Below are 122,552 nucleotides of genomic sequence, written 5' to 3'. Positions count from 1 at the left end.
TGCGTGCATACATGCAGGAGTGACTGATGGTTGATGAACAGCAGATGAGATTCCTCAGGGTTTAAATTCCCTGTAGACTTTGCTTCCTGTGAGCTCCCACACTCCACTGATTCCCTTGCAGTGTGGGAAAACGACCCTACACACACACACACACACACACACGCACACTCGAATGCATTGTATGTGGGACAGTACGCAGTTGATACTTCTTAATTGTCCTTGGCTATTTCCCAGATTCTGTTACCTCTCTCTCTCTGTTTCCAAGCACATGTTCACATCAAACAGATGTGATACATCACGCCAACATGTCGACATTCAAAGATCTGATAACGCAGGGTCTCCGATGAACAATTGTGGCAGTGAAAATTGCCTTTTAAGGCCCTGATTGCCGAGGTTTAGTCACTTTGGACGTTTCGTGACGTAACGGCGTCACATTTCACGGGGAGGATGGCAGGGTGGAAAGGAGGTAAACTCACCAGTGTGAGTTTTTGTTAAGACGTGCTCCTCAGAACAGAACAGACCCCCCCGGTCTGGACGTAAACACTGTCAACACGAACATACACACTCTTATTGTGGGGCAATGAGTGGAGCTGGATAGTCATTTTTCTGTTTGTTGAGTTTGTGTGTTTTAGTGCCACTAATTCTGGTGATAACAGTGTAGGAGCTCTAGCTCTTTGTGTGGTCTGGTATGTGTATATTGACAGGGTGTGTATATACACACACACACACACACACACACACACACACACAGTAATCTGTCAATGCTACTGTGCAGATATAAGGAGGGGAGATTGAAGAGGGAAATGTTGGTGCCAAAAATGAGCATCCTGATCTCTGGAGGAAACCGGCAGTGTTAGTGATACAGAGGTGGTATGAATTTACTCTTGTACTTCAGTAGAGTTTTAAGTTATACTTCAGTAACATAATGCTGCTTTTAAAAGGAGATGCTCTCACAGACTTTGACTCTGAATTCAGTGTTTTTGAGCCCTTTAAGCACACTTTCTAAATGTCTGCAAACCTGCAGACTTTGCTCAAATAAATAACTGTTAAATGTTAAAAACAGCTGTGACTGTGGAAAAAGGCCTTTGTCACAGCAGGCATTTGAACGTGTCGTGGTAGGAAAAGCACAGGTGTTACTAATAACATTAACGATGACTCTACTCAAATATCCCGGTAACCAATGGCAACATGACAGCGAGCCAGCACGAACCATAAAAAACAACACACGGTCTGAGATATCCGCCTTATACTTTAGTGTCCATACTAATGTCTCTGTCCAGGTGACAAGACATGACTTCACAAAGTGCTTTCCCACTCCATCAACAATTTATGTTGATATTTGTTTTACAAGCAAATGACAATAAAACTAAAAATGACCCCCAACAAAACATAATTGGTGTGAAAGGATAATCCTTAAGTATTGTTTCATACCTCAAGTGTGGTAAATATAGGCTGCTTAATTGCATTCTATCACTGTTTCTACCCCTGACCTGGCGGACGCCTACTCCAAGACAGTTCAAGTGTTTCCTATTGAAGGCCAGGAAGAATAAAACTAGACTGAGTCTGGTGGACAGACAACACAAAGTCCTCTAGATCCAAACATTTTGGAGAAGGAGGCAGGAGATTTCCAAAACAGTGAGGACGTGTGCACAACCTCAGCCATCTTTAATTTAGCAAACGGCCAAGTGACAGAGCAGGCTGTCAGGACACTGGAGTCCACTGATTCTGATGGAAAACCTGAGAGGCCATCCAGCAAGACATTTTTTCAAAAACGCGAAGACAGCATTGTAGAAACACTTTGAGGAAAAAGTGGTGTAAAACAGTTTCAGAGTGTCGCGAGTGTCAGAAAGTGCAGGATGGCCTTTTGATCCACAGCAATTATTCGCTGAGCCCCTCGAAGTGAGACCTGCAGAGAAAATATATATTTACCTCCAGGACCCTCAGACGAGGATAGACATACTGTATTTTCCCAGGAGGAAAATAAAGGCTCAGCAGACTGGCATCTAGTCCTAAATTCTTCTGGACTGATTCCTCCAGAGACTCGGTATAGGTGAAACTTTTATTATTATTATTATTATTTTTTTGCTTCTTTTCTCTCTCTGTTCGTTTGAAACCAGACGTGCCTTGGCAGGTGTTCATTACAGCCATAACGTGTCCAATGTTCACCTGGAGAGGAGGGAACGCTTGGTGACATTTCTGATGGTTGGAGCGCTTCACAGATTGGATTCGGCAGGAAACGCTCCTGCTTGAATCTCCAGTACAAAAGATGAACAACAATGACAATGTGTGGTTCTAAAAAAAACATGAAATCTACAAACCTGTGAAATCCAACCTATGAAAATAACAACTGAGCAGAGAAGTCAACTATCACTCCCAAAATGCATTCAGTAGGAAAAAAGTCCAGGCACAGAGCTTCAAATTATATTCTAATGATTCAGTGAAGCAAAATATTAAACTTGATAGAAACAATAAAACATAAATCAACTCCAACTAGTTAATTTTATATGATTGAAATTGTATCAAAGGATACATTCTTGTTTATTACAACTGTCTATCTATTATGAAATTCCTGCAGTGATTGTATTGCATAGAGCATATTTGTCTCAGCTAACTCACTCTGTTGTGGGAGATGCACAGCCCCTCCTACTGGAATGGATCCTCAGTTTCAGCTGCTGCTGCCCGTCACATTGTACCTTCCTGTACTCAGGAACATGCAGAGTTACTGCTGTTCACACTTCCCAAACAAGAATAAGGGTTGTGCCTACACATGACCAGCGAGTGTTTGTTCATCCTTATCTTATATATATGTAATATTTCGGACACTCGTTCAACGTGAAAGGCTTGACCACCTGTCCTGATCTTTCTGCAGCAGCACAATTGCCAGAGAACATTTAGTGTAATTGTTTCTAAGGATATGAGCGTTGTTCATTTCCCAGCTGCTCCTAAAACTCTCAGCTGGGGTTTCTCCTGCTTCTATAAAAGCCTTCTCACTTGTTCTCCTTTACTCAAAAAGATGGCAGAAACGTTTTAATGTTGATGCCCTTTACTACCATTGTTTTGTTTTGTTTACAACTTATAGATTACTTGACCTTTTCTAGACATGTTTTCTTATTTTATTGTTGTTTATTGGTTCTCATTAAATACGTATTTACTCCTATTTTCCACTCCTTGTGTCCATAACAGTATATTCTTTCCGATTATCTGTGCAGCTTTGTGGGAGATGCAAATTAACCATAAACTTGTATTTTATTTGCATGCATTCTTGATTAAATACAATTCTATAAATACAAGAGAGATCTTTAATTGATTCTGTGTTTTCTTGCTATAGCTTTCTGAGGATTTGAGTGTTTTTGTTATAGATTTCATCATAATTTCATGCATATTGGAGTCAAAGCAAAAACCCCTTAAAGGAATATATTCAGAACAGGTGATGGTTACAATGAGGGGAAACAATGACAACCTTTTATTCCTTCCATTCTGTTTTATTAAAACTACAGATTCTACAAAGATGCAGTGCAATCTTATACAATAGGTGCTTTCTTCCTCTCTCCTCCACCTCCTCCTCTCTGTCAATTATTGGTTGAGATCCTCCTGATTTTCATCGTGACAGATTTGATGGTGTGAGGGACTCCATTGTGTCTCCAGGTGTCCCACAGGATGCTCGTCCTCTGGGGGTTCTGCTCTGGGTCTTCGGGGGAGCCGTTGAGGTTTGCCAGGCCGCACTGGTTGAACCACCATCCCGTCTGGTTTTGCTGAGTGCTGCAGCTCTCCACCGTGCGGCCGTCGATGGAGCAGGAAGGGTTGCAGCCGTCGTTGTCCACATCCGGGGCGCTGAACGGAGCCGTGTCCTGGTTCTCATCCTGGTCGTATCCACGAAACGCATCGCCTGCACAACACACACGGAAATGTACACAGGTATGCAGATGTGAAGACATACCTGTAATAATTGTGAACGTTCGTTACTGTCTTGTATTATTAAGTCTCACCAGCACTGCCTGCATATCTGCCCAGGTGTATACTGAAGAACAGGGTTTCATTATCCAGGTCGAAATCATCATATGATGCGTAAGAGGTGACGTCGTCGTGGGACACCAGAGCGATGTGAAGTTGGAACCGAGTATCTTTCTGGTTTAGGATATGAAAAACCTTCTTCAGACCCAACCAGTGTTCTCCTACACAAACAGTGTGCAGTTAGTATTATCAATGGATGCATCTTAAAATCCATCTTAAAGATTACATACATTTAAAAAACATTTTTTTCCAAGATATTACCAAGACACTTAAAAGCAGAAGAAAAAAACAAGCATTAAACCGCATATGCAATAGAAACATGTAACGTCATTATAAAACACTGTAACAGCAACTGTTGGGGCTTATCACCAATCATCAATGTTGGACCTAATCAATGCTCTTGTGGTTGAATGGGAACTCAGAAGAGCACAGTTCAACAATCACAACTGGGTGTTTTTAGACCGAGTGGTGTATGTTAGCGGTCTGCATGTTAACTGATCTTCTTGAGCAGTGAGCTGACACACCTGGAATACATTAGCAGTTACTCACACCCCAACTTCCTCCATATTTTGGCTTTAAAGCTCAAAACAGGAAACATGTTTATGTCACTGTCTAAGTGAGTTCATACAACCTGCAAGGTTTCCGAAGCCGTCGGCATAATCAGCCCAGGGTCGTTTGAAGTCAGTCAATCCATCAGTCCTCCGTTGCATCACTGTCCAGCCGCCTCCCATGTAGTCCATCTCACAGAAAACCTGCAGCACATGTCGTGGTTTGAGTGGCGGTTGGCCTTTAAGTGACAGACTGTGAATGAGTGGAGTGTCAGCGCGCCTCTATACCTCAAAGGAAGAGTCTGTATTCTCTGGGTGGACGATGTAAATACCACTGGGGATCTTGGGGACGACTGACAAAAGATTGTCCTTGATGTCGCTGCAGTCTCGTCCTGATCAAAGCCAACGCATTTTAAACATCAGGAAGAACAGTAACGTTCAGTAAAGGATACACAGTTAAGGAATTAGGATCTTTGATTAGTTGGTCATTTAAACATTCACATATACTGAAAGATGAACTGCTCCTTTATAAATTGAGAATGTTCTCCTACTTCCGATGCCAGTTCCATCGTCAAACATTCCATCACAATGATCCTACATTTCACATAATGCAACTATTGCTAAACCTGTCGTTCAAATTTCACAACCCTCGCTTGTTAGCAGGCTTTCAGAGATCACCAAGGTTATTTAATCCAGACCAAGCTCCTACAGAGTCACTCATTAGGACTAGTAAATTAGTATTCATGTGTAAAATTGGTGGAATCTGTATATATGAATGTGTTTGTGTGAGTTACCGTGGGATTGCACCGGTTTGATGGAGTACATCTCAGTGTTGCTCCTCTGAACCTCGGAGCTGAGCATCTGCACTTTGGTCATCAGCTCTGTGACCTGGAAATGTGACACTACTGTACATGCAGCCCAGCCAATCAAATGATTACAACCTCTGTCACCAGGAGGAGAGAAGGAGGCTCCACTCTACCTGACTGCTGAGGATGTCCAGCGCTCCCTGCTGCTCCTCCATCACATCCCTGATCAGCTTCCGGGTGCTGCGTCCAAACACCAACAGAGACTGCTGTAACTGGCCTATAAACACACACACACACACACACACACACACACACACACACACACACGCACACACACACACACGATTTGAACAGATGATGATGATGATGATAGATGTAACAACACCACCAAGAAAGATCATTTATTTTACCACAGATTGAATGTTTCTCATCTCGTAGTAGCTTGACGGTGATGTCACATGGGATGGAGCACGTGTTCCGACCTTTGACCCCTGCGGGATGTTTCTGTCCTTTGACAGAATCATCAGAGAAGTCCTCGTTGACTATTTCTGATTGGTTGAAATTAGTTCTGTTTTCCGTGTTCTGGCAATCAAAGGAGAACTACAGTAAGTATTACAGGTGTAACTGTGTCTGATTCTGATCAATCTACCTCGGTAGGATATGAAATTATTAACTATATTACTAAGGTATAAGACATCATGGTTGGTTACAAAGACACACACACATACAATTAATATTAATATTAAAAACTAATAAAACAAAAGAGAGATTATAATCCTTCAATGATGCCCGACTCTAAACCCTTTGATCTTCCTGCCTGCATCAGCATTTATTTAAGCAATTCATATCTGCAAAAAAGATTATACATATAATACAAAAAATTCCTGATGACCGACTTATGGTGAAAACATTTCTGTCATGCATATCATACATACTGCGGAGGAAAGCAGATGAGGCACAAGCAGCAGGATGACAGTTGTTGTCCACATCATGTCAGTGTCGTCTGACTGTGGGATTATTTCCTGAACTCTGTCCTCTCCGTCACCAGCAGACACTCCTTCATTTAAGCGTTTTTATTTTTCCACTGAGTCTGCTCTTTTCCCCCTCACATGTCAACCCGTCTACCACGTCTCGTCTGAATCTGCTCCCTCCTCTCAGTTGTCAAACTTCTCCTCTCTGACTGCCTCTCGCTCTCCAACTCTGTCAGTCACTCCCACTTTTTCATGTAAATTCCCATGACAACGTCCCCCGTAACAGCGTGTCAAATTTGTAAACGGGCTGGTGATAAAAGCCTGGATATGTTTCTGACAAGGAGCCGAATGTGCTGATTCCAGATTTGTGGTTGAGGGTGATACCTTCCCCCTCAGTGTGTCTATTACCAGACATTGTTGTTTTACAGGTTATATCCTGCCGCCATGAGAAACAGATGTGTGGAAAAGGGAAATGGGCAGCTTGTTTTGAGGTGGGAGCACGTGTTTGCGTGAGAGCTGAGGGTAGGTATCTCAGCCTCGTGTGCTCATATATCCAACCCCTTCCCTTTTCTCTCTGACCACTGACTCATACATCTGAAAACAGCCTCCCAGAGGGTCAGACCAATTATTTCTGTTAACAGGGCAGTTAAGCAGCGAGGAAAGTGAAAAGAGCAACAGCACATTCCTGTCAGGGTCCAGCTGGAGCCGGCCGGCCGGCCTCGTCGCGTCCCCGGAAATCTTTGCTGTGAGATCCAAAGAAAAACGTTGCTGTTGTTCTGAAACCTGTGTGAGTTTACAGCTGTGGTCAGTGGGAGGAATGTGAGAAGCCTGGTGCCCCAGCCTCGGGGGCCCCCACATCTGTCCTCTGTTACATGCTCCCGTAAAGGGTACGCATGTGAATGACACATTATATCTGCCGGGCGAGACACAGACATTCAGTCTCTTTATCAGATAGGCCTCTCTTCTTGTGTCCTTGTGAAGGTATAATTCATCGAAATCAATTACGTCCTCAGAAATGCACTTGTTCACTTTCTTGCTCATTTTTGTCTCTAAATATGGAGACAGTTAACTTAGCTCAGCATAAAGGGGGGAAACATGCGTTCCATTCTTAATGCTACGCTAAGCTAACCAGCTGTTGCTTTCATATTTTTCCGACAGAGTGACAATGGAAGCAAAAAAAGTATGTTTTCCAAATTGCTGACCATGGAAACAACTAGCACTGCTCTTTCCAAAGGAAACAAAATCCACCTAACATACTTTTTTAAAATAACGATTCAACAATTTGTCGTTTTTACATTTCAGGTGTTTGTAAGTGTTCAGAAGCGAGCAGTAGAACACAGGATGCTGATCTTTGGATATAAAAGAAAGATTTTATTTAACAGAAAAATGAGAAAAAGATAAATAATTAGACCTTAAAAGAGTTAATTGAAACAGGACTGAACTCTGCGGCAAAGTAACTCAAAATAAATAAATGTGGAAGTGAGTGGAAATGGCTTGTGTTGGTCTGCTGGTGTGGCTGTGGGTGCGGCCATCACACATGGATTAAACAAACCAGAAATAACATTAGAGGTTTTTAGAAGAGGACAAAACCACGGTAGCTGTTTCCCTGCTATTCTCCAGTTCTCTAAGCTAATAGCCTGTTGGCTGCAGCTGCATGCTTCAGACAGTCGGCTATGAATCTTATTGTGAAATTACTTATTTGTTCAGATAGACCAGTTTTCCATTGTAGTTGCTTTGTCTGGGGGTGTGAATAGGCTCCTGATAAGTTGCCCGTACGTCACTGGTCTGGTGATGACCCCTGATTTTGCAGGAAAAGGGATTAAAAACAGTTTGGGGTTGATTTGGCTCAGAAAAAGAAGTCCTGCAGAGGTAATAATCACAAGACCAGAGAAACAGCTACATCACCTCCACAACATCTGCTCCTGCTCCACTGCAGTAAAACAGTAGCTGCATTGTTTTTATGAATCATTATGAGAGGAATGAAAAACCAAATGTGTTACCTAGGTGTAAAGGTATGACAGTGCCATCTGCTGCACTTTGGTTTGTATTACATTACAATTATGCCTATGTTGACCTTCTTTCCGGTGGAATTCTCCACACAGAGAAACAACTGATCATTTCACTACAAATAGTCCTTTTTTTGATCAACGATAACTTGACCTCATGTATAAAAATACATGGCCTTGTTCATTGATTTAGCTACGGCTGTATTCACAACACAGCCTTTGAATAGTACTGGTGTGAATACAGAGTGAAACAAATATATAGAAAGAAAATGAGTTCAGATTTAAAATCATATTGTTTTCCTCTTATACGGTAAATAAATTGGAATCTGGATGTACAGTTCTGCTCAACAGGAGTTACATAGAGACTCCAGAGTCACCAGCTAAAATTAGGTTACCAATAATGAAAGGGCTCAAGTTACAACACACATGCATACACACACACACTCTGTTTACTGTACAAGAAAGAAAACTACAGTCCGAAAAATACCCCAATATGTTGACACTCATCAAGGCTAATGTGGCTGATTGAGAAGAAATGTTTGTTTTTTATCATCTGAACGTCAAATAAAAGTATTGGTTGACAGTTGACAGTAAATCCATAAATGTAGAACCAACTGGTGAAATCTAAATACAAATTATTACACATACACCTTTTAAAACTCCATAACATTCAGTTTCCTCCCTGTATCGTCCTTAAAGAAGCCTATTAAAATCGTTTTAATATATTCCACATTGTTTGACAGGACATTAACTCTTAAGATTAGATTCAACTTGCTCACAGCCAGAAGGCCAAACATGCAGAATGCAGTTTAGCATCTAACCAGATGCTAACAGCAATAATTATAAAAAGAAGCAATTATTAAAAGAATAACCATGAATCACTGGGGTTGTAAAAGAGGGATAGAACTCTAATATTTACAAACACAACAATAGACACAGTGTGAAGTGTATCAATGTGTGTTCTGTGTGTAAACAGTCGGCCTTTATATTCTGTTTCAGGTCATCCTAACTGCATTGAAGCTTCCTGATATTTACACTGAATGAAAGATTTAAACCCAGTACTACACATTTTATACCCACAACATTCACATATAGAAATAACCTTGATGCAACATGTATCATTTTATACACATTTTCAAAAATTCCAAAAATGAAAACCAACATAATTGAAAACGTTCGGATATCCACTGGATATTAAAATAATGAATTAATGTTAGGGGGTTCATTTGTATAATAAAAATATGATTTGGTCGTTTATCATTCCTTGTTTATTTAATCTCTTTATCCATTGGGTAACATGTATTGAATGTATCTATAGCAAGTTCAATATGTATATGTTTTGTCCTATTAAATATCCATTCATATGTTTTTTAACCATTTGTAAGACTTTCCATGTCCACTATCCCTCGTATTGACTCCGGTGGATTATAATGACTCAATGATTGAATGAGTTATGGGACGCCTAACACCAGTCCAGGCAGACATACTTTCTTGAATTCAATGTGTTGGCCAGCTGAGCTCCGGCTCACCGCGCGCATGTCTGCCACCAGGGGGCAGGACGCTGTGGCTGCGCGCTACTGCATGGACAAACAGGCTCCGGCTGGGTTGGCCTCATCAGGGGCGGATGTTTTCTCTGTACAACTTCCCAATCACCCCTCCCCAACACTCCCCCCTCCCAAAAAAAACTCCAGACCAGATCCAGGCCCGAATAAAAATGACTCTCTCAGTGTCCTTTCTCCTCATGTCTGGTTGTCTCGCTCCCTCTGTCCGCACTTGGCCCTCTGCCTCTTTCCTTCAGCAGCAGAAGACCTGGAAACTGCACAGAGGGGAATCAAAGCGTGGCTAAAGACTGTTAGCTGACTCTGATATCACTCGTACATTTTGTGGGCTGAAAATTCCTTCTCGGTGTTTAAAATGAAAAAAATAAATAAATAATAAAAGTTGTTTTCTAAGCCTTGTGTTGATGTCTGCACAGTGTAAAAAAAAAAAAAAAAAAAAAAGATTTCCCCTACAACTGCGGCAGCTTTAAACCCTGCAACCCCGCCCCTCAGCACTATCACATGAATCTGGACTCAACAGTGGATGTGAAAAAAAAAAAAAAAAAAAAAGTTGGAGGTCTCGCTGAAATCACTTTTCTCCAACTAGTTTCACACACAAGCGGATGGTGTGTGTGTTTTTTTTACCCACTTGAGGAGAGTTTTTGAGTCAACGCTCGCATCGGAAATCAGAGTCCGCCTGAGTGTTTTCCCGGCTGTGATTTCTCCAGTTTATTTCCCCCTGCAGGAATACGGAGAGAGAGAGAGAGAGAGGGAGCGAGAGAGAGAGGGGGAGAGTGCGGGAGGGGGGAGACGGTCTGGCTGCTTGAAGGTATGTGGGAGGCATGTAACGTGTTGTGCGCCGCTCAGATTTACTTTTTTTGGTCGGCGATCGCCGCTTTAAATCGCGCTCTTTCGACCTCTTCACCATGTGATTGAGTTTCTGATTAACTTCCGAGAGGTTGCCGTCCGAAAGCGACATGGACGCAAAAGTTCAAGTGGGGTGGGGGTCGGCGGGGGGGTTAAAAGTGTAAACAAATCCCCGATCATAACTCCGGCGCTCAGGCGCGTCCGCTGCTAACGGATCTGGCGTTTTATCCCCTTGTTTTTGTTCGCGCTGTTGAACTTTTTTTTTTTTTTTCGACAGATTTCGTTTCGACACCAAACTTTTTGGCGACATGGACGCGCACCGCGGCGCGCCTCCGGCCGGGCAGCAGATCGTGCACGTCCGCGGGGACTCGCAGACGGAGCTGGAGGCCCTGTTCAGCGCCGTGATGAACCCCAGCAAGACGGACAGACAGCCGCCCTCCCTGCCCATGAGGATGAGGAAACTGCCGGACTCCTTCTTCAGGCAGCCGGATTCCCGAGGCCACTCCAGACAAGTAACTGCACCATGCTGGTTCACAGAGCACCACACACTAAACTACACCAACTAATATGGAGTATAGCAACGTTAGCCCTGCAATACACACAGAGGAATAACATGAATCCACACTGACACACAGCAGTTAGTGGTGTGAATGTGTAAATATAGGAAAAGGTTGTTTCTCCTTCTAGTTATGTCTCTTTACTCATAAGCAAGACATCAATAACACTCAATCCAGTGTCCTGGAATTGACAATGAATTCTTAAAGATAATTAATTGATTGTGTGGTTTATTAAATTGTGGAGAAGGGAACAATGCCCATTACAATTTCCCACAGGCCAAAGTGAGGTCTGCTTTTAATTGACCACTAGTCCAAAACCCCCAAATATATTCAATTTGCCGTCATAAAAACCACCAGATCTAGCATTGACAAATGTGCATGATAAATCACTAAACGTCAATCTGATTATCAAAACGGCAGCAACTCTACATTTAAGGAGTTTTTCGGTTATGAGGTTTTGCTGTCCATGCTTTGTGTCATTGTCCGCTGATTGTTTTGGGGTTTTGACTGTTGAGCAGACAAAACTTACAGACACTGGATGTCACACTGGAGTTGGGGAACTTTTGCTAATTTCTTACTGACATCTTATAGACTGCATAGCAGATTTCGAAATGAATTAAGAGAATAACCGATTTGGATAATAATCGTTGAGCATTTTGTTTCCTTGGTTCCCTTCTTGCCACAGTAAAGTCTCATCTTGTTTTATTGACAGATGCAGCAGCAGTCCAGGCAGCAACTGTCCAACATGCCCAACAACTCCTCAAATACTCAACTAATTATATTCTAAGTAGATAAAAATACGCACTCACATGCCGGCTGGCTATTTTGAAGTTCACCAAAATGGCCTTTACTCCAGTTATTCTTATTTCAGGTGTTTCTGATGGATGATTTCTCCGAAAGAAACCTACTCTGGGGAGATTATGTGTATGAATTGGCATAAAAATGGATCTGGCTAGATTCAGTTACAGTATGTTAAAGCTACAGTGCGTAGGTTTTCATGGATGTGCCTGTGCAGGTCACGTTTTGATCCGATCTTCTAAACAAAGCTGCCTTTCTGGTTTCTGGTTTATTTGTTTTATGACTTGCAAACCCCCCTTGAGTGCGTCTCTTAGATTGGTAAATGTGGCTCAAGCTGTAGATTTCATCGAGAACACGCACGATAAACTTGAACAATACTTGTTTGCACCGTGGTTTCTCTGCTTACCATCCAAGCCCTTTTCTTCCTGCACGCTTCGTGCTTCTGATTGCTGTTGGTGGCTTGTTGAGGGAGTTGTTAACCCTGCTTGTTTCTCGTCAGGCCAGTTCGGATGGAGGTGTGTGTGGCTCCCTTACTCCTCATCACGTCCGCGCCCATTCCTCCCCTGCCTCCCTCCCAGTCAACTCCCTCTCCACCCAAGCAGCCGATGTAGCGGCGGCACCGATCATACCTGACGACGTGCCACTCCCCCACGGTTGGGAAATGGCCAAGACGCCTACTGGCCAACGTTACTTCCTCAAGTAAGGCCTACCTTCGGTTTATCAATGTGTTTGGCCTGTCGTGCTGCAGAATACTTGAAGGGTTTCTATTTAGAAAGAGTCAGCTCCCTCCTTGTTGTCATCAACATTTCTACGTCTGTCACTCGGCTGCAACTTATGATTTATTTTTAGCCTATAAATGGTCAGAAAATAGAGACATAGTGCGCCTCACTAAAATAGTGCCCCTCACAATTCCCCAAAGCTCAAGGACACGTCTGCTGCATGCTTATTGGTTGTCCAGAAATCAAAGTGTTTGCTTTATAAATAACTGATTCAAGATCATTCAAATGATAAAACTCATTAATCAAGCACTCACTGATTATATCTACAATGTACCTCAAGGAATTTATTGAGATTTGTTGAAACTGTAATTTTGTCCTGTTAAAGGAAATAACCCTTTTTTAAATATTTTGCTTGAGGAAGAAAATAGTTAGAAGTAAAGGAAAGTGTTGAAAACCAATGTGCAGCAGTGCAGATACAACCAGGACTCTTACTAATCAGTTGCATGCAAACAGCAAATGTTCCAACTAGTTTTGCAACCTGTGCGGTTTCAGCCAGCTTCATTCATGAGAGCGCACGGCCTGACAACTCACACTCCTGTCAAAGGCTACTGGTATTGCAGGTAAAGCAGGTCCGAGGTTAAAGCGTGCCACGCGGTTCTTATCCATCAGGTTGCAGCGGTTTAACAGATGCAGGTACGTTGAGACTTGTTGTGTGTTTGCAGTCACCTGGATAAGACAACCACTTGGCACGACCCTCGACTTTCGCAGCTTCAGTCAGCTGCAGCTCAGCATCCCATCTCTGGCACTCCGATCCACGCCCACTCCCTCAGCAACCCAGCACCCACTACGCAACCACAAAACATCAATCCAGAGACAGGTATTACTCCACTTTTTCCTCCCCATCCCCAACTCCATCAACGGCGGGTCAGATCTTTGCTGGGTGTGACTTCTTTGGGATTTCTCTTTTGGTCTCTACATCTATGGCTCTGGTGACTTTGGTGGGAATTATCACATTCACACATTGATAGTGTAGGTTAAAGTGTGAAAGGTTGAACTTAGTTGACGTCACCTCAATGATGGATATGGATGTAAAAGAGGAAAGGGACTTTGGTTTGATTGTATTTTTGAGAGTAGATTAAGAGAACTCATGAATCTTTTATACCTTTTATAGCTTGCTGGAGCATTGTTGGATATTAATTAATTCCACTCATGTCAACATTTTGAAGGGTCAGTTTACCCAAATTACAAAAAAACATGTTTTATTTATTTTGTTTTTATAAAACCGAAACAATAGAGAGCTGAAAAGAAATGTGAGAATACAGAGATGACACGAATCAAAGGTACCAGGCCTGTAATGATGCAATCACTTGGTCAGCATCTTGAAATAATAGTCAGGTGCCAGTATGGACGTTGTGACAGGCTTCAATTCATCCTGTAAAAACATAGGCAGACTTTTATCCGCAGCCAACACGAGGCTCTCCAAATGAACCAAAACAAATGGATATCTTACGTTAAGTTTTAGTACAACATTCCCTCTTTATGTCACTGTCCCTCCACTGCAGCTCAACGAGGAAACATTGTGCGGGAAAAACAAAGAGGAAACTTTTGAATACATTTTTACACAGAATGAGGAAGGTGAATTGTATCTCCATCAACTTATTATGTCCAGTATGAACTGGAAGAATGATTCAAGCAAGCAAAAACAATGAACAATGAAGACCTGGGCACCTGATTATTGTTTTAAGACTTTAAAAATGGTTAACTCTCCTTTAAACCGTGGGGGCAAAGGAGTGCCTCGGTTTGAAATATCTGTCTTTCTGCTGTCAACTCAGTACAGTGGGGGTCGAGTGAGATTTCATTTGTGGCTATCGTGGCATTAATAAAAAAGTAAAAACAATAAACAAATATAATTTAAAGCCAATCAATACATGTATGTTAATAAGAGATTAGGCTGCTTGTAGTGATGAATCCTTTGGTTTGGCAGACAGTTAACATCTTTCAGCTCAGTGTTTTTGTTTCGTCTTACTGTTCTTCTTGTTTTCGGGCTGCAGCGAGTCAGAAAACAAATTAAATGCCAGAAAAGAAAAACAAGTTTGAAGCGTGTTTAATCAGAAACAATGTCCTGGCCACGCAACCATTTTCATTGGAACTACGCTCTTCTGAAGAAGTCTGTAATGTGTGTGATCAATCACAAATAAAAATCATCTGGGGATTATCTAGTGGTTCTGTAAAGAGATGTTGGCGTTGAATTTTTATATTGTAATTTGGCTTAAGAGTAAAGCATTAAGAATCCCTCTTTTTTAAAACAAATAGCAGTATTGCATTCTTTATACTGATTTAATGTAGTGTTTCTGCAATCTCACACCAGCTGAATTCAAGCAAGACACACGTAGGTTAATATATTCTTACTTTTTCTCTACAGAACATACTATGCTGTCACTATTTACCCACTAACCTTAACTTCTTTTATTAAACCTCTACAAACTAGAAGCTACGTAGACCTTAAAGGACGTGGGCCAGATTATTATTATTTTTTTACCTTTCTACTCCTAACACTCCATGCACTCCATCCACCATTTGCCTTCTCACTGTGTACTTTCACTGCTGTTCAGGTCCACTGCCTGAAGGCTGGGAGAAGGCTGCGACTGCAGATGGAGGGGTGTACTACATCGATCACATAAATATGACCACGGCATGGGTCGACCCGCGTCTAGGTAGCACACTATCAAATTTGTGTCTCCTGAATTGACAATTCTTGTTTGTCAACCAGAAGCTTTTTTTTGTTCCAATTTCCACCATCACAAGTTGCTGTTTTGCAACGAAAAATAAGAAAGATCGCAAAGTTTTGACAAGCTTTCCCCATACATGTCGTTGCTGAAATGACTTAATTTGTCAAAATGTTCTTTTTCTATGAATTTTTATCTTCCAGGCCAGAAGATGAACCCTGGCATCCTTGGCTTGGCGCTGCAGCAAAGGCAGGAAAAGGAAAGGCTCAGATGCAAACAAGGCCTCCCTCCGCAAATCACACAGGTCAGAGGTCAAATAAAACTGTTCTTGGATGCGACAGCCCAAAAAGTCAGTTAATTTTAAATCGCACAGCACAAGCTGTCCTATATTATTGTTTTGTGTTATCTGGTTGTATTAGTGTTCAGACTCAACAGTAGTGAAATCATTTTTTACGTGTTTTACGTGATGACATTCAAGCATGTGTTTGTGTTGTAGGAGGCAGGAGGACGGAACCAGATGCCTGGTGGGACGGACCACGACAGGAATGCACAGACGCTTGTCCCTTCTCTGGATGTCAGGATCAGAGCCTCGAACCATGAACCCACACTTAATGGGTGAGTTCACGTTCAATATGATCGTCCTGTACTGTAGCTCTCCTTTTACTGTTGTTAATTGTGACCATTGTGGTCATTAAGGGACAACATTTTGAAAAGCAGTAACACGGAGTAGAAATAACCATTGAAAAGCTTCTTTTCTTGAGTAAAAGTAATCTAAAGAACGGCCACGCAACAATGTTACCCAAATGATATAGATGGATATCTGTTAGAAAGTAGTGCAGGCCACCAGTTGTTTCAGTTTATTAACTGATGATGATCCGATATAAAGGAATGTTTACATGTGTGTTCTCGTGCAGCGCTCACTCTCGCAACGAGAGCACCGACAGTGGCCTGAGTGTCAGCAGCCTACCCCGCACGTCGGACCACATGCTGAGCTCTGTGGATCACATGGACACTGGTAATACACACACACACACACACACACACACACACACACACTTGTTTTCAGCAAAGTTGGAACGATGGTATTGGGGTTCCCACAGTGGCAAAATGGAAATCCTCCCTCCAAACACCATTTAAAAACAGGTGTAACGATCAACATGGTGTCCAGATGTGACATGTGTTGATCTAAATCTACAGTGCCGCCAATGGGAATGTTTTCTTTTAAGATCATAGAGTAAATGTCACATATTTAGCCAGTAATAATGGCATGATTTTGCCTTATTAAGCTTTAATGCTTTAAATTATTCATTTTCTAAGCAGTAAGAACCATGGCACACTTTTTTTGTTCTAATAAAAAAGAAAAAGATAACCCACAAACTTTGCAAAGGCAACGCAGAGTCATTTGGGGCCATTTATTTTTCAATCAACAAAAACGGCCAAAATGGTACAGTAACAATAAAAAGTAAGGGAGCTGTTGAATCCAGAGAAATTAACATTTAATATGCTAATTACATGTACAAATACACACATTTAATGGCGTTAAGAGAAAAGCTACTTTTGATTGCAACATTTTCAAGCTTTACGCTCCTCCTCAGGTAGCATCCAAATGATGATTCTTATTCATTCCTATTTTATCTCTCTGTATTTGCGCACACAGCTTATTACATTTTGTGCATTCAGAGGCTCTGCTTCATATTTCTTTGTGTTGATTTTTTTTGTGGAAGTGGAAGACAGAAAAAACAAGTTGTGCATTTTATTTTTGGACATACACACTTTTTGCAGGGAATGTTTTTGTTTTTTTACACCTACTGGTCCAGGTGCAGCTGGAACATGCCCATCCAAATTCCTAAATTTGTCCCAGCTCACTGTTTGTATTTAAATTCTCAACACAATTCAGTCATTTCTATCTTTTTCTCTGACTTCTTCCAGGGGACTCCGGCGACACCTCCTCAATGACCTTACAGGACTCGATGCCTGTGCTCCCGATGTCCGAGGGCGAGGAGCTCATGCCTTGCATCCCCGAGGGTCTCAGTTCAGACCTTCTGATGGACATGGAGACCGTTCTCTCCGGGTCGCATATGGACAGAGATAGCCTGCTCACTTGGCTATAGACACACCCAACCAACGCCCCGAATATGGTTTGAAATGAAATCTTCATGACATGACTGAGAATTCTGGAGAATCTTTGGCTTCAAAAGTGGTACAGAGCAACGTTACTGAGAGACTGTGCTACTGCTGTGTGAAGGATCCCCAACACTACTCGCACCCTGAGGGGGAAAAAAAACAAGATTCACGCAGATGATGGTAAGCTGCTGGTGTTCTCCTCTTTTTGGGCCTTGGTTTACAGAGCACGACAGAGCATCCATATTTTTACAACACTCCTTTCTTTTTAGTCATTGACCTCAGATGATTCTCTCCACGTCTCTGGTAAAGTGCGTCACAGCTAATTTTAGAGCACAGATTTCTTTTATTATCCCCACTTGGGTAATAATGTTTGCAACAAACTTTTAAAAACACAGTGTCAAGTCAATGAAGTCTACTTAGCAGTTACATAAATGCAACAACAACAAGAAATATGTGTTCAAATAACGTAAAAGTTGCGCAGAAGATATATTGACATTGCCCTTGGTTGCCTCATATAGCTTGTGGGATAAACGAGCAACATCCTAGTGCTACTACCTCTAAGCAGCCTGTCATTTGTGATTTTAATCTCGGCAGTTGCGATGTTCTTAAGAAGCGTCGGGACCGAGAGCAAGACATGAATCAAATAAATTATCTGGATTAACACTACATTTGTTCCATAAAACCAAAAATCCATGCTGAAAATAATCCAAGCTCACATTACCACAGCTACATACCACTGCTCCACAGACAGGCCAGGGGGGGAGGACGCACCCTTGTGGTAAACCAGTAGAAGATTAAGAACACGAGCAAGAGTTTTTAATTTAAATATTTCAGCTGAAGAAGAAAAAAAAAACGTATTAAAACCCTCACTTATAAGTCTGTGTGGTAGACCTTTGATGTTTTTGTAATTGATATAAGGAGGATAAGCTTTATCTTTGGGTCAAGTCAAGACTTCTTTCTGAACAAATCAAAGCCTGTCAAAACACTTCACATTAAGAGGAATACAGGCTACAGCAAATGGAGTCTTAACTTTTTGGGCACTAAAACTACACTAAAGTGTGTTTTTAGTGCCTCGCTTTACAAATACAGTAAATTGACAATGTTCAGTATAATACAATCCAACACAATACAGGGTTTCCCCCAGGAAACTGTACCTCCTGACACATCTGGTCTTCTGCTATCCAAATAGATGACCTTTGCTATGTAAAATAGCTCTTCTGCTCTTTTCCCCCTTGAGTTTCATTTTATAAGTGTTCCGCTCGAAAACACTGCAGAAAACCTTGCAATCAGCTTTGCTTATTTGCAGTTACTAATGTCCAGGTATTGTTCATACTGTTTTATGTTTTTGTTGTTTTATTGGATTGCATTTTATTATAAAGTGTTCCGGTTATTTTGTCCACTCCAGCATTGAATATAAGCTTCACAACAGTGGTATTTATTGGAGATGTGTTTAATTGGCTGGCATGATATTGTACAGATGTAATATTATTATGCCCACCCCTTGTTGAAGAAACGGTGTCACGTAGTTGCCATCAGGGCCTGAAGGTTATCGCTCCTTAGTCTGCAGCAGAGATTTGAGCTCTCAGCAGCTGCTAATCTGCCCTGAAACATAAATGAAAAATATTCAATTAATCATTTTTCTCTCTTTTCCCACTATTGGCTTCATACATTCCTAACTATTTCCCTTTTTTCAACATCTTAAAATGCACACTATGGTGGATCACTGTATCATCATATGTTTCTTAAAAAATGCAATTTACAAAATATCATTACTTAGTTGTGAGAGAAATATAAATGACCATAAATACAGTACATTGTACCTCTTGCAAATACAATCTTTGATTTTCACCAATTAATGGGTGAAGAGGCGGAATATCACAAAAGCACAAACTTAATGATTATGAGTAACTCCAACAAATTTAAAGTCAAGTATCCAGCTTCCGAAACGTGACCTATTTCCGAGTGAAACGGGACAAGCAGGTGGGACATAATGTTGGGTGGAATTTGATTTGATTCAAAAGATTAGTTCACGATCTCTCTATCTCTGTGCAGATTGATTGATGGATGTCATGATATTATTGGTTGAATTGGTTGGAGCTAGCTGATGTAAGCACATGTCATATTTTGTTTTACCAGGAAGAAAAGGAAAAGTATTTGATACAAAAATATGAAGACATTTATTTTTCTTTCTTTTTTCGGCATATATTGTTAAACAGGTGGATGCGATCTAAAATGGTTAAAAGGACATTTTTCATTTCAGTTAGACTCTAAAAGCCAGTCTACAGTATGAATGACACAGAGGCAAGTTTCAAGACCCTTGCTAATAGGTTTTCATATTGTATGGATTAGCTCAGCATGGTTTGCTACATGGCAGTGAAAATGTGATTTGTTGTAAATACACTAAAACATACAAATCACTAGAATCCTTTTTTAAATAATCCTGTAACAATCAGCGTCTTTACCATATTAGTTTGCTACCACTTTATAGAGTCGTACTTTCCTCTGTGGCTCAAGTTTTTTCACTCTTAAAGAGCTGTTTTTGTAAGTGGGAGCGAGGAAAATATTGTGCTTTAAAAATGGATATGCCTCCTCAGAAAAAAGCAACATACTAATTGCAGATGCTGTGTTCTTGGTATATTTTGTTTAAACTGCAAGTGCTATCTGGTGCTGTAATACAGAGGGCAATTGTCAATAAGGGGAGCTCTTTAATTCTCCTCTGTTAGTTAAACTATATTATATATAATCTGTTTTTTATCTGCTGGGTTTTTGCTGCAGTGTGTTTTATATTTTATCTGAATTTGAAGCTTTTAATTATTGGTGAGAGCATTTCTTCTAACCTTTTTATATATACAGTATTTAGAGGTAAAGACTCCATTCACAACATCCCCAAATAAAGAGCCAGGTCGCCTAATCTTTTCTAAATGAAAGTACTTTGGGCCGGGAGGGACTTATTGTTCATACACATAATGCAACACACTACCTAGCCTTTTATTTATCTTAGCATGCATGACACTTATGTATGTTACATTATAATTGTGTTTATTATCCTATTTACAGAGAGTTTGGAGGCAATCAGACTTGTTTTGTACCTTTGTATGCATGTGCTTTATATAAATATTTTCTTCTTACTCTCACTGTAATCATTTTAAAGGAGTTTCTGTTTAATAAACATTTAAATACACCTTACACGTAGTGGTTTCTAGTGTGGATTGTCCATTGTATGGTTGTATTAACACAATATAATTTGACTTTACTGACATCAGTATGGCAGGAAGCAGCTATAGTGCAGATTTGTGTTGTAAGTTTATGAAATCCAAACATAATGTCATCAAAACTTTGTCATCAAATAACACTAATGTGAAAAAATATTTCTTTGATTATGCAGATACTTCAATAAAATTAAACTTTATTGTAAACAGTACTGTTCACAGCAAGCCTTTTGATCAATCAGCCAATTAGTTTATTGTATTACTTTGATTATTATCTACTCGGTGTGAGTATTGCTTTCCAAAGGCCTGGATTAGGTTCATGTATTAAAATTTGCATAATCATCACACACACAAGTGCCCTGACGTAATTTATTATGCAGTTGAAACCTTGTAGATTGTTCCCTGCTCTTGAACGCAACATTTTAAACTGTAGGGATTTCCAAGAGAAGTTGATCTTTTTGACAATAAAATGTATTTAATTGACTTAATCATTAAAGCTGAGTTATTAAACACTCAATGGTGGGAAATTATCTGAACGTCATTTTAGGTGGGTAGAACATTTTTTAGGAAATTACAGATGCTTTACATAAAAAGAAACTTATTAAACCCATTTTTGAAAGTAGATCATGGTGTATGAAAGGTCAGTAAAATTAACTACCATAAGCATGTGAGGTCTGGCTGACATCAATAGGAGGAGTGGTTATGACACAGGAACTTAGGGGAAGTACAACTACGGTATACTAAACTAACCCTCTAGAGATGATGGCTCTACTTACATGTGTCATTGTCTATCTGACGGGACTTCAACAAGGCTTCTATGTAAGTATGTTGTCTGTCCTTGTACCATTATTTTAACTTTAATGTTAAAAATCCTGTACTTTTGACAGAATATGAATATATTATTAATTAATATTAATAATTGGTGCTATAATTAAGAAACTGTTATATTTCGTTTATATGAATATGAGCAGTGTGTTTTTGTGTTGTATTATATTATAAATTTATTAACCGTTTTATTGCATTTATTTTATTATTATTATTTTTTTTTAATTGAGCATGAGCCCTTGAACACATAGTAGGTATAAAGGTATAAACATGTACAGCAGTGGAAAGTACATTTACTCATGTGTATTTTGAGTACATTAGCTTTAATTGAGTTGGTTGATGTGGTTTTATGCTACTTCGTCTCTTCTACATTTCAGAGGGAAATATTGTACTTTTTGCTCCACCGCATTTATCTGACAGCATGAGTTTACTAGTTCACATATTTTACAGCATGGCGCGCTGGCCGAAACCAGTAAACCCCTGGGACTGAGACTGACTGAGGGACTTACCTGAGGGATTCCCAACTAAATTAAATATCTGTTCCATTTTCATTTCCTCGATAACCGGAAGTAGAAGGAGGCGGTGCTGTGACGTCCGTGACGAGAAGAGCCATCTATACGGGGGACTTTCCGTAGCGACTGACTGGATTGCGAAACAGTGAGTATGCGACTGGAAAGGACTTGTTACTGGACTGCCTTGTGTATTATTTTCTGGTTTGGGTGTCACTCAGATCAGACAGCCGTGTCTTCCTTTCTCTGCGCTGCTGCGCAGATTGACGAGTAGCCTAAGTTTGGCAGTTAATAGCGTTAGCAGACGCTAGCTTTAGCAAGCTAATGTCCGTTGACAAACAGGTTTTTTGGGGCGTTGAGTGTCACGTAATGTGGCAACTGCTAGGTTACAGTGTTTTTAATTGGTCTTTTACTTTCGAAACCAATTTCAAATCCATCCAAGTCCCTCCTTTATATTAAGCCACGTAGCTACGTTAACTTTAGCTTTAGCAGCGAACCACAACACAATCAGAGCTAAAACAGGAAATGCCTGGTGAATACTTAACCTAACGTTGCCTAGTTAGCATGGTGAGGAAAGTACCTAGAATACCCTGCTGGAAAAAAATACCACCAGCGTTAAGATATAACAAATATTAGTTGTATTTCCCATGTTAGTCTTGGCTTGAATGTCTAGTCAATTCATACATTAGTTGCGAAATGGTTAATTTAGCCAATTTGGACATAATGAAGTCACTTTATTTGTAATGAAGAGTGCTTCTTAACCTGTGGAAATAGTTGTATAGCTAATGCCATGACTCATCCGTGGCGATGGGAAAACTTTCAACAGTCTGAGAAAACCCTGATGATGTCATCGGCATTATCTTAACTCGGGATTATTAGACCACCGGTATTTCCAACAGAAAATCTGCATTTAAAACAGGTGGCAGGGGGATTGAAAGACGTGGGCGTTTACCAGACCTAGAGAAGTCACCTCTCCTGTGACTTGCCCCAGTTGAATGAAAAGGGAACAATAAATCACAGTAGTACCCCTGTAATGTTTGATTAATCATTTAAGTAATTCGTAAAGAAAAGTGTCAAATATTCTTTGTTTCAAGCTTCTCAAATGTGAGAATGTACTGCTTTTCTGTGTTTATATAATTATTACTATTATTATTATTGTTTTTGCACTGTTAACACTATTTGAAATGTATCTTTAGTGAATCACTCAAACTATAATTTCTACATTTATTTATTCTACATTATTATTTCTACAGGTCCTGCTATCATTACAATAAAGAGGAGCGTCCACTATCCTTACCAAAGGAGGATTACATTTTTCTTATTGTTTTTTTATCATTCAATTATGGCAGCTTAGACACCTACAAAAGGGATGTCCGAGATGGGGGGAGGGGTTTGAGAGCACACGTCCCTTGGTCTCGGTGTGTTTGTGTGTGTGCGCGCTTGAGACATTTATTAATTTCTAATGTTTTTTAACATAATCACAAACCAGTTTGAATGGGTAGATAATGTAATAGAAATGTCTGTGCTAAATATACAAGATAATAGAGTGTACACGGATCCTGGGTGATGTGACCACAGTGTAATATTATGATTATGATTTGAGGTTTCATTTTGGTTCTAATTTTTAAAAAGGCCATCTTTTTTTACTGCTCAGGATGTGTTTTGTTGAACATACATCCACTGGGACTGTAACTAAAGATGTTGAAGTGTCTGCAGTTAAATGTTCTACTATGTAGAGATCCAGGTGTACGATAGTCTTAGGCTAAACGTATATAGGGAACGGGATGATTGAGAAAAATACATGACTAATTTATTTTAGGGCACCTCATGCAGTTTTGTATCCAATACTGTGATGATGGTGGTTGCTGGACTGGTAGTTTTGTTTCTTTTGCAAGTTTCACACTTGACAAAGCCTCAGTTTCTTTTTGACTATGTCTTCACAGTTTCTGTCTTTTGAGTTTAACACCCCCTCCTACTCTGACCCCTGCTCTATTTTACTATTTTGTGTTGCAGTGTGAGTGAGTGTGAGAAAGCGAGACCTTGGGTTTTCTCTAATCCCTCTCCCTTTTGAAGGACATCTCCTTTGCCTTTTATATTTCTAAACTTAAATTCAAAAATGGAAACTCTTGTTCAACTCAAAAACAACCCGTTTTTGATGGGGTTGTGTCGCAATGGGCCTCCACCTGACCTGCAATATGATAACTCCTCAGGTACCAGTGACTTTTTATTCTAACATTTATCAGATATAGATTCAAGATCATTTTTGTATCGGTGTGTCAATATGATGTCGTTTTCATCCCCAGAGCTCTTCCGCATCTCTACTTTTGCTCGATTCCCAGCTTCAGGAGTCACAGAGCGGAGCCTGGCGAGGGCAGGTTGGTTCTACACCGGTGTGGGCGACCGGGTGCAGTGTTTCAGATGTAACGTGATTGCAGAGGGCTGGCAGGCCGGAGACTGTCCAACAGAAAAACACAGACAGCTCTCTTCTTCCTGCTCCTTCATCCAAAGCCTCCCATCTACAGCCAACCTGCTCTCATCCTCTCACTCCGCCTTCTCCCCGCTGCGCATTGCTCCAGCCATACCAGTAAGATCAGGAGAAGTTTCTGAAGACTAAAATATGTATGCTTTATAGAAGAAAGTTGTTTTTGGGGGGAATTTTATGACATCAGAGAGAAACAAGTATATTCCATATATTGACTACTGTAAATTGAATTCCCAGTAGCATTAAGCAACTCGTGTAAAATCTCAATAATTTTCTATCTTTTTCTTTTAGCTTTCTGGTCCAGGCCCAGCTGCCCCTAACCCGACAGTAAGCCAAGGTGAAGAGCCAGTTGGCTACCTGAATATGGGCTTCTCTGCTCCACCACCTTCCAGCCCGCTCAGCTCTCGTGGTGTAGAGGACATGTCCCATCAGAGACCAACATGTCACAACCCCAGCATGCGCAGAGAACAGGACCGTCTGGATTCCTTCCAGCCCTGGACAGTCTCAGTCATAACTCCGGCTGAGCTCGCCAAGGCAGGCTTCTACTGCCTGGGCCAGGGTGACCGAGTGGCCTGCTTTAGCTGTGGAGGACAGGTGTGTATCATCACAGAGGCACAAACACACCTGCTCTGTGGAAGCCATTAGCTACAGAGTTATTATTATCTTGGGTTAGCTCTTACCTGATGCTTGGTTCAGAGGATTTTCAGAGACAAACTAGCCCTTTTCTGAGTCACATTCAAAAATGCACCATTCTTGCATGCTGTATCACAGGTATTAAGTTTTTGTTTGTCTTTGCAGTTGAGTAACTGGGAGCCAGGTGACAGAGCCGTATCCGAGCACCAGAGGCATTATCCAAACTGTCGCTTCGTGCGCGGGGACAGAGCTGACAACGTGTCGTTGGCTGCAGCTGCGGGAGCTGCACCCGGAGGAGTAACTTCTCAACTGCCTTCAGGAGCCTCGGCCCTCAGTAATGTGTCGAACCCTGCCATGCAGCAGAGCGAAGAGAGGCTGCTCACTTTTGTCAACTGGCCATCCCGGATCCCTGTCAGGCCTGACCAGCTGGCTAAAGCTGGCTTCTACTATGTAGGTACGGACAATATTGAAGAAAAAAAGCGTGACAGGGATTTTCCTTATCAGACAGTGACCTGATCAAGGGGAACATGAAGCTAGAAGGAGAATTTCATCATTCATCAGGTGGTCAAAATAATAATGTACAGATGAAATTGTTAACACAGCATTCAAATGTGATCAGTTTCTTATAACTTTTTTCAAGCAAAAGAGGAAATGAATTATGAAATGCAAACCTTTCTTCAGAATAACCCCGGCTATAAGCCGGATGAAACCACTAGTCACACTGAAAGCTCTTTGTTTGCCCTAAAGGTCGTAACGATGATGTTAAGTGTTTTTGCTGTGATGGAGGCCTACGATGCTGGGAGTCCGGAGATGATCCTTGGGTGGAACATGCTAAATGGTTCCCTCGGTAAATGCTGTTCTTTATACAGTTCTATTTCCATGTGTAATAGATGTTTTATAAGAATGTTTGTATTATTTTGCCTCTGGTTAATTGCAGGTGTGAATACTTGCTCCAGGAGAAGGGACAGGAGTTTGTTCACCAGATCCAGGCTCGCTTCCCTCGGCTGTTTGAGCAGGTCAGAAGAGATTCAGCATAAAGTATGTTATTGGTTCAAGCATTTAGAACAAGTCATTTAAAAGTGCTTGTTTTTTTCTGTTATCTTCAAAAGCTTTTAACAAATGGAGACAGCAACTCCAGGGAGTTTGTGGATCCACCTGGTGAGTTTTGAAACAATTTCAAATCAAGAGTTATTTTTTGGAAAGTGGATCGCTAGACTCCATACAGTCAGTCATTTTTCTGAATAGGATGAAACATTAGGAAGTCGTATCACTCATCCTGACATGTCTGTACTCTCCTCCTCTCAGTGGTGCACCTTGGTCCAGGAGAGGAGCGATCAGAGGACGCTGTCATGATGAACACCCCTGTGATTAAGTCTGCTTTAGAGATGGGCTTTGAGCGAAGTCTAGTCAAGCAAACGGTCCAGAGCAAGATTCTGACCAGCGGAGAGAACTACAGAACAGTCCAAGAGCTTGTTTCAGACCTGCTGAGTGCAGAGGATCAGAAAAGGGAGGAGGAGCGAGAAATGCTGGCGGAGGCGATGGCATCAGGTACGGCTGGCGATGGTAGATATGGAATCTGCGAGATGTTTTATTCATGAAAATGCACAACCATGAATTTCCTTTTGTCTACAGATGGTTTCACCTTTGTGAAGAGACACCAGGCAGCGTTGATCCAGCGACTGAAGAGTGTGGAACCAGTGCTGGAGCATTTAAGAGAGCAAAATGTGTTGTGTAAGTCTCTCTCTTTTTCAATTCAATTCAATTTAATTTTATTTATAGTGTCAAATCACAACAGAAGTCATCTCAGGACACTTAACACATTGAGCAGGACTAGAATACGCTCAAAATTTCAAGAGTCAACACAATTTCAAAAAGTAGTAGAAGGACAGTTAAATACTTACTTTGGGTGCAGGATTTAGTTTATCAACAGCTATTGATCTATGTAATAATTACTGAAAAATACAAGTGTAGAAATAGTTTAGTAGATAAATTGGCTCAATTTTTCAGTACAATGACGTAACTAATGGATTAGTGGTTCTGTTTTTTGTCAGTGCAATTTCCATTCAGTAAGATTTATTTCATTTCGTGCAAAATACAAAATTGGACAAAAAAAATGGATGCTAATCATCACATAACTAATCATGACTGATAAGAATGTGATTAATGCCTTCTTGTGAACCTGCAGCTACCGAAGAGTATAGCGGTCTTAAGGCTCAGACGTCGGCCCAGCAGCAAACCGCCAGGCTGATAGAGCTCGTCCTCACCAAGGGAAACGCTGCAGCTGAGGTCTTCCGCAACTGGATCCAGAAAAACGACGTCCACCTGCTCAGAGATCTCATGGGTATGTGGGGAAAGAACATACAGTACAAACTGCAGACATGTAAGTAAAAGTAAAAGATATTTACACTACGTAGTTGAAGTTGTTCAGTCCGAAAATGACGAACAAAAGAACAGAAAACGGCTACGGCTGTGGATAACTATCAGTGCTTTACATATAGAAGTGAACTTAAGAAAACTTAAGTACAAATTATGTTTTTATTATGCCTCCCGGCGGCATTGAGGCACAATGTTTTGGGTCGTCCGTCCGTATGTCCCAGTCTTGAACGCTATATACCCAGAACGGAGGGAATTTCTTGCCACTTATTTCCACTTGAACTCGAGGATGAACTGATTAGAATTTGGTGGTTAAAGGTCAAGGTCACATCAAAAACCATGTTTTGGCCGTAAATAAGGATTCACATGCTGGTTAAGACAATTTCACACAAATGTCTAATAGAATAAAATGACAGTTTTAACACACACTGAATGTAAACTGCAATTTGACTGGTTGAGGCATACATCCCCTGGAGAATATCGTTTCCATTGTGCATTTAACCAAAAGTTGAGCTGACGACATTGTCTTTCACATTTCCAGCCCAATCAAACGAAGCTGCATCACCAAGCCAAGATCTTTCAGGTATTAAGAGGCACCCAATCGGGCAGATCTTGCCAATTTAATGTATTTCTGCTTCATTTTGTGATTAATCATTTCTGTGTGAGGTGTAATCATTGCCATTGCTTCTGTGTGGAGCAATTTTAAGTAGAGATTATGATCTGTTTGAATACTGCATTTGAATTACGAACTATAAATAAAATGAGCAGGAAAGTACCAACCTGTTGGATTTTTAAAGACAATCAAATATCTCTTTGCAGACCTCCCCATGGAGGAGCAGCTGCGGCGGCTGCAGGAGGAGCGCACCTGCAAGGTGTGCATGGATAAAGAAGTCAACATCGTCTTCATCCCATGTGGACACCTGGTGGTTTGTAAAGAGTGTGCGCCATCACTGCGAAAGTGTCCAATCTGCAGAGGCCTGGTTAAAGGCACGGTCCGAACCTTCCTCTCTTAACCACAAGGCTGCGAGTCTCTCAACGATGTGATTGAATGTAAGCAATATGAGGTAGATGAATATACAGCTGACAGACATAATAGTGAGATAAAAATGACATATTGACATTACTCTTACTGCTATTAACTGCTCCTTAACAAACAATGACTTTGACTGATTAAATGCTCCTGCGACCCTGAATACAGGATAAGCGGTAGACAATGGATGGATGGATGATTAAATGCTTCAGTTAAAAGCTGAGGGAAAAAGTCAATAGTGGCTTTTCTCTTAAAGGAGAATAGCTGCTCCACCTTAAAGGTCGGCCCCCTTAAGTGAGGCTGGGCCATTATTGTTGCCAGTTTAGGGCTAAACCCCATCACTTTAATCTGTTGATGGCAAGCAAGACACAGGAACTAGTCTTTGGTGTTAAGTCGAAGCAACATCCAATGTTGTCTCAACTTTTGTTATGATTTGGCACTTTACAAAAATTAGTAATTAACTACTGGTAATTGTATAGCCATATCTGATAGAAATGGGATACTACAATCAGTTAGAATGCTCAGTACAAGGCTTTCAGTATATATTTACATTTACATAATCTTAAATTATTCAACATTATTAAAATATGTAACATTAAGACTAACTGATCTGTTTAAAACCAGTATCATACTCTTAATGGGTTTATTTTCATGTTATTGTTAAATCTCAACTATGGAAAATGTATAAAACATCAATGTTCAATGCAAGGAAATGTATTCAACTGTCATTAAATTATATGCAACAGCTTCAATTGAATTGTGTTAAAATGCCATGATTGTATGATTGTATAAGAACAGCAGCCTGGCACGCTCTTTAAATTGTCAGACACAGACTAACATTGAGCACAGACAATTATTGTAAATCTTGATTACAAAAGCAGCTACAGTTGATTAATGGTCTGTATACCTTGTCATCAACATGGTATGGGAAAATCCAGTGTAGGTTAACTGAGTGAATCTGTCTTGATTACCTCTGAAATGCTAAGTAAGATTTATGAGTTAATGTGGTATTTATTTCAAATACAATATGGATGTGCGGGCTGCACGGTGGTGTAGTGGGTAGTACTCTCGCCTCACAGCAAGAGGGTCCTGGGTTCGATTCCCGGGTCGGCCCGGTTTCCTTCTGTGTGGAGTTTGCATGTTCTCCCCGTGTAAGCGTGGGTTCTCTCCGGGTTCTCCGGCTTCCTCCCACAGTCCAAAGACATGCAGGATGGGGATAGGTTAATTGATGACTCTGAATTGCCCGTAGGTGTGAATGTGAGCGTGAATGGTTGTTTGTCTCTACATGTCAGCCCTGGAGCCCCATAGACTGGTGTCCTGTCCAGGGTGTACCCTGCCTTCGCCCAATGACAGCTGGGATTGGCTCCAGCCCCCCCCCCCCCCCCGTGACCCTGAATACAGGATAAGCGGTAGACAATGGATGGAATATGGATGTGCTCAGTTTAGTAAATATGTACTAGTCATATTCAGTTACTTCTGTTGTTGCTAGTACTGCATCTCTCCCAAGCTATGGCAACATTCACTTAAATGTTCTATTCTTACCGTTATTGTTTGTGAATGTAGGAGTAATTTCACTTGGGGCGTACATGTGCTTCATATCCATCACTGTACACATGCTTTAAGCAATTGTAATGTACCCGTTAGTCTGAATCAAATCTGAAAAATGCATATTGTGAACTCTGTCAGTGGTGGTAAAAGCATGTAAGCGTTTACAGTACGTATCCATGTATGACAACTCAAAAACACACAGAATCGGTTGTAGTTTATACAAATATTTATTCTTCCACAAGACTCTTCTGTCAGTTTAGATGATGCCAATCTGTGGAGAAGAAAGGACGTTCATTACTCGACCGTCAACAAAAATGAATCCATCAGTAACCTGCACTCTGGCATCAGTGGTTCCTTTGAATGCATCATGAACATTCAGACATAAAAGTTTACATCACTTGCACAGATTAATGACTTCTGAAAGCAAATACAACAATTACGTTGCTTAACTAGCTTTCACAAGATCCATTCTACCCTGTGGAATGATTGAAGGCTCACCTTGTTTGCAACATCCAACGCATCATAATCTGGGGCGAGACGAACGTACGCCTTCTTCTCACCGTCAGGCCTGAACAACGAAAGGAAGGTATAAAAGACCGTATTTAACACTGATCATGTTTTTCACTAAAGAAAAGATGTTCTATTTGAGATGCAATTAAAATATAACAAAAATTAAATGATTTAATAACATTTGATAGCCCTTTTCCATACAGTTTTATGTATATCTTGATTATCAGGACGACAACATGAAAGTGGCGTTCGGGGAAAGCCTTTCTACCTGATAAGTGTGTTGACTTTGGCGACGTCGATGTCGTACAGCTTCTTGACGGCGTGTTTAATCTGATGCTTGTTTGCCTTGACATCCACAATGAACACAAGTGTGTTGTTGTCCTCGATCTTCTTCATCGCAGACTCTGTTGTCAAGGGGAACTTAATGATGGCATAATGATCCAGCCTGCAGGAAAAAGATTAGGCCGATAAGTCCCAAAGCATCACACTCTTATGGTCAACAAAGTCTACTAATGTAATATACAAACTTGCTTTTGTTTAATCTAATGTACAAAAAAATGAATTCGGTGCATCAGTAGTTTATAGAGTTGGAATCATGCTTTTCATACTTTGATCGCATTTACCATCATATGCACCAGGTTTAATTCCTTCAATTTTCCAGCGGCATGCAGTTACTGTAACTCACTTGTTCCTGCGAGGAGCACTCTTGCGGGGATACTTGGGCTGCCTGCGCAGACGCAGGGTTTTAGGGCGACGGAAGGTGGGAGAAGTCCTGATCTTCTTCTTCCTCTGGCTGTGTACGCCCTTGAGCACAGCCTTCTTGGCCTTCAGAGCCTTCGACTTGGCCTCAGTCTTGGCTGGGACAGCTTAAATAGAGACATCATTGTTAGACTATGGTCAGCTGTTAATGCTCCTCCAGTTTGTAATTTGGTTATTAACAACAAGACATTAGAAATTCCAGTCCCTTTCCATTTGACATGTACTTAATAGTTTATTCCATTAAAACAGGATTACATTATGTTTAGAGCTGAGCAGAGTATTCGATTGAAGAAGTCATCAGGTAAAGCTACAAAATTAAAACCTTCACGTCTGTATGGAGCTCCAGATGGCATATGTGCCTTAAATTGGATTTATAGTGTAATTAAACCACTGAAGCTCACGTTACAGGACGAATGACGTTAGCCAAAAAAAAGATGAACCGTCACAATATTATTATCCACTACATTACATCAGTTTACTCCACTAACACATAACTAACGTCGCCCCATAAACATAAGAGTAAGACGATTATCTACAATAATCGAAATTGCCAAAGTTTAGTACATTGTATCCAGTCCTCCTGTAGTTTAACATACATCGCTACGTGATCACGTGTAGCTAAAGAAACGTTTCAAACGCCAGAGGTGCATCGAGTGCTAACGTCACAAAAACAGCTTTAAGACACACCTATTACATAATAACTAGAGATACCTTGACATATTAACTTCGATCAGCTAGGAATCTACGTGATAAACTGTAGGACAATGTCAGAACTGAGTTGTGGCTGTAAAATAGATAGCGTTTGTGAGCAGCGTCAAGGCTAACACTAGCTTAGCATCACGTTCTAGTATACACGCCGGGAAGACGGTCCGCGTTGTCTACGTATTTAGACAGTTGGAAGCAATATCCTGATATCATTTAAACCACTGATTGTTTATAGTTTTATTTCGGGTACATCTGATTAAACTTAGGTGTCATACTAGTGTAAATTGTACGAATTATTCATGCAAAATCATTAGATTGACAAACCTTCCTTCTTCACCTTCGGTGCCATGTTGAGAAAGGAAGGCTGAACGGGGTTTCTGCAGTATAATGCATGGGCGAGATCTCGCATCGGATGTATCGCGAGAGTTAGAGAAAGGCACTTCCTCTTGAAACACCCATTGGCTGCGGACAGAAAGGCAAAAAATGATGTCATAACGTTTTTACCTAAACCACTTTTCTTTGACCTCGAATTAAAACGACACGATGTCAGGGATTTTCACTCCTTTTTGAAGACGTAATAATGTTGATTATTAATGTTATTTAAAATAATTCGTTTTTGTTATTTCAGTTTCGTTTTCAAAAAATATTTGTACCATAATTGAAATAATGAAATATAACTTTCTTCGATATGCTATACAATGACTTTTTCTACATGCTATATTAATTTTTTATTACTTTTTTCAACATGATATATTTTGAATTTTTTCGACAAACTGTAAAATTACCTTTTTATGACTTTTTTCGACGTAATACTTTTTTACGACTCTTTCCGATAAATTATACTGACTTTTTTTATGACTCTTTTTGATAAACTACACTGATTTTTTTTATTTTTTTCAACATAATACAATTTTAATGACTTTTTTTAACATATATTTTGACTTTTTATTACTTTTTTCAACAAACTACAATATTACTTTTTATATCTTTTCTTATATAAAGTGATATATTTGGACTTTTTTCAACAAACTATACTTTTTATGCCTTTTTTATGACTACACTGACTTTTCAACATGCTATACTATGCGTTTTTTTACTTTTTATGACGTTCTTGACATGCTATACTATTTTACTATTATACTATTTTTACTATTTTAGACTTTTTTATGAAAAGTAGTATAGCATCTTAAAAAAGTCAGAAAGGTTATGGTATAACATCAAAGTCATAAAAAAAAGTCAATGTATAGCAAAAAAAAAAAAAGTCATAATATAGGGCTGCGGTTGAAAAAATGATTTTTCTTAAGAAGGTTCCTGACCTCACAAATGACCCTGAAGTATCTGAATGGCAGCCATAAGGGGCTGGTCAAATTCCCTGAAATGCTTAGCAAAGGTGCTTCAATGCTTCCTCTCATATGTCCTTTAGCACAGGAAACATTAAACAAAATATCAGTAAGCCAAGTAACTTTCATTCGAGGTATAATATGCAGGAATGTTCTCAAAAATATAATGGAGGGATTCAAAATAATCCAAAATTGTGATGTACATGAATGAGTTTTATCTCTCACAGCTGCATCCAAGAGTTGAAAAGTTTTATTTATATTACAAGGACCTTGAAATATTTCATGTTCAATGTGCATGAGTCTAGCTAGTTAGTCGAGTGTAATTAATCATTCTTTAAAGCCTTCATTTCACTTGACTAAGTATTTGTTAAAATGTCAATATCACAAATTGCAGGTGAGCAAATGTAACTGATAAAGAAGCTATAAATATGTATATACACAGATATATATGTATATAGTATATAGTTTGTGTCATACTCAAAGCACAAATTAGCAGTGAACCAGACGGCAAGATGTACAAAAAATCCACGTCCTTCTTCGTATCAGTCTGGTACACTTATTCCTTTGGTGACTTATTTTTCTTCCCGTTTCTCCTGGTGAACACAGAAAAAAACGATCTCGTTAAGACAATGAGACTATCTATATTAGCAACATTTGTTTGTAGAGCATATCCATATAGGAAAACACACATGCATATATCTTTATTACTTTTTTAGCTTTGCTCCAGAGGTCTTTGATCCTGTCATGTGAGACGCCTTCTTCGGCTTCCCTCTTCCCCCTTGTTTCAGCGTTTTATTTCTTCTCGTCAGCGCCTGTCCGTTTGTCTTCTTTTCCCCTTTTTGCTGCTGCGCTGCTGTTTGAGATCCATTTTCCCCTTTCTGCTGGCCTTCCGCTGCCTGCTTCTCTCCTTTCAGGCCTCTATTTGGTGTGTTGCCTTTTTTCTTCTTCAAGAAGATGGGAGTTGTGCAAATGGTGCTTCTTGTGGGGGGTTTCTTCTCAAGCCTCCGCTTCACTTTACTGAACAGACAAAGTCAGGTGGACTGTTACAACCGTTTTTACCAAAAATTATACATTTTGTAAGAAATGAAAGAGTGAAAATGCCTTTAAATGTATTAATTATTGTGGAAATATATAATGGTCTCCTTTACCTGTGGATTTTCTTGAAGCCAATCATGTAGTCAGGTACAGGACAGCCAGCTTGTTTTATGACATTGGCAATGCTTTTAGAAAGAGATATGAAGACAAATATATTTAGAGAAATGTGTAAATTCTAGAACATTTTGGATGCTTCTTTCAAGGTAGGTAAATTTGCCGTCTTATGACCATAGTCTGACTTTGATATAAACTGGGTTTCCAGGGTCTGGACACACAAAAACAACATGCACATTTTTATCTGCAAAGAATGTCAGTTTGCACTTTTCATGTGCACGTACCTGCGCAGCAGTGGCTTGTCATTTTCTGTGAAGAAGGTGACGGCCTTCCCTTGATGTCCGGCTCTACCAGTCCGACCTGAGGAACAGCAAAGAGAGTTATATGTGAAAGGAAAAAACGGGCTGCAACTCACGATATATGTACATTATTAACTGACTTTTTGTTATTGTTTTATTCATTATTTAGCTTGTAAAATGTCAAACATAATGACATGTGCCTAATACAAATTGCCACAGTACGCCAAAATAAGTCAAAACCTCAAAAGGTATTTAATTCACAAATATATAAAATTAATAAAACAACCACATTTTCAAGTTTGTGAAGCTGTGATCAGCAAAGATTTAGTCGTTTTTCAATCAAAATAATAACAACTTTATTGACTACTACACATTTTTGCCCACTAGTTAATTGTTTCAAACTAATACATGATGATCTTAATTGTGAAATGGTTTACTAAACATCAAAGCGTACCAATTCGGTGGATGTACTCCACAGAGCTGGTGGGGAAGTCGTAGTTCAGCACGAGGTTGACCCCTTTGAAGTCGATTCCTCTGGCGAGCAGAGCTGTGCAGATCAACACCCAAATTTTCCCGGACCGGAAGCTGTTCACTACGTTGTCCCTCTGAAACAGAAAAGCAACAGAGGAGGAACGTAAATACAGCAGCTCTCCAGTGACAGAGAGGACCATTAGTAACGTGTGCAGACCTGCTGCTGCGTTCGGTCTGCGTGGATCACGTCTACATTGATGCCTTCGTACACCAACTCATGGAAAAGCTCCCGTGCTCGGTCTATAGACTGCACAAACACCAGCATGGGAGGCAGGAAACCCTGAAAATGGCATGGAGGACATCCTTTAAGAAATTGAGCTTGTATAAATTAAATTGTAATAACCTCAATTATTTAAAAGCTTGAAAAACAGCCTCTCTGGAGTGTGCTTACTTTTTTGATGATGTCCCTCATGGCCACCAGTTTGCCGTTCTCCGTCCCAACAAACAGCAGCTCCTGCTCCACCGTCTCAACTGCTGCATTTCTGAGAGGATGAAAGATTATTCATTCTAGTGTGAGAAAGAGGTCATATAAATCTATCAAAGTAAGGAGTTCTACAAGTAAATTGTCACCTATGTCCAATGTTGACAGACACCAGGTTGTCGAGGTTCAGACGGCACCACTGCTCTACGTCAGGCGTGCAGGTGGCGCTGAAGAAAGCCCTGCGCACCTTTGAACCGGAACAGGCCAGAAAAACTGCGGCAAGCTGCTCCCTGAAGCCCGTCTTACCGCCCTCGAACAGCTTATCGGACTCATCGACAATCAGCCACTCCACACTGAACACCGGCAAAAGACAATCAATCTCACATTTCACCCCAGATTTCATTGTGTTTGATTTTAATTGACAGACATGAGGACAGAGAAGAGTATGACACGACAAAAGATCCCCACACTGGACTGAAAAACATTATTTTATGATACACATTCCTGCCAACAACTGTATATAATTCCTCTGATAGACAGGTAATGGCGTTGCTGTATATCTATCCAAAAGGCAGTTCAAGAAAAACATTTTTTTTTTCAAAAGAGCAGCAAATTTAGTGTTACCTGCTGAGATTGAGAGCCGGAGGATCCTGCTTAAGAAGGAAGACGAGTCTGTTTGGAGTACTGACGAGTATATCTGCATAGAAATAAGGGAGGTAAAGACTGAGGCAAAGGCAATGGATGTGTCCGATTTCATTCTTCTGTGAAAACATTTTCCAAAACGTACCATATTTTTTGTTTGACTGTGGTCCATATTTCTTGGCTGCCAGAGAGGCTTTGTCTAGGATGTGAACTCTGAATCCGACTCCCTCTGACACGCGGAGCAGCTCTCTGTAGGTCTGAACACAACGCAACGAAACTTACTGAAAATGCCTGCAAACGTGTAAAAAAAAGGACACTCCCACTGAATTCAATGGGGATTAAAACCTGGAACGTTTTCACTTCTCCTTTCCTTGGTATCAATAAATATGAAAAAAACTGGACAGCTTGATAATAATGTGCGCGTGTTGTGTACCTGGTTCGCCAGTTCTCTGGTCGGGGAGATGACCACAGCTCTGAAGCCCAGGTTGGCAGGCTGCTGCAGGTGGGCGAGCAGTGGCAGACAGAAAGCCAAAGTCTTTCCTGATCCCGTGGGAGCGCAGGCCAGGAGTTCACGACCCTGAGGGAGACACCAGACACTCTCACATAACCACCGTCTGTACGTGTCCTAGCAACCACTGAATGTGTGCGTCTGCTCTCACATGCATCATGAGCGGTATGGCCTGCATCTGTACTGGCGTCGGGGAGTTCAGCCCGGCATCTTTGAGGTTCTGGAGCACCCGCGGGTCGAGACGATACTCGGACTGGAGCTCCTCAAACGTGCACACGGGGTCGGGCACGTCGCAGCCATGCACATTTATGCGGTGTTGAGAGCGAATGCGATTGATCTAAAATGATATGGGAAAGGATTTAGCACAGGATAGAGGATAAAGTCGCACACAGTTATATTTGTCAGAATCACATCGCGTCTGTATGAGGACCTTTTCCTGATGGAGATGCTTCAGCCTCTTCAGGGACGATTTCTCCTTCCCGTCACCCGGCAGGTTTGGGATCTTCCTGTCCAATGCGGAGGTCCAGGCGATGCCGTTTCCCTCCGTGTTATTCAGTGATCCACCACAAGCTTCAGACAGACAGAAGAGTGTAAAAAGCAGCTGCTCTTTTTCCGTTTCAACTTTTTTTCTTTCACTTCATGATTCATAATTTGTTAATATTCTGGTCAGCAGCAAACATCTTTTACCTTCAGCCTCCAGCTGGTTGATTTTCGTCTTTTTTCTCACGTCTTTCTTTTCATTCCTTTTCTTCCTTTTGCCTCCACTGTCACTGCCCACCTCATATTCCTCCCCATCGCCACCAACATCATCATCCTGTCCCTTAGAACTGCTCTGGGATCCATTGGTTGTTCCTGTGCCAAAGTAATCGATCGCAGAGATATCGTTTGAGGACGCTTCCCCTCCGTGAGATCTGGCAACCTGTAAAACAAGACGTGTACAATCACCAACAGTGTATAAAACACGTGTATGACATATTGTCCCACCACTCGTCTAAATAACTGTGACTTAAAATCTTTAATGTGCCTAAAACATAAAAAAGCGCACTTCTACAGGACGAATCGGGGACCGTTAAATATATATTAAACCGAGTTTCGTGGTGTTATCAGTCATTATTTTTAGTCCAGTGTATCATCAGCTACCACCCGCAAAGTTTACCTTAAACCGAGTGGCGTCTTGACTAAACCTCTTCAGGTCAAATTTAGCTCCGGCTCCGAGTTTTCGAAACAACTCGAACGCGTCCATTGCTGCAGCGTGGTCGGTCTGCATCCAGGCGTCACTAGTCAACATCCGGGTCACCCATCAGAAGCTCCTCCCATCTGCGCTGAACACTGGCGCCCCCTGCTGTCTGCGTTTAACACCCCGCGTGTGAAAGTGACAAATTGACATACCAGTAATGTATTGTATTTTACAACAAAAATAAACAGACCACCAGAAAAACGATTAAAGTGTAAATACAACTGAAATATTTATTATTATAGATTATTACAAAGGACATCTGTTTAAGATTTAAGGCGTGTGCCTGAAGACAGCTAGACATCACCTCCGTCTCTTTCATTTCATCGTCACCATAAGTGACTTGCACATCATTTATTTGTCCGTTCAGACAGCGTGAGAAATTGAAAAATTATGATTTGGATCATCTTAATTTACTTGAACAAAACTTTGTGAACCAATACTTGTTGGTTTAATGTTCATCAGAATGTGATTCCATTGAAAGTCGATAAACAATATATTATCACTCTATCTTAATCCCAAAATATGTATTCGTCACTAGTGTTCATCCATTGAGTAAAAGTGCAATAATACAGATAAAAAAAACGAAATAAAAGCAAAATACCTTGAAATGTACAAAATAAGAAAGTAAACATTCCTATATGTCCTCAGGATTTTGTGGTTTAGTTTGGTGTCCTAAAATCTCATTATGACAAAGCTTGTTATATAACCTCCGCCATCAGTCACCAGTTATTTTGTGGTTGGATGTTTCTCCTTTAACCGTCTGCCTGTCCAACCTGATAGAGCAGTCTTATGATCCAAGAGACTCTTTAGGGCTCTTCACAGGTCTTGAACAAATCCTCCAGGAAATGAACCACCATCTCTTTCCCTCTCTCCTCCTCTCCCCGTCCCTCCCCTTCAGCCTCCAACTCCTTCAGTCGGCTCAGCGTCTGCTGCAAACCTCCAATTCTCTGTTGTGGGGTAAAACTGTCCCCCCGCGCCTCTTTCTCTGCCTCTGCTCCCTCTCCTCCTTCCTCTGCTCTGAGATATTTGATCAAATGCTGTTTGATGCCACTCCCCTCTTCCCCGGACAACGATGCCCCAAGTGCAGGCATGTCCTGTGACAGGCTGACGCTGAGCAAGTGGAGAAGTGCTTGCGAGAGCGTGTGTCGTAAGCTGGCACTGTAGCGGTACTCTAAGAAGTCGTTTGTGTCTTCGCTGTTCTCCAGCGCTTTGGCCAGAGAGCTCCACACACTGCTGAACCGCTTCGAGTCCCCGTAGCAGCCGCGGTTGGCAGGAACTGCCAGGGCAGCAGCAGACTTGATCCGCACCTTGAAGTTCTTACAAGAAGTAACAACATGGCAGAGGGCGGAGAATGCCTCACAGGACCACGCGGCTGAGTCTGAGAGGAAGAAAGCAACAGGAATCAATTGTTAAGTTTGAAATGTGAGTACCATTAAAACAAAAATCCATATCAGATGTAAAGACTCGACTGATGGCGTTTGAGTCTGCATTCATCATTGCTGATTGCATTCAGCGAACAACTGACATCCATTGAGGCCTGTGAGCTGTTAAGACTTCTGTGAAGGCTGCTCTTGTGTGCCCTCGCTTGTAGCTCCTCAGATATCCTTCCTCAATCCTCAATCCTCACTCCATAGCCTTCCTGTTTATCCTAAGCTTGTCGTCTCCTGACTGTAAACTTAGCAAAAATATATGACAAATGTATAACAAATAAGATGGTTTTAAACATGGCTACAGGGCGGGGTTGGGGACCCATTCATAGGGAGGGCAAAAGCAGAATGCCAGAAGTGAATGCCCTGGGAACAAGCAAATTAATTAACACTTACCCAGCGGCAGGGCTGGGTTTTTGAAAGCATTTCCCAAGGCGTAGCAGGCATTCCATCGGACCTTCATAGTAGCCTCTGATTGGACCGTTTTAACCAGGGCTCGGACTGCTTCTTCCAGCGGGCGCTGGAACACAGACCGGGTCAGCTGACTCTGACGCAGGAAATGAAGCAGATTCCCGAGTGCACGCACGGCATTAGATTTCACCTGGAGAGGTCAAAGCAAAAATCAGCCTAGAAAGTGCTGTCTTCACAGGGCAGATCATGAGGAGTACATTAGATTTAAAAAAAACATAATGTTACGTGAATATTCAGTTGTCTCCTCTTTGCAGCTCAACAGCATTTTTTTGTGTCCCAAACTGATCCATTTTGAAACCACTTCCTCATAACTATCTCCTTCAAAAGAACAACAACATGTGGCGAGACTAATCAGATGTGAATAGGGTGAGTGCTGTCACCCTGTCTTTGTCGACTGCTGCTCGGGTGGCTGCCTGCAACATCTTGAGAAGTAGCATGTCTGATAACTCCTCTTGGAAATCCACACCTACACTCTCCCTGAAACATAGATTGGAGATAAACACATTGCAGAAATACAAATAGTTTAATAACAGACTTTATACTATTCTGTATTATACTGGATTCATCAAAATCAGTCTGCTACAAAACATTTCTTTGTTAATAACATAATGAAAGCTATTCTTGTATTGAGTATGCTAAGTAAGTGATGATGAAGATTTCTTGATGTTACTGTCACAAAGATTGATTTGGATTGTTTTCTACTTCTACACACTTTGCATCCATGATTTCTTACATGTTAACGATAAGTGTGTCTGTGAGGTTGCCTAGGGACCAGGCAGCCTTGGCGCGGACATTTGCAGTTCGATCATCGAGGGAATCCAGGATAGTGTTTGCCGTATCTGCCACAAACATCACATCCTGAAAAGAGAAATAACAACTTGTATACTTGTGTAACAGATGCCTGAGGGGCAGAATGTTAGACCGCTGCTCGGTGTCGCTACCTCTCTCAGACACGGGAACAGGATGTAGACTCCTAAGGCCCTGACGGCCGCAATCTTCACCAGATAGTTTTCGCTGTAGGTCAGCCCCAGTAGCACAGTGATGCACATCAGCTGGGTTTTGTCCTTAAAAACAACATCACAGAGAACACCTACAACTTGATGTAGCTCAATGTTAATGTGGAATGTGAAGAAACATCAAAGGGGGAACTCACAGGCAGCTGTGCGAAGGCCTGCGGCAGGATGGAGGACAGCGTGTCGCAGGCACTCGTCTGTAGCGTTGGATGTTGTTCGCTCTGCAGCGCACTGTTGAGCGGACCCCTCAAGACATCCGACCAAAACAGCACCACCTATATCATGCGCACATATGCATGGAAGCTTTCAAATCACACGGTTGAAATACTGATGTCAAACTTGGGGGATTTGGCCGTTTCCAAAGGGACATTAAAACTACATTCTTCTCCTTTCTTGAGTTTTTTTTTTTGGGAAACAAACAGAAACAAATGGCACTAGGACACGCAATCTCTCAAAACAGGCGTACCCTGATAAAGTTTGTAGAGTATAAAGACTTTTACTCACTTGGCTCACAGGGACCCGCAATCTCTCAGGCACATTGTTCTCTGCTCTGTACTGCTGGATTATTCCCGTCCCCAATTCCTCTAGCAACTAAATAAAAAACAGATATCAGTGCACAGATCTCATTCTGTCTAGATGCCTCTTTTCACATGTTCATATATGAAATTCACAATGTGCATTGCTGACACATAAGGGTAGATAGGAGGCAAAAGTCAGAGACACAGACGTGTGAAAGTCATTTACAGATGGAGAAGATAAACTAGAAGGCTTACCTTTGCTCCATGCAGTTGTATGGAGGGGTCTGTCTCCCCAAGGCAGACAGCGCTCAACTGCCCAATCTCACACAGACACGTTTGGGCTAGAGAGAAGTAGCCACGCACCAGGTGGCACATGACCTGAAACAAACAGGACACACTTTTAAAAAAAACAAACCCCATTCGATTTTATAAATGCCTGTTTGGGGCTTTGTGTTGTCGGTCGATATCATTCATTATGTTTCACCTGTAGGGCTTCTAGTCGGACAGGGGAGGGCTCTAGCACAGCACCACCTCCCGCCCCCTCGCTGTCCGATTGGTCCTCTCTGGCTTGAGTCACCAGCGACACACACAGCTGAAGCAGCCATGGTGGGGAGCTGTCCTCCGGTGTGAGTGGAACGTGGGGAGAGTTGGGTTGAGAGCTCCGCGGGGAGGGTTTGACTGGCGTGCGTGACGGAGAGGACACCCCGTCTCTTCGTCTCCAGCTGAGAGCCGAGTCCTGCGGCGTGAGCGAGCCAGTGCTGCTGCCGCTGCCTTCCGGCTGTCTGAGGAGGAGCTGGACCTCGGGGAGAGGAGCCTGAGTTGTCACCAAAGCCCCATAAAGTGTCAGGACTGACACACGAACATTCACATCTAAAGAAAGAGAGAAGTTGTATCAAAAGAAGACAGACTTACTGACCTGTTCGCTTTAATCCTTGTGTGGAGTCAACCGAGTGCATTGACAGATTACAGACCTCTGTGGCGCACATAAGGACGCATCTGCTTCCAGAGTGGGCTGAGCAGACCTGGTCTGAGACGGTGGTAGGGAGCGTTCGCCACCAGGTTAGCAAGACACTTTGAGGAAAGGTGGGGATAAGCCGGCATATTAGGAAACAAACTGTACAATAAAGCTTCTACAAACACGCTACATAACAGAGGACAGGTGTGCATGCCACCGTACCTTTACAACCTGTGTGAGCGTCTGAGGGGAGGTCTCGGCCAGCAGAGCCAGACTGAGAGCACGGTGCAGTTCTCTGATGGCAGTAGCCAGCAAGAAGGAGAAAGGGGTGAAAGATGTACGAGGAGACGCTGTATCTTCAGCCACAGCCAAGAACTGATGGGAGCCATCCAGCATGGCCGACAGCACCTGAAGCGCACACGCACGCACCTGGAAGGAGAGAGGAAAGACACGGATGCATAGGATGCAAACACTCGGTGAGTTAAAGTTTTTTGCCGGTGACAGACGCTGTTTTTCGGGCAGAAATGTTGAGGAAGAGTCGGCAGGACAGGCGAGGAGAATTGTAACACGGGTGACGGTGTGTACCTTTGGCGAGGGGTCCTTCAGTATAATTGTGATGAGGGTGAGAGGTGGCGGCCCCCCAATCGGAGAGTCAGGCATAAAGGAGGACCAGTACCCATACAGTGTCCTCTTCTCTACACCTTTCATCACTGCCAGCAGGCAGTGCAGCGCTCCCTGACGAACACGCCCGTGGTTAAGCCTGAAAGAGATCATTTCTCATATGTTGGCGCAGGATTAAGAGGGTCAAAAAATGACATTAAAAAAGCATGCATTTTATTGTGTTACTCAAATATAACTTGTGACTGGGTGGATAGACATAGGCAGTGTTTTTCGATACCTTAATTTGCCCTGAGCGCTGCCTTCTGGGTCAGAAAACTCTGAGTCGGAACTGGTTCTTTTCCAGGATGGGTAGAGAGACAGACCAGGGGTTTTAGGCAAGGTCTCAGGCTCACCTCTGCCTCCCGCCCTCCCCCCTCCTCCTCCTTTGTGAAGTGCAGGCGCCGCCTCCTGATTATTTTCCTCTCTTTCATCCCCTCTGCTCTCCTCAGACTTCTTCCCCTTTCCTCTGGCTTTCTTCTTTTTGTTCTGAAGAGAGACATTAATAACATTTCAACAAAAATGTGTGTTTCATCGCTGACTTTGAAACTTAGTGAAAGTTACACCAACAAAAATGAAGACTTCTCTTACCCCTGAGGCTTTGCCTGGCACAGCAGCATCCTTTGGCGGTTCAGAGGTTTTTGCTGGTTCAGCTGGTTTTTGTGAGAGACCCTCATACTGAGGAAGAGGTGTTGGGTAAAGCACAGTTGGCCACTCGACATTCACACCTGGAGTTCCCTGGAACATGAGCCTCTGTAAAAACATGTAAAAGGTCATCACATTATTGCAATATAACACACATTATAAATAATAAGGCAATAGACAAAGGTTCAATTTTCACCTTAAGTGCAGCCAGTACAGACCCGAGCTCCTCTCCAACAAATTTCCACTTCCCACCTGAGAGACAACACTGGAGTCCCTTCAGTGCTGCCTGGATCACCTGCACCGAGGACACAAGGGGAGGCGTTGGTCAACTATGATTAATTGTATTTTTTTTTCCTACATTGAAATTTTCATTACAAACAAAAAGATCCATACCACGCAATAAAAGAGCTCATCAGTGTTGGGAGGTTTGGGTGAATGTAGAGTTTTCAGGAAGACTTTAAAAGACACACTTCTGTATTGATCATCCAATAGTGGCTGACCAGGGATCCTGGAGTGAAAACATCCATAACATTACAGTCAAGAATTGAAACCTGCAACAACACATTTTTTTTCCCGGACACTTACAGCGGAAATGAGCTGTAAACCCAACATTGACATATCATTATCTATTAAGTTGATAGGGCGATCTTGTTAGACAGATGTTTATTTAAAACAGTATGAAGGGACATTATCATTCATTTGAAGTTGAGTTTCCGGCACACTGGGTACACATACTCGCATGCAAAAATTAAAAATACCTCTGCTGGCTAAATGTATGTGCACGCTCAAACCTACCTGAGACAGATGTTGGCCATGCAGGTAAGAGAAACGCGACGTAACTCCATGTTTGGCTGAGAAGGAGAACTATACAGTAGGAGGACTCCATCTTCACTCAGCAAATCACTGAGGTGCTAAGAATGAGAGAGAAAAAACTCAGTGCACGTATTCAGCAGTTAATATACACGGCAGTACACTTTCAGAAAACATGAAATATGTACCTGGTGGCACTGTGGTCCATTCCCATACACTATGGTGGAGAGAGCCAGGAGGACATCCGGGTGTGTCCACGTACTGCACACTTTCAGCGCACTGGTCACATAATTTAACAGAACATCCAATGTCCGCTCATCCATTATTACCTTTAGAAACAGTGAGAAGACAATGTAAGAAACGTAAGGTGATTTCATACATTGTCAGTGTATCTGTGCCCAGTCACAGTAGTAAGGTCCACGGTTACAGGATAGGTGTTACCTTCAGCTGATTGAGTAGATTATGTACTAGCTGGCACAGCTTGATGACTAAATGTTCCTGAGCCAGTGGCACAAGAGAGCTGACATGTTTCAGCAGACTGCACACGTCCTGGGATGGAAGAAAAAGCAACAAGACATCACATCTATTCATTTAGAAGACGAGGTAGGAGCTTGATACAAATAGAAAAATAATATTTAACTGACATTTGTTTTAGCTGGAGTGTTGTCAGATGGTTGTGGGACATTGCTAGAGTGCTGGATGTGTTGCTAATGTGTGACCTGCTGGTTGCTATGCTGTTATGGGTGGTTGCTAGGCCGTTAGGGGGTTGCTAGGGTGTACTGCATAGTTGGCAGGATACTTTCAGTAAGGAGAGAAATTGACTGACGTTACCCACGTGTTGATGACACAACTGTATTAGTAGCTCTCGTTAAGTTACGTTGAATGAGTTACCTCTGGTCGGATGTTGATATTGGGGTCGAAGGTTTTGTTGTAGTTTTCGGACAGGAGCTGGTCGAACAACAGGTTGAGCTCCTCTCTCAGCTGGCTCGAGTCCGCTCGCAGGGCTCGCAGCTTTGCGGCGCAGCGACAAAACTGTTTATCTGCGTCTGACGACGAGTCGAACCGCCAACCGTCCGCCCCGAGCGGGGTGAACGGGGCGGCCTCCCCCCCGAGCGGGGTGAACGGGGCGGCCTCCGCGGACAGGGCCACCGCGGGGAACACGGGGACAGCACTACGGCTCATAGGGTCCGACGCTAACAACCCGGTGTGAGCAGCCATAGTTCTGAACGCGGAAGTGTATCTCTTGTTTGGTGGTTCCCGCTCCTCCTTTGAAGCTTGACATCCAAATGTCGGACTCATTACTGCCCCCTGCAGCGTAAACCAAGAACATCGTCTCCCGCAGAGACAGATAAAGAGTCTACCGTAAATTACGATATTTAGAAATACATCACAAGAAAATTAAAATAAAGAAATACAAATGCCCCTTTTAACATATGTATGTAATTTTAGATTATTTTGCACGTGTTCTTGTTGCATTTGTATAAAGGGCATATATAAATGGTTGTAGCTAGTTCTGTGGCATTGGTCCACACTGTATATATCTTTGTATAAAAATAAGGATGAATAGCAAGAGTTATTTATACATTCATGTGCACGTGGCATTTTGGTTGATTGAGGTAGCACTAATTCAGGTTCCTTTATCATTTGTAGTTTAACCTAGAATAGTGCATCAGATTTTGGATACTTTTAATCAGATACATTACTTTTTAACAGCGCCTGTCAGGTTATCATAGGAGTTCAAATGTAGCGTAAAGTATCTTGAAATGATCCTGTTATTATAATTCCCTATACTGTATGTTCCCAGAACATTTGCATAACACTTCAACACCCTGAATGCCGGTAAATACAATTTTAGAAACTATACTTATTTTAATCACCACCAGCAGTGTTCAATGCTTAAGTCTCAATTTTTATATTTATTTTTTTGTGGACGGTCTTTCCAAGAATTCACATCTGACCGTTTCAATCGAGCTGTCCCCTGCAGCTGAAAACTTTCTCTGGAGAACACGAACGCATTCTGAGGAAAATTTGTAGCCTCAAAAAACAAAGGGTGCATCATGGTTGATGATATTGTAATCAAAATGTCCAGACATTTGATCTTAGTAGATGCAATTAAAGCAAATTCAAGGCACATATACATTTTGAACCACTTTTACTGTGTCAAAGTTGTTGTGCTCCACAATTTGAAAATATTACAATACCAAACTGCACACGAAAAAATCACATTCCAGAGATATACAGCACAAACATTGTAAACTTCACAACTGAAGTGGAAAACAGGAATGTTCAAGCATGTAGAAAACGTTAAATCTCTTGGCATGTAGTCTTTTATTAATTGTAAGCAACAGTCTTGGAATTTATATTTCAAATCTCAGTCAACACTGAAAATTAAAGGCATTTCAACAAAAACTCTGTTGCTTGTTTTAATTCAATGAAAAATAAGTTATTATACAACATATCCATATGAAACAATGTACAAAGCCCGTGCATCAATGCAAAGCAAAACATAATCAGAAATCATGAGTCAGTAGTCTGTCAGATGTGAAAATGCTGATTGAGCAGTAGTTCTAAATGGCATTTTCTATGAACGGTACATCACCAGTCCAGGCATGACTAAAGCGCCATCCAGCGATGGTGGTAGTGTTGCAGGTGGGAAACAATAACAGACTGAAGCAAGCAGGAAACCAGGAGGTAGGCAAGTCGGCAGAAAGGTGGTAGCAAATGTACAGCGTGGCACAGAAGTATGAAGGGCTGAATTAAAAGTAGTTTTCCGAGGGCATGTTTGGATTTCAGCCTGACTTGAACAGTAGAATGGCCACTTGGCCCAGGTAGAAGTAGATGAAATGCTTCGTCTCGTGTGTCACGTAGCTGCCAAAGTTCCTCCCAACGATGCAATGCCAAGTGGGGTTATACTTCTTGTCAAACTCCTGGAGGGTGGGAGAAAATAATTAACACACGCGGCCTTTCTCAACACATTTAAATAAATCCTCCTTTGGAAGGTTGATCTAATGTACCTTTTTGACATATGCAGCTATGTCCTTCTCAATGTTGTACTTTTCCATTGCCTGCATGGCACAGTCCACTGCATCCTGCTGCATTTCATCAGACATGTCTGCATTCTTTATCACTGCCTTTTTGTCAGACATTTTGGCCTTTTTTGTCTGCAAAGGGAGAAAGAAAAGGTAAGACATCAGTTAGCCTCATCAGAACATTTATATCACTACAACCCTGCCACCGGTGACTAGCTTTAGTTTGGGGTGGGGGGGATTTTGAACGTATGACTTCAAATAGACAGGCACCCATCAGTCCAACCCTATTACCTGTATGGAAGGCCTGATGAGGCAGGGTTACCATGTCACCTGAATAACTTGGAGGTCCCCCTCCCATTATGGATTATGCTTAGTGCAATTATGCAGACACCTTGGTAATGGGTTTTCAGAAGCAAATAATGGGTCATTTCTCCACGTTAACCTTAAGGTAGATGACATGATGCAGCCCACACATCTGCACCTACACTGTACTACAGCTGACAGCACTACAACGCTGACTTACCTCTGCGTGCAAAGCTTAAAAATGATTTCTGCGCATATTCATCCACAATAATTAATTCATTGTGTTCGAGTTCACAAACAGCCAGGCAAAGTACGTGGAAGGCGCATTCGTACAGCTCGGGAGGGGGGGGGTACGGTCAAGACTAGCATGCGAGCAACAGAGAGCCTCGGTTGTTGCCCATCACCCGTTGCCGACACGATGTTGTGGGCAACACACACACGTCGACACAGGTTGTCACACTCACACACACACACACGCGCAGTCAACACTTACCGTCACTCGGCGAAGTTAAATTGTTTAGTTTAGAGTTGTGAACGTTACGGGCAGCTGCACGGCTCCTCGTTGATTTAAGCAAAGAAAGCGTGCATCCCCGCTCCGCCCTTCACATCGCCTCCGACGTCTGATTGGCTGCGGGGAGGCCTCCACCCTGGTGACGGCGTTTTTCACTCGCGGACACTGACTGCATCTTATATCCACCCAGAATGCACTGTTTTGCCCTTCTTCCTCCCTCCCCTCCCTCCCATGCCCTCAGCGGAAGTGATTGATCCAGGTGATCGAGGGTTGATCGATGGTTTTGTGCTGCATATCTTGGAGATCGTGCAATGTATTAGGTGCTAAATTAGAGCCAAACAGCCACGGACTGAACGTGCGTAGAAAGGCCATTGTTGTCCCATGATGCAATGCGCAAATAAAAAAATCAGACCATTACAAAATAATAAATAGAAAAAAATACAATGACACACGCAGTCAAGCGGGTATCAGTTTATCTGATGCAGTAGTTGCAACCCCCAACTTCCTGAACTACATTGATTCATTCAGTAGACTGCCAGAATACACAATTCAACATTCGACTTAAAATTCCCTGACAATCGAAACCTTTATTGAAATTATTGCACATGGCAGACAAACGACACCAGGAACTGGAATTTGCTTTGACTTCATTGCTTCGTCGCTGCTTTTATGGTACCAGCCGTCTCAGGAAGACCTGGGCCAAAGTATTGGGGGCTCAGACACATTACACAGACCCAGTCTATCAAGATTAATGACATTTTAAGCCTCAAACAAACTGTATTACTCTAACTTAACTCAAGATATCCAAATTAATTTCTACTGTGTGTGACATGCCTTATTGCAGAAGAAGCACTATCACACTTATGCTGGTAACATCAAGTAAATGGGGTAATTTCTGGTTTAATAATTTACTATTTGCATTGTAGAAAAAAATATTCAGTTCGTTCTTACTGGTTTGGTTTAAGAAAACTGTGCTGCTATCAAAACACTTTTATTAACGTCTTAATTTAGAGGCAATTGTACTTTACTTGAGGGATTCCATTTGTACACCTTTATACTCATAAAAAAAAATGAGACTACCATCAGGCATGAAGTCCAAAAACAACTAGTATTATGTAAATTCCATGTACAACTACCCCAAACACATTTGTATATGTTCAGGTGTTTTTATGCCCTTTTTTGTGTGAGACATACTAGGAAAGAAAAACACCAAACACTTAACTTATGTTATTGAAAGTTTTATTAAAAGAGAATAAAGCTTTAGGATTTTGGAGATTATACTTAAGAAAAATCAATCAAATCATCCTCTGCAGCAAAAGACTGACCTATGAAAAAGATACAAACCACATTAAGGTCACATCCCCTTGTTGCGTCCCAGTCCTCCCTTCCCTCCCTCCTCCGCTGTTAATGGTCACCCACTATTTACCACTCTCCTTAAGCGTGTTGATCCATCCTGCACCTCCCAGCCCTCCTCCTGGTTTTGAGCTGAGCTTTGCTCTCCTTTTTTTATAATTTTGAGAAAAAAAAATCTGAAGAATAACCGCTTGTCACAGTGCCGTCTGCAATTGTGTCTCTGGGGTCCCACACAAAATGGAAAAAAAAAAAAAATCTGATTATTTAAAAGCCAATTTAGTTTGAATATTTCCCCATTTCCGGTTTGATGGGGTTATGTGGACAGGGCCGGGGGTCAGGATCATCTCCCGGTAAAATGCTCCCATGCTCCTTATCCATGTATCCATCCTGAAGCCTAATCCTAATCCTGCTCTGATCCTGAATCCTGATCCAGCTCCGGAATGGGGGGGCACTGAGCCCAGTCCAAACCTTCAGAATACCAGCAGAACCAAAGAGAAGGAGGCAAGTTAGAATCACACCTTCAGAAAAACTAAAATAAAATGTCAATATATGCATCTATGAGGGAGTTTACTTTGAGAAAAACAGGGAACAACCCCTATAATCAGTCCCCAATAGCTAAGAATTACTTAGGAGACTAAAAGATGAGCAAAAGCAAAACAAAAACACAAGCTTTGGGTCTCCAGATACAAAGTGGTATACAGAACGTATTACAACTGAAAACATTCAACAACGGCATTCTATTGGCAAGTGGCAAAAACTGAATAGCCTTATAAATGCAGATTTCACAGTTGACAAGGCACAGCCATCATACCATTGGTGGCATATTTGACTCCTCCTCCTGTTTATCTTAATATGAACTGTTTCCTCTGTTCCCATCCTATCCTGTTCCTCTGAACTCTACAGAGAGACACACAAGAGGGTCAAAAGGACAGTAGTATATACTTTAAAGAAAGGTAAATCTTTCAAAAACAAAAAGAAAATAAGCCATACAACAAGGACATGTAGAAGAAAAGCATAGGTAGGGTGAGAGATGGTCAGCAGCAAAGTGATGATGAGAAGCGAAAAAAGGAAGCAACGGGGCCATGGACAAAAAAATTTAAAAATTGCAACAAAACTGGGGGAATAGGGAACACACAATAAGACAGTGTTAACAGGTAACATGAGATAATCCGTGGTGAGTATATAGGATTTGTTGAGTGATGTGACGATTTCCTCTCCGGCTCAGAGGCACACCATTGCTTTAGTTACGGTGGATCTAGGTGCGGGAGCGGGAACGGGAGCGGGAACGGCGAGGAGAGTAACGTGGAGACCCTCTGCTGCGACGTGACCCACTCTTGCTTTGGCTACGGCTACGAGAGCGAGAGCGACCATAGCTGGGGCTGCGAGGACCGTCCACCTTCACATAAATGTAGGCAGTTTCTCCCTAAAACAGACACGCACACACAAAAGTAAGCACCCATTAACAGAGGCATAACACATACTTATTACATACTTATATGTATTCCATTTTTTGGGGTTCACAATTGTTCTTAGCATTCTTAAGTGTGCCTTAAGTTACAAAATGTTGAAAACCTCTACACGAGATCATTTGTAAAGCAATAACTTGGAACAAAAATATTCTAATAAATACACAGAGCATTGAAGCTTATTCTTAACAAGCTACCATTATTGTTAACATCACGGCACAAATGCAAGCATTGAATTATGATGCACAGCAACATGGCAAGACCATTCAAACATTGACCTTTACTTACTGCCTTGTTATTTTCCCCTTTACCCCTGTCTTCATTTGAGAAAACCTTACAATTCCAAACCGGAGTCCCACAGCCATTCCTTACTAAGTTTGCTTTAAGCTGTAACCTTTTACGTACCTCATGAGAGCGAAACTTGGTGTTATCCAATTGACGGACAGCGTAGGACATGTCTTCTTTGCGTACAAACTCAACTACCCCGGTGCCATCACGGTACACATCAGCATAACATACATCACCTGCCTCTCGCATGTGGTCCTTCAGGTCCTGCCAGCTTCCACTGGAAGGAAGACCTAAGAGGACAAGGTGGTGTAAGACTCATACATTCATCTACACACTTATGCAAAGAGACGAGCAGACTGCAGAGGGAGCAGCACATCACTCACCTGACACAAGAACCCTGTACTCTGAGCGTCGGGAGGGGGGGCCATGTCTTCCCCTCTGGGGTCCCATTGGTCCTCCACCTCCGCCGCCGCCGCCACCACCTCCTCCACCACCGCCGCCTCCTCCTCCTCCTCCCCGTCCACTTCTCGGAAACTCAACACGCAGGCGGTAGCCATCGTAGTCGTAACCATCACGCCCGTAGACCGCATCCTCAGAATCCCTGTGATATCAAGCAGTTAAAAATCGTCAAACACACAGATTTACTAGTGAAGGACCACAGATATCGGTTAAGTCAATTGTTTTGTTTGTTTTTTTGGCTGCAACATGTTCCTTTACAAACTGGGGTGGGAGCTACTACGTTGGGAATTAATTGGCATGAAATGTGTCTCAGTAATCAGAATCACAGCGGAATTAACTTTCTATGTCTATCCTTGCATGAGGAAGAATGAGAGCCATTGATTGCAGTACAAACATAATTGAATGTGCTCAAACAGGCACATTAAGGGCTAAAAAAACCCACCAGCTACTCTCGACTGAAATGTGTATTATTGCAAATGTTTAGCAGATTAAATGTTCACTTTCTTGCAGTCAATGGCTCCCTCATTATTTCTGCGAATGCACACCCATTATGTACTTGTAATACGCTATTAATTGATTAAGTTAAATATCTTTAACGTGTTTTGTAATAGTAAATCAGTTGTTCTAATAGGCTGCATGAACAAAGAGTTTATAGCCATCCATCATTAGCATCGGAATAAAAATGTTTTACATGAACGTTAATGTGATGAATTATAGTTTGATTAAACTGTTAATCAACGGATTTAATCGGTTATTTATTTCTATAAAACATCACATTAATAGTGACAAATACCTTTCAGATTCCCCTAGACCCTACGGTACTTTAATGCCATTGTGTGTCTTAGTTTGTCTGACCACAAAGATATTCAAGTAAAAATGATGAGAAAAAGGTCAGCAATGGTCACATTTGAGGAGCTGGAAGGAGAATGCGTTTCTGTCGACTAAACGATTAATCACAGGGGCTTTAAATGCTAAAATTTCAACTATGTGTGCGCGTGTGGTTTTGGTTTTAGCACACACTGGTTGGCCACGCTGCACACGTAACAAAACAAACGTCTGGTGAGAACCGGTTTGGGTGCAAGCTCGTCAACCGACGCTTAGCAATGCTTATTAGATTTGTATTGGACGCACCATAATTAGTTAAAACAAACCGTTATTGACGAGGGTGCATTTAATATATAAAACACATCCTAGTAGAAAACAATAGCAGCACAAAATATTCCCTCCAAAATGGCCATGCAAATTAATCAATATCGCTACCTCGTTGAATCAGTTTTTTAATTTGAACCGTTACGAAGATATTTTTGTTGCAGCGTACATCCAATGCATGGCCAACTTTGTGTGTGTGCCTATTGATGAGTGTGTAGCAGCTGAATCTTTTGAAAACACGTGTATGCTAACTATAAGGATATAGCTTTGAGACGTGGCGGGAGAACGGAGCCTACCTTGGGTCCTCGAACTGCACGAAGGCAAACGGTGGTCCTCCTCTTCGGTTTTTCAGATCAATATCGCGAATGGCTCCATATTTATAAAACAAGTCTTCGACGTCCTTTGAGCGGATATCTGGGGGGAGATTCCCAACGTATATCCGACAGTCGTTACTCCCTGCCGGACCTCGAACGACGCCTCCGCCAGACATGCTAGCACGAAACTAGCTAACAATAGCGGTTAGCTAAGGAAGTTAGCAAGGTGGCTAAACAGATCTTCTCAGGCAGAAGGAACGATTAATTGAAAACCAGGTAGTTCACTGAATATAAAATACCGCCTGCGAATTACTCGTTTAAATTGTAGTCAACGCTTCGACTGGAATCCTTCGGAGTGGATGTAACAACAATCCAAACGTAATGAGCTAAAAGTTGTAAGCTGCGACCCTAGCCTTCCTCTCCAACAAAGCGCTCTTCTTCGGTGGTATGTCGGATCACAACTGCCTTTAAATGTACGCACACCGCCACCTACGGCACCAGAGTGTCAATCGCATTCTACAACAGCATCAACGTTGAGGAGCTGTTGTGGAGCTTTTGGTCACAAAAATGCAAATATGAACACCTACAATTCCAAAAAACAACTAGAAACGTTGTGATGTGACCAACAGCTGTGTAACATTTAACACAAAATAGTTGAAGAAAGCTATTCAGTGGATCTTGCATCAATGTTTGATTTTAATGGACAAAATTGGTGTAAATTGCTTTAGAAAATTAACATTATTGTAAATTTACATGAATGAAATGGCAATCTAAAATCCTCAATTATTCTTGTTTTCTTGCTAACCAGAGCAAAACATGAGTTACAACTTATGTCTTTATTTGTTAATAACTTAGCATAGAAAGTGGAATTAAAATATAATACACATTTACAACAATTCAAGCTTTCCAGTGTACAGCATACCACAGTCATGGCATACAATCATTAAAATCTTACAGTAAACCCAATTAATTACATGAAACAATAAAAAAAAGACTGTTCAACTTGTACATTCCACTGCCCAATGTTGCAAATTAGTCTTTCATCATGCATACCATTGTACCTAAATGTCAAGGCCACTGACAAAACAGTTCATAATATGTTTTCCATTCGGACCACATGTTGATCACATCTTCCTTTCAAGTGTTTTTCAGTCCTTCTTGGCTTGCTTCTCCTTGCGTTTCTGTCTAGCGTCAGACACTATTTTAAGCAGCGACAGTAGAATGGGCACACACATGGGCAGGAAGAGTGGTATGTAGATAGCAAACTTCTGGTCATCAGGAAAATATAGGAGATGGAGGAGTGAAGGGTCAAAGAATGCCCTCTCTGATGCTAGGATGGCCTCTTTACTGTACTGCAGAGCGAAGCCGAGGTTCCCAGCCTCCAACTCGGCCACAGCCAGCTGCAGAGACGTGACAGCGCTGGACACCTGAGGGGCAGCAACAACAATCACAGGTTTATAGGACAGAGAGCACTGGAATTAACAACGTATTTTAGAGTCTCCATATCAAATTAGGCATTCATTCAGCCTGACATTGTGTTTGTATGAGAAAGATTTCTTATTGTGCCCAGAAATATTGAGTCAAAGTCAAGTTACGAAATGCATTTTCCCTTATTTGTTGATATTTTCCTGGCTGTAGCTAGGTTTGCAGCTCATTAGCTGTGCAAGTCAATTACATCCCTATTCTTACTTACCACCTAAGCAATGCCTGGTCCTTCAACTGGGGGAAACAGCTGTCAATGAGCTGTTTGATTTGCTTAAAAAATCTGAGATAGAGAGGCCTGGAACCAGGCTAGCTGAATACTATTTTAATAATTAGATGTTCAAGAACGGGGCCCACCATGACCAGATATGTACACCCACACATATGTGCACACAAATGGACAATTAATAGAAACGTACAGATCAATGCAGGTATGTATGGGCCTTACCTGTTCAGCAATGTTGTCATTGATGACAATGTTGCCTATCTGGTCCAGCAGCTGTGCCAGTGAGGTGATGGTCGTGGTTGCTGTTGCAACATTTTCCACACTCCGACTCCACATAAGGCGATCCAGCTCCCAATCAGCTATTCCTGTACTTCCGGACGGTGCCACCAGGAAGCCGGGGGGAGCAGTAGACGACTGCACACCCAGCAACAGTCTGGCAGGACACGGGACAGGAAAGTTGCCTTGTGTTCACAAGAAAATCAACGCCTGTCACACTGTAGGCGTCCACTTACCGAAGCTGTGCAAGAAAGACTCCCATGACGTTGGCCATGTTGATGTTAACATCAACAGGGAACACAGCCTCTGGTCCATAGAAACCATCAACATTATAGACCTATAAAAACAATTTTGTTGATCAACACCCAAAACAACAAATTCAAAGTACAAAATTACTGCACAGGTAATATATTTGTATTAATATGTTATATATTCACTTATAATAAGCCATAACAATAACAGTATTTAGACTCCTATCACCTAGTGTTGCATATCTTACCATAATTCCACCCCAGCGTGGAGAGTGAAATGCATTTGAGGGCACTTCCTGTTTCTTGCGGTCATGAATGTGAAGGGGTGAATGGTGGGCGTCCGGGACAAATAGAAGAAAATTCAACACAGGGTTGGAAGATGCAGCATTCGAGCCTTGAAATCAAAAGCAAAAAACAATTAGATATGAATCCACCACAACAAACTACACCACATTTCTTCAGCACCACACGTCCAGTGTGTGTTTTCTTTTACCCAGTCTAGCCTCCACAGGGTTGATGACATGTGCAAGGCTGTCCGAGTTGAGTGTGTAGGCGCCGCGGCTGGTGTCGAAGCGTGGGTTGACACCGAGCATGGCATAGTATAAGGTCTGTAAGGACAATATGTTCATTAACCCACAGGAGCCGAGCATCCTCTCATGTGCATTCACACACTCGCACACACACAGTACCTGAGAGTCAATGCTAAAGTTGGCCACAGGGGCCAGTTTTGTAAGCAAGGGTTGGATGTAGGTCTGCACGGCACCCTCTATGTCCCAGTGTAGGCGGTGTGACTTTGGGTCTGGGTTCAGCAGACTGAATGTTATCTCATAACCTAAAGAGGAGATTAGGAAAAAAGCACAGTGACCACATAGTTGAAGTATGTACTGACTGTAAAATAAACTACATTGTTCCACTGAAACAAAGACTGACCTGGGCTGGATTTAAAGGCTCTCATGCTGTCAGCGATGCCCTCTTTGTTGCCAGGGCTGAGACGGACTCTGTCGCTGAGGGCCGCTGTGATGTCGGTGTGGCTAAAAGACATCACCTGCAGCACCTGCTTGATCCGAGGCTCCAGGTGAGCCAGCAACTGATCTAGTGTCCTGCCCACTCTCATCTGGGCACCAACACGCAGCAGGGCTGTCCGTCGCTGACCGACATACACGTCCACATCCTAAGATGCGTGAAGGTAAAGATTGGAATATTATCTGTACATGTTTATATACTTCTGCTTATCCAAAGTGAAAGTCCAAAGGGAAGAGCCAAAAGTAGCCAAATGGTATTCTTTCAAATTAAATGCAAGGAAAAACATATGAAAAAAGTTGAGAGTTTTAACCTCAGGCAGCAGCGAACATGTCTCTGGGATCACGTACACAACCAAAGAGCCACACGGACTCTCACTGAGCGTGTGCAGAGCTTGATCTGCCTCTATAGCAGAAGAACAAGACAGATGGAGAGAAATTAGGACATTGTCTCACACTGAGATAACAAAATATTAGCATCTGAAGAGCTGAAAGCTGGATTTGACAGGCACACATCTCACCGGCAGCAGTGGGCTGGTTCAGGGCGTCTTCCTCCATGATAGTAGCTGTGCGGTACCTCGTCTCATATCTGTACCTTAAAGCTGTGTTGTCTGGAAAAAAAGATTAAACAATTAGTACCTTGTAGTCTTCATCTTTTTGTAACCACGCCATCAAAGACAGCATCCACAAATAAATCACCATCTACTGTGTGGTCCTCATCCTGCGTCTGCATCAGTGGGACCTTCTTCTGCTGTTCTGGTGTTACAGTTCCACGTGCAAACACAACCTCTACATCAGCACTCAACTGCAGCTACAAAAAAATAAAAATAAAGAGAGGAACATTTTCAAGTCAAACATGTTTTACACAGGGAAGATAAATAAAATGGGTCACAAGACGGGGATGTGTAATTACCGCAGGAAGCATGAACATACCTGCAGATTAGACAGCTCGTTTATCTCACTGACAGGCAACCAGGCACGGTACGTTTCAGTCGTCCGCCACCACAGAGGGACTCCAACGATGATGACCACCGCTGCTATGGACAGAGCAGCCAGCTGGCCACGCCTACGCTCTGAGAGACATAAAGAAAAAGCATCAAGGTATTTTACTGTAAGGTATGTAATGTAATAATGTATATTGGTATGCAATAATGGATTTTTATAGATTTTGCATCAGCGTGATGAATATCTTGATTCACCAAAAAGAGAGTTTCCTGTCTCCTTAATTCAACAGTTAAGATATCCTGATATCTTAAAATTACACATACCATGACAGGCGAAGACTGACAACTGATTGAATAATAAGTGTATCATATATCTGTTTATCTCATTAAGGACTGAGTTAGATGCTGGATTGCAGACCTACTCAATAAGGCAAAGATGCAGGCTTCAGACAACTTCACTTGGTCAATACATTAAATGGCTGCAAGCCCTAGTTGAGTTTAAAGCTAAAAAAAAATGCAATATAATTAGAAAAATAGCGTTTTATCCCATTATGGAGGCATTATGAAACTAAAATGTTGTAGTTGTGGGTGGAATAAATAATGAATACTAGGCATAATCTGGCAACAAACAGGTTAGGATGGCAACATCGCTGCAAATGCTGGTGAGGCGAGCTAGCTAGCTGTTAGCTTCAGAGGGTCTTAACGTGGAGAAAGCAGCCTCGTAACGGGCTCACTACGACCGTTGTACGTGTGAAAGACGCACTAACAAACGGTTGTAAACGGGTGTAAGATGCTACATGTATGTAGTGAGGAAACCATTAAAAACATAAGTCGGTTAGGAGGCTACTCACCCACTTCCGTGGTGGCCATTTCTTGCAACGAACTGACTCGGTGCGTTTGTTATCGGAACCCACAGCCAGTCAAGCGTCACGTGACCGAAATGAGAAGCTAAACGAGCAGGTTCATGTGGCAAAACAACAGCAAGTCGTAAACCAGATACACAGCAACAATTTGATTCGTTTTGACCAAATATTGTAATAAACAACAATTTGTACCCCCCAAATACCGAGGAGGCAGTAAGATGGTTTGAGACGCAGTGAGGAACAGTAGCCGTCGGCTCGACCGGTATAAATATCTAACGCACAAACACAGTGTAAGAATTGGCAACCAGCGCCCCCCTGTGGCTTAAATAATGACAGCCAAAAGTGTACCCCCCTCCCCCCAATTTAGCTAAAACATCCAAACATCCAAAGAAAAACGTATTTAAATCATTTTTAAATATTAAATATTTGTCCATGAATGCAATACCAGAAAAAGAGAAATCTTATGTCACTTCCCTACTTAGTGTTAACACTACATACTTACTGATGACTATATAGTGGTTTGTATCATACTAAGCTGGGATTTCATTAGTTTCATTATAGTATTATAATAAATATTTTATAGTAGAGTACTATAAATAAAGATATTGACAGATAACAAAAAATACATGACTATCTTACTAATGTGTACAGACACTTTACAAACTAAAGTGGACAGCATCAAAAACCGAATTTATGAAATGTAATTTATTTAGGGAGTTTTCATGGAGGCTGTCATTTTCCGTGATGATAGCAGGTTCACGTTCACACCTGGAAACTGCCCTCTTCATCCAACCGTGTTCTGTCGACCCTGAGCTGCTTTACTGGAGCAGTTGGGAGTCAAGGGCATCTCAATGGCATTAAGGGTCAGGCTCACTTTGCCCTTCCAAATTCAATAAGCTGATCTCAGGGTCATATTGGAGACTTTCTGGCCGAATCTTAATGCACCAGTAACATTAATTCAAAAACATTATGATAATATTAAATGTGTTCTATTGCTACAGTAAATGTTGCACTTTCTTCCAATAAATGTATTTATTGTAAGTTGCTTTGGATAGCGTCTGCTAAATATCCTTAATGTAAACGTCAATTCTCTGAATATGTCTAATATATGAGGTTGGCATACAATATTATATATATATGTGATAGAAGGCTATTGCATGAGTGAAGTAATAAATGTCAGTGATGCAGAATCCAACTGCATCATAAATGATTGCGTTAAACACCACAAGAATAGTCAAGAAAAGAGATTTCTGCTCGTTTTTAATGTTTGTTTTAGTTTATTTTTCTCCACTATTTGACACACCAAGTGATTCAAGAACAATATTAACATCACAAACGTCACAGTATTCCAACACAGCAGTGACCGTTTCCCCCCGCTGCTGACCCCACGTATTGGTCCACGTTATGTCAATAGAAACCATCCCCTCTTCCTGTGGGGCAGCTGGGGGGGAGGAGGGAGGGGGGGAGACACACAAGCACCACATAATATCGACTTCACACAACTGAATACATTAATTACAGTATGTAATTTAAATATAATGTTATACTGAGAATAGACACACAAGATGTTTCTCCGATTAGTGGTGATTAGAAGCGTGGTGAACAGAACGGTTGGATTAAAGATGGATCCTGGTGAGGGTCTACTGACCTCTGCTGGAGCTACGGCTTCCTGAAAGTACGGCTAGCACTTTCAAACAGTCGCTCAAAAAGATAAACTCAATCTGAAAGGTCAACGTCTTCACACTGTCTTGTTCTCTCGTCCCTTAACGCATGCATACTGACTATTAAACAGTTGGTCCCGATGTCAGGGTTGATGTTAGTGCGAATTAAGCCAATACTGCGTTTTCACAGAAGCGACACACACACACACACACACCTCCCCACGTTGGAAGTGGCTGAAGATTGATCATGTGGGGGTGAAAGGGAGACAGCAGGAGACAGGAGCAGTTCAAGAGGCGTGAATTGAATACTGACTGATCATCTTGACCTACTGTTAAAATTTTGAAGCCTCTGACTTCCTGTCTGACATAAAATAGTTTTCCACTTCAGTCACAAATTGTCAAAGCGGTTTTGATTTGTTTGGTTAAATAGAGAAACAAAAAACAAGCCTGTTCTTTTTTTAGTATAGTAGTTCTTGTAAATACACATATCTAATCATGTAATTATATTAACTCTGACAACTCTAAAGTACAGTAGTAGACAGCGCAGGCTTGTGATTGATGGAGGAGTGAGGGGGAATAGCAGAGCAGATATCAGACTATAACTAGGCCACTGTTGGATGTGGTGGATGTTTAGTAGGCGTGATTGGCCACGTAGAGGGATTTCCCAGCGGCGGTGCCACTTGCAGAAGACTCATACTTGCCGAGGGCAGCCAGACCGTTTGCCTGAAGAAGAGACAAAAAAAAAAAGGGTCTATTAATGATATTGCACCAAAGGGAGTTTCGGTTTCATTTTTGCTATTCACGGTTTTGTCTGACCTCAGCACGTTTGATGAATTCCTCGGTGGCAGCCTTCTCGTTGCTCATCTCTCCTCTCCAGGCGTTCAGGGCAGAGGCCTGCAGGGCTCGGCCGTAGGAGAAAGTCAGGGACCAGGGCTTGGCGAGTGGACAGCTGTTAATAGCGTTGAGGTTGATGCTGGCGTCTTCTTCAGACTGGCCACCTGACAAGAATGTCACCCCTGAGGAAAAAACACGCAAATACACACATTATTTATCTTCTGAAAAACTGATTTCATACACTTCAAGGAAATTATTTTGAAAAAAAAAAAAACTAAAAAAAAACTATTGATTTATTGATACTAAAAATGTAATTCTAGAATGATATATTAGTAATATAGTAGATCAATCATGCATTGTCATTTACACAGTTTGAAGTTATGACTTATTATAAGAAATGCACGCAGTTAACTTTTGTTTCTCATATCTATCAGTCTCTGACCTGTGACAGCAGGAGGCACGGTGCGGCGCAGGGCGGTGACGGTAGCCATGGCGATTTCCTCATTGCTGTACTTGGTGGGGCAGGAGTGTCCAGGTGTGACCATGTTGGGTTTCAGCAGTGTCCCCTCCAGGTACACATGGTGGTCTGACAGAGCCTTGTACACTGCAGCTAGCACCTTGCAGCAGGAGAGAGACACGTGTACGTCAATGGACTGTGAGGGCATTGTTGCTAACGTGTAACAGGAAGACGGAAACAGGAAGAGTACAGTGGTTTATAGTCCTCAGTAAATTCACCTTCTCACTGACGTACTGGCAACGCTTCAGGTCATGGTCTCCGTCAGGAAGGATCTCAGGCTCCACAATAGGAACAATGCCATTCTAGGGAGATATTACAAAGTGTGAGTTCAAGGCAAACTCTCATATTGTTACAGATACACTATGGATTTTTATTAATATCCAAAAGTGTCTTGAAATTCCCAAATGCAACATGCAAATATCTTTAACCTAACTCAATAATATCTGTAATGTCAGACCAACCTGCTGGCAGATGCTGGCGTATCTTGCCAGAACGTTGGCATTTTCAAAGATGGCCAGCTCAGATGGCGTGGTGTCGCTGATCTTCAGCACGCAGCGCCACTTGGCAAAGTCGGCGCCGTCCTTCTTGTACTGTGCACAGCGCTCAGACAGCCCGTCCAGACCTGCGCTCCAACACATAGACAGAGCCATCCATCAGAATCACAGCAGGGGGGGGGGGGGGGGGGGGGTTGTAAATATTCATGAGGCTTTCAGAAGCAACCTACCCTGAGTGGTGGTCTCTCCGTTTGTTCCAGCTAGGGGAACAACACCTTTGTCCACCTGTAAAGAGGGAAGAAATTGTTTTAAATAATGTTATCACACGGAAACTTGAATTCATATTCTCACGTCAATATTTTGCTTATATATTGCAACCTAGTAGTCGGTCTCATCTATATTGTGTAGAGCACAAATCCCCCTGAATTTTACTCTCTCAACTACACACAACTTTTTCGTGAACGCAGGTCCTTTCACCCAGTTTGTCCTCCCAACCTGATCTGCAGGTGGGTCTGTGTGTGTCTAAACATGCTGTGTCTGTGTTGTCATATACAAAGTAGGAGCCTTTCTGGTTTTACCAGCCAAAACGAATGTTGTCTGTGTTTTTGCCTGCTGAAGAGAAATACTTGGCTCTAGTCTATAATATCAACACTGTGTCTGCGGTGACATTTAGAGGCAAAGCAAACAGCCACCAAATAAGGCTGAGCTCCCAAGACTCAAGTTCGTATGAGACTGAGATCAAACCCACTATTTCCTGACTAAAGAGGTCTACTGGGGAGGTTTAACTGGACTAAAATAATCAATTATAATGTATTGTTGTTTACCTTGATGCCAACAACAATGCCGCGGTCTTGGATGAGCTTGGCGAAGTTCGTGCCATCATCTGTGTTTTGGTAGAGGGTTTCATGGAAGAAAATGACCCCTCCGATACAGTTGTCGATGCGCTGGTCGGCAGTGAAAAGCAGCTGACGGTAGCGACGCCTGTTCTCCTCTGTGTTCTCCACCCCGATGGGGTTCAAACGTTTCCCCATGCTACCTGTAGACCACACAAACACACACACCCTTAGTCATGATGATTGTGTGAGCCTTAACTCCATCCATCAATCATATTGTTCATCACACACACACACGCGCGCATGCATGCATACCGGTGGATTCATCAGCGGCGAGGATGCCTTTTCCTGGCGCTACTATCCTCTCAGCGATGTCCTGGAGCTCCTTCTTCTGCTCAGGAGTCAGTGCTGGATACTGGTGAGTCATGGTGACTGAAAGAGAGAGAAAGAGCCATGAAGAGGTCACTTTGTTTCAGTGTTTTTCCGACTTGGAAGGCCGCCAGACACTGGCCTCATGTGATTTTCCGTCTATAGTGTACTCTACAACATGGCTACAGCAGGAGAATGGGGAGGAAGTGACAACATTCCTACAAGACACTTTGAGTCACACAAGCTAAGTGCCCTGCGTGTACGTGACTCGAACTAAAACCAGTGACTGTGAGCAGAAGATGTGCTCTCTGCTTCCTGAGAGAAAATAAGAGTCACATGTCAGAAATTACCGTTGGTATCATCTGTGGTTGAACAGGACTGTTGTTGACTCAAAGGGGCAAAAAAAAACCTCTTCGACGTGTCACAGCAGCTCAATCACGACGTGCTACCATGCACACACATCAAAGCAGATTATTTTGTTCCCTATTCCCTTCTTCACTCTGCCGTAAATAAGCGGTTACGTAAGCCCTCCCCTCCCTGGTTATGTAACAGGGCTCCTATATACTCTGACAGTCCTCATTGTAGCAGCAGGACAAGATGCAGCACAGCTTGTTCCCCTCTCCTCAGCAACACTCCTTTCTCTTTTTCCTCATAGTGTCATTAATCTGTTTTTCTATCGCATGCATGGTACACCTGGATACATAAATGACTTGTTTTCATATTCTACACCGCATCTAGTTTCCTACAAACCCCTAGCTGGTCTCACTGAGGCATGCTGATGCATGCGAGATCAGCACGCAGTTAGTACATTTCCGCTTTCTCACACACTCTCACACACTCTCTCACACACACACACACACACGCATCCCTCCCACTAACGCAGGCCTGCCAGGGAACAAGCTGTGACTTCCCTCTCTGGTCGACGGCACGTCCCCGTTTTTATAGCTTTGGTCAACATCTTAAGTAATGTGCATCAGCTATAGATGGATGGGTTTGATGGGTAGAAGCTCCTCCCTCAGTGACAAATCATCTTAGGATAAATAGTATCTTAGTGTGAGGACAATATAACGCTCTCCAACTGCATCAAAAGATATACTATTGAGTGTAGCTCAACAATAAAGTGACCACTGATTTCAAATTGAGGCTGATTTGTCATGGGAGGACTCTGTCTGACATTCCCTATATCCTCTGTGTTAATCCTCAGCTTAAAGCTGTGAGATAACAACCTTTAGAGCACGCAGGCCTCTCAATGAAAGCAGTGCCACACTGCAACACAACTGTCAAGCATTGCTTACTACTAATAGTTAAATTATACATGCAAGTGACCGGCCAGACCGGAAGGAGCTAATGCGGTCCATGATAGGAACAGTTAGACCAGGACAATGACGTGAATACACAACCCTCCAGTGAATAAGGAAGTCTATTTACACTTGATAAAGGCCAACCCAAAGGCAAGGGCACGACGTGTGGGGATAGTGTATGTGTGTGTGTGTGTGTGTGCACAGTCCTACGCTCACTGTTATCCAGACAAAAGTCATGCTCAGCAAATACCTGCTATCTTTTGTGAAGCATCTGCGTGCTTCAACAATACATTTCCACTGACTTTAGGTCGACAGTGGAGAGGAAACATTGCAAAATAATTTGCAAGGCAACGTGAAATCTACATCTTTCGCAATTTTTAGTCATACACACAGGAAAGTTACCAAATACGTTTTGAAACAAAGAAAATATTTTTTTCCATTGGCAATTTTGAGCTGACAGACTAAAAATGTTTCCGATCACACATCTTGTATATAACCCGATGGCACGGAACAAGGACCTTGAAGGACAACGCTCCGTTGTGTGCATGTGACCTACCGCTGATATGATCAGCCTGGAGCAGGTTTGGTGGCAATCATCAACACGTACTCCAAGAAACACACTGAAGTGAGGCATTTTAAATCCCATATGTGCTGAAAATTGAGCTCTCCTTCATCACAATTAGCCGTTCCAAGCTGGCGACATGTTTGAAAGGCCCAGTGGGAAAGTCTCACGGTGAAACCATTCAGTCAACGCCATTTTGGTTTCAAAATGGTGGCACTGGAAAGATATATTGATTTAATGCCAACATCTCTTAACAGATGTACTGCTGTATAGATTACAATAATGAGTTTAGTTATAAAACCTCTGCTAATGTCATATTTTTTTTTACATCAAAAACAATATCACGGCAAATGCTCCATATTTTTAAAACTTCATTTAATAATGGATGAGATGATTCAGCAGTGCGTTCCACCTCTGCTAACCAATTTCCTGGGCGGAATAACCTTGAAGTCAAGATCATTTTTTATTCTCATACTGATCTTTTATTCCCATCAGTTAATGTCAGAGATATTGGTTAAATGTGTGTCATCCTTATCATTGGAATCTCAGCTAGTACATCCTGGAAACCACAGTGACGTATGACAGTTTCAGAAGTTTACACTTGCTCAGGGGCACTTCGGTAGTGCAAACAATGAAATACTTGTTTGAAGCATCATCTTCCTAATCAGCAAATAATGTGACCTGCTGCAAAAAAATGTCACTCTGATGTGATTTACTTTGACTACAGCATCACTGGTGACAAGTTTATCTTCCAGACAGTGGCGTACAGCGTAGGTTCCCATCTAATGAAGGACATCGAGGCATGATTTGAAAACATGAGCTTTTATAATGTATTTATAATATGTAGCGTAGTCTAAACAGGATGGCATATGATAAATGGATGGACAGCTGAGACTATTTAGTTGTTCAACTGTCTCTCTATGGTGTCCCTCCAGCCTGTTGCACAGGGGTTGGCCTCGACAAGACAAACACCATTTCTGCACTGCGACATCAAGATGTAACAGCCGACTCCCCACTGTGGCGTCATGCAGGCCTGTGATCACTGCATGTTACCACGATCAATCAACTGGCAAATGCAGATCAGTTTTACAGTTGAGCATTTAAAGCGAAAACTGACAGGGAAATTAATTCAAACCTCTCAGATTTAACATTGTGATAAAACTATTTTTTACACTGAGGTTTTATTTGAACCCTTTTTCAACTTGACCATCACATATCATATGTGGTGCTTCCGTCCACTTTAAGCTTTCACCCTAAAAAAGGACAGGATGATTACATCACACTATCAATCAATCAATCCTTCCCTGTAAAAACAGGAGCATTTAGAGACCACAAATACATAAATATCCAACGCAATCAAGAATCTACAGCTATAGCACTCTGCTGCAACAGGTCTTTTTTTAAAAGCATTACTGCAAGCATGAAAATGCATTATATTTGAAGCTTGCGTACTATATTTGACTAGTATTGGGCTGCAGGTAGTTAATATTATCATTATAAGCATGTGCGTAAGGAGAGGATAGGGGCTTTTGAAGAGAAAGGGGATATCTTTCTTGTTGTCTGTATCATTATCACCATCTGGAGGTTAACCCACCTTGGTTTGTTTCTCTACATTGCAAGCTGCATGCGCTTTAAGGAGGTGGAATGACTCCTAGAGCACTAGCCAAAAGTAAAAAGCCTGCTTGGAGCGCTGTTTTGTGTTACCAGACGGGCTGCTGGCCTTGGCACTGATGCACCGTCCTGTGTTTGGGCTGTTTCTACCCTCAGGGCTTGATCCAGCAGAGCTAGCAGGAGCACTGTTTCCCATGCAGCTCAGCGGCCTGAGCCGGACGCCAAGGCTGTATGCGTTGCAGTTCAGAGAAAGAGATTACACAAAGTGACATTTCCCCTCTGAAACAATGGTATAAAGTATTTTTAATCCTCAATCTGCATGATAAATTTAATGTCTAGAGCTGATAAGAAAAACACAATTAAAAGGAGGATTTTAAAAATGTTTTTCTAGACTTCTTTTAAACTGAATATCTATGAAAATAATCCGTAAAATGCTCTAATAAACTCCTAGTTAGGACCGCAACTACTGTTATCTTCATTGTTTTTGCTGATTTTATGTTGAAAATGTAGTATGTTAGCTTGTTTAGGCTGACCAACAGTCCAAAACCCAAAAATATGTTCAGTTTATCAGTTCAGTTTATCATCATTATCAAGTATTTGTTATATGTGAAGCTTGAATTGTATTTCTAATATGTTAATTACGCGTTTAGTAGCCTATTCTGCTCCTGAGACGGCCCCGCCTCCCATCACATCACACCACGGAGGTCTACGTGCTCAGGGACACCTACTCCCTGACAGGCACCGAGGCTGCTGCCATCTTGTTTAACAAACCACAATCTACACCGATGTAACCTGTGAAATGACATTGCGTGTTCATTCAAACACCGAGCAGCGGACGCAACAACGCCCTTCTCTGCTCACGTTGATCCCTGAAGGTCATCTCTTTTTCGTGGGCTTCCTGTTGCACATTTCGACGGTCGGCTGAAATTCGCAACTTTAGGCTGAAACTTCCGCTAAAGGGCGTAAACTACTAGCTTTCTGTCGAATGAGAGGCAGGTGAACGTTACCGCTAACTGTCTCAGCTAGGGAGATAAAGTTAGCTTTAGGTTGAAGAGCAGCGTCGCATCCCCATCGTCGTCATTGTAATATATAAATGACAAATAACACACCGAGGGAGTGTGAGGCTGTTGTTACCGACCTGACCTGTTTTCTGTTGTTGTATCGGTCTTACCTGCTGATGGGTGTCTGGGCGCAGAGAGAGCAGGTGAGCTGGGTGCGGAGGATGCGGAGCGGTCTCCTGTTTCACTGCTGCAGCGCAACGTGACCCTTTACAAAACCCTCCAGCCGGGGGCGGGGCCCTCATCACCGCGTCATGTGACGACGCCCGAATCGCCAACGCGCATGCGTTCTATGGCATCATAGCTCAGAGCGAGGATGCAGCATGATGCTGCATCTTTGTAAAAATCCGAGAAGATGGGAAAAGTTTGAAGCTCAATGAGAAGAAAAACAGCTAACTGGTTAACTTACAGCCAACATGTTTGTGTGAAAGAGATCCCAGAATCTATAAGAAATAAAATATATATAAATATATTTATGATTACGATGGTGGAAGTAACAATGTGATTCTAAGATAATCACACAAGCAAAACTCAATCTGTGTCAAGCCACATAGGGAAAAGGTGATGGGAATACAAGCTACAAGTCTGGGAAACTCAGTGTATGTCAAATTATCTATCAATATTAATACACTTCTCTCTGTATGGAGATATGCTTAGGTTTGGCCTCATGCTAGTCCTCCTATATTCTGCGTCTCAAGTTATTTGTTAATTTAAAATGCTGGAGAATAAAACTATTCAAACAAATCTGTGTTGATGCAAAACATTTCAATATCAGTTTTGCAGGCTTGGTGACTAAAATAACTACTATGGATTCAGATCCTTTACTTGAGCAAAGGTGCTTTCTGTTACAAGTAATTATTGCATTTATGTTAATGTTAATACTTGGTAAAACTAATTTGCTGTTATGCTGTAAAAATATTAAAATTGCTGATTCTAAAATATGAATCCACCAAGTAACTTATAACTGAAGCTGTCAAATAAAAGTACAATACTTTCATACATTATCAATTCTTACTTAAGTACACACTTACGTAAATGTCCACTGCTGAACAAAATGTCACCTCTTAACCAAACACAGACAACCAGTGTTTCTGCAGAAACAATGTGGCGTAACTGATAGGAACGGTGAAGCAATTTACTCTCTTTCTTCAAACCATCTCAAATAGAAAAAACACATCCAGATCAGCTGGTTGATTCATAGTAAGAGTTTAATATCCCATCTGTGCTACATAGCAATTACAAAAATACATCGCACCGTAACATATAACAGCAAAAAGCATCCAAAATAGTCATATAAACTTTATAAAGACAAATTTATAAATATTTATTTTGGTGACAGAAAAAAAAAAAAGCTCAGGTTCACACGTGTGAGGCATTTTGGGTACACATCAGGGGGTTCTTTACAAAATGAAAATATAATGGGATGGACAGGTAAGTGCATGAAGGTGTGATTACTGGCTGGTTACAGTAGAAAAAGCCCTGCATCTATCAAAATGTGAACTGGAGGTAAACAATATTGTTGTTCATTCAACCCTTACAGTTCCAGCTCAGATCTGTACAGCTGGGAGTCAAAACCAGTGAGTGGCGCTATATAAGTCCAAGTTATTAAATACACTCATTTTGTTGATGATGGATTTCTAATTAATTTCATAAAACTTGAAGTAAAAAAAAAAACTAAAGAATTTTGTGCATTGTCTTCGAGCAGCGTGACTTTTCCATGTGAGGTGAATTTGATAGCAATGTTTTATTAACAGGGCGGCCATGACCAGTCAATTGAAACTGAGAGTAGACGGACAACAATAGCGCAATCTTTTTTGCGCAACTGTTGAGAAAATCCAGAAGTCTTGAAAAGGTGCTCATTGGAGAAAGGCAAACAAGTAAAAAAAGTGTTCAGTATATATAAAAAAAACCCCAACATAAACCTTTCCAATACACGTGGGGAAGTGGTGTGGTAGGTCAACTATGTAGGCCAAATTATTATGGGTCAAATTAAATCATAATCAGCTATTTTGGCTTTTACTAAATAAGACATTTTACAAGGCGCACCACACCTGTGTGTAAGGGTGAATAGGTGTGTAGAAATACATACGTGTAGGCCTGTACCTTTAGTGTGTTAGACCAAACTGTAAACTTTAAGTCCGTCACACAAACACTTCTCTGCGCGGCCCTTTTCCCTGAGAAGGCTGCAGCGGGAGCGCCGGGCCGGGGAGCGGTGCATCGGTGTGGATTTGCGTGTTGGCATCCAGCTGTGTGTCCGGCGTGGCCGGAGGGCTGAGGAACGAGTCGTAGTCGAAACCTTTGAGAGGCTGCAGAGACAAAGTGAGGCCTCGTCGAGCTTTGGCCGCTCGGTCTGGTCTCTCTCTCAGCTCCAGAATCACCTGTGGAGTGAAAAAAATATATATTTTCCTGAATTATTGAACATTTCTTCAACTCAACCAGATTGGCTACATTCTGACGTTCATCAGATACCTCAACAGGCTGGCGCTGCAGTAGTGCAAGGTCAAAAGTTGTTCCGCGGAAGAAGGTTTGGCGTTTGAAACGGTCGAGAGTCCTCAGACGGCGGGTCGGAGTTTTGCACAAAAGCTGGACAGAGAATTGCGTGTAGGTCATCATATGCCATCATAGTAGCCAAACTGTGGAGTTAGTAGAAACTAGAAGTGTAGATTTGAGTGTCTTGTGACAATATGATTATAATTTGTGTAATTACCTCTGTTATCAGCAAGGCCAGTGGGGAGCTGAGGCTGAGGGGCATTTCATATGGAAAACTCCTCACTCTCCTCAGCATACTGCAGTGGTCTGGTTCTGGAGGCATGGGGTACTGAGGAGAGCATGAGGAACGTGAATAGAAACAATTCAGGGTGTTTTCAGAAGGCCAGACTTTCGTCTTTTACATGGCTTCAGATGAGTAGAGTAGTAGTAAACACATAAGAATTTGACTCCTACAAATTTAATGTAAAATGATCTCATGGAGAAAGCATCAAATATATTCTATACCAGCAGTATGCAATCTCAGCTACGTCACTGAATCGTGAGGAATATCTCCTCATGATGCAGGACATGCCCAGCCTACCGGCAACAAGCTCTCACCTTCCCAGTAACCAATGAGAAAAGCAGAATTCCCAGCGACCACCAATCAGCTGCATGGTTGTAGGGTCCGCCACTGAGCACCTCTGGGGCTGCAGAGCAGACAGAGCATGCTCACAGCACTGCATGGACTATATATGTATATGTACATTGACATATCCAGGAAAATGAATTAAAATAATGCACAAAACATCAGTCTGTATGTCCTCTGCAGATGTGGATGTAATATTTCTCACCCATATATTGGATTGTTCCACAAATGGTGAAAGCTCTTCCTCCTCTCTCCAGGCGACGGGACAAACCAAAGTCAGCTAAGCGGAGGTGTCCTAGAAGAGACCATTTCCTCCACATTATTATGTAATTCTATACAAAGGCTGCTCCCCCTCACAGCTAACCAATGTACTGTTTGCATTAATGTGCATTGAGTGACGGATGTGCAGTCAGGATGCTCTCTGGAAGGTTCTCCTGCACACCAGAGCTATGCTGCTCTCTGCTGGTTTTTACTCACCATCGTCTGAAAGCAGGATATTCTCCATCTACAAAAACAGGGCCAAAAAGACTGTCATATAATTGATAATTCATTAGTATTCTACACATATAAAATTGTTAGCAATTGTAGACCATTAATCATAATAAATGTCAATTGTGAATAGTGAACCTCCCTCTCTTACCTTCACATCTCTGTGAATGATCCCAAAGTCGTGCAGAAATCCTTTGGGAAAACCAGAAGAACAAAATATTAAACTCTACTAAAGAACTAAAATGTTTCAGATCCCCGCTGGCATATTTTAAACCCATGGCACTGCTTTGTTGCTACGGGAGAACCTGTGAGAGGGAGAGTGCTCACTTACTTACAATTAAATACTCCTGTAGTCACCTCTGATCTCATTTGGATGTTTGAGGAGAAGAGTGAGGTTTTTAATATGTCCTTATTATTGCATACACTCACCGAGCGCGCTGCCCAGCTCCGCTGCAAGCACTCGCACTGTGTCCTCTGTGAACTGGCCAATCATCTGCCAGTAGGTGTACAGGTCTCCTGTGCTGCAGTAGTCACACACTGTGGGAGGAAACAGACAGCATTATAACCTGCTTCTGTCATGCAATGTAAGGTGTGAGGGGGGAGCGGAGGTCAGCGGGATGTGGAGCACACATGGGTGAAAGAAATGAGGAAAGAGGAGTGTAATCTGGAAGTGAGGACAGTGAACTTTCTCCCTCTGGGAGGTGATTTACTGTAGTCCGTTTTTAGCCAAGCACAAGGTTTTATAAAATGAAGGTGAAAAGTGGTTCGGGGTGAAAAGTGCATCAGTATGTACAAATATGCCCCATCTACATTTATGGCTTGATGATTCACTGCCGAAGCAAGCAAGGGTGTCCTCTCTTTTGATCGTGCCACATGTGTTCTCGTTGAGCTGCAGCAACGTTCAACATCTGGTCCCCGGGCTAACTTTGCTCTGGTTTCACAGGAGATGGGGCAGCGAACAAAATAGGTCACACTTTCCGAGTCAGTGGCTGATTTGGGGAATAAGGGTAAATACTGTGGAGGAGAGGGAAATGGGGCAAAGCAGATACAGGAAGTGATATATAAGGGATGTTTGGGATTAAGTCACAGGACGAAACAGTCAGAACGGAACAGGAATCTCTTGGTCATCATATTGCAGGTGTCGGGTTGGGGGAACGTGGAGGGAATCTAGGAAAGACTACCAGTGTTGAGGTGAGAAAAGGTGGAGTGAGGGTTTTTTTCGGGGAGTGGATCTGGATTGGATTGGGTCACTGGTCTCTGGCTGACTCACTAATGTAGAGATGGCGCTGAGTCTGCCAGCAGTCCTGGAGGTCATGGACAAATGGATGGCGAATCTGACGCTGCGGGCAAAGGTCCAAGATCAACCTGAAAAATCTCAATTTTGGCCACCGATCAAAGAGAGATCTATACTTTTCTCTTCACTGGGTCTACCTAGACGTCTGAGCTATGACCTCACTTACAAATTCACGTCTTCACACTCAAAATTGGCATGTTTGGAAACTGGTTAAAATGAGATATCTTAGATTATTTTTAGGCATGAGCTAATAAAAATACCTCCTCAGACCAATTACAAGCATCCCATTATTAATCAGATGAGGGTTTGAATACATTCACGGCCTATGCTTCAGTCTGATGATGTATGGCATTTATTAATGTCTAAAAAACCTCCAAGATGCAATTTATTTCTAAAATCAATCAACTGTTCTTAATACCCACCTGGACAATAACTTCTTCTTTTGACTGCTCCAACACCCCGAGTCTTAGGATCTCTGATTTAGGTATAACCTGTTGAATGTCAAAAACACTCAGATGAAAAAAGACTACTCAACACAGGACTGGAATGAATTGGAAATGCAGAAACATATTTATTTCACAGTTATATTTAACTATAACAATTACATTGATGTGTAAAAACCCTCAATGGGTTACAATAGTCAGATTGGCTTTGACTTGATACTGTTTGTATTTCCATTTCATACACTCAGACTATTTCATGTACAATTCTATTTTTCAAGCATTAATAAACTGGCTGTTCATTTGTGACTTTGATCAATCAAATCAACACATTTCAAAAGTGAGGTTTAAGTGGAAGACTCACTTTGACAGCATATGTTTTCTGTTTGGTCTTGTCCTTCACTTTCAGAATGGGTCCAAATGAACCTTTGGCGATGTAACTCAACACCTGGTGGAGTGAAATAAAAAGTGACGGAGGCAGAGAGAGCTACAGACACATTATCAAATCAGATCAAGCCTTACACATGATTGGTTTCTCTGTTCGTCTACCTGAAAGTGGTCGTGTCCAGGCACATTTCTGTGGGGGAACTCGGGTAGGAACATGGTAATGAACCCTGGAAGGCTCCACTCCGCCCTCATTTTGCCCGGGCCGACCCCCGCCAACCTCAGGACGTGCTCTGGGATGTCGGGGGTCTTGCCTTGAAGCATTCGGCTCTGGCCCAGACGCAGGGCAGGTGGGGCCAGGCGACAGAGGCCTGTTGGGATGGACAAACCGATGGTGGAGAGGAAGCCACGCCACCCAGATGGGAAGTCCTCATCCTCCTGCCCTTCAGCGGGCCTCTATAGGGAAGACAGAGATAGACGGATGCACTAAGGAGCATTATGGTACAGGTTAGGAGATGATGCTGTTGCTTGCAATATCTACCTCCTACACCATATGGCATACTGAGTGATTGCTGATCAGTCTAACTTTACTTTGCCACCTTGTGTAAACTCCTTTAAATGCACATATTTGTGATTTAACAAGATAGAAAGAAACAACAATGCAAGGACACTACAACCAATCTGTAGTCACTGGGTCACACACAACCCTTCTCCTCCCCCCACCCCCGGGCTGCACAGCAGATCTGATGCTCTGTGATGCAAGACGTGTGTAATCAACCACGTTATCATCGTCAGAGCAAAGACACATCTAACAGTCACTCAGCAGAAAATAATAATGGCAATCAATGTGACGTTCGCCTGACAAGAGACTGGGGCAATGTTGGATTCAACGGGGACAATTTAGAAAAGCGTTCAATTGCCCATTTGATTTCGGATCAGTGGGTAGCGGAAGCGTTAAGATGTCGCCTTCAAAGTAAAAGCGTGCAGATACTTTTGAAGAGAACAGAAACTGTAATACAAACGACTCATTTATCATTATATATGCAATATAATTAGACTTTATTTGAACATACTTCTAAAAAAAATCAACAAAAAATAAATAAATCTGGCCATCCAGGATATGCACCGTCGTTGCTCCCTGCTGATATCGGGAACCAAATCATCGCCATGGAAACAGGGATCCCCCCCTTTACTGCGTCACACCTTAGCAACCAGGAATTTCATTCAACTCACCTTCCTGTTTTTACTGGCGTCGGCCCCCATCAGTGTTACGGGACATCGGCACTGTCAACTCAGTGCGACATCTGCTCATCAAGGCACCTCACATCGCACTGGCGCTCTCACGGTGCTGGTCGTCAATAGTTCCGTGCAAAGCACAGCACACGGGCTAATTTAAGGGGCGAAGGCGCATTGCCAATAATCTGCAATTGAGCAGGCTATCCGGTGCAAAATGTGACAGATATGGCGACATAAAAACAAGTTAATCCCGAGTATAGGCAACGTCAGCGCAAATCCGCCCACATCTCCGCCACCCAATGAGACTGCAACCTGGTGTCCAGCGCCCCCTGCTGCTCTCCAATCAACGCCGCAGACATAAGCTCTTCACACAAGTGACACTTGCCATTATCGTTAGCTTCCCAGTGGGGTGTTCACCCCCCCCCCCCCCCCCCCCCCCCCCTTCTTCCAGTTTGCATAATCAAGCATTCTGAAGAGATGGATCTTCAATCCTGCCTCCATTCAATTCTTCATATTTGTTGTTCTATAAATAAACCAGTGTATGCATAATTTCTGTAAATTAACATAAGAGCTAAGAGTTATTAGCAAACCAGCATCGAGGGTAAATTCATGTACAGTATGGGCCACCAGAGCTTATACACAGTTTCCTAACTTGATCCCCCTTATCAGAAAATCAAAACAAGATCAACAAATAAGTAAAAATAATATCCAAACAAATACATGACAGCCCAAGTGCCTTTTATTTGGGACTAAAGGAACAAATAAAGCAGTGCCATCCGTACAATTTACTTTCACATTTATTACCCAATGTGTGGTAATTTCTACAAAATAAACCAACCAGGTTGAGCTTTAAATAAACAAGTAGAAAAGGTTTTGTCGAGCTGTGTGGGAACATTCAGGGTTAAAGGAGCATCAGTTGGAGGGCATCAGATTTAGTCATCCTCGTCGAAGTCCTTCTTGCCCTGGGGAGGTTTGGGTCCCCCTGCTGGTTTAGCCATGATGATCTGAAAGGAGACAAGATGGCAATCAGTTGGTCCTTTCTGTATGAGAATCTAGAGCACTGAGATCCACACAGCAGGCTGTTGTCTCTGAGGCAGGCAGGTTTTCCTTTGGAAGATTATTGAACTAAAACACACGTGTTAAGACGGTAGAAAGCATGGGGGTGGGGGGGGGGGGCAATTAAAAGATTAAAATTGGCTTAACATTGAGCTATATTTTCAATTAAATGGCGTATTTAAATCCCTACAGATACCAAAGAGGGCTATTTATGATGATGAATTATTCATGAGCTCATATGGGCACACGTATGATGCAAGAGCAAATGTGCTGCAATGGTAAAAATCCAAATTGATGCTGTAAGATGAAAGCTCAATAATGGGCATATCAAACCCATATCCAGTTAGTTTCAAAGCTGGAAGTAATCATGGCCTTCAAAGTAAATTATCATCATCATCATCTGATCTGGCACTTTCTTGAAGGCAGTGTAAATAATCTCAGACTCTGTTGGGAATTGAGAAAGAGGGCTGAGATCCAGAGACTCCAGGTCTGTTTTCTGATGAGGTAGAATGGCTAAACAAAGATTTTTGAGGAAAATGCCCCCCTGTCCACACTCCACTCCAACAAAAGCCACTTCAGCGTTCACTCATATTTTAACATTATGTTACGTTAAAGGCAACATATTTCCTTGCCCGAGGACGTCCACTGCTATAGAGTTCATAAGTGCATGCAGCATGCCATCAAACCATACCATATCTGTTTTGTGCAGTCAGTGACACACTTGGTAGTATTAAAAACACCCGAGAAGAGGCTAAATGCAACCATTTTTGGCACTGAGTTTCTGTATCACACCCGGTTGTTAGTAGTGACAGGCACAGTTCACAACTTCAGTGTCATGTGAGCGAGTGAGAACATCTGTGGGAGTCAAAAAGGCACACGCATTCCAGGACCTACTGAAGGAGGGCCTATGTGTGTGTGCGCCCTCTAATGGTGAGTATCAAAATTATCAGGTGCTTCGTCCCAATCGTCCTTGTCCCAGTGGCCTCTCTGCTTGGGAGCCTTGGGTCCCCCTGCAGCCTTAGCCATGATGATCTGCATCGCACATATATACACACACACCACATCAGCTACCTGGAGACTATTAATTCACATAGGCCTTCCCAATAACACTTTACCTGCTGAATTTGAGAACATCATAAACTTTATATCAAGTTATAGATATGATCTAAGCGTTGTATTTGACACCAGTCATTTGACGTGCATGTATATAAACTGGATGAGGAAAAACTTTCAGTAACAAACAAATACATTTTAAAGACTCAAATTATCAACAACTTGGTTTTGCTACTCCACACCACAGAGAAATAAAGGACTTATCGCCGACAAATCCTAGTTGTCATGGTAATTTCTAGTCCCCTTGATATTAAAATAAACAATTTAACATTAGCAAAAAAAAGAAAAGAAAAGACAAATGCTTCCAATCATAGTTTCTTCAGAGTGATTAAATGCAATATACTATATATTTCTTGTTGAGAAATCCCATGAAAACACTAAAAACAATCACTTGATCCTAGAAAACAGGTAATGCCCGTTTAGCCATAGACTAACAACATCCTTCTTTGTACCTGCTTGTGATCATCTGTGTGTTGCAAGTGTTTGGGAGGATTTTTTTTACCCACCTGGTCAACTCTCAGTACTGTGATAGCAGCGTTGGTAGCCATTTTGACACCCCAGTATTTAACCAAGTACGGCTCCAGAATGCCAGCTTCAAGCATGTCTTTAGTAGCAGTGCCTTCACCCTAAGGACGACATCACATCCACATCATCAGAACCAAACGCAAACATGTAGTGCAATATATACAATAAATTGCTCAGGATTCAGGAAAATGGGTGTAGTATGAACTCTTGTAATGTTCTTTTGCATCAGCAAGCCATATCTAATAACATTCTTTTAATTTTCAATATTTTTCTGAACTTTCCTGTATACACATACACACCTCAATGTCGAAGCCTATGTTTTTGTTTCCCTCGTGATGCGCAGAGTACATTTTAGAGATGAGCTCGCTCCCCTTCACGCCGGAGTTCTCAGCCAGCGCTCTTGGCAAAGCCTCGAAGGCCTCGGCAAACTTCTTAATGGCATATTGTTCCAACCCTGGGCAGGACTAAAGAGAGGGTGGGGAACGTCATGATTTGCAATTCATCGGCCAGAGATGCAATACAGAACAAAAATGGAAAATCGAGGAGAGGCATTGGTCTGAACCTTCTGTTTATGTATGCAAAACTTCTTACCTCTCCATATGAGGTGATCTGCTTGGCCAGCTCAATCTCAGTGGCTCCTGCTCCAGGTACAAGTCGCTTGTCCTGGACAGAGAAACTGTAGTTATTGTGCAGTCCAAGCAGTAATCGGAAAACAAACTAAGCTATAACACTCAGGCATACAAAAGGGAAAAATACTTTTTTCTTATTTATTTAATTTTATTTATTCCTTGTGGGATATTTATCTTTCCTGCAAAACATAAATAAGAAAATATAATCTATTTATTATCAAAAATCCCACAGTGGTTTACTGCGTTGACTTACCCTGACCAGAACCTTGAAGGTATTGACTCCATCATCTACAGCCCTCTCAATGTCATCCATCAGGTTGTCAGTGGAGCCTCTGATCACCACCGTGGCGATGGAACCCTCCTCTTTCTCTGTTTACAATATTAAGACCATGAAACGTGTTAATCCTAAAACTCATATGGCACAATGATCAGGTTTAAAATGAAGACTCACAAGGGTTAAAGAATGATTTACCATGTTTGAAGACCACCACCTGAGTGTCTCCCACCTCTGAGAGGTACACATTGTCACAATGACCCATCTCCTCTGGAGTTGGAGACGTCTATGAAGCAGAAAATAGTTATTATGCATGATATAATGGTTTGTTTTATCATGGTTTATGTATCGGCGCTGAACGAAATCCTGGTCACTCACCATCCTGGGCAGTGCTACAGCTCCCACGGTCTTGCATAACCTCCTGAGGTCCCACTTGGAGTTAAGCCTGTTGGTGGAAGGAAAATGATTTAGGACTGGGAAATACACTGAGATAAAAGCTATACTACCATAAAGACTTTGCATTACCTCAACATTAATACAGATATCTCATCTGGGCCAATATGCTTCGGATTTTAAGCTATTTTCGTGCTTGTGTTAAATACTAGTACTATTACTTGATTATAAGATTTATGTGGGTCTTACCTGACCACCATGAGATTGTACTTGTTGGCGTAGTGCAGGGCTATGTCAGCCACTTTCCCTCCAGTTACCACCACATTGGCACCAGACTCCTTGATGGCCTTCACCTGAGCCTCCATCATATCCTCCTCTCCCTTACTGAAGTCCATGAGCTCCTTTGCATTGTTTATCAGCACTGTGCCCTGAGAGACAAATATGACTATTGTTAGCACTCAAGGTAAGAACGTTCCTTAGAATAGGCCGTCTTTTTGACTGAACATTGTAGGAAAAGTGAGTGTGTTACTGTGACACCGTGACAATGAAGCGGCATGCATAATAACAGGAGCCTGAATGCTGCCAAGATTAATGCTTTTCCTGATGCAACATGCCAAAATATATTCTGTTAAAAAGTCTGGATCATAGTGCATATATTATTTTAGGCCAAATATGAATTGTGACTAAAAAAAAAAAAAAGGTGAGCAGCATTCGTTACATATAATTTAAGCCATGTTGATTTTAGGTTTCGTAGGTCAGATGTTTCTAATGATTCGTTACCTTGGTCTCTGTCACCATGGTGTCAAAGGGGCAGGAGAAGACGGCGATCTTGGCGTCTTTCACTGATGTGACGTCTCCCTCCGCTTCCTTCTTAAAAACCATGCCATGTAGCACGGAGGAGGTGGTCACTCCACAACCCTGAAAACACCACAGACATTAACGTAGGAGGCAAACACCACACAAACGCAGACAATAAACTCAATATAGTTCTGCTTACCAAAATCTTGCACACTCTGACGCTGTCAACATTGAAATTGCCGGACTCTGGGAAGATGGACACTGTGCCATAAATGAGTAAAGAAGAGAAATTTAAAATGAACCCTCTATTCAAGTTAATGATCTTTGACAGTTTAAATTTGGTTAGGGGAAGGGGTTGTAAACATAACCCGACTCAAACTACCATAAATAATAGGCGGTGAAATTGCCAATGGTTGTTAAAATTCAGCATAAAGACACTAATTGCTTGTGAGCCACTGGTTATGCTGATGCGTGCTGTGGTTTAGGTAGTCTGGATTATTGACTCACCACAGGCCTGTGCGATGAGATTGGCGAGGAAGTCTTCATTGCCGTATTGTTTGCTCATGACTGCCGTGCGGATAAAAGATGTTGCCTCTTTAACATCATGGAGGTTCTCAGCTGAGGCACAGACGCAGTCCGACATGATCTCCAGAGTCTTTTTACACGCTTTCTCATAGCCTTCAATCACCTGTGTCAAAGAGGAAAGGGGACGATGAGCAAATGCAGCAATATTCTCCGTTTCTATAACAAGACACTGCCGTTATATCACCACAATATCTTCACAACATGTATGACGATGATCAGTAACTACATGCGTTTACCTCCGACACTGACAGGCCCATCCTGAGCAGCTCTTCAGCCAGCTCCAGCAGAGCTCCAGCAAACACCAGGACAAAGTTTGTACCGTCTCCGACCTCCTGCTCCTGCATGTGGGACGCCATGACGACCATTTTGGCGGCGGGATGCTGCACCTATAAGTCAAATGGCATTCACATAAACAGATTAATTCTCTCATTTTTAAGCTGTTCCCATATGCAGCCTGTTGCAAAAAGAATGTGAGCTTTCTTCACCTCAAGCTCTCTGAGAATTGTGGCGGCATCGTTGGTGACAAAAAGCTTTTCCAAGTGGTTGATGACCATTTTGTTCATACCTGTAAAAAGGGAACAATGTCACAGTTTAGAAATCACTGACTTGGTTGTCTCGGTAACACACGTTTTATTAATACAAAACTCAAAGATTGATACAAATAGTAAAGCGCTTACCGTTTGGTCCATAGGCAGTTCTTGTGGTCTGGGAAAGCTCCTTGCAGGCTTTGATGTTACGAAAGACTGCCTCTTCAAGCCCTGAATAGTGCTGCATCAAAAAACATCATAACTCGATACGCGTTTTAGTGTAAACGCCAGACAAAAAGTAATTGGCATTCTTCATAATAAGGCATGTAAATAACGGTTTACATTATCGTGGGAATAGTAGGAAGAGTTTCGAGAAATGTGTGTGAAAGGAACCAGGACAACACAAATCATGGTAAATAAGTAAAAGCTAACCCAAATCCTCAGCATCTCTGAGCAATCGGACACTTCCGAGGTGATAAAGCCTCATCTCTGACAGTTAGCAAGCCGCTAACTGGGTGTGACTACTGTCCGACATCAAGTTATCATTACTGCAGCTGACATTTACAGCATGTTCAAGTTAATGGGGCAGTGAATAAACGCAGAGTCATGCCCATGACAACAGCCGCCGGTCCAGCATCTCCGAGCGGCCTGGCTTCCTTCTAGAACTCTCCCACATGACTGTGAATAAGCGTGCTAACTCAGTGGCTAACGCTAGCAGGCTAGCACGCTAGTTCCCAACCGTAACCTCAAAGCTACCAAACTACTCCAACAAACTGACTCAAACTCACCTTGGCGCCATCTTTCAACATTTGGGCAAAGCCCGGAGCTTTGGGAACGTGAAGAGCCATTGTGGGATGTTAATCAGCCCCGGTATCTTGGAGAAGGTAGCCGCGGCGTGGGTTCAGCTCTGGGTACAAAGCCGGAGAGAAAGAGGAGGACCAATTTCAGCGAGGCGTGGACTACAGACGGGTAACAACAAGGGACAAACTGAGCGCTTCTCGTTTCCCCTTCTATGAGCATTTCCTTGACACGCCACTTGGAGGAGCTGTTGTCTTTATTAAATAATCATGTATTGTCACTGCAACACAGGGAGTACAGTAGTTCATTTTTTAGTTTGCATCAGAGGAACGCAAACTTAAATAAAAAAACAATTCTCTGGGAGGATAATATGGCCAGCATAATAAAAGAAGCATAGTAAATACTCCAGTATAAGTAGGCTACCTCAATATACCTCAGATATACACCAGTTTATAACTTTGAAAATATGTTTAGTCTTCACCTTAGTGACCTTTGTCCATTTAATCGGATGTGCAGAGGGTCCAATTCTAGCAAAACAATAGTGTGCTGCAAATAATGACAAACTAGAATTCTGTCTCAGTTTTTTCATGTCTGTCCAAAATGTCATCAATTAATTTTAATCCGTAAGACATTTTTGTGAATATTTCCTAATGATCTTATTAACCCTTGGATTCTTGGAAAATTGGTTTTATAAGGTCACAGTGACCATGAAATTCTAATCAGTTTAGCCTCTAGTCCAATTGGATGGCATCCATGAGAGACAATGCATGGGACTGGAGGACGTACAAAAGCATTTAAGGACAGACGACCTGGAAACATAAGGCCTCTGGCCGTGGCGGTCCCAAAGGCATAAAAAGGATGAGGCTTTTGGGTTGTTGAAGCTTAGAAGGTTTATTGAGTGATGTTTCCCTTTCTCTCATTGCTGCAGAAAAGGGGTTCCAATACATAGAAGTGTTTTGCTTCTTTTCAGGTTATTTGTTTGAAAGTCACAACTCTAATAACCTGCTGGATATGGCTTTATAGCATCATCACTGTTGACATATTGGAAGTCAGTCATTACATCTCCCCCATTACATTATCAAATGATTTGTGTGTACAGTATTGGTGCATGAATCATCCACAGGTCATTTAAAGTGCTAACCTCTGCCTCAAGGAAAAATATAAAAAAAAAAATTATAAAAAAAGTCCCCTTTCTTAGAAAACACACAATTTGGCGTAATCAAATGACATAAAAAAAGAAGAAGAATAAAACATTTCAGTAACATTATTGCATACATATAAAGTAGAGGGAAATGCATCTCCACTTTGTCAGTACATATAGTGTTAGTTCTGCTATACAATTTTGCCATGTTTCTTCTAAAGTAAATCGTAGAAACGGGAAAGATTTCTATGCAGCGAGTAAGAATAAAAACTACATTATTATCTTAAAAAAGTAACAGACATTTGGTTGTAGCAACTATTACAGGTATATACGCCATTATATAAAAATCCCTTTGGTAGCTATGAGGATATTTTACCTACAACCAGCTAACCTGTGACATGCAAACACACAAGAGACACTTTAATTCCGCCAACTACACACAACATTGATAACAAATGAAGACAAGCTGCCATGTAAAAGTCTCCCGGTATCACCGAAATAACACTACAAGTAAATGTAACAGATACCTCAATAATGATAAATGTGGAACATGCAGCTACAAAAAGGTCCCGTGTTTAACATACAGACATTCATGTAGGTCAGTTGGGCTTGTGAATAGTGTTCACAGCTGTGTGAGCCCAACTTCCCAGCGTGCCTGAGAGGTTCGTGGCTCGACGTGAGAGGTTTGATCGACTGAGTTTGCCGTTGGGGTCCAACTTTCTCATCAGTGCCCCTCCAGAGCATTCCCTTGTACTGGTCCTGCAGAGAGGAAACAACCATGAGCAGTCATAGAAGGAGAATCAGTAATTAACTTGATTCAAACATTTCTTACAGTTTCTTATGACCACAACGTAATCATCTGGTTATCGAGAAAACAAAGCCCGCTTTCTCGAAATAACATGATTAACTTGTGATCTCAAGTAATCATATTAAAACAATTAAGTAATTGAATCATGCTTTTGCATCAGGGTTTCTGTATAAAAGTGTCCAAAAGCACAATTGATATTGATAAATGGAAAATAGAAGAGGAACATAAAAATGTTTCTCTTCTTTTTTGTTTTTGGTAACTAAAGCAAATGTTAACCTATCAGGAGGCAACGTTTGGTATATATATGGTATATTAAGAAGCAAGATTTTTAAAGCAGTGCTTCAGTAGTGTTTTTAAGGCTCATGTTAAGTGCATTTATGACCTCGAACAGGGTCACAACAATTCTGATTCTCCTACACCCTGGTAAGTACGAGAAAGCATGTCAGCTCTTTAGGTTACAGAGAATGAGATTACATGCAAACAAAGGGTTGTCAAGGAGGAAGGAGGTGTAAGTGTGATAAGGAAGAACATCCTTTGCTTGAACAATGCATCAGCATCAGACATAAAAGATAGTTTTCCATTGCAACAGGTCAGCGACTGTACAATTTCATACATCCATGCATCGAAACACAGTCAAGCTCTGCCATGCACTTTCATGTCACAAAATTAGTTACACTCATAGCATATGCTTCCACGACTCGGCTGGTTTTAGAAGCATAACGTTTAGATAATTGGATTTACCTTCTTCTCTACTCCACAATTAGGGCATAATTGAAATTCCTGTTACAGAAGGAAAGCAAACTTGTGTTTAAATTTCCAAAGAAAGAGGCTTTAATACAGTGAGGGTTGGTTGCATGTTACGCAAACTGTTATCAGACAACGGCCCATGAGCCTTTGTGTTTGTCACAGTGTAGCTCATTCTTTAGGGGCTGGTCCAGACTACGATTCAGAATATTTGAACATCAACACAGGAAGTGATGTACACCAAGCTCTCTCAAGCACATTTGTCAGTTCACCCGGCTTCAATTCCCACACCCATACTCCCCCCTCCCCGCTGTTTCCCCCTCACTCCCTCCTCATCCGAATACCAGAAACAGAGCCCCAGTTTCATTTCTAACCGGTAAGAATGTGTGTTTGGGGGGAGGGGAAGAAGTCTGTGCTGGGATTCTTTGAGTGGGAGGGTTAAGAGGGTGATCATGTGTGTGCTCCTCTATACTAAATATGTATGCATAACAGAACATGGGCTGATGTCTTTCTCGATCATATAGTCATTCACCTACATCTCACACATGCTTTCATTCACACAGATAATTTTCATTTCACCAATTATCACTACTCATTAGCAAAAACTAATAAAACACTGAAAAAAACCCCACAATTCACCACACTACAAAATACTGAAAAACACTAAATACTCAAAATGAAGGTGTTTTACCCCTTGTCTCTGCCAATGATGTCATCAAAGGCCTTGGAAAGATGTTTGAGCCTTCTAATCCCACTGGACACCGACTCCAATTCATGGTCAAACTTTCTGTTAAACATGAGAAACAAACACACAGAACAGAGAAAAACCACATAAATGAGAGTAGCAGATAAAAGCTTGGAAAACAAAGGTCTGAATGGATCTCAGAAGTCTTACATCCTCTGGTTCTGTGTGTTAGGGGAAGCAAAAGGACTCCGTAATGCAGCCATGCGGACCAGCTGCCTCCTGCCTCCTCCTGTTTTCACTCCTCGTACACCGGCCTCAGGAGTCCTTCTTCCTCTAGAGCCTGGTGTACGTCCAGGAGTGGCAGCTGATCTGGGGGTGCGTCTGGGTGTTGCAGCCCTTCCAGGGGTACGTCTGGGTGTTGCAGCCCTGCCAGGGGTACGTCTGGGTGTTGCAGCCCTGCCAGGGGTACGTCTTGGGGTGCGAGAAGTTGGTGGGCCTGCTTCATTCTCATCACATGTCCCACCAGGGGTTTCTACCAAACACTCCCCACGTGCAAACTCTCTGTTCCTCTGCAGCTTCTGATTAAGGGACAAAAAGGTCACAAGAGTGGATAGAATTTGCTTGATTGACATATATCAAAGTCATAAACTGAATTAACAAGGCATATACACAGGATGTGACATAAAAACATACCAACGACCTACCTGATATACTTCAGTGATGGAGTTCCGAGCGCTACGTGTAAGTTTGCGGACTGCGCTGGGTTTTGGCATCTCCTTCTGGGTTTCACAGGTTTGGTTTTCTGGTAGGGAGTTGGTCTGGACGGAACGTAGCGGGAGCCGCTTGCGCAAAGACATTCGCAGAGAATTAAGTGAAGACGAAGAGCGAAGCTTGCGGAAACGGTCGGGGGCTTCTGGGGAGCTATCTGCTCCGTCGGACTCATCCAGGGTGGTATGTGCCCGCCACACTCCCACCACAGCTTTACCCACTCCATCCATAATTGACGATGCCATGCTGACTGAGCTTACCTGCAAGAAGGGAGTGGACAGCAGTGTGTATAATAATACTTTCTAATACAGTAAGTTTTAACATGTTTCAAGTGCTTTACACTGTTGTGAGGAAAATGACAAATGAGCTCAACAATTACTACAGATCCCATGCAAGTTTTCTGTTACAGCATATCAGCAGTCTGCAACTATTTAGATAATCAACTAATAATTTATCAGCTGAAAACGACTGTTTTCGATTACTCAAAGGTCATGATTTGCTGCTTGCACGTTATTTACTGTATGCATATTGAATGACTGAGCTGTGGTCTTTTAGCTAGTTCAATAAAGTTATTTGAAAACATTACATTCAACACATTCAATCAACGTTAATCGAGGATCCTTGATGGCTCAGATATTAGGAGGTAAACAACTTTAACTCGTCATGATGTTGACCTACTTACTATACATGTAACCGGTGGTTTAACAAATTAAAGTACACAATTTAACTGAAAAAGGGAACGTGTTGGGAGAACAAAGGACACGTATCAACCCGTACGAACACTAACCGTGTTAACGTTAGTGAAAGCTTCGTGCCTATTGTTTGATACGTATGTCCAGCTCCGCGGTCTTCTTCTAAACAAGTGGTTTAACTTAACGGCTTCTTTGAAAACAACACCAGAGGAGTAAATAGCAGTGATTTAGCACGTATGCGTCAAATTGGAAACGATAATGAAGTAACGAGATTCGCGCCGTTATCAATGAAAATACTTCCAAGTGGCACCGTTACAAATGATTAGCCTTTCATTCACAAACAACAAAAAGAGGGCTGTGTTCGCAAAAGCACCGTTAGCTTATCTGCGGTAACAACGTTGGCTAACGTGAATATCTCACTTTAGCGTCGCTAAATAAAGTCCCCGTTAAGCACCGCGCATTAAATACCAGCTACCCGGCCGTCTATTGTATCGCTAGTTTACCTGAAAGTAAAGTGAAAATCGTCTTTTTCCAGCTGCCTGTTGCTTGCTGTCGCTTCTTTCACCCGCTATTTGAATTTGGCGGTGGACCGCAGAGACCGCACGCAGCTCCACATCACCACGCCCTTCACGCAAAGCCCATCTGAATGACGTAACACGTTACGTCTCGGCGTGCTGGCTAGTCACCGTGAGGTGCTGTCAAATGTGCTTGAAATATGGAAAAAAATGGACTCTTTGAAAAATATTGATTGGAATTGATTTTTTAAAAAGCTGCTGAAATAATGTTTTTCTTTTACACACCACGTTTTATATCCATACATGTAAATGTCCACAAGGAAAACCAATATATACCAGAATTAGATGATTATAAATTTCTTTAAAGCACGGACATTGACCTGTGTTGAGTTTATATGTATCCTTGTAAAATTAAGATCCTCTTTGTTTGCAGATTCATTGGGTGGATTTGTGTAATAAAGTGATCACATTCCAGCAGATTATTTTCATTATCATGATCATAACCATGTTACAACCTTTCTGAAATATCTCTCCTATGTACACTGCAATTCGTCCAGCAATAAAGCTTATCTTTGTGTGGTTTATAATGTTCACTTTATGTTACCAAATTACCCAAGTTGGTAAGTTTTTTAACCAGTTGGTATTGTTTTTGGAGGCTACTGCATTATTGTATGATAAGTGTTATGGTATCTTATATATCATTAACATACACGTCTTTATATAAGAATAAATAATAATATTCAAAATCTCTATGAAATTATCTGGTTAAATTGTTAAATTAAATAAATCATAACATCCCTTTGTCAGAAATACTGATGTTCATCTGTTATGTTAATATTCCATCCACACACTCTGTGTCTGTGAGTTTTGGACACATTCATAGCTAACTTAAAATACAAAACTATAGGTAAAACCAAACAGCTTCTTTCAAAATAAAGTTAAAACGAAATCCTGTCTTCATAATGTCTTCATAATGAATATTTTACTATGCACACCTGTGCCTTCCTTTCAAACATGCTACCATCCTTGTTTGATATAGCACTTTTTTATGTGCACCGGTGAAGTGTTTCTTTATTGGTACAATGATAGACATTGACCCTGACAACAAGGTCGTCCCTGTCCTTTTGTCCCATTAAGAGTAAATATATAACATAATTTAACAAGCCTGGATTGTGTCAGGAGTAAAGTTCAGTGCAAGTGTGGAGACCAGAGACCAAGGTGGTGAAGAAACAAAAGCACTTTTATTGCAAAGATGAAGTATGGAAGCATATTGCTGCCACACCAGAAAAAATAAAAACTGGATCAGGTTAGTTCATGATAAGTTTCACATTATTTCATGATCAGTATCACCTTATGATCAGTATCACATTATTTCATGATCCGTATCACTTGATACGGATCAGTTGTTATTTTATTCTGGTGTGGCAGGAATATGTTCAGGTAATAAAGCATGATACTATGAAAACGTATACGTTTCAGGATTATCTCACAGTCATATTGCAAACTTCACAGATTGTCCTGCCACAATCAATAAAGGAAAGTTTGGGGAAAATGCTTACGCCTATTCGCTTCATTGCTGAGATTTGGATGAGAAAACTCTTTTCGGTAAATATGCTACTGCCTGTTAACTTAGCTAAGCAAAAGACTGGAAACAGGGACAATAACAACCCTGGCATTGTCCAAAGGTAACAAAATCCATCTACCAGCACCTCCACAGCTCACTATTCAACGTGTTATATCTTGTTTAATCTGTGTAAAATCACACACATTCTGGTTTTATGCCATGCTAGTCCTGGCGGGTTCCCTTTGAGTCCAGTCTTTGTGCTAAGCTAACATGCTGTCGGTGATGTACCTTCATATTTAACAGACAGTTACTGCTGGAGAGTGGTTCTCCTATCATGCACAGCAAAGAAACAAAAAGGTCAAAACATTCCTTTGACAAATAGAAAATATAATACAATTGGTAAATGGTTATACACAGAAAAGTCACAATTTCTTCATGGGTTCTCTCATTTCGCCAACTTTTCAAATAAAAGTAGCGAACACTAGTTTCAAAAAGCAGTACAAAATTGTCAGATGTAGTCATACATTCATTTGCATATTGGTGATGCCATCATGCATCATTTGCATAAAGCTTTGTGGTTGTCTCAGCTGGACATAACCTACTTGCAGCACTGTCAAAAGAGAAATAAAGCATTAGGAGGTTCACTTATAGCGCGTCAACATGCAGTCTTTGTGCTTTATGTAGCATATGTGCGTGCTTTGTGTGTTACCTTTGTAATTTGGTTCCACCGTGAAACAACGGCAAGAAGCGCAGTAAGGCACACCACCACCACCCCTGCTATCATGGGCATCAGTGGGAACTTCACTGTCTTTTCTACAGATGAGGAGGAAGAAAATGATCAGCCCACGTTCATCACTTCTCTGATTCATCATTCCATCTGCTGATTGCACTGCTGGTGTGAACTGACCTGTTACTGTGACATTGAACTGTTTGCTGTGTCCTCCATAGATGGGAGACGTTGCCGTGCATTGATACGCCCCTTCATGCAAGCTTTTCTCCACACTGTTGGCGGTTAGCTGGCTTGTAAAGCCGTCGTTGGTCACTGAGAAGCCACCTGCTAATAGATCAACTCTGCTTCCATTTAGTGTCCAAGACACAGATGATACAGGTGGATTGGCCCAGATATCACACCGCAGGACTAGCGCTGACTCTTCTTCTACTGTGACTTCCTCTGACCCGGAAAGCTGTGGCCGATCTAGGAGAAACATCACAGAGAAAACATTTTAATTGTATGTTAACCCAGCAGCCAGCCATTTTAGCACTGCTAACAATGTGCTAATGCACGGCAATGTCTGTTGGTTAGTCCAACGACACTCTGGTTCTGAAAAGTGAAGCCAATGCTGAAATGCCTTAAACTTGCATTCTCTCTGCTTGCCATTAGGGAGAGACTCCTCTGGTTGCAAAAATAAGTCAGATCGCATGGCAGTCTATGAGAAAATTACCCTAATTGATTAATTATTTGATGGGGGCACTAGAGGAAAAGTCAGGGCATCACCAGAGTGATTGGTATTCATCCTCTGGGGACCGTAAATATTCCATCAAATAGTTTTTGAGGTATTTCAGTGTGGACCAAAGTGGTGGACATTCACATTATCCATAATGTGGTTAAACATTCAGTTAACCTCAAAGCTGAATATTAGATAAGATTTACCATAATTAACATAAATCCAAAATGTATTTGAAGGGACTCACATGTGACATTCAGGGTGACTGAGGCTGTAAATGTGGCATTTTTGCTGAGGTGGCAGCTGAAAGTAGCGCCATTGTCTTCATAGATGACGGGTGTAACACACACGCTACTGCGACCCTTCTTATTTCCTTCTGTCAGACTGACGACAGCGCCATTCCTCAGCCAGACCAACTCTTCATCACCCTGAGTTTCATGGCCACCGTCAGGCTGACAAACCAGAGACACTGTCTTCTCCAGCTCGGTCTGTATAACACCCTCGTTGTTGACTTCTGGGACAGACTGGATTAAGACACCTGAGGAAAGGGAGGGTAAAACATTAAGGAGGGACTGAGTGAAGCAATGAAATCTTAGACTGAACAAAAACGGTGAAAAATATTTTATTGGAATAATTTAACTAGCCACTTCAATCCTTGTAGACCAGACTTACCTAATATCTGTGTTGCACAGTACAGCAGCAAGTGGAAAACAAGGGGTCTGTACATCAACTTCATTGTACTCTTCCTTGGATAAACCTGAGTTTATGAGTGAAAGTCGGACATAGAACCACATACAAAAAAGGAATAAATAAAAACCTATTATTGTATAGAAATTAACAACAACAACAACAGAGATGTTTATTTCCCTCTGAATTTGCCGTGTGAGAGAGTGACAGAGTATACAGAGTTTATTTTAAATTCTCATTTAATGTAAATTCCCCAAAACCACAGCACTTGAAACGAAAGAAATATAGTAGCTCCAGATGTAGTACCAGACTCTGACATTTTGTTTGCATTTATTCAATCTAGTTTTTATGTTGCTTTCTGTTTCCTCTCTTAATGCCTTTTATGATTTATGTAAAGCACTTTGAATCGTTGTTGAAAGGTGCTATACAAATACATTTGCCACTTCTCAGCTCAGATGTTTTTATCGACCTCGTTAGGCTAACACAAACAATACAAAACACATTAATTATCTATGTTTTTTCAGTATAACATTTCCAATTTGCTTCCTCTCTTTCAGGCAATCTAAGTTTCATTGCAGGCCGATCCTTCCTCCTGTGGTCTAATGGTCCAAAACAATTAGATTGTTCAACAACCTCAGAAGGTACCTGTTTAAAGAACTCACATTTTGTGCATGAGTGCTTTCTTAAGGTTAAGATTTGTGAGGCCAAAGTCAGGAGAGTGCTGTGCGTAAAATATATGCTTTCAAATATTAAACTAAAGCAATTTGGTACAGTCCCTCTCTCGACGTTTGTCTGTCAGATCCAGTTTGGAATATCATTAATATCATAACATGAGATCTTTAAGCATTGAATAAAATGTAACCAATAGTGTGTTCATGAAATGAAACCAGTTCGTTGTATCTTCTCTCCAGTGTTTGTTTTACTATGATTCTGAAGAATACATTAAGAAAAACCTTCCTCTTAGGTCTGCTTTAAAACCATCCCATTGGAAGTGCAACATAATGCACTTTATGTTATATAATGTACTTTTCACAGCAACAGTGATCTCTGGGTTGATACATAAAAAATAATCTATACACGTGAATTTGACAAAAAAATGTATTATATCTCGTACAGTTAGTAGACATAAAAGAGCTGCTTACCTGACAACGATTTCTTCTTATTTCTTGCCTGTGTTTTCTGTGTGATGTTCCCTGTGAGAGAATATGAGAATGTGGAGGACTGTTCAAATCTTCAAGTCACTCAGAAATGCTTTTGCGGACACTTTTATAACTTCCTTCACTGCTTCTCTTTCTCATCATTCTCCTTTCCTGTATCTGCCAACACCTTTTCTATCCTCCCACCCCTGTTTTTTTTATTGTTGCATACTCATGATGTGGAAACACAAGGACACTATTTTATTGGCAATAGTCATCACGATGGCACTTAAAGTTCTAGGGTGTGGACTGAAGGATTAAAATACAGATTTTACAAGTTTTTTTTGTATATTTGCTTTTGATAGTTAAAGGTTTTTAAGGCCCATAAGACAGTGAAAATAACATGTTCTAATGTTAATGACAATAATGGCCTATACATTCATTGGTGAAGCAAGTCAATGATATATACATTTAAACTCTGTTTTTTCAATTTTCATTCCATTGCATTTTAAAAGCAAATTCTAATTTCTTATATTTCCTTATGTCCTAATGTGAGAAGAGAATGGTGTTCAAGGTATTTTGATCTTTCTATGTTACATTGAAGTTTGGGGGAATATATCCATGTGATGTGCGTTATTGACAGAAACCAATGTAATGTGTGTATCGGTATAAAAGGCATCTTTGGTAATAACAAAGCTGCTAGATACCCAGCATACAAGTGCTTTAACGTTTGCCTTTTAAACAGTAATGTGTACGTCCGTCTCTCCTCTGACACATTCTTTCCTGGATGATACAAGTTGCCAGTGGTGGGAAGTAACTTAACACATGAACCGGCTCCTCCAGGCTGCATGCTGAAGTGTCCTTGGATACTGAACCCCGAAGGCTGTGCCAGCGGTGTGTGAATGTGTGTGAATGAGATTAGCTCCTGATGTGCAGGCGGCTCCTCTGCCATCGATGTATGAATGTGTGTGAATGGGTAAATAGACTGAATGTAGTGTAAAGCGCCTCGAGTAGTCGAAAAGACTCGAAAAGCAGGTCTATTTTCCACTTACAATGTTGAGGTCCATCCATCGCCTACCGCTTATCCTGTATTCAGGGTCACGGGGGGTGGCTGGAGTCGATCCCAGCTGTCATTGGGCGAAGGCAGGGTTCACCTGGACAGGACGCCAGTCTATCACAGGGCCAACATGTAGAGAGAAACAACCATTCATGCTCACATTTACACCTACGGGCAATTTAGAGTCACCAATTAATCCTGTATGTCTTTGGACTGTGGGAGGAAGCCGGAAAACCTGGAGAGAACCCACGCTTACACGGGGGGAACATGCAAACTCCACACAGAAGGAACCCGACCCGGGAATCGAACCCAGGACCCTGATTAATTGTTATAGGTTAAATGTTCAAAATCAAACCTGCAATTACTGCTAACATATTTTTTGTATGACCTCTGAAGTGGAGACTTTTTAAAATGCATTTCAATTATTATTATTATTTTCTATTTGATACCCTCTCCCAAAAAACTAGTTTGTATGTTTGTTTTCGATTAAAAAAACCCTTTTTAAGTAGCTTTCTTAAAGGTAGCTTGCCATGCTTTATTTCCCCAACACAACAGTAAGCTAGTTAATTTGATAGCTGCTGTAGGGATTTCGACATACATCAAATTATAGCAAGAATTGAGGGATTTCTGTCAAAACAAGACACGGAAAAAACGTGTTCATGCGTTTATCTTCAGTAGGTTAGTTAATTGTAATGGTGTCATTACAGGTCTCACTGCATTGGCTACTTGTGTGTAAAAAGACAGATTTTAAAATCCTGTTACTGGTCTACAAATCGCTGAATGTCTCGGGCCTAAATGCATTCAGAGTAATTTGTTCGGTATGAAGCATCCAGACCCCTCAGGTCACATGGGACAGGGTTACTCAGGGTTCCCAGGATTAGAACCAAGCAGGGTGAAGCAGCATTTAATGCTCCCAACTAACTCCGTGAACGTTAACATGAATCCCATTGAATCATGAACTCATCATACAACATCTATTACTACATTCTTGCCAATATCCAGACACCTTAGCTGTACTTTGGGACATCAACACAAGAACAAGACATACACTTAGTGGCCTCTTGTGGTTCACACCTGGCCCGGGGCCCACATAAGAAAGAGCAAGAGATTAGAACAAAACCAAAAGGAACTCCCAATCTATGTATTTACACATAGTGGAATCAAGACGTCTATTGCTGTGAGGTAACAGTGCTATATTACTCCAACATGCAGCCTGTATTTACATTTGATAGAGTGAATTTTAAAGCATTATTGTATGTTCAGGTCAAAGATCAAAGGTACACAGCGATTGCAACATATGTTGAAGGGAAGAATGTGTTTTAATGTGAAGTTGCACAATTGACGAATTGCTAACCTATAGACTTAGGGATCTCTTGTTTCTCTAAACACACAGACACAGACACAGACACAGACACACACACACCTGCAACCTCCTGTAATGTGTAAGCTTATAACTCTGCTTGTGACCTCTGTCGTCCAAGTTTGTTATTACAAATGATCAACTGTGCACGCTCTGACCTGTCTTTTCTGAAAAACCAAAGATATACTGTTGCGCATTCACTAAGGTTTACTCTAACAACTAATAACAATTTATGTTCTGCATGAGCGAGTAGTAAAAACAAAAAGTTCAGAATATGTGTACAGTTACATTAGTTAGAATTAGAATAAGTTAGGAGGTCGACCCCAGGGGGTCAATTGGTCAAAGTACAATCAGAGGCAGATAAGATCAGTTGTTAATATGCACACCTTCTTAGCATACAGTTTGGTGTACTGCTCATTGTGTACAAACAAGCATTCCTCATCAGATTACTACTGAGCCCTGTAAGACAACACACACACACACACACACACACACACACACACACACACACACACACACACACACACACACACACACACGCACTCACTGTAATCACTGTAGACTGTAGATTTTCGATCTCTTCACTCTTCTTCATTCATTCACTCATCTCTCTCCTCCCCCAAACCACATTAATCAACCAATACTTTTGGAGTGTGTTAGATTTCTAAACCCAGATAGACCGACTGCCTCCCTCCCCGCTCTCCCTTTCCACATTCACTAACTCTCTCCCTCCCTCCCATGTCCCTCCCATGTCCCTTGGGCTTACCACACTTCTCTCACCCTTCTCTCTTATTTTCCTGTGTTTGAATGGAGAAGCTGGATAATGGAGAAGCCCTGGAACTTGCAGACCCTTCGCTGGGAGCAGGGCCCGTTACTGGGGTTTCTGTTGCCAGGACAGCAGAGTCCGAGGGAGACAGGACGCCGGTAACGGCAATCAGCTCCAAACTGTATCGGTGGGGTTGTGTGAGACGCTGCCTACCACCTGCGTATGCAGAAGAACTTTACCATGTCTTAAGGCTCACAGGCCCACTGGTGAGTAGGGGAAAGTTGAAGTGTTAGTGGGGGGGCTCTCAACCGTCTGTAACCTATAACAATATGGGCTCTTTTTAAATTATGTGAAGGTAACTGACTAACAAAATATATATGACATTTAAAGGGATCGTGTTTCAAGTAATATAGATATACTTGCAGAATGAAACATCAAATGAAACTTTTTCTTTTTGATGTGTGTGTGTTTTTTTTTTTGCAAATGCACGCAATGCGTTATCTGTAGATGAAAGATAAAAGTTGTTAAATTGTGTCAGGATAGATACACAACAGAGAGCTATGTAATGTATCAATAAATATTGACTCAATAAGTGAAGTATAAAGAGGGTATTTGTTCAAATTACTATTTTATTATTCAATTATGAATACATGTGTGTGTAATGTAATAAAGCAATACATCACACACACACACACACACACACACACACACACACACACACACACACACACACACACACACTATATCAATATAATAATACAATGCACAAAATAATCAATAATTAATAAATGATGTGGTGCTGTAGTGCTGTAGTGTAACGCTTCTGTGCCTTGGGATTTCATAAAGCTGCTCTCTAATTGCCAACTTCTTTCCTCAGTCACATGAGCTGTTAAAGCCCAGCTTGATCCATGAGATCAATGTCGGCTGTCTGGAAATCAAATTTGTTTGTTTGTTCCTACAGCTGGTGTCCCGGATTATGAATTTCCTCCTGATGTTTGTTAACAGCATATTCTGTGGTCACATTGGAAATTCGGAGCTGGCTGGATACGCACTGGCCTCAGCGGTACTCGATTTTACCTACTGCAAATAGTACTACTACCATTACTCTTTATAACTTACTATACTACTACCTACTGCCTCTGCTTCTGCTCTCAGACAGTACTTTTCTCTCAAAATAAGAGTATTGTTTTAGTGTGTGTTAGGGGTGTGCGATATGTATCGTCTACGATAATATCTTAATTGTTATTTTAACGATATGCGAAATTGCAATATCGATTATGTCACTCATTTTACAAAAAACAACAACAATCAAAACATGCCTATGTGTGTGCCATTTGTACGGTACACACGCACTATTTGCAAAAGGCTTCACTCTCAAAACAATTATGAAAAGAGGTAGGACACAGTGTCACTGAAGTGAATGTTGGGCGTAGAAATGCATGTGGCAGATAGGATCCTGATTGGTTTAGGGAGATAACAGCACATCTTTGATTGCACTTAAAGTCAGTCTAATTAGGTTTCTCTATCCTACAACTTCCTCTTACCAGGATATTGTCTCTGTAGACTAATTTTTGCAATAAACTTGCTTGATACACCGCAAAAGTGCTGCTTTCTTCTTCTGAATCATTTCCTCACACACATTTCTTGACGAGTTGCTCTGCTCCATAAAGACTACCTGCTCAGTCGTGGGCTTTTCCACTCTTACTCCACTTGACTTCTTGTCCCTTTCTATTAATTCCTTCCTGAGACTGTGGACCATATTAATATGCACATAAATAATAAAAAGGGACAATATGTAAAAAAAAGACATTTGAACAGTAACATGCTATGACTAAAGTCTAACTCTGTGAGACTAAGTCTATGTTTTTGTTCTGATTTTCCTGTTTTTGATTCTCCACCTCTTAGGTCATTAACATCACTACAACTGCAACAGGCTTTGGCCTTTCCCTGGCATGTGACACACTCATCTCTCAGGTGAGCAAACCACATCATCTATTATAGGCTAATATCCTATTTTTTATGTGCTATCCACAGAACATTTTTTTTTATTTTAATCAGATAAATTTCCCTTTGTCTCATTTGTGTTTACAGACATTCGGCAGTAAGAACTTGAAACGTGTGGGAGTAATTCTCCAAAGGAGTTCATTGATCCTGCTGGTGTTTTGTCTGCCCTGTTGGGGTCTCCTCATCAACTCTCAGAACTTGCTGCTCATCTTGCACCAAAAGGATGAAGTGGCGAGGTAGATTCACAGTGTGAGAAACTGATTGAGATTCATGCATTCTCATTTTGAGGAACTAAAGCATTCCATCACATTAATATTGCTCTGTTTGCCTCCCTTTCAGAATTGCCCACCTCTACGTGATGGCATATCTACCAGCTGTTCCGGTGAGTGCACTGAACTTAAACACCGTAATAGTGGACTAAAGGTTTTACAGCCTAATACATGTTGTACAGTTGCTTGAGCTACAAAATGATTAGATTAGAAAGTACATTACACTCTGTATTAACCAACAAGAAATACAAATCTATCAAACAACTAGTTTGTTAAAATTGGAAGAAGAAAATAAAGAAATGGGCGCATCTAGAAAACAACAATGCCTATAGTTGGGACACAGTGTGTGGCAGTGATTCAGAAGCAAGACATACCACCATCATAGTGTATCTACTCCAATGACATGCTTAATTTGATTGAGATAATCCAGTTAAAGTGAACAACAATTTGAAAAATAATGAGTAGAATAGCAACATACGATATTGGAGGTTCAAAGCAGCATCAAAGTTGTGTTTCCAGTGAATCCTGACTGGGCCCTGAGAGGTTTACCAGTTTAATTCTTTAAAAAACTGCCCTTTGTTACCTGCTACAGGCCATGTTCCTGCACATCCTGCAAGTTGCCTACCTACAAAACCAAGTAAGTTTACAAGAGGAAAGATGTGCACTTTCTTTTGCAATGAATTTCAGTGAGTGTTTGTTTTCCCAAAATCAATTCAGGTAATGGTGGCACTCCAATAGTAAAGAGAATAACTTGCTTGTCTATTCTGTCTGACAGGGGATCATTTTGCCTCAGTTGTACACGGCAGTAGCAGCAAACATTTTTAATTTGGCGGCAAACTACATCTTAATCTTCAGTCTCGAGTTGGGCGTCACGTAAGTGTGTATTAATTCCTCTCCTTAGTTTTCATTTTCAGGCCTCTAGTCCCTCTATAGCATTTAAAGCAGAGAAACTCTTTCTCTCACCCAATCAATGTTGTCTAAAGAGGAGAGGGTTTGAATTCAAACAGAACCAGCAGTACACTGATGTTTATTATTATTGTACTTTATTTAGAGATGGAGGCAGCGTAGGGAAAGAGCTCTGACAGGAGTTGATCGTGGTCCAGCTGGAAAAACATCTGAGTCACCAGGCAGTCCACTTAACCAATCGGGTTTCTGTACCAAGCATGGACTCGAGGCTTATTCTCAGACCCATACAAGTGGGCTCACACCACAGTGTAACTTTAAATGTCCCATAGTGAAAACATGTTCTTGTAGGAACCCAAAATACAAGTAGGAACCTGGAAATGAGCAGGATATGTCTCCTTTAAGTGTTGGTGACCTCCTTTGACCCGTCAGTGTGCAGTCTTTTTGCCTAGAGAGGTTCAACAAAAGAAGGTTCTGTTGTGTGTGTTTGCAGGGGATCAGCAATAGCTAACAGCCTCGGTCAGATTGTCATCTGCCTGCTGTTGTATGGCTACATCAGATGGAAGAAGCTCCATCAGCAGACATGGGGAGGTGAGTTAGACACACAAATATGAATATACTACAGTTATTGGCAAAACCAGCATTTCTGCTACACAAAAGGCAGATGATGCATGCAATTGTCTTCAGAAATATGTCATCCTCTACAGGCCCCGTTGAGAATAACCTTTCTCTGTTAAACTCTCTGCAGGCTGGTCCACCGACTGTCTGCAGGAGTGGGGCTCCTATATGAAACTGGCTATTCCCAGTGCATTTATGATCTGCTTTGAATGGTGGATTTGGGAGATTGGAGGTTTCCTTGCTGGTCAGTTTTGGTTTTGTCACAAATGTATGTTAAGCCCATTTGGGTGGAGCTTGAATCTTGAATGTGACCTTTATCATACTAGGTCTACTTGGAGAGGTGGATCTTGCTGCCCAGCATTTGTTGGTTGAAATAGGAGCCATAACATTCATGGTATGTATCCTCCAATGTGCTAACTGGAACATAAATGTGCATATCAGCATTTTGGGAAATGCACTTGTAAATTTAGATGAGAAGGTTGATACCATTCTCAATGTTTACCCAGGAGGAGATTAGCATAGTTGGGCATTAAGACTAACAGTCGGGGCTCTGTTCAAAGTTTAAGAAATGGGACTAACACTTCTGGGGCTCTGGAGTATCTTGTTTGATTTAGAAATGGAAAAAGGGAAATATGGTTTATGTGCTGTAACTGTTTCTTGGCGAACTGCGACTGTGCGACCAGGCACAGTCACTTTTCTTGTTACTACCAGAGGGCAACCTTCTGAAAAGTGAAGCCAAGGTGCCTTAAACTGCATTCTCTCTACTTGCCATTCAGTCTTTATGCTTCGCTAAGCTAACTGTCTCCTGGCTTTAGTCCTGAATTTCACACACAGACATGACATAAGTGGTGGTCTTTTCATCAAACTATCAGAAAGACAGTTAATAAGTGTATTTGCCAAAGCTGTGCAACTCATTGTAACTACCTAAAAGTAACATGGGGTCCTTGCAGTTCCCTCTAGGTGTCCATGCAGCTGCCTGTGTGCGTGTTGGGAATGCTCTCGGGGCCGGGAACACTAGCAGGGCCATAGTCACCTGCAAAGTGTCTATGGTTCTGTCAGGTATGAAGACATAGGCATAACATGTTCACACAAACATAGATAATAAATATGATCATAACAGAGACCACTGATAATTCCTGATTCTGATTGGTTGGTTTTAATAATTCCTACAATAGGCCTACAGTTTAACCAGAAATTATGTAGATGTTATCAGTATTTAACAACACTATCAAGGCTTATGTAAAGCTACAATTTGTTTTTCTTGTGTAGGCAAACAATGTGGCTTTAATTTTGTTTGATGTTTTGCTATTTTATCCCTTACATGATGTCTTCGCTATAGGACTGCTTGCTGTGTGCCAAGGGATTCTCATCATGAGCTATAAATCCGTCGTTGGCTACATATTTACCTCTGATGAGTGAGTTTCAGACCAACACACCTTCATTCCTGCTCTCTGTAAAGGCGGACTCTGTTTCTGATGATCTTCTTCTATTGTCTGCAGGAACATTGTGGCGATGGTCTCAGAGAACCTCACACTCTACGCATTCTTACAATTCTTTGATGCAATTCTGGTGCGTTATTACAGAACAGAAGAGATGTTCTTGTCTTGTTTTGAGCTCTTGTATTGAGTTTTGTTCAATCAGTGTCTCTTTTTCAATTGTTTCCATCTGTGTTTGTTTGTAGTGTGTCTGCTCAGGGATTGTTGTAGGATGTGGGATGCAGAAAATTGCCGCCTTAGCCAACCTGGTGTGTTACTACTGCATCGGTCTGCCAGTAGGAATATCGCTGATGTTTGCTGCCGAGCTCCGGATATTAGGTCATTTAAATACATTTTTATTTGTCCAAAAGCTGACTGTATCTTAGCTTTTTTTGTCATACATTTTAAGTTTGTATGATTTTCTTGTTAACCAATGGACATACAAGTATGTATGAAGTGAATACTTCTTTAATGAATGCTTATTTGTGTCTCTGGTTAGGCTTCTGGCTCGGTATCTTTACATGTGTCTTCTTTCAGACGGGTTTCTTTGTCCTTCTAATCTTCAAACTTAACTGGAAGAAAATCACACAGAGGGTAGGATGATTCTATCATTCTTTACATTCTTTTTTTTTTCTTTAATCCCTGCTTGGTATTTAAACATCTGCAAAAAGGATTTAAGGCAGGGATTGGGATAATCAAATTAAATGAAACTTCCTATTAGAGAAATAGTTTTATAATAATGGAGCCTCATGAAGAGGCAGTCTCATAAATCTCTGCAGCATTTTTGCCAATAGAAATATTACGTTTGCATACCCTTGGAAGTTATCTCTCAACTGAACAGTACAAACTCAGAAATGCTATAAATGAATGCATTTTAATAGAATTGAGCCTCACTGTGTGGGTTTTTCAGGCTCAACTGCGAGCTGGAAAGAAAGTTGTGGTGATACCAAGGCGTCCTGCTAGTATATTACTGAATGAACCGATGGTGCCTGACATCTCTGACTGCCCTAATACAGTAAGTGTATAACGTATAGTATTTTATGTATTAAGCAGGGTGCGCTCCCTTCTTTGTACATGTTTATTATCGTTCAGCTACTCACATATTAACGGCAGCATCTTGGCCCCCTGAAGGTCCAGTTCAACGGTGAAGAAGTTCCAAAAGTGGACGGCTACAGTTCAGTCAACACTCAGGATCAGGAGCTGAAAGAAGGTCATGAGGCCAACGACACAAATGCAGGAGGAGCTGAGAAGGACGCTGAGTGGAGCAAAAAGTCCTCAAACACCAAAACAAATCCAGCGAGGCTTCTTTCTGTCACTGAGCTGATCTTACGCCGGGGACTCACCTTGTTTGTTTCAGTTCTCATTTTGGCCATAGGTCTTGCTTTCCGTCTCACTTTCCCTGTCCCAGAGGCCTCCACCCAGAGCAGGGCCAACTTCACCCTGAACTGGGCTAATGACTCCACTCCTACCCTACTGTCTCCACAGGACCCGACCACAGACCCCTCAACTGTCTTTGACCTCTGAATGTAGACATTGTCGATGAACCACTATACAAAGTAATCTGTATATTTATGGTCAAAAACATCCAAATCATGGATTCCTATAGTGTGTGTGTGTGTGTGTGTGTGTGTCCTGCCTGGCTGACCTACTTCCCTGCCAGCTAATCAACCTACAAACCTGGTACCTGTTCTCCACTCCTCGCCAGTTCGTTCCGCTTCTTCATGTGGTAAAAGCTACGGCCAAATCCTCTAGTTCAGTCTGTACCTACCTGTAAAGCCTGCTTTTAATCCTGTCTTGTCTTCTCGTCTGCCAGATTGTCCAGCAGCCTTTACCTGTTACCCGCCACATCCAGTCTAACTGTCCCCCACTCTCCTGAATCCCTCGTCACTCCTGGCTCTGTATCCTCCATCACCATGCCCTGGTCTCCAGCTTGCTCTCACCTGGATCTCCCCGTAACCTCCTGGTCTCGGACCTCCATCGCTCCTCTTCCCAGGCTAAGCACCCTGCATTCCTAGTCCCTGCACATTTTTATTATTGTCTTATTAAAATACATAAATTTCCCCTCGCCTGCTGCTTGGTATTCTGCATTGTGGGTTCCTTTTGTCTCCAAGCGGACGCTGAACAAAAAAACCCATAAAGATTTCGTTTTTGTGAAAAAATACTGTCACTGTTAAATGTACTAACTATTGTGCTGATAACATATATATATATACTGTTATATACATAACAGCCAACAATGTCATTTTTGTGTTTAATATTTGTAAAGAAATGTTTGTGTCACTGCGAAATGTACTAAACTCAACTCACGTGATATAATATAATAACAGCCAACACTAATTCTTGCAATCATCTTCTGTAAAATCTTCTGTAAACGTGTTATCACAGTTAATTGTACTAACCATTTTGTTGATAACGGATACACCGTACAATAAATGTTTCATTATTTTGTTAAAAATAGTTGTCAATGTTAAAAACACAAACCATTATACTGATTACAGAAATGTTATAAACTAATTAATATTATACATTTCGCAATACTATTGTAATCCTGACATAATATTCAATTTTGATCATTTCTCTTTCAATACTGTCCCATTAAAAATATACACAGATGAACCAATGTAGGTAAAAACCGAAAGCCACCACGATATCAAAAGGAAAGTTCCATCCAATAACGTGCATTCCTTCTCACTGTTTTCCTCTTCTGCCCCACAGGTGCTTTCAGTGCTCATAATACTCTGCGCCACCCACACCAACACAAACTACCTCATCAAGTCCAGCAAATGAATGAAAAGCATCTGATTAAGTGTAAGATGTCCAATGTGAGCCTATTTGTCTATACTGGGAGATGTAAATGGGAAATCTGGATTTGGATTCACTGAAATAATATGCATTATTATTAACAGCAGCCATAATGTAACCAACTTATAGGTACACTATTATGCTGCATGCACTGCACAACCAAGAAGTTATCATGATATTCCTTAAGCCCTTGTATTACAAGTTCTAGCCACATGATACTGACAGCAAATCTTTACACAGTCACTCGTTAATGATGGCCCAGCATGTTACTGATTGCAGTCTCTGGAGGTGAGCGGGCCAAGATTACAGTCTCTGTGAGGAGCCTGTGTCAAAGTCTGCACTGATGAGCAAGACTGAAGCTCAGACGTAACCATGTAGGCCTATGAATCAAGCCTGATTTACATGTTGGATAACGATAAATTAATATGCACATTTTGGGCATTTGGGGACTATGAGGATGTTGCAAATATGAATCTGTTGCAAGCTGGTTTGGAGAGTACAGTGGCTTGTGGGTGCACTGGATTCATACAGGCCAGAGTGGAGGCATTTATGGACATCTTTAAGGTGAAAGCTCTTTTAATTCTATGACTTATTGAAATGAATCTGCCAAAATATGAAGTGGTATGGTCTGTACTCCCAAAACATCCTTTGAGGAGGGCCTCAGAGAGCTGAATACAAATACACACACACACACACACACACACACACACACACACACACACACACACACACACACACACACACACACAGGAGATGCACCTTACTATCCTTAAACTCTAATGTGCTGCTGTGCCTTGTCTAATGTTTGGAAAATACACAAATTCACACTCTGGCATAGATGAGAAGATCAATTCAACTCTCAATTATCCAGTATAAGGATACAGGAGCAACATACAAAGCTAGCTAGCTAGCTGTTTCTCCATGTTTCTAGTCTTTGTGCTAAGCTAAGCTAACTTGTTCAGGCTGTAGCTTGATAATCTTGTCATATAATAAGCACATTCCCCCAAATATTGAGCCATCGCTATTTCAGGAAAATGATACATGGTAAACTGTCAACCAGGGTGATTTATTTATGTGTGAGCTATCTATAACTGAAGTGGGAGCTAGCTAGAGATCTGCATCCACAGAGAGTGAACACGTGGTTGATTTGCTCAGTTCGACATGTCTTCATCCGGCCAGCATGTTGCATCGTGAGCGTACAGACCTTTCATTATCGTCAAATTTGGCAACAAAGATCAAAGGAAAGAAAAAAATATACCAATGAAAAAGATCAGCTTTTTGGTCTTTGATGATGAAAGCACATATCCACGGATGTGCAGTAGCCTAAATATAGCATTTAATCATGCGGTTTCTAAATGTGGCGTCCATTCAGACTATATATTTCACAATGAGAACATATATTTCGTCACTGTCTTGATTGGAAACCATCTTACACAGCATGTTTCTATAAATAAAGCACACATCCCTATACAGTATATATTTTTCAGTTCAGTTTTTCATTGGCTGCCTTATTTAAGTTGTGATTCTTATTAGATTTTTTTTTAAACACGACTAATGTAAGAACTTCAGAAGTGACTCAGTTTTTAACTATCAAAAAGATGAGATCCCTTTAATATGAAGCACACAGGAAATAAAGTATCTGAATGAGTTTTTCAAAATGCTACAATAATTCCATTACTTCATCATCATCATCATCTACTTCCTCATCTTTAGTGCATATTAAATGATCAGACGTTTAAGTGAGAGTATAGAATGGAAATTTGTGCTTCAGATGGTGGGACGGAAGCTGCCATGACGCCATCATCCTAGTCACTGAATGTTGTAACAAAGACATATCGTGGTACGTGTCATTTTACTGTTGAATGTGGGCGTCTGTTTATGCACCATTGTTCTACATGACATGTTTTACTGCCATGACATGAAGGTGCATCTGTGCTCACAGAGCTTTGTTTCATGCTGCACACGCGAGGTTCACGGTCACTCGTCTAATTCGAGCAGTCTGACGAGCAGCTCTCTGATGAAGACCCCAGAAGCGAGGATGATGACCATGAGCAGCAAAATAAGTATCACATGCTGTCCACATTGTAAAATTTGCACGGATTAAGTTAATCTTAGCCTACATATCAAAGCACAAACTGTCCACAGCCCTGCAACGGAGAGGGTAAGAGGTTATTCGTTGGAGTGGAAGTATAATGACACAGTCACTCATTGTATAACTATTTAATCCGTCCTCACCTACAATGCCCATTTTGACAGGGAACATTAAAGACACTCCAATGGGGAACCTGATGAAGTCGTTACCCACCAAGTTGCACACAGCACCGATCATTTGCTTCCCTGCCCCCCTGACAATACCTCCGGTCACTCCCTGTGGAGGTGGAACAGAGAGAAATGTCAAATCCGTGCCAACAATCAGTGCTGGGCAGAGAGATAAAGTGATTTGTGTGGCAAAGATTCTCACTGTAAAGGCCTCAGCAATATGGATGAAACCATACATCTTCATGATATCGGCCACCCTCTGAATAATATCTCTAAAAGTGAAACGCAAACACGGATATGAAATGTGAAAAGTTGGATGGAAACGTGTTTTAGATTAAATCACTGTGTCTACCGTGTGTCAGGTAGTGACAATGCAAAAAGCAACAAATCGTGTCCTTTTTCTGTCAAGGCTCAGCGTCCTCTGAAGTTAATACATGACAAATTACAGTGGGATTAAATGAGCTCTCTGTGTGAGGCTCTGCCTGTTAGTTATTGTTTCTGTGGTAAGAAAACAAACCAAAATACTCACTTCTCTGTGGTGAAAATGTAACCAACCACTAACCAAGACACGCTCCGATGAAACACGACACAATAACTGGATCGGGCATAAAGAAATACAATGAAAGCAATTTTTCACATTGAATAAATTTCGTGGATCAACTCTCCCGTCTCATAACGCCTTGCAGCAGCCATGCCTCCCACACTGATGCGCTGCGGTGGAGATGTTGTCAGGCTTTGTATTTAATTCCTACAGAGGACGGAGACCTTGCTGGAAATCTTGGCTTGCTCTGCGTTCCCAGCATCAAGAGCATTTCCCACCCGAACGCTGGCCGCCACGGAGAAGCCCTTTGGAAACTATGGTGGACAGAATTATTGAAAATGGAAAAAATTATTTCATAGAGAAGAGAAACCTTTACACAAAAGCAAGCAGTTACCATGTTATCTAATTATAGATTAAACAGAGGTGAAGTGTTCAATAAGTACCGATTAAATAATTCCAATTAATTGTAAAGAAGTCATGCATCTTTTTGCATAGCAGGTAAACATCTAAAAGTGTGAGATGTTGTTCTGCAGGCAAGCAAACAATTCAAAACACATAGAGAGTTTATTTCAATTTATGGTGCATACATTTCCATGGAGCTGTTTTATCAAAATGTGAATGTCTCTGACTAGGCTGACTAAAGTAATAAAGCATCTTTGTTTCTATTTTCCTGATGATTAGCACCATATTACAACGTTGTTGCCAGAAATAGTTTAAGAGATCATAACAAAGTAATGTTAAGTTATCCAAGTTAATCCACTTAATTTATTTTCTTTTACATATTATTGTTTTCCTTTATTATTGTAGAGCTGAAGATAGACAGGAGTGTAGGGAGCAACATGGGACTCCCGAATCTACTGAATTTACTGTCCCAGGTAGGTTTGTGAAGCCCCCTGGAGATAATGTACACAAACAAGAACACAGCCAAGGAATACTGGGAGATGGCATTGGCAGCCGCAGATCCGCTTTCATGATGCCAAGACCTTAAAACCCCAAAAGGTAGAAAAACATAGCATAAAGTCATTGTTATTCAAAGAAGTCCTTAAATAGCTGACTATTAAGAATGACTACCCACTCTGATTGATGCTGATTGATGGTTGGTTTAACATGAAGGACTCACGTGACCCCCTGGATCCAGAAGGTTTAGGAAGATGTAGTTGATTATTATGTTTAAAACATCCCCCACAGCTCCAGATATCACCTGGGGGCCACATAATGTTCTGTAAGACAAAGCAAGTGCTTAAAAAAAAGAAAGAAAACATTTCAACACGTCAGTGCACCTGCTGTTTGTTACCTCCTCACAGTACAAGCTCCTTTCTAACACACCAAATGATCTCATTACAGACAAACTTCAGTCATTGCTTAGTTTCACACCAGTGGTCCTGCAGTCATTAAATGCACCTGATTCTGAAGATACCGCCCCTGCAGCTGGTACATAAAGGCAGCCTGCAGAATCCAACATGAGGCGATGAATGCGGTTAATTAGATCAATAATGCGACATAACAAACATTCAATAGAGCGCATATGGATGGAGATGCAAAACAAAAGGAGAAGGAAATGCGGAGGAGGCTGTAGTCACTGGCAGAGCCGACATAAATTCTTCAGGTACAGCTGGAAGAGTCTTTATGGCAGATGAAAACAAAAAGGGAAAACAGTAAATGAGTGCAATAAATCATACGGAATAACTTGATCCATTAATGTATTTGTAGGAATTGATGTCAGTTTGTGCTATGGTCTAGCTGTGATGCACTGATTTGGAAGTAGAGATGGTTCACCTGACCTGGCGACCTCTGCACTCTGCCTGATAGCCAGCAGAATGGGCTGAGTGTTAACGGCCCAGCAGATACGCTTCAGGTTACCACTCCCATAAGTCTGCAGGGAAATGGTCAGAAAAAACAGAACATTAAATAACAAGTAAAAGAAAGGAACATTTCTAAAAACTAATCTGGGAGAGCATACTGTGAACACAGCCCTGTAAATAAGATCAGATCATAATGAGATATGAGAGAATCACATGCTGATGATGACCATTACCAATGGAAATGACATTTATTAGCTATAAAAAAAAAAAGAAGAAAAAAAGATCAACGGTCCAGAAAGAACAGAAAAACAGATTCATGTTTGAAATAAAATAAAATAGTGCAAATGCAACACTATAAAAAAAAAAGAATGAGCGGTGATGCCTGAGAGCAGAATGCCAATAAAGACAGAAACTAAACTGCAGTGAGATCACTCACCGCTACGCCACCCCCGCCAGCTCCGTTTTCCCCCGGTGACCGCGGAACACCATGCTGACGAAGCCGATCAGAAGGCTCATCAGCTGTGAGATCAACTGAAAAACAAAATCATGCCCCCGCATTGAAAAAAAACAAAACAAAACATAAATGAACCTCACCAACAATCAACGAAACATTAAACTCCACGTGCACCACATGTAGTCTGATGGATCCATTAGCACACACTTCTAAATGCACCTAATAAAATACTTCTCGACGGAGAAAATGCATATACATACATTTCAAGACATGACTTAATGGCTAGAACATCAAGTACTAATTGAGTACAACCAACACATCACACTGTGTCTGATACTTGAGCTGCTCCAAGGTATTTATTTAGGTCTTTGAGAGGGTGTTTTAGTTAAAATGGTGGCACACTTTTAGCACTATGGCAATTCTTTTGATAATTAGTCCCAATCGTCTGGAGTTATTACTCTGTTAATTACTATTATAATAAAGCAGGTGGCAAATTGAAAAGAATTACTGGTACACCACAAGCCGCATTTGAAAAGTAAAGCAATTTAAGACAAAAAACATACAATTCTAACAGCCTCAATGAGACAGATGTTGTTATATTTAATTTGGACTGAATGTTTTAGCTCTAAAATGTTTTTGTCTGGTAACATTCCTATTGCATAGAAACAGTCTCACCATGGGTCCAGTTTTAAAAGCTGAACTGTTTCATTCTAGTAGTCCACAGGTACCCAAGCTTAATGCTTTTCAGGCGGGATACAGCAGGAGGAGGCGATTCTTCTGTTCGGGACTGTCCATTCACTCCTCTACATGTGTTTTTTTGCAGCTAAGTATTCCATTCTGCAATGAGATTTGGCAGAAAACACAACAAACTGACAGTAAAGTTCCACTCAGACACACAGAAGAAGGCTGCGAGTGATCAATAACCAATTACCTGGGTAATAATCAATAACCAAGGCAATGTCCGCTCACCTTCCTCTCTGTCTGTGAGAGTGGGCATATTCAGTATGCAGCTCCCCCCCCCCGTTTCACCCCAGCAAGCTGTGCACACCTCTTTAAAGGTGCCAAAATGAAGCTGGTTGTTTTTCCTCCAGCTGTTCTGCGGTGTCACAGATCTTCGCTGCCTTCAAATGTTTTGAGTCAAAGTGTGATTACACGTGCATATAATTAAAACACTGTATGAGTAACAGTGATTAACCTGTCCTTAACAGGGAGGGGTTGGGAAGTGGATGTTAGGATGCTGACAAGTAGAGAAACAGGTTTAAAGGAAAAGTGAAAGATGACTTAAAAGGATGACACTTTATCTGTGGGCTAACTGATATTTTACTAAACTATGTTTCAAATAACAATGTGAAGACAATGCTGCAAAGTGAAAGGGATGACTCTTAGTGATGATGAGTCACGTAATTTAACCTGAATCTGCCGCTTTATGGCGGTGAAGTCTCAGCTCATTCTTTAGCCGTCTTGTCCACAACTTTGATTCACTCTTGCCACATTTGTCCATGTTGTGTTCAGAGCTCACAGCTTGTTTCCCCTGAGTATTGCAGATTTAAGTAAAGAAGCGAAACAAGAAGGAATTAACAGCTTTTGATGGCATTTCTTAGAGTAGATCACAAACATATTTACAAATTCCTGTACCTGTAATATGTGAACATCATGAAACTGGATGAGCAAAATGCACAAATGGTCTGCCCCAGGTGCTGCCATAACATATTCACTCGCCTGCAATTGAGTTGAAACAATATGGTAATGCAATCATCTGAACACTCCTTTAAATGTAATAGCTTTGATTTTTTCTTTTGTTTTTTTCATCGTGAACAGGTATTACATTATAGGCTCAACATCATAATGTGGAATGTCTTCCTGGTTTTAGATGTTATTTAAATGATCACTTAACGGCAAAGGGGATATTTGAAGTTCCCATCACCCAAACTCAAAACCCAAACACTGTCGGCTGTCAAGACAGCAGAGATACACAAAGAACTGACGTATTACTTGCTCAGATTTATTTTCCCCTCACCAAGTGAATCACCGAGTCTGTCACTATAAAACCCCACACATATTTGTATCCTGCCACATCATCGTGTCCATAGTCTCCCTCCCATGGTAACGCCTCTCAGTGAGGTCTCCTCTCTGCTTGTGGCTCTGAGAACCTCCCATCGGGTGGTGCTGTTTTGCTCTTGTTGGAACTCAAACTCTCAACATTTCTGGCACATCAGGCTGCTTCACTGAACTTTGACTGGGTTTCTAATAATTTAATGAAACAATACAAACATTTGTTCCCCTTTTCAGCTGATTCAAGTCATTAAACGCAGTCAAACGGCGCTCCAACATACTGTCGAACATATTGTCAAACACTCAGGTAATTTGAGCACTTTCAACCGTTTTCTTTGCCTCGAGGGTTGGGGGGTGGGGGGGCATAAAGGAGAAGAGAAAGGGGAAATTAGTGGAGGCCAATGGGAGGGGAAGGGGGGTGACACCTAGTGTAGACTCTCATTCATTTTCCTGGTTCAGTGATGCACCCGCCCACCCACCAAATCGTGTTCCTCCGGCTCCTCCATCCCAACGACATGCACAGCATCACACGCGTAGACATGTTCCACCAACCAGCGGGGCCGGCGTCCGCCGTGACGTCACACTGCAGTTCTTCTCGGGCTCCACTGGATGACAGTGGCAAGTCACCGCTTACACATGACGAGCCGTCATTCTTAATGGCGACCGGTCAGAGTGTGTGCGTACGTGAGTGCATTTGTACGCGTTTGTGTTGTTGTGTGCATGTGCGCTTGGGTGGGGTTCGCGCCTGACGGGTAGCGATGGGGTATTGAGGAGGTGGAGAGAGGGCTTATATTGTAGAGGGCAGGTGGTTTTGATGGAGGTGTAGGAGGCGGGGGCGGGCAGTAAAAATCGCAAATGAGGGGAAATTGTTTTGAGTCACAGCAGATTTGTTGGAGTGAGATAAGAGCTGATGACGGTGGTGGTGGTGTGATTAGGATTAGGGTGAGGGGGGGTTGGAGAGCGTAGAAGGTGGTGGCGGCGGTGGTGGGTGGGGGGTTGAGTGCATGGAAGAAGGTTTTGGGAGGGGTGAGACTATTTGCACGCAGAGTCACTCTGTGTGTGTGTGTGTGTGTGTGTGTGTTGGAGTGTGCGTTTATCTGTGTGTGTAGGTTGTGATTTTTTCCCCTCCTGACTATGAGAAAGGGGAATTGAGGGGAAGATGAGGAGATTGGTTGTTTAGATAATGGCGGCCAGAGAGAGCGGACGAGGGCAGAGCGTGTCACGCAGAAAAGATAGAGTACGATGGAATAAGAAAGAGTCCATGAGACAAAAGAAGAGAACGTTTGATAGAGAGGCAAAAAAAAGGGAGACAGTGCAGAGGGTACATTGGTGGAAGGAGGAGGGGGGTGCAGGCCGTGGATGAGAGGATGGATGAGGGGAGGGACGTTGAACGAGTGCCAGAGTGATTTTCGACGTGTTCTCTAACCCTTCTTTGTTGGTTGCGTTGTTGGGGAGCTTTGGCGGCTGGAGCTTTAGGGGGTTTTGGAGGGAACAATGACGCAGAGGGACCCGTCGTGTCTGCTCCAGTTGATAGTGATGATGCCTAAAAATGATAACGGTAATAAGTAGCTTCTAGTGGAACCCTAAAACCGCGTACGTCACACATTATCACACATGACACACTGCGCTGGTCACACAGACGCGGCTATCTCACGTTGGCAGTGTGTGTGAGGGTGGTCAGAGAGAGAGGGGGGGGGGGGGGGGACACAAAGAGACACAGAGGTGGGAATAAAGAGAAAAGGGGAGAGGGGAGGAAAATGGATTATGCTCAGAGTCTGTCACCTGCACACTTGACGTTCGCATACGGGACGAGGAGATGTGCGCTGAAAGTCAAAAGCGAAATGAACGCACGTGTGGCTCCTCCTATTGTATGTGGGTAACATGGTGTAATTTTGCTTTTATCAGTGCAGACAGGGGAAAATAAAAAGGCAGCCACTCAGGGAAAGCTGAACCCTACCGAGCAGCATTATTGAAATGTGTTAAAAACCTGAATGAGATGGCGGTGGGGGGTTGTTTCACATATTTATTTATTTTACCACATTTTCAGTTTAAAGCCACACAATGTCAAGCGCCTCATTTGAATTTCAGACTTTGTCAAAAGGAACAAATAATTGAAGCGTGGACTCATCTCGCTGAAAAATGGCGATACAGATGAGAAGCAATTCAGCCATGACTAAAGCAGAAGAGAATTCTCTGTCTGCTCTTTTGATGATGTATGAGCTTTTGAATTTCTTTGGTGAGTCATATAGAAATTACTTGAAATAGTCATGGCGATGCTGCACATTGTGTACTCGGTGCTATAAATATGCCTGGATGCATTAAGAATTTTAATTTCACCTCTTTTGTTAGGAGGCTTGATAAGAGACAGCAGAGGGGAGGTGTCCTACACACACACACACACACACACACACACACAAAAAAAACAAATGATAATCGTAACATGTAATTGTCGAGTCTCTCAGATAATTAGGTTAGGTTGTGCCTTAATGAATCCTTGTCTGACCTGCTAAAACATGCATCATGGGACCGTGTTTTAATCCCACTGATTTAAACGCTGTCCCAATGCAACGGACCCAGCCTTTTTCAAATGCCACCAACCCCGATTTGTGTTCCATGACTCATCCAGCCTCTAAAACAATGCGGCACCATGCTGCTCGGTCCCTTATGACACACTGTCCTTTCCATAGCACCTTTGACGAAGCTACGGGTGTAGTCCGCTGCCGTAAACAAAAAAACAGACAGCGCCAAAGGGTGTCTCAGGGGCGACAACCGACAACAACCTCTAAAAGATCACAAGTTAACAGCTTTCTGAGTGCATCTTGTATGGGGCGGCGTTAAAGAATACGTCTAAAGCCCACCATTAAGCTCACAGGGGTTATTATGACTGTGTTTTGGTTTGGTCGGTGTGTGACAAACAAACGCCTGGAAGTGAGTCTGTGCTTGTTGACTCAGACCTGGAGAGGCTCATTGGAAGTGAAAGCTGATTGACCTTGGAAGGAAAGTAACCTGTTTCTTTCACTTTCAGTTTCACCCTCGGTACCCTTAAACATACCAGCAGCTTGTGATGCTTTGAAAGTCTGGATGCGCCATAAATCGATGAAAAATACAACAATCTGCTGTATTAGTCTTGGAAATAGCTTGAAAACATATTAGTTATCTGCTCCGACTAAATGCTAAGCCCACACAGGTCTTAACTACGCACTTATTAAGCATTGCTAGACTGCAAACTTGTACTCTGACAACTGAATGTGCCTCAACACCATCACACAGATGGGAGGGCAGCTGTAAAGGTACAGTACATAAGGAACAAGGGGAAAGTCCTGTGTTTTGTTGCTGTCATTTTGCAGTTCTTCCTTTAGGTTCTGTTGCTTCTCAACATGCTCTTAAGAAACAAGCTACTAGTCATTTTCAATGGAAGCCAGTGACTTGAAGCTACAAACTGACACCCGGCGTTGCTGTATGTACGGGTGTGACAAATCAACAGCATCAACCAATCGTATGTTTTTCTTTGGCCCTGTTCTGTTCCATCTAAAAAGTGCTCCTATAAGTTCCCAGTGCTAGTTAACTACATGTCAGCGAGCCATCAGTGGCCATTTGTTGTTTGTAGTGTGGACACACCATTAGACTTAGTGGGTTGGAGGAGGGACTAATAAAGATGGATGTTATGAACTTATGATCATTTAATCCTAAAGGTGTTTTGGGGGAGTTTAGAACGTACATGAAATATCTTTGTATCTTCTAACTACAGAATCATTCCCATTGATTTAAACCTCACTGCCTATGAAAGTCTCTGGTTTGGTATTTGGACTAAATGTGTGAGAGAGTGATATATCTTTTCAGTGTGTACACATGAGGACTGTTTGTGGAGGTTTGTTCATGTGTTACACGTCGTGTTTGAACAGAGTTTGATCAAATATGTTCCGACTCTACAGTTAAAGGTCACAAACACACAGAGCATGAAAAAGGTTAGGAGCAGGTCACATGTAGGATCTGGGACAGAAAACCGTCTCATTGGTTTCCTCAACGATGCAGATTCCGACTCAGCAGATGATATCGAATTATGAATAATCACTGTGTCTCTCATTGACAGCATCGCTGTGGCAACGCTGTTAAAAAGCTGATTTGTGGCGTCTCACACCTGAACGTTTCAAGTTTTCTGAAAGTTGCATAAACCACTAAAATGTTCCGAAAGTGAAACGCTTTAAAAGATGCACGTAACCATGAATAACAGAGTGCCTCAGAATAATGTGCACAAAGGTGTTACAGCTGCAAACATACTCACACCAGAGGGAGTGAGAACACACTAATGAGGTCACACGGTGCGAGGAGATATTATATTTGTGGAGATTCGAGTTTTTTTTTTTTACTGCTTTATGGAACCCAAAGCCGCCCACTACTAATACAAATGGACAGAATTAATATAATTTTTGTTCAGGGACATAAAAGTGGATGGAGGAAATTGGGGAGGGGAGTGAGGCATTAAGGGGGCGTGGGAGTCCTGTGTGTTGGCGAGGAAATGTGAGTTCAACAGAGAGAATTCGATTTTATGACGTCTACTTATTATTTCCCACCTTTTTACCCTGAAGAGGGAAAAACGACTTAAGTCTCTAAATGACCCTCGCGGCCATCAGAGACACTTTGCTGCAGATATATGAATAGTCAGATTTTTCACATTCGAACAGCAACATTAACGTCCCCATCCAGCCACGGAATGACGATTTGCAAATTAGCAGGCGTTGCTGTTGAAAGCTCACCTGATTTGCTGTCAGGCCGCAGGATAAATGCTTTGTTTTTGTTTTACAGTAACCTTGCACTATCTGACAGCCAATGAATAACGGGTCAGTTTAACACACTGCTTTGCTACAAAGCCATGAAAAATAAGGAAAATTAGAGCCCGGAGCAGATATCTGTGATTAAAAAATCAACATAGTCAATAGGAGATTGGATTTTTCCTCAGTTTCTCTCAACAAATTGTTTCTCGTTCGCTTTGCAAAACTAAAACTGAGGTGACAAAAAAATATGTCTTCACAAAAAAAATCCTTCAAACAAATTTCATCCTGCAGAACCATGTGAATTTGATTAACTTTGATTAATTAAAATATTAATGTTTTCTTTGTAAACATCAAAAGGATGTTTTACTGGTTTATGCCATTGTTTTAGTGATGCTAAAGGGATTTAAATCAACGTTTCTCTTCTAGACCTTTTTGTGTTTGATTTTCCTCCATGAAATTATAATTGTTTCCCGTCTTCCATTAAAGCTAGATTTGCTTTTTGTTTTCGCACTGAGTGGGTGTTTGATAGCATTTAACAAAGCCCTCACATTTGTTGACCTGGGATGTTTGGGTGTTTTAGAGATATGGAGCACCTCTGTTCATCATTTTTAGAGTTGATTGGAGTTGAGGATCAGTCCATCGAAAGAAAATTAAACGGCAACTACTTGCATTATCAATAAATCCTAATATTTGATGGTTTTCTTGGTCTTCCAATAGGCCTATAACAGATATTTGATGGCTTTGGAAAATTGGTTGAACAAAACAAGGTATTTAATATTAATTGACAGAATAATAAGCAGAAAAACTGATAAGGACCTAATCAGGCCTGTCGCAATAATAACTATATATGGACATCCTTGGTTGTGTTTGTTTAAATAAACACATGACCAACATTTTAGCCAACATGACGCCAGAATAAACATCAAGCTTCTCTCTACTGTTATAAATTACTGTTTTGGTTGTGTGGTATAATTTATTTGTGTTTCACTGAAATTACAATGTGTGAATGTTCTTAAGAATTAGAAGTTATTTGCTCTTTTACTTATATATATATATATATATATATATATATATATATATATATATATATATATCCAACAAAATTAGCTATTGTATCGGGCCTAGCCCTAATCATTTTCTCATCCGTTATGTATAATGTTTAATGACTTAAGCATTGGAGCAGAAGGGTAGCAGAAGGAAATATGTACACAGTATGCAGATGGTTGATTTGATCCACAGATTTTTATTTGAACTAATTACAAGCGCAGCAACATCATGCTGGCAGTAAACCATCGAAAGACTGAGTTCTGTCTTTCATTACCATTTTGGTCGACAGTTTATGTTAATCATCGTGTTGGTATCGCAAATTTGCCAGGAAGGCTTTAAAAGGTCGAGTCATTTTGTGGTTTCCTTCTTTAATTTTTAAAATTCCATCACTTTTCGTATTCCACTTTCAGCAGAAGTTGGTGTTTCAGATTTGACAATGCGATGCGTTCGGTGCAGTTTATGAGTCAATACGGCATTATAACTACACAGCTGTGGGCTATGATTGCAAAGCCTGTCTCTTGAGTTTGTGTGTGTGAGTCTGTGTGTGTGTGTGTGTGTGTGTGTGTGTGTGTGTGTGTGTTGCCTACAGGTGACTCATCGCACTGCAGATGACCACAATGCTTTTCTGCTGCTTGAGCGTTCACGGCTCTCTTTCCTACCTTTCCCCCCCTTTCCGATGATTCTCATTTTCTCCCTCTCTTTCCTTGCGTCTATTTTTTCTCTTCACACCCTCTCGCTATCTCTTTCCATCAGTGCTTTCTTTAGGTGTTACAAGATCTATCCCCGGATTACATAATGCCCTGCCTCGTTCAGTTCTGTCTGGACGCCACGGAAATGACACGCAGCAAATAAAGAGAACAAAGAAACAGAACGTTCACATTTTGAGGCATATTTCTCGCACGTGTTCCTGCGCGGTGTGCGTTGTACCTGAGAGGGCTGGCCACCAGCAGCGACCGCTCACTCGGCCCAGGTATAATGAGCCATAATGTCATGTTACAATCTGATTGGCATGGCGAGCGTCACAGAGAGGGGAAAGGAGAGGGGCTGGTGACAGAGAGAGAAAGAAAGAGGGAGGGAGAGAGAGGGTGGGGGGGTAATGATGATGATGATGATGGTGATGATGGTGATGATGATGACAAAGAGGGGCCATGAGCCAAAACAAAGGCAGAATGACAAAAAAAAGAAGGTGAGGATCAATTTGTGCCTGCCACCTAATTTTTTGGTTCCCCTCTCCTGCCCCCTCCCTTCCTCCCAGCGTCCGACTTGCATCAATCATACATTAATTTACCACATCCCATCTCCCTCTCAATTAGTCTCTCCTCCATTTCTTGTCCTCTATGTGCCACTGATTTCCAATGTTTGAGCGTCATTGAGGGAGCTGAGCCTCGCACCAAACACGTGCATTTAAGTGGGATTTGCTGTATTTTATTGGAAATTAAAGCTTTTAAAAAAACAAACAGCACAAAAGCATGGATTTTTAGTAGGATGGTAAAATTTGAGTATTTTGTTTAAACGTGGTGATTATTTTCATTCAAAATGGTTTTGATGTGGAAAGACAATCTTTGTGTTTATATCTGTTTTCTAAGTGAATGCTTTGACTTTTAGCTTTTTGCTCAGAAGTTCATTGAAAATCAGCTAAATATCATTTTACATTCATTCATAAAAATGTATTAATTGCAATATCTTCATGTACAATGTTTTTCAGAAATGCCGGAAGGAAATTGACTGAAGAAAAGTGTTAAAACTCAAGTGCACATATAACTTAATTTCATTTTTTTAAAATAATAATTGGATATTCAGTGATTTTGAAATCCATCATCATCAAAACTTGCTTGATTGTAGATGAATCTAATCTTGGACTTGCACATGTAGGCAGGCACACACACACACACACACACACACACACACACACACACACACACACACACACACACACACACACACACACACACACACGAATGCAGCATTTACATTGTAATTACCCCTGAGCCCTTCTCCAGGTCCCTGTGGGGCCTAGTCTGAAGATGGTCTCAGAAGAGTCCCAGTTGTCCCATTGAGGAGATCATTAGCCTGGTTAGAGTAATCCACGACAATCCGCGTGTGTGTGTGTGCACATGCATGTGTGTGTGTGTGGGGGTGTGTGTGTCACTTGTGTCCTCATGCGTTAAGCAGCTGTTAAATGGACCCCAGGGCGTTTAGTGTCCGTGGACATTAGCTTTATTGGTGTGATCTGAAAAGTTATTTAGTGACAGCTGGGATTTCCCTCCCCAGGGATGGAGCCACTGACGACTCATGATAGCAGGCATGAATGAAAGGGCAAATAGGCGTTAAATTGAAAGACCTGGGGAAACTGGGGGGGGAAAAAACCCTGAATTGATTACAAAATAAAAGAGAAATGGCAAAATATATTAATGTTTTAAATTCTTATTGCTTTTTTGTTTTATCCATTGAAAAAAAATGATGAAGCCTTGTATTATTTATATTGGATGTTGCTTCAGTCTTTGTCTGTGAAACACATGTTCATGTGTGTAACTGTATTCTCCCTCAGCCTCTTTGAGTCGATGTCACAGGCAGCGTGGCTGTGTTTCTGTGTATTTTAGGGTTTAGAGGATCAGTATCAAGGGTTACAGAGCAGCTGTTTATTTGCCCGTCTTGGCTTAAGAAAGCAAACATCTGCATGTGGTGTTGTATTGTCAGATGTGCCTCTAGACTCTTTGAACCAACGTGACCCCAATCAGGGGGGCCACTCTCTCCTTCTTTATCTCTTTCTGATTCTCCTTTCACCTCCCCCTGCCATTTTTTTCTGTTGTTTACAAAAAAATATCCTCCCTTCACTCCCTGCCGGAAAAAAAGAGTGGCTTAAAGGGGCACGCAGAGGGGGGAGAGGGAGGGAGGGAGGGAGGGCAACTGATTGCTCCTATTGTTTAAGAGTGAAGCTTGCAGCCTCTTAGGGGGGTAATTGGCACTCAAGTGGGGTAATATGTTTGGATGGGGAAGTGAAGTCAAAGAAAGAGAAATTGTGTTGAGGATGCTGTGGATCAGTCAAATGTAAACCTTCCACGTTTAACCCGAACGAGTGTCACCAACATGTTCTGAAATCAAGCATGTTTAAATTCCTATTAGATATTTCTTTTATTTGACATAATACACATGTGATATATATTCCAAAGTGCGTTGTATTCGTTTTGTTTATGTCAGTTCAAAAGTGAAGGAGCCCTTGAAATGTAATTGCCCTGCAGTTTTCTATATGATAATATAAAAGGAATCATATAGTAGTGTGTCTATTCCCTTCAAACAAATGAGTATATACATGAGGCTATAGTGCAAAAACCCCTTGAAATTATTTTAAAACAAAGAAAAATAAAATAATCAGAATAAAACTTATAGTTATCAGCAGGATATCTTGTAAACATGTGAGAAATGTTCTTAATAGTGAATAATGTTGACCCTGCAACAGTCTCAACTAATGTAATATAATTGAATTGTATTGTATTTTAATTGCATTTAATCATTTTACATACTTACTAATAAATACTATTTTAGATATAGTAATACACATCACATTGAATTAAGTTAATCAGCTAAATACAAAATCAGCCCATTAAATCAGATACTTAAAGCTAAAACTTTGTATCTTTTTTCATACATTTACCTCAGGAAGTACATTGCCAAAAATATACTGTATAATACAGCCGTCACGCTTTCTTCTGTGCCTGTTTTGAGCAGGTGCCACCATTTCCTGCCATTCATGATGTTCTTATTTCTTTCTCTAATTTCTATCTGCATGTATCCTTTGTGTACCGCCGAGCACTTGGGTAAAGTGCAGGTGTTTGAAAGGGCTTTTCAAATGAACTCGACTTGACTTAAGGAGAATTTCTAAAGCAGCGGAGAAACAGCGAGTTGAATGTGAAGATCCTTTTGAATCAATTTCCACAGTCTAATCACTCAGATGCGGTACTTTTTTTAAAATCACAAGCCTTGCATGGTCTTATTGAAAACCACGCATCCATAAATAATCATCAAAACACATCGCAGGTGATTCAGATATCCCGCTCCTAGGATGACCTTTAACCAGCAGGGAAAATAAACTATCAAGCTGAGAGAAGTTTGCTTTACTGCGTCATCAAAGCACGTCCCTCTGTATGTCTGTGTCTCTATTTCATATTCCAGTCACAAGCCGTGTGGTGCAACTGCTCAAAGGGTACGATTTGGTATTTTGGATTTTTTTTTGGGGGGGGGGGTTGATAAGTTTTGTGCCTGAAGGTCTGTCTGGGATGGGATGGCTGCATGCGGAGAACGTGCATGCTCAAGACGCTCGTGACCACAATCGTTTTAGCTTGACACCAGTGATGGAAAAAAAAAAGGTTATGTGGAAAAAGAATAATTTATATTCAGTTCACAAGTATGCTTAAGATGCTGCAAACATTTTTGGAGTGCTCCCAGCATGCGTCTACATCCGTGCTCGTCTACATTCTTATGTGTGCGTCGCAAATTAGTGTACTTGTAAGACGATTATTTGTAATATTATTCCGTGCGAGTGTGTGTGTGTGTGTGTGTGTAGGTGCGTGTGTGTACAGTGTGTCTAAATTTGAAGGCTGTAATTAAATGCGTAGACCTCTCCACTATCTCCTCCTCCAGCCAGCGCCAGTGACGCACAAACCGCAGCACAGCCATGAGTCATCAGGCCCCCAGGATCACCACCCCTCCTTCTATCTCCCTATCCCTGCCTCCATCCACCTCTACAGCTCGCTATAACCCTCTGCCGCTCACTACACATTCCTCTATCCCACTCCTTCTAAATTACCCAGCATCACACGCACAACGCGAGCTGACACCCCCCCCCCCCCCCCCCCCATCCACGCCTTGAGATTCGTGCTCCATTTCCACCTCAATCCGACACGCTCCCGTTTATCTCTCCACATCTGGCCATCGCTCCCTCTACTACACCCCAGCCAACCCTCCACCCCCCCACACTCGATCTGTCTTTGCCCTCTTTATCTCCCATTAACCTCTCCCACGCTCACCCCTGAACCGGCTATAGGGTTATTAAGTTTGCCTCGTTTGCAGGCAGATGGGGGAACGCGCAAGGGCTGCATCACGAAGAGAAAGTGAAAGAGGGACGTTATGGGGCGACGTGAGGGACGCTCAACATTGTGAGTGGGAGCGGTGGGAGACGTCAGCGAGCGAGAGAGCAGCACAGTGACGGCGTGTGCTGTGAGAGAAGTAGAGAGGGCTGCGAACAAGTGAGAGGAAGCGAGGGAGAGCGAGAGAGAGAGACAGAGAGAGACAGAGAGAGAGAGAGCGAGAGCATGATTTGAGGCATTTGCCACCTGGCGTCCTGAATCATTATCTGACTCATGCTAATCTCTTATCTTCTCAGCCAAACACACATGCACACACGCACACACACACATTTTTTTTTTTAAAAACCAGCAGAAGGGGAGTCAAAGCATCTCTGAGTGTCAGACCGGGTAAGAGAAGAGGAGTCAGGTGGCACCGGAGAGTAAAGGATGAAAAACACTCGAAGGAACGCAGAGGAGAGAATCTCTCCCTCGGCTCGCTGACAGAGTCGACGTGGTTTAAGAGGAGGGGATGTTTCATTTCCATCTCTCAGAGTGTTTATGATATGAGTGGGAAGGGAGAGGATGTTAAATGTATGACTCATAAATGTGTGTGTGTGTGTGTGTGTGCCCCACCAACGCCCTGCAGAGAGGGTTGCATCCATTGCTGCAGGAGGGATAAAAAAAAAAAAAAAAGGCAATTTCGTGCTTTACTTGGTGTGGTTATCCAATTAGTTACACAAAACATGTGGCTAAGCGGATGTATGCCAATATGCTTCTGTTTCTGATAGATGTTTTATCCCCGGGAGAGCCTCCACAATTATATAGCACATCTGTCTGATGAAATATTACGTTTCCAGTGCAATAGTTTTTGTATTCGGCCTCGGTTGTTTCAGTTTGACGGGGGGGGATCATGCACTGTTATCCTCTGAGCTGACAGTGATAATTCAAGGTATTCTGCTCACAGATGCCCTCAGCTGTGTGTTCATTTACAAAGCCACGCGGCTCGATTGTGCGAGGGTTTCCCAAGGTGTAAGTATTATTTATTATCTTGTTCCAACATGTGCGCGTTAATCGTGTGCACATCCTGGACGCTGCTGATAAACAGTTGGTTTTAACATATGAATGAATCCAAAAATTACACGTGTAAATCTTCACTTATAATAGGCTCTATCCGGAAAAAAATAAATAAAATAAATGCAAAACCCTGTCTGCTCTAACAGTTTACTTGAAGACAGCAATGCCCCCAAAAGAAGCTGTCCGCGCCACCTGTTCACACTGTAACTTTTCCATGTCCGTATGCAGGAAACACACAAGTCTCACTTGAGCACTAGATACTTCAAAATCCGGGCCTTTGCCGTGGGCGAATGACGCAATGTTATGGCACTAGATACTACTCCACTGGAGCACCCCTCATTTA

The 122,552-nt window shown here is 41.7% G+C and overlaps 15 protein-coding genes and 1 pseudogene across 26 annotated transcripts; 3 read left to right on the top strand and 13 right to left on the bottom strand.

The window, feature by feature from the left end:
- Positions 1-3,474: 3,474 nt before the first annotated feature.
- angptl5 (angiopoietin-like 5) lies at positions 3,475-6,514 on the bottom strand. Its single transcript, XM_084028445.1, has 8 exons — positions 6,301-6,514; positions 5,776-5,947; positions 5,539-5,642; positions 5,354-5,447; positions 4,848-4,951; positions 4,643-4,763; positions 3,987-4,172; positions 3,475-3,886 (listed from the first exon to the last, which is right to left on the bottom strand). The coding sequence occupies exons 1-8, from the start codon at positions 6,355-6,357 to the stop codon at positions 3,570-3,572; spliced, it is 1,155 nt and encodes a 384-aa protein (XP_083884571.1). The 5' UTR covers positions 6,358-6,514; the 3' UTR covers positions 3,475-3,569.
- Positions 6,515-10,485: 3,971 nt separating this feature from the next.
- Positions 10,486-20,852, top strand: LOC311025517 (transcriptional coactivator YAP1-like). Of its 2 annotated transcripts, XM_084028443.1 has the most exons (9): positions 10,486-10,709; positions 11,025-11,259; positions 12,602-12,801; positions 13,544-13,698; positions 15,434-15,535; positions 15,751-15,851; positions 16,044-16,162; positions 16,462-16,562; positions 17,477-20,852. In XM_084028443.1, exons 2-9 carry the CDS (start codon positions 11,056-11,058, stop codon positions 17,656-17,658), a joined length of 1,164 nt encoding a protein of 387 aa, XP_083884569.1. In that variant the 5' UTR covers positions 10,486-10,709; positions 11,025-11,055; the 3' UTR covers positions 17,659-20,852. The 2 variants fall into 2 exon arrangements, with proteins under 2 accessions (XP_083884569.1, XP_083884570.1); XM_084028444.1 differs by lacking the exon at positions 15,434-15,535 and having other exon boundaries at positions 10,492-10,709.
- Positions 20,853-22,272: 1,420 nt separating this feature from the next.
- Positions 22,273-29,484, top strand: birc2 (baculoviral IAP repeat containing 2). 3 transcript variants are annotated; one of them, XM_084028435.1, is made up of 13 exons: positions 22,273-22,362; positions 23,468-24,424; positions 24,518-24,798; positions 24,988-25,290; positions 25,495-25,783; positions 26,077-26,176; positions 26,267-26,345; positions 26,439-26,487; positions 26,635-26,877; positions 26,962-27,060; positions 27,515-27,709; positions 28,244-28,285; positions 28,522-29,484. In XM_084028435.1, the coding sequence occupies exons 2-13, from the start codon at positions 24,331-24,333 to the stop codon at positions 28,713-28,715; spliced, it is 1,968 nt and encodes a 655-aa protein (XP_083884561.1). In that variant the 5' UTR covers positions 22,273-22,362; positions 23,468-24,330; the 3' UTR covers positions 28,716-29,484. The 3 variants fall into 3 exon arrangements, with proteins under 3 accessions (XP_083884561.1, XP_083884563.1, XP_083884562.1); XM_084028437.1 differs by having other exon boundaries at positions 22,274-22,362; positions 27,515-27,670; XM_084028436.1 differs by having other exon boundaries at positions 22,345-22,362; positions 24,228-24,424.
- Positions 29,485-30,488: 1,004 nt separating this feature from the next.
- Positions 30,489-32,647, bottom strand: rpl23a (ribosomal protein L23a; the record flags this gene model as incomplete). The annotated part of the gene is given in 6 exon segments (XM_084028462.1): positions 30,489-30,551; positions 30,779-30,848; positions 31,059-31,235; positions 31,476-31,656; positions 32,579-32,632; positions 32,635-32,647. Coding segments are annotated over 6 exon segments (510 nt in total). The 3' UTR covers positions 30,489-30,536.
- A 1,186-nt stretch (positions 32,648-33,833) lies between these two features.
- ddx52 (DEAD (Asp-Glu-Ala-Asp) box polypeptide 52) lies at positions 33,834-38,442 on the bottom strand. The gene is made up of 15 exons (XM_084028432.1): positions 38,301-38,442; positions 37,832-38,063; positions 37,575-37,714; positions 37,296-37,481; positions 37,070-37,213; positions 36,782-36,893; positions 36,619-36,691; positions 36,144-36,347; positions 35,965-36,055; positions 35,731-35,853; positions 35,497-35,647; positions 35,028-35,103; positions 34,743-34,814; positions 34,303-34,611; positions 33,834-34,187 (listed from the first exon to the last, which is right to left on the bottom strand). The coding sequence occupies exons 1-15, from the start codon at positions 38,430-38,432 to the stop codon at positions 34,151-34,153; spliced, it is 2,082 nt and encodes a 693-aa protein (XP_083884558.1). The 5' UTR covers positions 38,433-38,442; the 3' UTR covers positions 33,834-34,150.
- Positions 38,443-38,585: 143 nt separating this feature from the next.
- heatr6 (HEAT repeat containing 6) lies at positions 38,586-46,110 on the bottom strand. 2 transcript variants are annotated; one of them, XM_084028429.1, is made up of 21 exons: positions 46,009-46,110; positions 45,769-45,978; positions 45,319-45,426; positions 45,066-45,206; positions 44,863-44,978; positions 44,461-44,575; positions 44,264-44,362; positions 44,014-44,175; positions 43,664-43,911; positions 43,351-43,525; positions 42,988-43,194; positions 42,782-42,881; positions 42,295-42,680; positions 42,066-42,188; positions 41,797-41,883; positions 41,433-41,567; positions 41,221-41,343; positions 41,013-41,137; positions 40,660-40,756; positions 40,205-40,409; positions 38,586-39,759 (listed from the first exon to the last, which is right to left on the bottom strand). In XM_084028429.1, the coding sequence occupies exons 1-21, from the start codon at positions 46,093-46,095 to the stop codon at positions 39,188-39,190; spliced, it is 3,621 nt and encodes a 1,206-aa protein (XP_083884555.1). In that variant the 5' UTR covers positions 46,096-46,110; the 3' UTR covers positions 38,586-39,187. The 2 variants fall into 2 exon arrangements, with proteins under 2 accessions (XP_083884555.1, XP_083884554.1); XM_084028428.1 differs by having other exon boundaries at positions 45,769-46,099.
- Positions 46,111-47,186: 1,076 nt separating this feature from the next.
- dynll2b (dynein, light chain, LC8-type 2b) lies at positions 47,187-48,835 on the bottom strand. Its single transcript, XM_084028463.1, has 3 exons — positions 48,703-48,835; positions 47,892-48,038; positions 47,187-47,804 (listed from the first exon to the last, which is right to left on the bottom strand). The coding sequence occupies exons 2-3, from the start codon at positions 48,021-48,023 to the stop codon at positions 47,667-47,669; spliced, it is 270 nt and encodes an 89-aa protein (XP_083884589.1). The 5' UTR covers positions 48,024-48,038; positions 48,703-48,835; the 3' UTR covers positions 47,187-47,666.
- A 1,107-nt stretch (positions 48,836-49,942) lies between these two features.
- Positions 49,943-54,187, bottom strand: srsf1b (serine and arginine rich splicing factor 1b). 5 transcript variants are annotated; one of them, XR_014598392.1, is made up of 5 exons: positions 53,732-54,187; positions 52,211-52,428; positions 51,945-52,117; positions 50,885-51,496; positions 49,943-50,541 (listed from the first exon to the last, which is right to left on the bottom strand). XR_014598392.1 is itself a non-coding variant. In XM_084028451.1 (5 exons), exons 1-5 carry the CDS (start codon positions 53,923-53,925, stop codon positions 51,329-51,331), a joined length of 723 nt encoding a protein of 240 aa, XP_083884577.1. In that variant the 5' UTR covers positions 53,926-54,187; the 3' UTR covers positions 49,943-51,328. The 5 variants fall into 5 exon arrangements, 4 of the variants coding, with proteins under 4 accessions (XP_083884577.1, XP_083884578.1, XP_083884576.1 ...); XM_084028451.1 differs by having other exon boundaries at positions 49,943-51,496; positions 52,211-52,288; positions 52,319-52,428; XM_084028452.1 differs by having other exon boundaries at positions 49,943-51,496; positions 52,211-52,288; positions 52,322-52,428.
- A 677-nt stretch (positions 54,188-54,864) lies between these two features.
- On the bottom strand, positions 54,865-58,846 carry pigs (phosphatidylinositol glycan anchor biosynthesis, class S). The gene is made up of 12 exons (XM_084028438.1): positions 58,799-58,846; positions 57,937-58,076; positions 57,703-57,814; positions 57,525-57,614; positions 57,318-57,409; positions 56,915-57,155; positions 56,674-56,816; positions 56,478-56,592; positions 56,233-56,378; positions 55,970-56,070; positions 55,680-55,890; positions 54,865-55,176 (listed from the first exon to the last, which is right to left on the bottom strand). The coding sequence occupies exons 1-12, from the start codon at positions 58,815-58,817 to the stop codon at positions 54,898-54,900; spliced, it is 1,689 nt and encodes a 562-aa protein (XP_083884564.1). The 5' UTR covers positions 58,818-58,846; the 3' UTR covers positions 54,865-54,897.
- Positions 58,847-60,066: 1,220 nt separating this feature from the next.
- Positions 60,067-68,302, bottom strand: aldocb (aldolase C, fructose-bisphosphate, b). The gene is made up of 9 exons (XM_084028446.1): positions 68,164-68,302; positions 63,465-63,581; positions 63,141-63,352; positions 62,547-62,601; positions 62,284-62,444; positions 62,041-62,124; positions 61,748-61,922; positions 61,288-61,487; positions 60,067-61,194 (listed from the first exon to the last, which is right to left on the bottom strand). The coding sequence occupies exons 2-9, from the start codon at positions 63,574-63,576 to the stop codon at positions 61,102-61,104; spliced, it is 1,092 nt and encodes a 363-aa protein (XP_083884572.1). The 5' UTR covers positions 63,577-63,581; positions 68,164-68,302; the 3' UTR covers positions 60,067-61,101.
- Positions 68,303-69,266: 964 nt separating this feature from the next.
- Positions 69,267-75,299, bottom strand: rskrb (ribosomal protein S6 kinase related b). Its single transcript, XM_084028442.1, has 13 exons — positions 75,006-75,299; positions 73,938-74,228; positions 73,753-73,836; positions 73,371-73,439; positions 72,925-72,994; positions 72,084-72,191; positions 71,806-71,846; positions 71,643-71,670; positions 71,371-71,460; positions 71,138-71,226; positions 70,758-70,868; positions 70,520-70,633; positions 69,267-70,428 (listed from the first exon to the last, which is right to left on the bottom strand). Exons 1-13 carry the CDS (start codon positions 75,033-75,035, stop codon positions 70,192-70,194), a joined length of 1,362 nt encoding a protein of 453 aa, XP_083884568.1. The 5' UTR covers positions 75,036-75,299; the 3' UTR covers positions 69,267-70,191.
- Positions 75,300-75,729: 430 nt separating this feature from the next.
- cct8 (chaperonin containing TCP1, subunit 8 (theta)) lies at positions 75,730-81,865 on the bottom strand. Of its 2 annotated transcripts, XM_084028439.1 has the most exons (16): positions 81,697-81,865; positions 81,059-81,149; positions 80,867-80,946; positions 80,618-80,767; positions 80,304-80,484; positions 79,996-80,057; positions 79,779-79,916; positions 79,248-79,426; positions 78,984-79,050; positions 78,804-78,891; positions 78,585-78,700; positions 78,294-78,365; positions 78,002-78,166; positions 77,684-77,803; positions 76,959-77,096; positions 75,730-76,012 (listed from the first exon to the last, which is right to left on the bottom strand). In XM_084028439.1, the coding sequence occupies exons 1-15, from the start codon at positions 81,754-81,756 to the stop codon at positions 76,989-76,991; spliced, it is 1,677 nt and encodes a 558-aa protein (XP_083884565.1). In that variant the 5' UTR covers positions 81,757-81,865; the 3' UTR covers positions 75,730-76,012; positions 76,959-76,988. The 2 variants fall into 2 exon arrangements, with proteins under 2 accessions (XP_083884565.1, XP_083884566.1); XM_084028440.1 differs by lacking the exon at positions 76,959-77,096.
- Positions 81,866-82,562: 697 nt separating this feature from the next.
- Positions 82,563-87,135, bottom strand: pimreg (PICALM interacting mitotic regulator). 2 transcript variants are annotated; one of them, XM_084028448.1, is made up of 6 exons: positions 87,048-87,135; positions 85,789-86,112; positions 85,295-85,662; positions 85,091-85,186; positions 84,397-84,435; positions 83,475-83,606 (listed from the first exon to the last, which is right to left on the bottom strand). In XM_084028448.1, the coding sequence occupies exons 2-5, from the start codon at positions 86,095-86,097 to the stop codon at positions 84,405-84,407; spliced, it is 804 nt and encodes a 267-aa protein (XP_083884574.1). In that variant the 5' UTR covers positions 86,098-86,112; positions 87,048-87,135; the 3' UTR covers positions 83,475-83,606; positions 84,397-84,404. The 2 variants fall into 2 exon arrangements, with proteins under 2 accessions (XP_083884573.1, XP_083884574.1); XM_084028447.1 differs by lacking the exon at positions 84,397-84,435 and having other exon boundaries at positions 82,563-83,606.
- Positions 87,136-88,839: 1,704 nt separating this feature from the next.
- On the bottom strand, positions 88,840-90,805 carry tmigd1 (transmembrane and immunoglobulin domain containing 1). The gene is made up of 5 exons (XM_084028449.1): positions 90,741-90,805; positions 90,316-90,606; positions 89,531-89,818; positions 89,333-89,436; positions 88,840-89,233 (listed from the first exon to the last, which is right to left on the bottom strand). The coding sequence occupies exons 1-5, from the start codon at positions 90,802-90,804 to the stop codon at positions 89,222-89,224; spliced, it is 759 nt and encodes a 252-aa protein (XP_083884575.1). The 5' UTR covers position 90,805; the 3' UTR covers positions 88,840-89,221.
- Positions 90,806-95,065: 4,260 nt separating this feature from the next.
- slc47a1 (solute carrier family 47 member 1) lies at positions 95,066-102,943 on the top strand. Its single transcript, XM_084028434.1, has 18 exons — positions 95,066-95,340; positions 96,036-96,137; positions 96,980-97,048; positions 97,166-97,314; positions 97,418-97,460; positions 97,940-97,984; positions 98,123-98,220; positions 98,744-98,841; positions 98,999-99,112; positions 99,195-99,262; positions 99,819-99,927; positions 100,208-100,283; positions 100,368-100,437; positions 100,550-100,682; positions 100,843-100,937; positions 101,254-101,358; positions 101,475-102,069; positions 102,157-102,943. Exons 1-17 carry the CDS (start codon positions 95,116-95,118, stop codon positions 101,865-101,867), a joined length of 1,992 nt encoding a protein of 663 aa, XP_083884560.1. The 5' UTR covers positions 95,066-95,115; the 3' UTR covers positions 101,868-102,069; positions 102,157-102,943.
- A 2,179-nt stretch (positions 102,944-105,122) lies between these two features.
- Positions 105,123-108,423, bottom strand: LOC311025333 (multidrug and toxin extrusion protein 1-like; annotated as a pseudogene). The gene is made up of 12 exons: positions 108,187-108,423; positions 107,722-107,807; positions 107,526-107,557; positions 107,347-107,391; positions 107,066-107,165; positions 106,813-106,910; positions 106,340-106,347; positions 106,157-106,259; positions 105,934-105,999; positions 105,607-105,676; positions 105,385-105,513; positions 105,123-105,218 (listed from the first exon to the last, which is right to left on the bottom strand). The product of its transcript is annotated as a multidrug and toxin extrusion protein 1-like (transcript).
- Positions 108,424-122,552: the final 14,129 nt, after the last annotated feature.

Source organism: Eutrigla gurnardus (assembly GCF_963514095.1).
Source record: "Eutrigla gurnardus genome assembly, chromosome: 15".
In the NCBI taxonomy this organism is placed as follows: domain Eukaryota; kingdom Metazoa; phylum Chordata; class Actinopteri; order Perciformes; family Triglidae; genus Eutrigla; species Eutrigla gurnardus.
This window is presented reverse-complemented; position numbering and strand designations above follow the sequence as displayed.

Coding starts and splice junctions, on each gene's coding strand:
- tmigd1 (XM_084028449.1), bottom strand. CDS start 90,804: ATGAAGTTGATGTACAGACCCCTTGTTTTCCACTTGCTGCTGTACTGT. Junction 90,607..90,740: donor CTGTGCAACACAGATATTAG/GTAAGTCTGGTC, acceptor CCCTTTCCTCAG/GTGTCTTAATCCAGTCTGTC. Junction 89,437..89,530: donor GTTCAATGTCACAGTAACAG/GTCAGTTCACAC, acceptor CCTCATCTGTAG/AAAAGACAGTGAAGTTCCCA.
- ddx52 (XM_084028432.1), bottom strand. CDS start 38,432: ATGTTGACTAGTGACGCCTGGATGCAGACCGACCACGCTGCAGCAATG. Junction 36,894..37,069: donor CCAGAGAACTGGCGAACCAG/GTACACAACACG, acceptor CGTTGTGTTCAG/ACCTACAGAGAGCTGCTCCG. Junction 35,104..35,496: donor GGAGTACATCCACCGAATTG/GTACGCTTTGAT, acceptor GCTGTTCCTCAG/GTCGGACTGGTAGAGCCGGA.
- cct8 (XM_084028439.1), bottom strand. CDS start 81,756: ATGGCTCTTCACGTTCCCAAAGCTCCGGGCTTTGCCCAAATGTTGAAA. Junction 81,150..81,696: donor TGTTGAAAGATGGCGCCAAG/GTGAGTTTGAGT, acceptor TTTTTGATGCAG/CACTATTCAGGGCTTGAAGA. Junction 78,701..78,803: donor GGTGGTGGTCTTCAAACATG/GTAAATCATTCT, acceptor TATTGTAAACAG/AGAAAGAGGAGGGTTCCATC.
- angptl5 (XM_084028445.1), bottom strand. CDS start 6,357: ATGATGTGGACAACAACTGTCATCCTGCTGCTTGTGCCTCATCTGCTT. Junction 5,448..5,538: donor TGGACATCCTCAGCAGTCAG/GTAGAGTGGAGC, acceptor TCACATTTCCAG/GTCACAGAGCTGATGACCAA. Junction 4,952..5,353: donor CAAACCGGTGCAATCCCACG/GTAACTCACACA, acceptor GGCTTTGATCAG/GACGAGACTGCAGCGACATC.
- srsf1b (XM_084028450.1), bottom strand. CDS start 53,925: ATGTCTGGCGGAGGCGTCGTTCGAGGTCCGGCAGGGAGTAACGACTGT. Junction 52,429..53,731: donor GTGCAGTTCGAGGACCCAAG/GTAGGCTCCGTT, acceptor TTGATATCACAG/GGATTCTGAGGATGCGGTCT. Junction 52,118..52,210: donor GTACAGGGTTCTTGTGTCAG/GTGAGTGATGTG, acceptor TTGTCCTCTTAG/GTCTTCCTTCCAGTGGAAGC.
- slc47a1 (XM_084028434.1), top strand. CDS start 95,116: ATGGAGAAGCTGGATAATGGAGAAGCCCTGGAACTTGCAGACCCTTCG. Junction 99,113..99,194: donor GATTGGAGGTTTCCTTGCTG/GTCAGTTTTGGT, acceptor TTATCATACTAG/GTCTACTTGGAGAGGTGGAT. Junction 100,438..100,549: donor AATTCTTTGATGCAATTCTG/GTGCGTTATTAC, acceptor GTTTGTTTGTAG/TGTGTCTGCTCAGGGATTGT.
- dynll2b (XM_084028463.1), bottom strand. CDS start 48,023: ATGTCTGACAAAAAGGCAGTGATAAAGAATGCAGACATGTCTGATGAA. Junction 47,805..47,891: donor TAGCTGCATATGTCAAAAAG/GTACATTAGATC, acceptor CCCACCCTCCAG/GAGTTTGACAAGAAGTATAA.
- LOC311025517 (XM_084028443.1), top strand. CDS start 11,056: ATGGACGCGCACCGCGGCGCGCCTCCGGCCGGGCAGCAGATCGTGCAC. Junction 11,260..12,601: donor CCCGAGGCCACTCCAGACAA/GTAACTGCACCA, acceptor GTTTCTCGTCAG/GCCAGTTCGGATGGAGGTGT. Junction 13,699..15,433: donor AAACATCAATCCAGAGACAG/GTATTACTCCAC, acceptor ACTGCTGTTCAG/GTCCACTGCCTGAAGGCTGG.
- rskrb (XM_084028442.1), bottom strand. CDS start 75,035: ATGGGGGCCGACGCCAGTAAAAACAGGAAG. Junction 73,837..73,937: donor CTGGACACGACCACTTTCAG/GTAGACGAACAG, acceptor TCACTCCACCAG/GTGTTGAGTTACATCGCCAA. Junction 72,995..73,370: donor AAGAAGAAGTTATTGTCCAG/GTGGGTATTAAG, acceptor CTTTGCCCGCAG/CGTCAGATTCGCCATCCATT.
- pimreg (XM_084028447.1), bottom strand. CDS start 86,097: ATGGCATCGTCAATTATGGATGGAGTGGGTAAAGCTGTGGTGGGAGTG. Junction 85,663..85,788: donor CCATCACTGAAGTATATCAG/GTAGGTCGTTGG, acceptor TCCCTTAATCAG/AAGCTGCAGAGGAACAGAGA. Junction 83,607..85,090: donor ATCATTGGCAGAGACAAGGG/GTAAAACACCTT, acceptor TCCTCTCTGCAG/GACCAGTACAAGGGAATGCT.
- birc2 (XM_084028435.1), top strand. CDS start 24,331: ATGGAAACTCTTGTTCAACTCAAAAACAACCCGTTTTTGATGGGGTTG. Junction 24,799..24,987: donor GCATTGCTCCAGCCATACCA/GTAAGATCAGGA, acceptor TTTTTCTTTTAG/CTTTCTGGTCCAGGCCCAGC. Junction 26,177..26,266: donor CATGCTAAATGGTTCCCTCG/GTAAATGCTGTT, acceptor GGTTAATTGCAG/GTGTGAATACTTGCTCCAGG.
- pigs (XM_084028438.1), bottom strand. Junction 57,156..57,317: donor CATGTTCGCTGCTGCCTGAG/GTTAAAACTCTC, acceptor CACGCATCTTAG/GATGTGGACGTGTATGTCGG. Junction 56,379..56,477: donor CCCTGTGGAGGCTAGACTGG/GTAAAAGAAAAC, acceptor TTTGATTTCAAG/GCTCGAATGCTGCATCTTCC.
- aldocb (XM_084028446.1), bottom strand. CDS start 63,576: ATGACTCACCAGTATCCAGCACTGACTCCTGAGCAGAAGAAGGAGCTC. Junction 63,353..63,464: donor CGCCGCTGATGAATCCACCG/GTATGCATGCAT, acceptor TGTGGTCTACAG/GTAGCATGGGGAAACGTTTG. Junction 62,602..63,140: donor GCATTGTTGTTGGCATCAAG/GTAAACAACAAT, acceptor CCCTCTTTACAG/GTGGACAAAGGTGTTGTTCC.
- heatr6 (XM_084028428.1), bottom strand. CDS start 46,095: ATGGCTGCTCACACCGGGTTGTTAGCGTCGGACCCTATGAGCCGTAGT. Junction 42,681..42,781: donor TCCTTATGTGCGCCACAGAG/GTCTGTAATCTG, acceptor CTCTTTCTTTAG/ATGTGAATGTTCGTGTGTCA. Junction 41,344..41,432: donor AGGCCTTCGCACAGCTGCCT/GTGAGTTCCCCC, acceptor GTTGTTTTTAAG/GACAAAACCCAGCTGATGTG.